Source organism: Anser brachyrhynchus (genome assembly GCF_964034855.1).
Source record: "Anser brachyrhynchus genome assembly, chromosome: 1".
Taxonomy (NCBI): domain Eukaryota; kingdom Metazoa; phylum Chordata; class Aves; order Anseriformes; family Anatidae; genus Anser; species Anser brachyrhynchus.
This window is the reverse complement of record NC_137694.1, coordinates 119,909,545-120,014,452: the sequence shown is the minus strand read 5'-3', so window position 1 is coordinate 120,014,452 and position 104,908 is coordinate 119,909,545. Positions and strand designations below refer to the sequence as shown.

General features: G+C 41.1%; 1 protein-coding gene across 11 annotated transcripts; it reads right to left on the bottom strand.

Annotated features, from left to right (window-relative positions):
- Positions 1 to 38,716: 38,716 nt before the first annotated feature.
- On the bottom strand, positions 38,717 to 96,915 carry EFHC2 (EF-hand domain containing 2). 11 transcript variants are annotated; one of them, XM_080589122.1, is made up of 16 exons: positions 96,764 to 96,843; positions 91,417 to 91,514; positions 89,670 to 89,854; positions 85,298 to 85,448; positions 77,335 to 77,558; positions 75,178 to 75,429; positions 73,498 to 73,608; positions 73,061 to 73,199; positions 64,796 to 64,961; positions 63,519 to 63,661; positions 58,455 to 58,651; positions 54,425 to 54,558; positions 49,424 to 49,621; positions 48,763 to 48,855; positions 41,580 to 41,685; positions 38,717 to 39,095 (listed from the first exon to the last, which is right to left on the bottom strand). In XM_080589122.1, exons 2-16 carry the CDS (start codon positions 91,424 to 91,426, stop codon positions 39,000 to 39,002), a joined length of 2,205 nt encoding a protein of 734 aa, XP_080445248.1. In that variant the 5' UTR covers positions 91,427 to 91,514; positions 96,764 to 96,843; the 3' UTR covers positions 38,717 to 38,999. The 11 variants fall into 11 exon arrangements, with proteins under 11 accessions (XP_080445248.1, XP_080445247.1, XP_080445252.1 ...); XM_080589121.1 differs by lacking the exon at positions 91,417 to 91,514 and having other exon boundaries at positions 89,670 to 89,858; positions 96,764 to 96,915; XM_080589126.1 differs by lacking the exon at positions 91,417 to 91,514 and having other exon boundaries at positions 96,764 to 96,872.
- Positions 96,916 to 104,908: the final 7,993 nt, after the last annotated feature.

Here is a 104,908-nt window from a genome sequence, read left to right as displayed (position 1 = left end):
AGCTTCCACCAAACCGCTGCTCTGAGCTCATGTCACCAGTGGAAGGAGCAAAAGGAACCACGCACTGTGCTTCCTTCCATGCGTGACACTTGCTGGCAGCACTAAGGGTGCTGTCGGAGTGGGCTTTGGTCATGCAGGGTGGGAAGGAGAGAGACCCAGCTGTCTGTCTGTCTGCTGTCCAGTACTCCGGGGGGCCAAGCAGGCGTGGAACATACTGTACCATAAAACAAAAACAAAACCCAAACGAGCAAAACAACAACAGCAACAAAGACAACAGAAAATCACTTCTGGCTGTGGGGAAGACTGCGGATGGGTTAGCACTACAAAAAGAGTGAATCCACTCAGTTGAGAAGGGTTGGGGCCAGGAGTGGGGGTGGTTGCTGCTGATGTTCAGAGCTTTCTACATACAGATGGAAACCAGTTGGCAGCAGGGGGAGAGGGGGGTTATTAACTTCCCCCACCCCAACACTGGCTGCTTTCCATAGTGGCTGGGGTTGCCTCTGCTGAGTCCCACTTGTTTCAGGGGTTAGGAGGAGGAGGTGCCATAGCAGTTGCCAAAATCATGCTTGCTTGTCTTTGGAAAACCAAAATCCCACTTACTTTCCCTGTGCTTCACATGGTGTGCCTCTCTGCCTGGGTCTTCTTTTTTTTTCTTTCTTTCTTTTTTTTTTTTTTTTTCCAAATAGCAAAGTGACTGTGAATTCTGTTTATTTTGTTGCTGCTAATAAAACGTGCATGGTATAGTAGCATAGCTGGGTGCTGTGCTGTACAGGCTGAAATGTCCAGTGATTTCTTACTTGCACACCGCACCTTGGCTGGTTTCATACTGTCCTTCATGCTTTCCTCACCCATACACTTCTTCGCCTTATTCTTATGGAAGAAGTATTTTGCTAAAGCACTTCAAGACTTCAGACACACTGAGAGGTGAGAGGCCATAGTCCCCAGAGATATCCAGCATACACATTACCGTGCCACAGGTCCTGCTGACAGGCACAGGGCTTCATTCTGCACAATGGTACCCACAAAATCAAAAAACAATCTTTGCACAACATGCTGTCAGCCATGGTCTCCCTCAGCCATGGTGAAGACAACATGCCAAAGCTGTGCCTTGAGCAATTTTATACCACGGTATTTTACTGCAAAACTGCAAAAGCTTACCCTAATAGAAACTGCCTCTCTGCATCTGTTTTCTGTATCCTCTGCTCGACTGCTGGCCTGGTCACAGCCACTAGTTCTACCACTAATGTGCCAACCACGTTGCCACACTGCCCTCTGACACCAGTCCAGTCCAAGGCAGGTGTGTACCTTCCCCACCTCCGTAAAGCCACTCATACCAGAATACTCAGGCCTTTCCACGAGCCCCCCTGGACCAAGCAGTAAATCTGAAAAACCTAAGAGATTATTTTACCCAGGACAGAAATGTGCTGTCCGTCAATGGTCATGATTTAATGCATGTGCCTGCTGCGTGTCTTCAGTTGTGCAAGGCAGCATATTTTACCAATAACACATCCCTCTGGGACTATGCATCCCTTCAGATCTCCTTAGAGTGTTCCCATTCCTACATGGAGAAGAAAGACGAGAGAAATAATTTCCTGAGTGTGTTCAAAGACCTTCCCCTGCCCTCTCCGCCATGACCGCTTCCTTGCAGAGAACAGGCAGTGCACGCTACCAGGGTTTCTGAGAATGGAAAAGGAGCATGTGATAGTACTTTCAATGTCTGCTGCTTTTCCATGCCCTCCTCTGTGTTTGTTTCCTGGGGCTGTACACAAGCCAAGCCAAGAAAAGACTTTGAGCAACCCTCTGAAAATCCTCCTCCGCTGTGTCCAGGGAGCTGGTCCTGCGGGACAATATGGAGAAACAAAAAGCACTATGGGCCTCCTAGTCAAAGGAATACTCTAAGCTTGAACGCACGTATCCATGGATGATAGAGATGAAAAGAAAAGGCAGACAAGCATCTCAGTTATTCTAATTAGCACAAATGCTGACATTCACAAAGACCTTATCTCCATTGATTGAGGTGCAACCTCAAACTCTGGGGGGGGGGAGAGGGAGGGGATCCTGCACAGCTCTTTTGACAGCCCTGGCACTACCATCGTGTTCGTATTCTGAGTTATGAAACATTGTCGTTGCTCCAGGCTTAGTGGGTTTGCTTTATTGTTGCATTACAACTATTGGACTTCACAGTATGCCATGCAGAGGAAACACACAGGGCCCAATCTTCAGCGAGGTGGCAATTGAGGATCTCACCCTGTGAACTGTATTAATATGCCAGAAAGAAATGTGAAGCTGACAGATACATTCATTCCCCATTATATGAGTCTTCAGTTCCTGTACTGGCTCCCAAATGCCAGACTGTCATAGATAGGAAAGCACTGTCTCTTCAACAATCATATACACTGCAAATTAAAATAATAAAAAAAAGGGAATGTTACTAAGGTCGACTTACATTTTCGCATATGTCTTTGCAAAGCAAATACCTTAGAATATATGCTGCACTTAAAACATTATTATGTAAAATAATATTTTATGCATTTTCAATATCTTTCTGCATAACTTCAGGATTGGATAGTGAAAGTCTGTTGAATGACATATTTCAGATAAGAGCTCATTCAGAGATGGAAGTTTTCCAACCATTAAAAACACTAGCTGATTACAGCATTCAATAACTTGTTACTTGAGCTTTACAGGCTTTTTGGTGTTGTGAAGCTGTAGTAGATCCCACAATTCACATAGGTGCATGGGAGATGAAGATGACACTTCAGAGAAAAACCTTTCTGTGCCTGCAATGCCCCAAGGAGTTAGCAGAGCCCAACATCTTTCTTAATTTAGTGCAAGATTACCCTGAAAGAATGAAAAACAAAGTTTGCTGCAAGACTGAGAGTTCTTGGTAATTTCATAACAGTTGCATGTCATTGGTGAATCTCATTTATCACACAAATTAGAAGCGGGTAGCACATTATGCCTTCTGGCCCGGCAGAAAAATGTCATTTATGGCTATAGTCCTTTTCCCAGAAAATGAGTATTGACAAAAATAAGTGCTAAATTAGTTTCTACATTGCCTGGTTGGACTGGTCAGAAAAAAACAAAAGACTTTAAAATCCCTGACAAAGTGAGAAGAGAGAAGAAAAAAAAAAATCAAACAATCAATCAATCAAACAAACAAACAAAAAACACAAAAAAACCAACAGCATTTAAATGTTCATATTTTTAAGATAAAATGCCATGATTTTTTGAATGAAAGCAAGGTTCCAGCATTCATTTAAATATTCAAAACACTTGTTTTCAGACACAATAAGCCATTTTATTCAGCTACAAACGATTTTTTTTTCACTCTTCTGTTCATCCAAAACACTTCGAATATTCTCATTTGGGGACAACCTGAAACAAAGTGTGTTGTGGTTCTTTCAGTACTGCCAATGAACTGAAAAAAAACCCTTACTAGCCAAGCTCTATTTGCAGGTCCCGTGCCCTGTTTTAATCCTTCAAAGCCTCTCTGTGTTTTCTAGCAATTGTGGGTGCTTCAGGCAGAGCATACGTGTATGTCCATCTATAAAATTAATTAATTCTGGCATGAAGTTTTAGTATGATGGGAAAAGCTTTATGATTTATGACACTGAAAAACTTAGTTTTGCTTCTTCATTACCTGAAGACTAACTTAAGAGGAATTAAGAAGGATATTTTATTTTAATCTAGGATTATTGTCTCTTTAGCTAATGGCATATAAGATCAATGTTTAAAGATGCCTTTTCTGCTTCCATTTAAAATACAAAAACCAACCAAATAATAAAAAAAAAAAACTCTTCTTGTTGTCCTAGAAGTGTTACTGATGTCGTGGACTTTTTTTTATTTGTCATTTCTTACACCTTCCTTTGTAGGGTCAGATGGTTTGAGTCCTTGGTAGTTACTTTTTTGTAACTTTAAGTAGTCATTGAGATATAGGGGAGACGATGGAAACCAAAACCAAAATTCTGTCACCTTAGTGGAATACACTTTTAGTTAATACTGGGATACCTCTTCATCTGGTGAGAAATTGTGGCCCAGAGAAGCACAAACCATCTGGCTAAGCATATCCTTCCTTCCCACATGTCCCTTAGTCACTCCCTGCCTTTTGTAATACCACCACTTTCCCAGCTGTCCCCACACTGTAACATCTTCCAGGAAAGTAGGACATAAGCAAATTTTTTTCTTCTTCAACCCTGGTGCTGTCAAACCACAGCTCTGTGCTGCAGCTCTTCTTGGTCTCCTACATTTGAGCTGATGCTCCAAAGAGCAGAGAAGAAACAGAAAAATGTTGGTTCAGGGCACTGTAAAACTTGGCCGCAGAGAAAAACACAATGTGTAAACCAAATCAGGGATGATGTTAAAAGAAGAGCCTTGGAGGATGGCTTCTGTAAATAGGGAATGTTAAAAGAGAAATTAGGTATGGCTATGCCTCACCTAACTCTTGACCCATCCAGGCCATGGACTTTCTGCAGGATATTTTGTATGCAGTGAAAGAAGGACCCAAAAATAGAAGGTAGAAAATAAATTTTTAAGTTTTAAGTAAAGTTTAAAGTTTTTTAAAGTTTTAAGTTTTAAATAAAGTTTTAAGGCACCGGTGCCCTGCAGCATCTGCGAGGACGTTGTCTGTATGGGACATGCATCCCACCCAGGCAGCTCTGCTGGGAGCATAGATTAATTCACTCATCTCTTTCACTAACACATAAAAAAAGAGTGCTGAAAAACGTAGTGATATTTCCTAAATGGTTATCCTGACATGGAAAATATCTGGTGTGTCTATCAGTTGTTCTCAAACACACCTCACATTCTCTGAAATCGCCAGCTGAAGAAAAGGAGTAGATTAAAATGTGATTAAAAACCACATATATGTATGTTTTGTTCAGCCATCACATTTTAATGTGATGTGTATATACACATATAGGTGTATATATATGTTTTATGCATGTATGCATATATATATATATAAACATCTTTTTTCCTTATCTTTTTACAAAGATACTTTCATAGAATTTATTTGCACTAATTCCCTGCAGACTAATGCTCTGCGTATTCGTGCTGTGGATTAACATTTTCCTTTCTCTCCATCACGACTTCAACGATTGTAAGGGAAGCAAAAATGTATTTTCTTTTAATCCAGTTCTTCCTCCAGTTTGACTCTGAGGTTTACAGAACTAAATCTCCTGTATCTGTCTTCCAAGTACTTCTGCCTTGGCAACATCAGCTGCTGCATACGAGCACAGGCTCTCCAGTGAAACATGGTTGTGGCTCTGAATTTACTGTCTTTCAGATCCAAGAACCCATTTCAACTACTACTGAAGTCAATGGAAAATGTATGGGACCTATTGGGTGAAAAAAATTGCTTAATTTGTGTTTAAGTTTTGTGAGTTTAATCCTGGTTTCACAAAAGTCAGCAGGAAAGCTCTTGCTGTCTTCTGAGGGGCCAAGCTTTCCTTCGCTGTGGTTTTTCTGATGAGCAGATTGGCAGCATCGCTCAAACCTTTCTGCCCTCGCTAACTCCCCCCCTAGGAAAAGTCGTCTGAGTGCCCTCAGAGTGCTACGCAGCCGGCCAAAGACAGGGAGCTTATTTGCCATTTCTTTTGATGAGGCACAAACTCAGCTATAACTCATTTCACTGCCTCCCAGTTGTGCTGGCTGCTGGGAGGTTGCTGAAGAAAGAGCCGCGTGGTCACCCAGCTCAGCAGGCATGGCTCTGAACTGACATAACCAGCACGGGGTGACTGCTGGGAGCAGAGCTGCACATTACCCTCCAGCCGGACGAGCACACAAGGCAGAAAAGTTGTTCTTGATTAAAAACAAATATCAAGCATGGCAAGAAAATGAGTAAGGATAAACAGATTAAGTGTGATATGTCTGAAGGCTTCCCACAGTATAAAAGCCATATGTGGGAGGCATGAGCCTAAAATTAAACTCCTAGCAGTGTGAGTTAAGGTTTTTAAAAGAGGCACCTGACATCAGAGGGGGAAAGTCTGAGTAATTGGCTCCTCTAGGGAGGCTCTCGCTAGCTTTTCCCATGATCTGCACCTTCTTTCTGCTGCTGTGCTCATCCAAACAGAAAAACACCAGTGGAAGTGGGACCAGACAAGCTGACCTACGGGGCCATCCCGCCCCGTTCAGCCCAGGGCGTCCCCACATGAGGTAGCAAGGCCAACACAGGCGGCCCAGGCCGAGTCATGGCCCCTCCAGCACCCTCCCAGGCCCACACAGGCTGGAGCCCGCATGAAGGCAAACCCACTAGCAGCCTCCATCTCCCATGCTCCAGGGCCCTGCGCCACAAGCTCAAGTATGAGAAAAAGGGCCTTTTTTTAGAAACGTGCAACAGATTTTTTTTTTACCAATCAATGAACCACAGACTAACTGCAGCAAACAGTAACATGGGACCTCCCTCACATACAATGAGTGACTGGTGGCAGTAATCACGGGCCATAACCTCAACATCCGCACAAGCAGAAGCGCCAAGTGGCACATTTCTGAGGAACATAAATCTTGTACAATTTCATTCTGCTCACCAAATGGTTTTCATTTGAGGTTGCCACTTCGTGTTCACTTGGCCATGTTGCAGGCTTGGCTTCCATGGGGTGGCTGGCACCCTTGGTGTCCTCGTCACCCACCACCCTTCACCACGTAGCTGCCTGCTCTCCCGGCAAGATTTGCATGCCACTCCCACGCAGATGAGGTTGGCCAAACTTTCCATCCCTAGGTCCCCTGCTCTCCCACAGGCCTCTCCACAGGCTCTCCACTCATCTGTGGGCATGAGTGAGCCTGCAGCTAGCAGAAAGCCAGCATCTCCCAAGGCTTTACGACAAAGTGCTTGCACTGCCAGTGAAGCCACTCAAACCACAGGTTTTCCAGTAACTGTGCAATCAGGCAATCATTCCACCAGACCAGGCTCAATAGCTCTCTGTTGCTTTAGATTGCAAGCTGCTCAGCTCTGATGGTTTCCTCCTGGTTTGTCTTCTTAATAGACCATATCAACTATGTCTTCTCTTATCTTCACAGAGGAAAACATAAACCAGATCCAGTCAAGATGTGTTTGTGACTAGAAAAAACTGAAGCAGTAGTTTGCACACACTCCACTGAGAGAAAAACAGTGGTGAGACCTCTCCCAAGGGGCAACTACAGCTCCCAGAATATGAACAGCACTTGCCAGCCTTCTGTCACCAAACCCTTTTCCAGTTGTATAACATTTTCATATTTTTGAGAGACTCTATTTACACAGGTTGCACTGTACTCAGCCCATATGCCTCTCTGCCGTTTCGGTAGTCCCAAGGACCAAGCTCTGCCCCTCTCCGGGTGCTCAGAGGCCACGGGAAATGCACACAGCACCTCAGCCCCTGCTCTGTGGCGAGTTCTTCAATCAGCTCCCACCAGCAAATGAAGCAAATTCATTTGCTATTTAAAGCTATCAGCCACTCCATGTCAGGCACAAGATTAATAAATGATCGGGAAGGGAAGCTTTTCCTCTTCTCCCTCTGTGGAGGAGCTGTTTTCATCCAGCTCTGCACTGCTCCAAGAAAAAGTAATTTTGGCTCTCTGTTTTAGCTATTTGATAAAACAAACTCAAATTTCTTAGTCACCCAAACGCAAAACTATCTTTAGCTCTTTGCTGGTGTTATGGCTTCATTTTCACTGCAATCTCTGCTCTGGGTGCAAGCATGTGAATCAACAAGACACAGAAGCTGCTTTTTATTAGTCAAGTTTTTTCTAAATGAGAATCCATCTAGTATGAAATGACCTGGAGCAGTGAGAAATAACCAGCTCTGAGACATTTTAGAAGTGCAAGAGGTGAAATTTGACCATTATCAGCATCATTTCTGTGCAGTGCTCACACAACTGTTCACAGAAGGATGTAATTTTTATAAAGGATAACCAAAAAAGCCTGATGAAAAGAGTGCCAGGTTTTTCATTGTTGCTCACAGGCTTCAGTATAAACACCATGGGCCTGAAATAACCATGTGTACCCATGTTTCCTCCCAGGAATTACACAAGATTCAAACCTGAGGGTGCACCTGAAGGTTAGTAACACAGCCAGGAGACAGTCTTCCCAAGAGTGCCCCAAGAGTCACTCTGCACTTGTAAATACTAAAAATTGAACTCTTGGTGGCATGTTGTTCACCTCTTCAGATTTATTTATTTATTTTAAATTTCCATTGCAGGGCAAAACTTGCCTCCAGAATAAATTGTTAATCATAAGATAGAGTAGGTGGGTACTTCTGACTGGACTAAATGTTAGGGGGAAAAATCACTAGCTGAAAGCTACACCTGTGTAAAATGGCTATGCTCTGCACTGCTTGGAGCTGGAAACCAGTGGCTCATTACAAGGGATTCCTTTTAGTTTATTTATTTATTTTGAGCACAATCAAATGTTAGGGATATGCAGACAAGTCATCGTGGAGGCAAGAGTTATTACACACACCTCCCTTAACTGTATCTGCTTATAGACAATAGCCACAGCAAGGAGACCAAGGGAAAATGTTTTCCAAGATTTATCTTTTACTAGAAACAGAGAACACCATCATGCTCCCAGAGCCAAAGGGGGCATGTTTTTCACCATCTATGTTGCACATAAAATGTTCTTCTACAGGTGAATGTAACTTCCTCTATGCCACATCACAGATATAGCTGGGAAATAGATATAGTTACTAGAAACCTCATTCTTTAGGTTGCACTTCCCTAGGCACAGATAGCTGAAGCATGCTAACCAAAGCATCATAAATATCTGTTACTCACTATGACCTGCTCCAGGCCAAGAGATTAAGGAATATTTTTCAAAAGTTATCCAGAAAGTATTGTTGATTAATGAACACGTTCAAAACAATGAGCTCTCTTGGAAACACATTAAAAAAGAAAAATAGAGATGAAATTAATCAGATTGATTTTTGCTGATGGGTTATTAGCCCAGCTTTGTCAAGTAGCAGTCTAACCAAAAAGGATTGTATCATCTGCTTTCCTTTAATTTCCAGTTATTGTCTCTTTGTTTCCCAACTATATAGAGAACCTTTTCTCTTCATGCAAACTTCCAAGACACCTTTTCCATCAAAAAAAAAAAGAAAAGGTGTGAGTTGGCTAGTGTGAGGATGACTAATTTCCATCTAACTCACTTTTCTTGATCACAGTGGTCAGCCAAAATTTGAGCTCCAAAAGACTGTGTTAAATTAAGAAGATAATAATCCCAGTCAACTCATTGATGGTATCCTGTTTATTTATCAAATTAAGGGGAAAAAAGGAAAAAAAAAACAAACAAACCAAAAACAAACAAAAAAACCATGTAAAGACCTGTTCTTTTGGAGTCAGGAATAGTCAACATCAGGAAAGGAACTCCTTGTAGGTACCCCCTCACAATCTTTCTGGCCAGCAGCTGTTCCTAAAGCTCTTGGTAAGAGCTGCACTACCTTTCCATTCTCATGACCTCCTTCCAAGATGGTCTCCTGGTAGCCTCTCTCATAAACTTCAGTTCTCCCAGAAAAGCCAAAAAAATCACATTCTAGCTAGCTGTGGTTCCACTGTGTGTTGTAACTGATACATCCATTGGATCCTAAAGAATTTATACCATACAAAACATGTCTTGCTATTTCACCAAAAAGTTGGCAGGATTGGCTTTATGGAGATCTACAAAGTCACTTATCTAAGATAACAAGAAAGACAGTGGTGTAGTTAGATGTCAGGTCAGGCAAACTGAATTTGCTTAGATTTATTTTACCCATATGAATGTGCACTAAACTGTGTGTGTATACACACATGCACACCCACACCCACAAATGCACAGAACCAATATATACACATACTTAAATGAAAACATATATCGTGTTTTCCTACAGATACACCCATATACACCAAACAGATGAGTTCATCACTTTCTTCTTTACTATATTACCACCAGTTAGAAGTTTGTTGAAATCTGTTAAACCCAGACAAGAAAAAAAAATGATGGATGCTGAGCAGATGCCTATAGTCGGCAAAGAAGATGAAGGTTTGTGAGGATGCTGCTGCCACTCAGTCTGTTTGGCAGAACAGAGAGGGTGGGAGATCATACATAGATGTGACCCATCACAGGAACATCATCTGAAAGAGAAAATTATTCTTCCAACTGAACAAGATAACCACCCACCAATAATCTTTTAACCAAAACTGTCTTCTGGGGAAAGTTCTTCAATTTCCCAGTCTGAGATCTCCTGTTATGAGACAGCTACAGGGTTTTATGACCAGCAAATATAGTCCAGGATGGTAAATGCCCATGTTCATCACTTTCCCACCATTTCATTTCTCTGTCCTAAGGAATCAGAGCATGGACAAATCCCATTGACGTAAATGCTGTGGGGTAGAAAGAATGTTTGCCACCAGGCCATGCTCTGGAATTGCAAGTATGCAAGAATTAGCATCTATAACTCTCCATAAACATTGGGGTTAATCTCTAGGGTTTACAAGACTCTTTAAATGTGTTTTAATAGGACAATATGCTTTACACAGGACCCATCCAACACTTCACATATCAGCAAAGTTTACAAGAAGGTAAACTGAGCTGGGGTAATAGTTCAGATTTGCAGCCAGGGCTCTAATGAGAATGCCAAAGTCAAAGTAATAAATGGATTTGCAAGTATAATATCTTCCCAAATGGCCGAAGAGCATTCCAGTCTGGCAGAACAGTCAGAAGGGAAGAGCTGCGAGAATTGCATTGTTCTCTCTCAAACTCTGAAGTCTAAATAAATGGATCAAATTACTGCACATTCAGTGCAAAACGACGGGCCTGCATTCTGCCAGCCTCACTCAGCGTGGGTAGGACATCGCTCCTGGGGCAGTCTGGCTGAGGCAACCAGTGCTGCCCACAGAGCTGGATGCTGATGAGAATGAGTAAATGCTGTTAATCAAAACTGAAGATTGCAAAGAACCAAAGGAGCTCAGTGGGGTTTATGCAGTGTTTCCTTCAATTGGCTACCAGGCAGCATCTTCCAGAATTTGTTGTCAGTCTTCTTCTGGTGGCAGTATTAAGACTGTGAGAAAAATACCTCCCGACCCCATTTGCCATTCCAGGCTCTGATCTCACAGGTGCAGGTCAGGACAAATTCTATGGAGTTGCTGGAGCTCCAGTGCAGAACTGTCCACCCGGTGCCTCCTCCAGAGAGCCTTTTCTCCAACGGGGACTGGGGTTTCCACACCAGCCACCGCCCAAAACCCTTTCTGGAGCCTGTTTTATTCTCCTGGCCTTCTGTTGATCTGCTTACCAATATCCTCTTGTTTACATGAGCCCTTCATTAAGCTGATAGTGGCTAAAGATTTCTTCATGGATATGGGGATTATGTGCAAATTGTTATCCCAAATGAGAATTCAGGTACTATTTAAAATTAATAATAATAATGATAATGGTGGATACACTTTTAAGGAGATAGAGTAGCATCCTGGCCATCAGCAAGACAATCATGGATTGTCACATCGTGGGTAAACTGAATGGACACAGCCTGTTCTACTACCCTGGTACTGGAGAGGAAAACACAGACTGGCATTCATTTCATTCAGCCTCTGTGAGACGTCTCTGTCTGAGCTGGTCATCTCAACTTCCCTTATAGTCAAGAAAAGAAAGACGATGCTGGCAAGGCACAGCCCATCTGAATTATTTGGACACCTAATTATGGAAGAGAAGACTGAGGTCTGACAAACCTGCTTTTCTCCACTGATGACAAAAGCAGCCTGCATACATCACCAGCTTGCACGCGGGTGCCTTCTAGCTACCTAAAGCCAGGTGAGATGAATACTGTCCTGTGTTTATGAGAGCCTTGAGTGACCACTTGATACAGACTCTACCTCTGGGGTCAGAGAAAGCCATCAGCCCCAAGGACAACTTGTTTTTGTTTTGGAGAATGATGTTTAAGATGGCTGGCCTCAGCCTCACAATTATCCAACACACTCATACAAAAGGCCACATCAGACTCTGTTAGCAGTTGACCAGTTTCTTTCTAGCTAACTTATTCTTTCTGTGATTTTTCACCCAAAACCAAATATCAAAGAAAATGAAGATGGAAAGCTTAAGAAGTGACACATTTCCATTAAATCAATATGAAAACCAGCCAGACTGTCCTAATAAATGTAATGAATGAATTAGGCATTCAAAGAAGAATGACCTCATGTTTCACTTCTTTATCCTCATCCTAATAATCAGGGAATATTTGTCCAACTCTATTTCCATGCCTCCATAAAGAACTGAAGGGACTTTCTAGAGGGAGTCAGCCAATATCTTAGCTTCATTTGCTATTGTCTGTGTTTATCACTTGGTGCAAGCTCATCAGAGTATGGGTAGATTGGCAGTAAAAGGATGATTGCCTCATTATAATAATTCAATCTGCGCTGAGACAGGCTGTCTCCTTTGCTACATGAGAAACAGCTAGAAACTTTATTTCATAAGCAAAATTACCACTGGCCATTTGAAATGCCAAGAGCAGCTATCATTAGATTGTGGTTCGGCTGGCTCTGCTCTCTGGTGCAGGCTGGAGAGCTTCCATCTCAGGAAGGAATCAACCTTCCTGACATGCTGGAGCAAAGGGGTGACACGCAAGAGAATATCTGGCCATTTCTTTAGCACAAAATCAGGAAGTTCAGGAAAACATGTCTATACACCAGGAGAAGAAATTCTGTAATTGCCTGTATAATGAATTGGAAACATTTTTTCACCTTTAGAAATATAAGCTTGACCTTGATCACTGAAATCTGGTGGAAAGATTCCCATATCTGGAATGTTTAAATTAATCATCATCAATAAATTGTGTATTTCAGGAGAATCAGCTGTGCAAAAACTAAGGAGGACTTGCACTGTTTGTGAAAAAGGCTTTGTCCTTCTTCCAAGTTATTAGTAACTCCAGAACGAATGTTCTTGTATTGTTAGAAATAGGTTCTGAGATGGGTACAAGCAACATCAACTCTAAAGCCAACTGGAAGACTGAATTTCATTCACTGAATTATGATATGTAGGGACAAAAAAATGCATTTCATGGATGCTGCAGCCTCTGCAGGACAAGTGAGAGACCTCCCATTGCACCTACCAATCCATCTATGGAATATCCAGACACACAAAAGACACAACATAGCTTCAATAAATGTGATGTATAACATGCAGTGTGTAAAATCTGGTGTGTAATACAATATCTACTAGTTTTTTTCTTTACAGGTTACCAGCTGGTCAGACATTTTAAAGTAGTGACTGTGTAGATAATAGCCATCATGGCTGGATAACATTTATTGGGACCATCACCATATACCCCAGCCAGGACTGGGTGTTTTGAAGAGCCTAGTTTCAGAGAGCTGAATATGTCAGAATGAAGAATTTAAAAACAGAAATGTGAAGAATTGAACACAGCTTAATGGCAGAAGATCAGTAATCAGTAGGATTAATGAACCCTTCTTTGCGAGAACTCTTTTCCACCACCAACTGACTCTTTGTGTCAAATAAGGCTTGAGTTTAGCCAGAACTTTGCTCATTGCCAGCTACTCATGTGGGCTTTTTCTGGGATGGATCCTCTGATGTCTAGTAAGTAGCAAATCCGTACTAAAGACTTTCATCCAGAGAAGTCACTAATTGAAAAAGGGTAAATTGATAGTAATGAATAAGAATTACAGGCTGTAAATTGTAGTCATATGGTAAGGGAAGGACACAAGTAGAAATCTATCATCAGCAGGAGTGTTAAAGATATGTTAGCTACAAATAAGATCATCACAAAGGTACCGCATTGCTACTAAATGGACATGATAATAATAAACCCAATAATAAACCAATAATAAACCCAAAGGAAGTAAAAATGTCAAGTAAATGTTTCCCACCTATGTTTAGGAAAAAAAGCCAGATAATGTATTGCAACTTATGGAAGAAAAACAACCATTTCTTTTGTAACAATAATTTCTAAAGTTAGAAATTTTTAATTGGCGGTTCCTGGATAACTTGTATCCAAGAGGCAAAGATGTTCACTGGACCCCTGCTGCTGATTTTAAATAAGTCTTGGAACACTAGAGGAGTTAGAGATGTGAAGGAAAGATAACATTGTGCCAGTACTTAAAGAGAGTAACTAGGATGACATGAATAAATATAGGCCTGTCAGTCTGACATCAATCTGAACAAAATAATAGAATTGTTATTTGGGGACTCTATTAAGAACTAGTGAAAAAAAATGAAATTATAGTGAACTTTTTAAAAATAGATCCTATCAAAAAAAATTTATAATGTTGGAGCATGTACAAGTTCAGTTGGTAAAGGTAATAGCACTGGTCTAAACACTACTGTTGATCTAAAGTCCATGACTTTGAGTCATCCCAAATCCATTAAAAAAAAAAAAATTATTCAGACTTAAAATGGTCTATTTTACCAACAAAAATGTCCTTAAATAAGACTGTCTTTGGGGTGTCAGCCAGTCTCATGAGTTGTGTTCTTGGCCCTTCACTCTGTATCAACCATTCCCTGCAGATGGAATAACACAAATAACACAAATACTCAGGGAGGTCTGGTGAATGGTGAAGACATAACAGCTAATCTGGGAGACCATTCTCATTTGCTCCATAACTGTGACACAACATAAGTAAGGGAGAGCAAAGGACGCAAGATGTACCCACTGAGGAGATCAGTGATTTTGAAGAGACTTCCAAGTCCTGGTAGAAAGTCAGCCAAACATGAGCTCCTCATGCATCTCAATGGCTAAAGAGACCAAGGGTCTTTGGCTGTGCAAAGTAGGGTCCAATAAAGGGTGAGGTACCCTCTGTGTTTCACAATGGTGTGGTGCCTCCTACAGTTGTTTTGGTGTTCAGAAGAAGGATCTTAAAAAAAATTGGACAGGATTCAGGAAAAAATACATGAACTTGATTAAAGGACAGGAAAGCATGCCATGTTCTGAGAGACTCAGAAGTTCAATTTATGTGGCATGTCCAAAGGAGGATTTGAGGATGATTTGATACTAATGCATTACAGCCAGAGAGCAGGGGAGAATGATTAGCTGCCAGAGTTACTAACCAAAAGGCTCCTTGTTATTGATCAGTTTCTCATAAAGATTGGAGGTTTCCAGAAAGAGAGAAAGAAAGAAAGATAGAAAGATAGAAAGAGAGAGAGAGAAAGAAAGAAAGAGAAGAAAGAGAGAAGAAAGAGAAAGCAAGAGAGAAAGAAAGAGAGAGAAAGAGAGAGAAAGAGAGAGAAAAAGAAAGAGAGAGAAAGAGAGAGAGAGAGAAAAAGAAAGAGAAAGAAAGAGAAAGAAAGAAAGAAAGAAAGAAAGAAAGAAAGAAAGAAAGAAAGAAAGAAAGAAAGAAAGAAAGAAAGAAAGAAAGAAAGAAAGAAAGAAAGAAAGGAAGGAAGGAAGGAAGAAAGAAAGAAAGAAAAAAATTAGTTCTATAAAACATTGAAAGATGGAAATTTCAAGCAGGAGAAACCCAGGTAGTCCCATGGGCTGTGTAACCATGAAGAACTGTTTAGAAGACCCTCAGGGCTATTCTAAGCTTAAAAATATGAGAAAAGAAATTGTCAGTGATATCATATACGTTTGGTGAGCATTATAGCACTGAGCCACCCAGGAAGACCTCCCTTTACACAATAGAGCATTCAAACATTCCCAGAGTTACTGTTTATTTTTACCAACTAGATGTTCTTACAGATATACAAAAAAAGACATTCACCGATTTTAGTCACTGTCAAGCTTTCCCGCAGTAGTTCTTTTAACAAAATCTTGAGAGTGTAGCAATTTCTCCATCCTAAAAGGACTTTCAGATCTGCAAATTACTGAACATTTAATAGCAAGAAAACTAGAGATTCAAAACCATTTATCTCTTTTCTTCATACTCCTCCATTCCTTTTGTGGCACTGTAGAACTTCTTGCAGACTGATTTTACAAAGAAGCTGAATACATCTCTTGCTGTTTCTCAGCTGAAGAGCTGATACAATGGGAAGTACCTCTCTCTGCAGTCTTGGTATATTCAGTGGGAAAGTTTTCATTTGCAGGACTTGTTCCTTTAGTCCAGCAGCCCATCAGTTTGACCACTTCCAAAGTTTTAAATTAAAACTTGAGCAAAATCACCATGGTTTTCCCCCTTTTCCCATTAAAAATTTGTGAAACTACCAAGTTTTCCATGTCTTTTGCCAAAAACCACAACCTGCTGCAAATTCATTCAAAAGCAATTCCAAACTTAACCCAGATTAATAACACTTCCAATTAATATGGCCAAGTTTTTAAGTTCAACAGATTAAAAATTGTCTAGTTTCGTGTCTTTTTGTGAACATTTTGTTCCACTCAAATCATGATCCCACAACAAATTATTACTGCCAAGTTAAAGCCATTAAAAAAATCTACCTTTGCATTTTGAAAACTCTAAATTTTGTTGGAGTTCAGATCTGCAGTTTAATTTTGTCCTGTTGTATAAAAATGGGAGGAACCTGCTTCTAGATCCAGAACAGTTTCCAAGTCATAGCCCTACCCAGATCGGGATAGTTGGACCCATATTCTTTTGTTTGGTTTGATCACTATTTTTTGCTTAAAATGGAGGGTGTGCTCAGATCATCTGCAACTGTTTCAAGCTAGCATGTTTTCAAACATCACCTCCCTTTAACTGAAAATCATCGCCCCTTGACTGAAGTGCAACAAGTAACCATAGCTCCCCATCAATGTACAGTGCAACAGGTTTGCTGGCCCACCTTCATGAGGAAGGAGATGAGAAGGGTGAACACCTACAAAGATGCTAACTCAATTGTTTGTAATCACGTTAACTACCCTCTACGTCTTCCAGAGGTTGGTTTCTTCCCCTGGTTTCTGCGTTCTTTTCCATAGGTACGATATCTGGAGACAGAAACATGGGCTGATGATGACTGAAACCACACTCCCTTGAACAGGATGGCCCTTGCACTTTCTAGACCAAAGCACTCTCCGGGACTATGCTGAAAAAAAGATTTATAGTTTTTAATCTCCTCATGAAGTATGACTGTTAAGTATGCTATAATATATAGGACAGGAATTAATCCTGAATTTATTTAGATTTTTTTCTTATTTCATCTGTCAGAGGATTGCCATTTCAATTATTTATTAAGAAAATTATGTTTTTCAAGGTAAATGCATTACTTTTGTTATCTGCTTTCAATTAGCTGGGAATTCACTATGTTCAGCCAAATGTCCATTCATCAACAAATTCCAGATTCCTGGCAGTCTGAACAAATTCCCAATTTTCTTCTTTTATGGTTAAAATAAGTGAAGATATTCATGCCTCATGCTAAATTATAGCCGGGCTTAGATTTGCCTGGAGGGAGGAGAAAACAAGTATGGAAGGTCTCAGAATATATTACTAGATGTTTTGATAGGAGTAGAGCTAAAATATTTCATGATCTTTTTTTCTCCAGGTGCTTTGATACACTATCTAGGTGCTCTCCTCCATGGGCCACTTACTGAACTGAGCCAGTCATCCTCCAAAATGCATGCAACAGGTTGATGAGGCCATGTCCAGATGCAGGGCTCTGTCTTCCACATAGAAATGTGGGAATAAAAGGAAAGTAAAATGCAACTTGTGCCACTGAAACCCCTCATGTCATGTCCAACCCTTCCGCTTAGTGAATTCACTTGTTCAGTGTAGTACTGTGCAAAGGAGATCTAGTGGTGTCATGGGCAGCACCGGGGCCATAGCATGCCCTGGAGCATCGAGGGAGCAGTGACTACAGAGAAGTACAGTGGCCAGCCATGTGCCACGGCAGAATAGGGTCCAGGCTTCTTCCTTGGAAATACTTCAGTGCTGGTCCTCCTTTCTCCTCCTGCAAAGCAAGGCTGCCTAGCCTGCGGCCAGCCCATTGCTGACATGGCTACATGGCTTGCGAGACCCCAGCTGGTTTCTCAGCCCAGCACCATGCCATGCTGTGTAGCTGTATCCATTGCAGCTGGTTCCCTCTCCAGCCAGCCACCTGCTGGAAGGTGAAAGAGCTGGGCTTCTTGCAGAGAGGCTCTTTATCCCCAAAAGGGAGTATAGGTACTTGTTAAAATGCACGATGTCAAAGGCACTTCTGCTTGCAATTGACACTTTAGATGGTGCTGGACCAAAGGCCTTTACTAGGAATCTCCTGGGCAAAGCAGAGAGAAAGGCTTGACCTCTGCTAGATGTGGGGATTGAGGGCAACCAGAAACGCTGCCCCAGCCTGTCTGGGCGCTCACTACAGCTCTGAGCTCGGTTACTCTAGGTATGGCTTTGCGTACTTCTGTGCATGGTGTGACTGGCCCCAAGCCCTGCAGACAGCAGAGGAGCCAGGATGAAGCGATCCCACTGTCCCGTATGGCTTTATCAGCCTCCTTCATCTCTGCAGGGCATCAGGCTGCACGCCCAAGGTCTGCTTCACGTCCCGGGCTCACCACGGCTCCCTGCTGGCCCCCATGGCCACGTTTCCTTCCCAGTGGGCAAGGAGACAGGGAGGAGGGTAAGTTCCCAACAGGGAGTTAGGGCCTAGCAGAGATGTTCAGTTGGTCCCAGGAAATTTAGTTTGAGACAGGCATAGGCTTTAAATACAAGCAGTATCTAAAGCTCAACTTTTTCCTTCCAAAGTAGTAGAGATTTTCAGTAATTTTAGTCATTCGTGTTATCTCCTCCTCCCTTTGTTATGAAACTGCTGTCTCCCTTGGCTGTCTCAGTTGATGTTCTCAAAATTCCTCTGTCCTGATCATCTCCTCTGGGTCATACTAAGTTATCTGGGTCTTGTGCTGCCCTTCCATTTCCCAGATTAGTCATCACTGGCTCTGATTATGTTTGCTTGGTCACCTCTTCCTTCCTCCTTTGCACTCACACTGGGTACTTGTTTGTTTTCTCTTTCCCATGATTTTTGGCCAGTAATGCTTTCATTGCACTGTGAAGCAGGACTCTTCATCCTTTTTTCATCACATTCAGGTGTTCATAGGTCTCTCCCTCTCCGTGCATGCTCTGGGATGGAGTTTTCTTGTGCACCATGGTTTTTATCATGTCAGTAAAGACACAGAGTCATCACTGTCTCTCATTCCCCAGGTTGTGCAGAAAGCTAACAACCCTTACACGTGCTGGTGCTTTCCCAACCAGGCAGCAGAGGCAGGAGGATGAGATTTTTTCCTTACATCATTTGTGTGCATCTCAGCCATATACCACTCAGCATGGCAAGGTGATTAGGCTGAGGTTTTGGGGTATATCCAGTGTCACCTTCACTTCTTGGTGACACGGAGCCCTGAGAGCCACCCTGCCATCCAGCCGGTCAGCGGTGTGTGCTCGTAGTGAGGGCTCTCCCAGCAGATGAAATCATCGCGATCTCTTCAGCATCTGTCTAACGTCCTATAGTGCAGGCAACTGTGAACTCATGTGTTTATTTTTCTAGTAGAATACACCTGCAACTTAAATATTGTATGATAAGCAGATGTTCGCTCCTATAAATTGAGCAGCGCACAAAGATTTATAGACCCCAGAGATTCGGATTTAGCGAGTGAGAGCCAAGGTCACAACTGGACCTTCAGATCCAATAAATCTTGACATTACTGGGGCACTGGGGGAGGGGAGGAAGGCGTCATCATAGATGTATCACAATTTTTGAAGGAAGCCAGTGATGATCTGCGAAGCAGATGTAAGTCAAGCTGATTTTGATACGTTACACTGACCCCGCCAGGCAAGAGATGAAATAACTCAGGGTTTGATTTGGAGTCACATACGGAACATAGGAGTGGAAATGATGATAATAAGTCCTTGTTCACATGAGAAGCGGGGTGGAAAAAGCTCCATTAAAAGAGTAAATGCTCTTTTTTTTTTTTTTCTCAAGATATAATTAAGCTGTCATTTATACCATCAGTGGCAGATTTATTCTAAGGTATTTTAAATGACATATATGTGCTATATACTTTTCTTTCAGTAATGAAAACCAGTGGTTTAGCAACAGGGGAACCAAAGTCCTGTGTGAGCAGAGTAGGTACCAGTGACACCCCAGTGGTACCTGCAGCTCTGCCGGTTGGATTTGGACCGCTGGAGAAGAGAACAGGTTATTGAAAGTAATTTGGTCTCTAATGCCCCTTTAGACCTTGATCTCTTTGCTCGAAGTTTAAACACAGGCTGGCAGCAAGGATGGAGGGGAAAGGAGGTGAGGACAACTTGTATGGACAGTCAGTGCCAACGTCACCACAGAAGAAATAGAGGCTGGAAATTGAGAGGGTTGGGTAAGAGGAAAGGAGGAATGTTTTCAATGGGCACCAAAATATCCCCAAGGGCTGTGTTTAAAGGCCTTCATATGCGCAACTGAGTTGCCGTTTCCTCGTGATAGCTGCTACGAAATAGCAGAAGTGGATAAAGCCCGAAACACCAGAGGCAGCCTGGACGTGCCTCTGTCCACCCACAGCTCAGCCTGGGCTGTGAAGCCCTCCAGAGAGGTATCAGAAACCTGTGCACTCCCAACCCCACGCCATGCGCACTGGCTCCAATGTTTCCAAGCTCAATGCTGCCTTCCTCCCATCCTCGCATGGCCACAACCAGGGCTCGGTGGTTTCAAGCCTGCACCAGGTGGGTGAACGTGGCCGCCCCATCCCTGCAGGCACCAGGCCCCTTCCACACCTGCAGTTTTGCAACCCTCCGCGCCGTTTTTAAACAAACAGCTCAAATGGCCCATTGAGCAATTCACGGTTGCAACAACTAAAAAAAAAAAAAAACAAACAAAAAAAAAAAAAAAAAAACGAAGGTTGCGAAGGTTTCCAGCGAGCAATTATAAATTACACTGGTGTTTCTGCCTTTCTGTTTAGACTAGCTCATAGCGGTTTAAGAGAATCATCTAACCAGCAATTTTTAGGGACTTCCAAAACATGTAGTTCAGCCAAGAGCAAAACAGAAGAAAAAAAACACCACCAGTAAGGAATTCCCCGGTTACTGAATTATAACAAATATATACAAATACCTGTTAGAGCAGAAAATGGAGGCAGATGAAAACACAAGAAAGCAAGCGTGAAAATTTGTGCTGATTTTTTTCTCATTGAGGTAAATACCCATGTGAATACCTCCCTCAAACTCATGTATCTGAAAGCAGAGCTGACTGCAACAGAAACAGCCAGGAAGACGGCTTCTGTGGCAACTGAAATGAAAATTTGGAGCCAAAGTGAAGTTATTACTAGCTGTCAGATGCAATCTATGCAAATGACTGTGCTCCCAAATAAGTCTGTGGGTTATATTCTGGCTGCCAGCGGTGATACAGATAAATAGTCAAAAAAATCATTCAGAAAGCACAGCAGACTGAAGCACTAGTTCAAGATTTCAAAAGCGCTTGTACAAGGATGTTCTAGATGTCAATGCATAGGTACCTGCACCAGTGGCTCAGCCCTCCTGCAAGGAAATACAACGGGAAGAGCTGGAGGCAGGCAGGGGCAAGCAAGACCCAGGGCACTGTCCTCACTTGCTCTCATTCTGGCTCCAGTTTTTCACCTCTGGGGACATTTTAACTCTCACACTCATGTATGGAGGATACGGGTATGTTTTGCTTCAGAGGATGTAGTGAAGATCACCCTGCTTGGAAAAAGGTGTTGTAAATATCCAATCTGCAGCAGAATTTTTTCCTGCCAACTGGTCTTTCATGATGTTCTGCTCCAGCTGAGTTGCCCCAGCCAGGAGTCCGCTGCCGTGACCCCGCTCACCACATCCCCACGCTTGGAGAATTTCCACTCTTGCCACAGGCTCCGGGATCATTACAAAAGGGTATTTCTCAGTGCTTTCTCCACTGCTTTATGTACAGCAAAAATCCTACACCATCAGGGCAATCAAGAGGTGTTTGCATTACCCGGCCTTTATTCCAGTATCTGTAAACACTGTCTCAAAATCATTCCTATTTCCATACCAGACAGGCACACTGTAGCTTCTTTACTGGTAAGGCACAGATCGTGAATTTTCCTGCCTTGGAAGTTGGGAAATACAGCTCTGGTATTAGCAATATCTTTTAAGGGAGCTGCTGGCATCATTAGTGAAAAAAAAAATCATTTAAGGGAAATCAATTTTCTGCCTCCCTGTCATCCTGTGTCAGATCGGGCTACAGGTGAAAGTCAGTTTAGTGCTTACTATTTATTCCCAGCCGACTACTAATCCCATTTCCCACTGCTGAAATAAGGCGTTAAAATCAGTGTACTCTTTCGTTGAAAGGAAGACATTCCAAACAGCTGTATCCTTCAAAAGCTTCGGCCTTTTCTTTCCCCTTACCGTCTCCCTAGGTAGCCCTCCGAGACACACTGTTATGTGGGATGCCAACTGCTCACTATTCATCACAGCCCTATTCTCCAAGGACCCATTGATTCTGAATGATTTATCATCCGATGTTTTGTGCGTTGCTGCAGAAATAAATCAGAACTGGGACTGCCAGGTGCTCCTGGGTCCCATCGTACTGCGTTAATTTATTAAAGAGGGGTTTTCTCGGCACAGCCGTGGGGTGCAGGAATCTCCTCCGCAAGGAGCACCAAGGATCGGGGTTTTGCCCTGAGCCAACCGTGAAGAGCACCGAGAGAGAGAGAGAGAGAAAGACTTCAGCGTGGAAGCACACGAACCTGGAAACCCTTGCAGGGTGAGCAGGCGGTCGGCTTTCCAAGTAGAGCTAGTGGTGACAGCGCTCCAAGAAAAATAGATTTAGTCCTTAAGCGTGTAGCTTTTGTTCTGGGCTCACAGTCTCTTTTTGTTTCTTGGACTAGGTCTCGCACCCGGATATGGCAAGTAAATATCAAGCCATAAATCACAGATGTGATGCTTGCTTTTCTTTCTTCAAGGTTGTATAATATAATGAAAAAGATCAAGCAAACGCAAAGCTGTTTTACACTGCACATGCACAGAGTGCAAAAGGCCTTGGGCCACTTCCAATGACCGCGCAAGAATGATAGGCCTCCTGCTAACACGAAGATCTATTTTTCTGAGGCATGGTACAAATCCTCTCATGGATTGAAGGGTTTCTCCTGTTCTTGTTTTCTTTAATGGTCTTGCAATGCAGTTAATTGAACATATAATGACCCTTCATTCAAACCTTCTGCACATGTATATTGTGGTAGTTTCATCAAATGTGCCTCTGGCAGAACAGAAAACTCAAATTTCCTATGTTCCTTCCCAGAGTCCTGAATGCATGTCAGCAGCTTTTTGGTACTTACCACCCTTAGCTGTTTCTCATCCCCATGTCAGAGCCTCTGAACCACGGCTGCTCAGACACAATTTTACCTCTGATGTTACTGCTGGAGCACCAGGCTGACCCCACCTGGAGGACAGGAAGCTTCTGGAACTTCTCCTTGAACTTCTGGGGCCTTTTCCTTGAAGTCCAGCCATGCCACGGTCGTGCACTCAGTTCCAACACTTCCTAATTCACCCGTGCCTGAAGTCGTACTGCTGGTGCTCTTCTAAAATCAGTTTCTCATCACCTGCAAGGGGAAGAAAACACCTAGATGGCATCGTTCTTCCCACCTCCCCAAACACTCTTCAGGGTAATTCCTCCTCTATGTCTGTGCCCCCTGTGCAGGAAATACATCACAGGACAGCAGGATTTCCAGCACTGCTGACACATTAGCAGCCCCTCTGCTAATCTCCCAGCATGTAAAAATGGGACTTCAGAGCATCGTGTGTCTTAGCTAACTGACAGCCCGTGGTGACAGCAATAAAATGCACTTTCCTGACACCCGTTCCTCTGCCAGGCTGCAGAGCTTTGCCACACCTCCAAGGGGATTTAGCAACCTTCAACAGAGCGAGTTGGCAGGTGGGTTCAAGTCCCCATTTCTGTCTCCACTCTCTTCTCCTGTTCATAAGTTTCCATTTGTTTTGACATTTTCCCAAATTTGTAAGCTAGGGAAAGATATCCTATGTGCATAATTCTAGCCCAAACAGCTAATGTTTGCCAATGTTATGAGAAAGCATAAGCAACAGCTTATAATGGGAAGTGTTGGGCAATCCCATCTTTGCTGAAGGCAAAATTCCCCACTGTGCTGCCACCAAGATTAGTTCCAGATTTTCCCAGGTCCTGTGACATGCAGAGAGCCCATGTGAGGGGCTGCTAAGTGCGGTCAGGTCTAATGCCCTCTTACAAATATCTCAAGAGCAGATTTTATCCTAAAATCTTCAGAAGACCACTATGGGAAACCCTGATTAGTCAGTAAGACTGTTGTTTATCCTTCTGGTGGAACACAGCTTCCACTAAACCAGAGCCATTCTCTCCTTAAAGATAAGCAAATGCTAGCAAAATTACTGTAAATCATGGGATTACTGGGTAAGGTTGCAGCAAAACATAATTTGCATCTTAACCCTGTTTTCTCTCATTTACAGCCATCTTCAAATGTCTTCTTTGGCACTGATAACATTTGTCTCAACCTAAAAGTGAACTTTGGAGGAGTGGGAGTCTGAATAAAACCTCTACAGCTGTTTTTGAATTAGCCAGGAGGAAAAAAATGCACGTTTCCCAGCATAAACATTATCTTGGTTTTATTTTTGTTTCTTTTCTGTTGTTTTCTTTTTTTTTTCTCTTTTTTTTCTTTAGTTCAAGGAGAACATTTGGTTTATTTAGAGTTAGATTATTTTATGTTATTTAGATGTCAGCACAGCACATCTGTAGTTCTCAGTGAGACAGAGGAACATCAGAGCAGCTCTACCAGGTCAGACCAAAGGTTCATCCAACCCCGTATCCTGCCTCCAGCAGCGGCCAGTAGCAGATGCTCAGAGCAAGGAGCAGAGAGAACAGGACCAGTGCCAGGAGCCCTCCCTGCTGTGCCTCCTGTGGTCCCCAAGATCCATGGTTCGAGGACTTCCTGAGCTGGGAGCTGCAGCTGGAACAAGGCGTTTGACGGTCACCAATGGCCCTATCCTCTCTGAATTTGTCTAATCCCCTTTTCAGCCCCTCTATCCCTTTGGCCTTCACAGCTCCCTGTGGTAAGGACTTCCACGAGGCAGCTATGCTGTGCGTGAAATCAATACTTCCTTGCCCTCATTTTAAACCTGGTAATGTCCTTGGAAGGCTCATAGTTCTTGTGTTATGAGAAACACTGAATAGACTTGTCCCAGATCACTTTTGGTGTTCCTGCCTTTTCACATAGGCTATTTCATCACTCCTTTTGTACAAGCTTGCTCATAGCCCTCATCGTTCTTATTTTTCTTGTCTGTACCTCTGCCTCTCCTGGATCCATTTTAGGAGGGTTAGAGCATGGCATATCTTGGTCTTGGTATTTATGATGACTTACTTTCCAGTTATGGATCTAGTACTTCATCTACCTTTTTTATTTATTTTTTCCTCCATTGCTGAGTACCAGGACAATGTTTTAAGAGAATTTTCCATCATTATTCCAAACCTCTTTCTAAAAGGCAATAGTTTACCAAGAGCCAACTGTTGGGTAAACACTGGTAGCTCTGTTACTTTCTCTTTGTTTGATTACCTTGCTTCATTACCAGCTCTGAATTTCTCCTGTTTTTTTTTTTTGTTTTTTTTTTTTCTCCCCCAGTCACTCAGTTGTGTGAGATGTTCCTGTGACTGTTTCATATTGGCTCTTCTGAATAATTCTGTATCATCTGCAAACTCGATTAACCCACTGTTTATCGCCCCTTGCCAGATTTTTGATGAATGCGTTGGATTATACCACTTACATCTACACTGTTTTCTAGACTAGAGGAGCTCTGAGAAAGGTCTTCGGCCTTTTTCTCTCTGCAGCTTGGCTTTCCAATGAGCTGGGTGTGAAAACCACTTTTGGGAATCTGGATCCACTTTATTGGTGACGCCTTGGTTAGTCACATACCTAATGACTTCTGCAAAGGCTGCCAACAAATTTGCAAAGCATGGCTTTCCCTTACAGAAGCAACATTTCTCCTCTTTTACTACCCCAAGCTTATGGGATCCATCCATATCTATCAGTTCTACCCTGTGAGACAATTTTCAATACTTTGCTTGGTATGGAAGGCCAGCATATTAGTTCGTAGTTCTAGGGTTCATTCTTGAATTATTTCTACCTACAGTTAATATATCTGGAATAAAAGGTTCAAACATGAGGTTTAATTAATAATTAGAAGGACAATAAATATCCCCTATAGGTACATTCAATTATCCCTATTGTTTTTCCTTCTAAAACCATTATTTTTTATATCTCCCACAAATTGGTCCAAAGTATGCCCACAACAGGGGATTTTCCAAGTTGCTCCTTTCCTTGAATTAAGTGTTGATACAGTTTTTGCACTACAAAATGCAATGGCAGGTTCTTCCCTCAGAAACTCCATTTTTTTGCGTCCACAATTTTGCTCCTATAGTCTCATGTGAGTCAGACATAGTACAATAGCGAAGGTACGTGCATCAGCAAAGGCACGTGTATGGGAATTGTGCCTTATTTCAAAAACAAACAAACAAACAAACAAACAAAATAAACAAGAACCAAAGAGGTAGAAGTTACCTATAGCAGTGAAAGCAACCCATCAAGTATTTAATCATGAACATAATTACAAGCATGAAAGCACCATCTGTGAAATCAATGCAACCTGTCAGGTGCTTTAGAAATAGGCTCACCTAAATCTTTTGCCCACCTAGAGTTTCAATGGGTATCATTGTGGTACCACCTAGGCACACAAATGCAGATTCGTGGAGGGAGTAGGGGTGCTCTCACCTCTCTCCCTCAAAATCAGCAGCACCACTGCCCCATGCAGTCCCACATGGTAATACAGCGGGGCTGTGCAGCCCTGCCTCCACCCCCGAGTCAGATCAGGGCTGTGTTTGTCTCTGGGTAATGTTAATTTTGGGCCTGCATTTCAGGACTACTCTTCTTCACTTCGCAGCCCTCTCAGCTGCAGTATATCACTCGCAGGCCAATATCCTTAACACACAGGGGGGTATCCCTCGTGGTACACACTAATTTATAAATGAGAATGATATCTGAGTGCGTCACATTTCAGTGAAGAAAAACAAACCTTATGGACTCTTTTAAGGCTGTGATAAATTATAATGTGCACGGTACAAATATTTACCTTGCACCCTTATTACAAGTATTTCCTTTCCACTGGTTAATTTAATTAAGAGGTGTCCCTTTGGACCTAAAACTTTGTAAGATGGATATATTTCTCTCCAAAACATAATTCATTTTGAATGAAGAGGGGAAAACTCATAGCTCCTGAACTTATTAATAATGATCTGAATTAAAATACATTCCTGGCTTCCTTGAACACTTACGTATGTTAAGGGATAGCTGGGAGGGGAGGCAACAGGGATTATTTTTGTTTTCATGAGAAGGCCCTGATCCCAGAAACACTGTCAAACACATATGACGAGGAGTTAGTCACAGTGATTTCTTTGGCAAGGGGGGAAAGAAGCAGAAACAAAAACAACACTAACCCAGCTTTCTGTCAGGGGTGGGGGGCTATCAAGGGAGCCAGTGTGGGATCATTCTTCTTCTCTCCCAATACCCAGCATCCCACCTCATTCAAAAAAAGGCCTCCCTATGCTTGGCAAGCTCTGCCATTGAAGGAGACCAAGGACACAAGCAGGAGAAGTGGTGAAGCATGGCTGGGGCATCCTACAGCCCAGAGCTGGTCACCCTCCTGTGCAGCCCTGGGATCCACGGGGGCCTTCCTCGCATGACCCAAACCATCACCCAGCGCAGCATGTTGGGCCCCCAGCAAAGGCAAAGCCCACAGAAGACACCATCCCCAACTGAGCTCACAAGTTCTGGGCAAGGGCAGCCACTCTGAAGAAGTTACATGGGCCGTAGACTTAAAAATTAAAAGGAAAAGAGAGAAAGATTGAGCCTGACTGAGAGAAGAACCCCAACCCATCTGGGGATTCGGGAGGGGAGGATTTTGACTCGAGTCTGCTGTGCTAATTTTGTATGTGTCACTTCGCTTCACTTCTTGGGACCCCTTCCCAATTTTTGTCTTATCCACATCAAGGGAGGTATCTCTGGGTCACAACCTGACTCCTGCTGTGTTTCTGCAATGAGACAATGGGGCTTCAGCCTTGCTGAAATGCAGGCATTACCGAGAGATAGCGACAGAACTGCAACTGTTTTTCCAAAATATCTGTTTTGCCTCTGCTCACAGAGTAATTCTTGGAATTGTCCATTAGAAAATCAGTCCTCAGCTCAGTCCCCAGATAGGGTGAGTGATTTTGTGCCCGATTGTTTCTTCAGGGGAGCATTTGGGCATACAGATGCCTGGGAGATACACCTATTCTGAGATGCCTCTTCTTCCACAAAGGTTGGAGTTTACCCCACTCCCATCCTTGCCTCTGTAGCACACTAATAAGAGATGATTTTAATGATGTTCAAGTTTGAAGGATACTGAAATACTTGTAATTTCATTTTCTTTTTAGAGGTTTTTTTTTTTTTTGTCAGTTTTTTAGTTTTGTGTCAATACTCTTATTTTCTTTCATTACAGAGCCTACCAATACACTGCTAGCAGACTCACTAACAAAGCAAGGGACATCACTGCCAGCAGAAAAGGATATTGAATCATTGCTGGAGGCATAACCAAAGAGGTTTCTCGGAACACTATTCAAATTCGTATCGATGCTGTTTTGATTTTGCAGCACCAGCACCTGCAGAAAACTCTCTGCTGGCCTTAAAAGCCTTGGTAAGATTCAAGCCAGAGCCCTTGGTCAATGCCAGCTCTTACATCAGTGACTGGCACCCCTTCATGGCTCACGCGTCCCACTTTTAGAAGAACAATTGCAGCCATGCCGCGAGTTGAATGACAAAACTCAAAGGAAAATGAACCTGAAGATGTTTCCCTAGCAACTGCATGCAACAGAACAGTGCTCCCGTCAGCCCAACAATACAACATCACGCTTTGAATCAAAAGAAATGTGCAACGAAATCCTTACCACTTGAATGGGGAGCGCTGCCTGGCAGAGACACAGCAACCTGTGCCTAGCTAACAATGAGACCACTCACCTTGAGGGGAAAACCACCGCGGCCACTCGAGGTGAGGAACAGCAATGGCCAGGAGCAGAGGCTCAGGGAGAATATCAGCCTCAAGAGATGGCCCTGAAATATGAAGAAGCTTAATTGCACTATTGTTAAAAGAAAATGGGTGTTGACCGCCCTTTTGTCCCCACCTTCCTGACCCTTCTGACTACATCTCTAGTACAATTTTAGCATATGCTGTTTAATGTGTCGCCTTCAGCCATCTGACACACGTTGGCTGTCTTGAAGCAAAAGCCAGGAGCTCCCAGTGGGCAAAGAGAGGTTTATGCACCTAACTGCAATGATCTTTGTCTGGCAAGTCTTTCCCAGTCCTTCCTGCTCATCCTTCCTAAAGTGGCTGGACTCTCAGAAGTGACGTGCCCTGGTGCAGCCTGCCCTTTTTCTCCCCACAGGACTTCGAGGCAGCCTTCCTCTCCATCCACAGGAATAAATAAACAAGCAAATAAGCTATTGTGGCCTGAATATTGTGGCACACAGATGAAAGGCTGCTACAGCATCACAGTGTAAAATCTGTTTGTAATGGTATATTATCTATGAGTTGCACCAATAAATGCAGCACTATACCACATCACTCCAAGAATGATTTCCACTCACCTGTGCTGGAAACTTCCTGCTCTATAAAAGCAGGTTCCACCTTTTGAGCCTGAAAATACTCTGAAGCCATTCCCCACTGATGGCCAACCAACTGCTTTCCTTAGCTGATGTGTGCTTAGCGTCACTAACATTGATTAAATTAGCTGTATTAAATCCCAGTAATTGTATCTCACACTGTGATTTACGGTTTACCTCCCGCACTATGAGAGGCCTTTGGCACACCGAGGCAGAGATACCTCAAATGCCACTGTTGTGGTTTAACCCGGCTGGCAGCTAAACACCACACAGCCGTTTGCTCACCCTCCCCCCTCCCTCTCTGGGATGGGGGAGAGAAACGGGAAAGTGAAGCCTGTGAGTTGAGATAAAGACAGTTTATTAAGACAGGAATATAATAATAATAATAATAATAATAATAATAGTGATAATGATAATAGTATTAATAATAATGTGTAAGAAAACAAGTGATGCACCATGCAATTGCTCACCACCCGCTGACCGATGCCCAGCCTATCCCCGAGCAGCCGGCCCCCCCCCACCCCGGCCAGCCACCCCTATATATTGTTTAGCATGACGTCAGATGGTATGGAATACCCCTTTGGCCAGTTTGGGTCAGCTGTCCTGGGTCTGTCCCCTCCCAGCTCCTGCTGCACCCCCAGCCTGCTCGCTGGCAGGACAGAGCGAGAAGCCGAAAAGTCCTTGGCGTGGTGTAAACACTGCTCTGCAACAATTAAAACATCAGCATGTTATCAGCGCTCTTCTCATCCTAATCCAAAACATAGCACCCTACCAGCTACTAGGAGGAAAATTAACTCTGTCCTAACTGGAACCAGGACAGCCACCAACAGGGCATTTTTTTACAAAGAACATGAGAGGAGGGAGGCATTCAGCAGCAGCCACGTGTTGGTGGTGCAGCTCTTCCTCCTGCTGGTTGGGTGCTAATACTCATGCCATTCATTCTTTCGATAACCCTGCACTTGCGACCCGTAAGGAAAGCTTGGAAAGGGGCTTTGCAGAGCAGGGCTGAGCAACCTTGGGATACCTGAGAGCCTCTGCTGGCCAAGTAGGAGGAAGGCTGTAGGCTCCTGCCCTGAGCCAGGAGAAAGGGAACACTGCTTCTTACCAAGGGAAAGCTGAAGGTTTGTGCGACTGAGCTGAGCAATCCAGCAAGGAAAACAACTCTCCAAAAGCTGAAACCTCTCCTCAGCGAGGAAGCAGTCCTGCAGTTGCTGGGCCTGCTTAGGGAAACCAGCCTCCCCATTGTCTCCCAAACTACACCTGGGGAGTTAGGCAGCCCACAAGGCTTGCAGTCACCCACAGACTTCAAATAACATTTCTATCCTGAGAGAAGGGCCTGAAACTGTTCCCTCTAAATCCCCAGCGATCTCTCAGGAGGCTTTGGAGCATTTCCTTACTGTATACAATTGGGGTCAAAGCCTGGGAAGTCCAGTTGGCTCCTCTATAATTCAAGTAACAGCCCACCAGCATACTTGGATTAAGGCATACTTTAGGATCATGAGCAGTCACAGATCCTGTTTTTGTGAGTATCTCATACAAAGGTTTCTCTGCTACTCCATCAGTCCCCTCGCGCATCCAGGATGATATAGATGTAATAGATCAGGCAGGCAATATTACGGATACTTCTCCTTGATGCAGGATCTCAGCCCCTGTCCTGTTCATTACCGTACAAGCCATTAGGAACATTACCTCGCACCTAGGAATTGTTCAGCTCCCTCAGCTGTCTTGCTAGCAGCATTTGCAAAACCTCCCTGGAGCCAGCACTAGAACTGGGATCCGTCCTTCCTGCCTGCACGTGGCCTTGATCCAGCCTCTTTCCTTGCTGGGAGCCAGGGCACGGCTGCTCCTGGCGCTCTGTCCCAGCAGGGGCTGGGGGCCAGAAGCCGCTAGCACTGCGGCCCCAGAGGCGGTGCGAGGCCTCCACACACGTACCCGCAGTGTGCGATGTGAGGAGCTGGTCCAGTCTCAGGGCCTGGCTGCTGAAACACACGGACTTACCCTGAGGAGAGCTGAGGATTTTGTGTGCAGGGGTAGGAAAGCAGTAGAGCAATTTCTCTTTCCCCTAAAATAAAACCAAACCCTGCTCCCACAGAAATCAGTGGTAAAACTGCCGTGACTGCAGCAGTGCCGGTTCAGGCACTTTGTGATTCTTGCCTCTTAAAAGTTTTGCTTCATTAAAGTGCCGAGTCTTTCTAACTTGAATATTTCATTTGCCCCTTGTATTGGGTTGTCTTCATAATGTAGTTGCCAACAGGGAAGCAAAAGGGAACCTGCTGGGAGACCACAAAACATTACATGTCGGGAGGCAGCGAATATACAGGCACGTTCCCAGAAGGATGCCTCCTGTGTGGTGCTGTTGTTATTGAAACTCCAAACTTCAGGATGAACCAGGAAGGCTAGTGAAATGCAAATGGCCTGAAGCCCAACAGAGACTGTATTTGCTCCCTACTCTTGCTTCCTGAAGGCCAAGCCCCCTTGTGGGCGTAAAGGTCACGGATCCAACAGCAGAGAGGTGAAAGACATGGATCTCAACAGGCACTTGAGGTGCTTCCTCTGGATACAAGCTCTCACACAGAAGTGGCAGAACGGAAGATGTGATGCAATGGTGAAACAAACGCACACAACGTGCTTCATCCTCAGGATGCGTTACTGAATGCGAGAGGGAGGGTGAGAGCAGCTGCCCTGCTGCACACCTCTGGCTCTTCGTGACCACGGGAACACAGCTGGCTAGCAAGGACAAAAGCTTCAAGCATTGTGGTGCACTCAAAAAATATGATTTTAGCAACACAGGAAGAAACATCCTTCAGCAGAAAAATCAGTGAGCAGAGAGAGGTGGTTTATTGTGCAACTATCTGCTGAACAGAATGGTGCCCCACCACACTGCAAAACAAAGCTTTCAGACAAAGGAAAGGGTCGATTTTTGTTGCAAACAGCTTAATTAATCATTTTCCTCAGCTCCAGAAGGAAAGAGACTTGAGCTACAAAAGCCCTGCTTGCATTTACCTCCAGGCACACAGATGTCCTTTCCCAGAATTCATTTAGCTGTCAAGATGAGGAAAAATAATGCCAGCAGCAGAGAGGTTCAAAAATTGTAAAGTCCAGGCATTTTGACGTTTTTGATGAATTTTGCTTTTCTTTTCCTTAAAATAAAAACAAAATAATAACACTAATAGAAAACTACACTGAAACCTAACTCTAGAGAAGATTGCTCCAGAAGGGAGAGGCGGGGTGAGGATCCCACCAGCACTATTATATGCAATCCTTTCATGTAAATTATTTCAAATGGGAGCTCTTTCTCTTGCCTGCAGACAAAAGCAGAATGCATCACTGTTGCCAGACCACCTGGGACATGGGGAGGATAGGAAATTTCCAGATGGGTTTTAAGACAATTCAGTTATATTTATACAGCCAGAATAAATGTTTTTTTGTTTTTTTTTTTTTTCCTGAGATAGCTTTTCCTTTGCTCTATCTAGACCACCAAGAAATGAGGGAGGCACAGAAATCGCATTGCATTAATAGTCTCGGTGTTTACGGTTTTGGCTTTTATTAACTTGTGGGAGCTGTTTATTGAGTCATAAACTCTACTAATGGGGATATTATCTCTAAATTATATAAGTGCTACAGTATTTTGGTTAGTTAAAAGAAAGGTTTAAAACAGTTACATACTTACAGTTTATCTCAATTACCAACATGATCCCATAATGGGAATTTAATTGCTAATTGCTAGCTTATATTGCAAAAGAACTACAGTAACAACACACAATATATAGCCTGCGTAAACACGTCCAGACAACTCCATATTACCTCCTTTCCCTGCTACCTTCTCATATGGTGGGGGGGCGGGAGGTTTATTACCGTGATTTAATTCCTAACTGCCTCAAATTCGGAATCCCTCTTTGTCAGGAAGCATTCCCACCCGTGCTTTGTTTGACTGACTTCGGCAAGCCTCCTGCACGTCCTTGACTGGCTTTACACAAAAGGGGCAGACTTATGCATACACTGAAATATCTCACTAAATTAGATTCTCAGAGAGCTCTAACAAGAGAAATCCCATTTTCATTGACATCAACCCAAGTTTTCCTGTTTACCTAACTGGAGTGAAATCTGACCGAGGCCCACTGGCCAGAGCCAAGCTCACTGAGGACAGCGGGGTCAGCCTGCGAAGCACGGCCACGAGTCTCTGCTTATCCAGAGCACCCCGAGAGGGGGATCACACGCATTTTCAGCATATGGTGTTGAAGACATCTCTTCAGCATGGTCTGCCAACTCAACCTCGACTATCCTCAGCTGCCTGAGCTCAGCCCTCCCTACACGTACCACTCTCGTTGCAGTATGGCCACAGCCCGCAGCGAGGGCAGGGAGCAGCCAAGCCGTCACCACGCCTGATGGCAGCGCTCCTCGAGCAATGCTGATGTACCCCAAGGATGGGGATCACCTCACCCAGCAGCAGCAGCACAGACAGCTGCATTTAGCACTGTCAGCACGCAGGGAGGAAGACTATATGGGGAAAAGGCTTCCTGTAGACATTCATGTATGCTAATCACTCCCACAAGTGCCTGTTGCCCTTCCACGTGCAAGTAGGGGATGCAGAGAACTAGAGGAGGTGCAGACATCTGCACTGAAGACATCGGAAGAGAAGGTAGGTAAGCCCCCTCAGCCCGCTTAAACCTCATACTAATACAGAAGAGTCTTCATCCCACCTGTTGTAGCAGCTCTGCAAAGGGTCTTCCTTGTGTCTTTCAAGGAAATGACATTCTTCCAGCAGATTTGTCTTTGAAAGTGGGAGTTTTCTGAAGCAGGGTTAAGCGATACAATTAATTTATGCTGTTACAGATCATCCTACCACGTTCCTTGTCTGAGATCTGCATCAGGTTTCAGAGAAGTTCATGAATCAGCTCCTTCACTTCTCTTAATATGAATCTAGTCTGATGGAAGAGGAGAGCAAAGAGGATAGATGGCTAGATTGAAGGGCAGATGAGGATAGCTAGTTTATTTGTGTGTGATACATACCAGAAAAAAAAAAATCCAGATGATTCAGAAATGCCCAACTGTGCAGAGAAAAAGTTTATATAATCAATCTATAACATATTATATCTGTATTAACTTAATCTTCTTGGTTATACTCCCTCATTGGTTTTAAACTTTACATTGGAAATGGGCAGGGACATGGACTTGCACCCACAGCCTTGGCTGGCTTGTTTGGCCATTGCCTAAAATCAAAGTACCGCTCCTGTCTGGGTTTTAGTCACCAATTAAACAACATCGAGAAGCTAATGAAGAGAAAAAAGTATTTTCGAAAAGTTTTTTTCAAGATATTCTTTCTCAAATGTTATCTATTCTGACCTCTGAAATCTAACAAAAATGATTTTAAAATCAGTTTGAGCTCAGATCATAGCATTTTCTTCCTTCTGATATTGTCACTTTTTTCTTCCCAAACATGCTACCATTTTGTCTTTCTCATTGTACTTGGGCTTGCTGTACTCTTGGCTGAGCCAGAAGAGGAGGGCAAAGCCACCTCAGGAGCTAGAAACATCCCGTAAGCATGCAGTGGATACATTGCTGAAGGAACAGGACATTACTACTTAAAGAACTAATATGTCTCTCCACACCACTGAATAACTTATACTGGACTATGAGATATTCAAGCACCAGTAATTTTTTCTTGTCTCAAACCATGGGAACATAGAGAAGGCTCCAGAAATCAGGAGGCTAGTGAATTATTATAAGTGGTACATGGACTGCTGTTCTCTGAATGCTGCCAAGTGATTGAAAATTCCCATTATTTTGGTTATTGTGGAATTAGGATCACTGCAGTTTGCACAAGGAAAATTAGCCCTTTGGGAGGCAGCAGAAGCATTTCCTGGGCTAAGACAGAGAGAGCAGACCTAGTATTCAACAGAGTCTAATTTTTTTTTTGAGGCGGTTGGGGGGAAGAGCTTTCCTGCTGTGAAGGCGGATCAAATCTCATCAACACATGAGATACAAATGCAGAAGTAAGCTTTCAGGATCTTTTCATTCATGTAAATGAAAAAGACCTGATCTGTCTGATGCCGGTACAAATGACTCTGTCTAGGAGAATATACTGGGGGCAGGACACAGAAAAATATTGCTTGCTGAGGAACTTTATTTCTGTCTGCAGTAGGTTAGATTGTCTGTTGGCTGCTTGGATCTATCATGTCTGAGGGGACTCACCTTCTGGTGAGCAGAGCAGGCTCTCTTAACTGGACACGAACAGAAGCTGATGCAAGGCTGCGAGCTAACTACATCACCTGCACACAAGGACAGGTCCTCTTCGCTGTTCACAGCCGGTCATTTGCTTGTTGCAGCAGCTATTCCAGAGAAGTTTAAGCCTTTTATTCTCAAATGCCAAGTTGAGGAAATAAAAATTAACATCAAACACAACCCAGTAGTTAGATAGGGAGCCAGTACCGTAACGTGAATCTCTTCGCTCCTGCCATGGACAGCAAAGATACTTGTGGAAAGAAGATATCTTTGGCTCCCCTACAGAGATCGAGAGCTGAGATTAATGGCAACTGCAAGGGCTGCCTTCCCCTTTATGCGATGCATGCTTTAAAGCTGTGGCCTCCTGCCATCTTGAAACATAATCTTGTGGTATTGTCTTCATTCAGGCCCCTCATCAGCAATGCGAAAAGAGAGAAGAAGCTGGTGGCAGGATTAGAAGAGAGGTTGAAATACTCTGGGCAGCATATGCTGCAAGTCACATTATACAAAGAGTATTATTGGACTGCTCATTGGCTGGGGCGTTTCCTTCTGGAAGCACTGCTGCTTGTAAAAAAGAAACCCTGGTGAAATGTGTTTATAGCACACCAAACCACAGCATATGACACATTGTAAGCACAGTGACAAGCACTGAAAAAATTTTTCAGGTCCTGCCTGCTCCGCTTGAGATCCTTTTGTGCTCATCAGGATTATGAGAGCTACATGGGAAAAGAGAAGTAGGAAGAAGAATTCAGAAGGGTATGAATAAAACACACTGAGTATCAATAGGAAATACTGAAACAACAGAATCAGATAATTCTCTATTCTTTAAAAAAAATAAAAATCATTTGCCTCATTACATGGGCTCAGACCAGGAGGAATTTTTCGATACCAGATACAGTCCTCACTCTTACAGGCAACACACCCTATAATTAGTCTTATCAGATTATCCATCTCAATGTTAAAACTAACTGGGTACTTTGCTCCTGGAAGATTGTTTGAGACTCTCATTATTTTAAAGGTAGAAACCTTCTTTTGTTGTCCAGTTTAAAATTATTTGTGGCAAACCATAACTAGTTTTTCTTAGGCAATCCAAGCTCGTAACTGAAAGATTATTTTCCTTGCCTGGCATACGTACCCATAACGAATACACAAAGAACAGCCATATTCTTTTTGAGCTTTCATTTCATTTCCCTAAATAATCCATACTCCTTTAGCCTTCTTTCTTATTTCCATTTTAGTGGTCATCTGTCTAGTTCTTCTCTGCACTGGTTCCAGTTTGCAGTTGCCTTTCTTGTCCATGACCAGATCAGACTAGACCATGATTGACAAAACCTGTACATAGGGTTCCAAACAAAATGATATGAAATTATATTTCTTATGCTATTTTTTTTAAATCCAAAAGGGGTCCTCTTCATCCTATGCACATTAAGGAAAACAAAGTAAAGTAAATTTACTGTTTCTAAAAGCTACTTGGGAAGTTCTAAATGTTCAGGGTCATTCTTCCTTGGAAACCATCAGCTGAACAAGTTTTCTACAACTGAAAGATATCCTTCTGAAGTCTGGTGAACATTAAAAATTTTCAAGGGCAACAGCATTCATTTAAAGTGTCAAGCTCAGCTGTGGTGGCATGTTTAAAAAATCTTCAGCTTTCATTGAACTGGCTTCGAACACAAGTTGTTTTTATTTTGGCTCCTGATACTATCTCCACAGTCAGACAATTTTCTTGTCATGTAAGCAACTATTTTCCTCTTTTGGATCAAAAGCAGTACACGGTTGTCTACGAAAGCTTGTCTACAGCTTGGAACATGTTAACAAATTTCACAGTTTTCTTTTTGACCCTCTGGACACAGACCATCACTTATTCATTTCATTACAAACACCTTCCTAAGTAGCAGCAACACACATAATTAGGCCTTGTCTCAAGTCCTTTTTTGCTAACAAAAAAGGTAAGAAGCTGCCAAAAGCTTCATATGTTGCCATATGGCGTGAAAAGAATTTCTTCTCAGGAACTGAAGGGCTAGAGAGAAGACATACAATTAGAAACTTCATTTACACTGCCATACAAAAGTGCAGCAAGATGTTTCTAAAATGGAATCATAAATCTAAAAAGGATTTCAAGTTTCAAAAAAACATACAGACTTACTGAATTAAATTATTACTTGAACTAGTGTCTTGCCCTTGGTTTGGGGATTTAAATACGCTCAATTCTCATCTTCTTAAATCACTTTCTCACCAAATCGCAATTTCAGATTACAGACAGCACAGGGTTTTCAGTCTAGTGAGGATGTGAGCTTCCCAGCAGCAGGTAGAGGTACGCTAGCTCATGTCTCTTCCCCTTCACCTATGGAATCACCATGGATGAATCAGCTGCCTCCTTCACCACAGCTCTTGCATTCTTTAAACTGAGGTAATTACTTCTCTTGCAAGCACATGCAGTAAATTGAGATCTAACCACAGCTTTGAGCTGGCACAAGCTTAAAAAAGATACAAAAATGCTAACAGGAGCTCCTTTTAGTCATCACATTTTTGAGCAAAGAGAAAGCTATTGATATTCAAAGGGCAAGTTCAGTGCTACCAGAGGAAAGATGCTCACTAAAATAATACCACAGTACCTTCTTTTCGCACATTTCACCTGAGTAAAATTGGATGGTTGCTAATCTGAGTCACATTTAAGACAAAAAGCAAGAGCTGATAGCTTCTTGCCTGCAAGATATTTACTTCTACATTGGTAGCTTATAATTATCTCTGATAACAGAGCAACTTTATACTGTGCTAAAACTACACAGCTATGTCCACCATAAAATAATAAACTTTGACACAAACAGCACTTAAACATCACCATAGAGATATAGGAAAATAGACTGGTGTAAGCTAAAAAGCAAGAGAGGAAATTTGATCAGAATTATATAATTGTGCTAATTTTAGGCTAATTGGCCTAATAATATATGAGGTCAGTCAACAACCTGTTTTCTTTGCAGAACAAAATAGGGTCAGTCATATTTTGCTGTGTTTGACTCATATATTCCTTGGTATTTGCATGTTCTCCATATGACCAGGCACAAAGTTTACAGGATAGTTTTAACCACGCTTCTGTAAGTACAAAAGAGTACTGTTGATTTAGGAGTTAAAAAATACACAAAGATACATATATGTTAGAATAAGAAACAAAATGTAATAAAACCTACAGCCAATCTATTTTTGTTTTACAAGAAATATCTTCAGCATCTAATAAGTTTTGGACCTGAAACACTAATCCAAAAGCTGTAACTTGTGCAGATCAGGTCATTCTTCCTTGCCAAACAGATCATCCAGAAGAGGCAAGTATTTGATTTTTTTAAAAGGAAGGGATGGTGGCTGTCCGTTCCAATCATCTTCATTCTGAAATTAGTGACACAGAGAGTATCTTAAAATATAATATTGAAAACAACAACATATAAAAGCTGGTCAAAATAAGATTGAATGTGCTGCTTACCTTGCAATTACAATCATTCTGTGAACATGTGAACCTTTATATAGTGCATCCTCCTAAAACATTACTACATGCACATTTTTATCAATCTTCCAGAATATTTTATTGAACATATTGAGCACTTTTGCAGATATTTTCAAATTAAAGAACACTGTATCTTCTTCATTAAGACATTTATACTTGAAAACCTTACAAGTCAGCTATGCCTCAACACCAAAACCATACAAAATAATGATAAAGAGAAAGAGGAAAAGTCAGCTAAGCTAGCACAACTCTGCTACTGAAATCTATTGACGAAATACAGATACTATAGCCTCAAAATATCACCATTAATTCAAAGTAAGTTAGAAACAGAATGACAATTGGGTTCTAAAGCTGAAAGATTCAACAAGATTTAAATCCTTTCCTTTCACTGATCTTTTCCATGTCTTAGTATTTCTTCATTAGCATACTCGTGTATTGTACAAAAGATAGTCTAGGTATTGCAGGTAACTAACAGAATAATAAAGTCGATAAAAATGAATAAAAAATACCGAAACCAATTTGGATGCAGTTCATTAAAAACAGCACTATATGTCACTGTGACAGTCAGAGCAAGGCTCTGGAGCCAACGAGGAACTGATTATCCCAGCATGCTGATGAATGATTATAATTCCTCTTGATGCACCTTTTTCCTTTCTGGCCTTATCTGTAACCTTCCTCCCCTAACTCCCATGTACTGCTCTCAACTGGGGCTCTTAAGCATCAGCCACTCCCTGGAAGCCCATCCACTAACTATCTTCCAAGGAAAGATAACACCTGCTTCATACCCAAAGAAAACCATGTCTCTTACACTGATCAGAACATACATTTTACCACAGATGTCCAATCAACCTCCAGCTTGTTTCACAAGCACCTTTTCCTTTGTGCCTTCAACTCGTGAAGACCACTTTTTGTGCCAACATCACTTGCACCCCACCTTCACTGCGTAGAAGCCATCTCCTTCCCTCACCAGCCAGAAAGCAGGTCATGCTCAATGGCTAGATAAGCCATGCAGCTGTGAGGAGAAAAATGGCCAAACAGATTAAACAGCAAGCATATCTGTGCAGATATCTGTTTCTTTCAGCCTTGATTTTTTGGTATGGAGCTTAGCACCATCTTCAAGGCAAAAATCCTCAGGGCACAGGCTCTGACCTTTTGCTTGCACGGTACTGAGGCCCATGAGGGTCCTTATCCTGGCAGACTCTCCTGAGAGAAGGCACTGGTGAAATACCAAGTTATAGCTTAAAGATGGAATTACTCTGTAAAAACAAAGAATACCCACTGAACACAACCTACTCCACAAGAACCACAGGACTGCTGTATAAAACACGTGAAAGGGCTTTGATTTGATTTGATTTGTGCAAGGAAGAAAAATTCTTCTCAATCACAAAGTGAAAAAGAAACCACCAGAGAAAGCAGAGCAAAGCAGCAGCATAGGGCCCTGGTTAGACATCCCAGACAGTTTGAGATGCTACAGAAGAAAGAGCTCGTAAGCCAATAAGAGAGAGCAGTCAGGTTAATAGCACAGCACTTGAGGAATATTGATTTAAAATATGTCACTGTTGAACTCGAATTCAAGGGAATGCTATGTTTCTAAGTGGTCTGAACACAATCAAACACATTCTGTACAAGCATAGCAACACACGGACTAGGCCAGAATAGCAAAACTACACGTTGGCAGAAGGGCTTTGTATTTATCTGTTACAAGATTTTTAAAAATCAGCGTAATTGCCTTATGTACCATCTATTTTAAAATGTTCCATTCAGCACAAGATGGCAAGATCAGATTAATCTCTGCAGTTTGTTGACACCACATTTTTATTTACCCTAAGTAGCAGGCTGGTGGAGATATACAAAGTTGATCCTTCAGTACTGCTCCTGATTTACCCCTACCAGTGATGTGCTGTATTATATACAAGTTTCCACAGAGTTATAAAATATATGTAGCTATTTTCTGTGGTGCCAGTGGAGTTTTAAGAATTTCCTGGCTATCCCAGCAACCAAAAAGATCATTTGACATGTGGCAGAAATATTTGTGGGTGGCGCGGTATTAACACCTATTGTTCAAGGACAAATACACCTGTTTTCCCCTCTTTTTTTTTTTTTTTTTCTTTCAGAAAAATGTCACAGAGATGTGACACCTACTAGGCACAGGTGGGTAGCAGGCCTCCTATTCCCTGTGTGGCTTCTCTGGTTCATTCTTAACCTCCCAGAAAAAGATAATTACAGGAAGAAAATAGTCACAAATACGCAAAGATGAAAACCGTTATTGGCTTTGTTGGAAGAAGCAGTCATGTTACACTTGGCCAAAACACATGAGTATCTCATGTGCTTGGCTGTGCTGTTCCTTTGCTCAAATATAGTGGTTTTACCTTGAGAGGAAGCTTTATTGTCTGGAATGCAGGTATTTGATTCTCTCTCCAGTTCAGCCCATCCAGAAATTTTTTATACTCTACTTGCTTATTGTCATCTTCAAACCTAAGCAGAACATCCACAAGATGACTAGTGGTTAAATGAAAATTTTAACACAGTTATATCATGTTATCTCCAACATACTAATACATTACTTTTTGGATAATCATTTTTCATTCCTTTAGAACCAAAGCCTGGTAAGAGTACGGAGAAACACTGCCAAACTGCCAAGCCTTGATATTGTACATTACATTCCATAAACTTACTGCTCAGTAGCGTCTCTCATACTCGTATTCAATTTCTTTAAGGTTTAATTTTTAACCATTGCCCAGCCTTTTCCAGAACTAGGATCCCACAGTTGGTGACAACCATAGAGCTGGGATGGTTGGTGTATAATTCCTTTGTGTAGAAAAGAAACTGGTAGTACAATACAAGAGAGATGTGCTTTAACACAATTGACCTGCTTTATACAGTTTCTACAATCATTTCCTGAAAATAAGCAATCTCTCAAATATGCTGTTTGTACACACCTTGGGATCAACTTACAATTGACAAACATGCAGCTCTCTAACCTATAATTTAATAGCCAGATTTAACAATCTCAATCCTTGTTATTTGGTAGTTGTTTTATGGTATTATTCTTCATTTCCATGGAATAAATATATATATTTGTGTCTGTTACAAAGGTTCCCTAACTGAATGAAGAGATATATCCTGCCAGCTAGGTTCTACAGCTACTATTACACGTGGAACATACTACCTTCCTCCCTCAGATTTCTAAAATCATTACCCTGCGCTAATAAACCCACTGGGAGCAGCTCTGTAAGCCACGCCATCCTTCTGCTATTTTTTTGAATGAAGGAGCTTCAGAAAAAAGTCCTCGGTTCAGCAAAACACTTACTTGATTAAAGCATACAGAAATCTGCTGTTATTTGAGCGGGTCTTGTCAAATGCTTCAAAGATACTTCAATTCTGCAAGCTGAAACACCTTGCAGAATTGACACTACCACGCAGATTGTTCTTGAAATGAACATCTTAACTGCTCTGCTATACATACATACTGCATTAGCAGCTTCTGTGAATGACATCTGTCTCACTTAGCACTACCCACATGGAAAAAGGATCTGGTTTAGGCATCTAAGCACACACTGGAAGCATCTGTGCTTCACTGCTGTCCATGGAGAGACATATATGACTAGCTAGATTTAGTAAGTATTTTTTGGTGGCAAACATCATGTTAAATAATTCTACCATGTAACCCGGTGAGACAAATACTATTGTACATGTAGGAGCCAGATCAATTACACACTGTCATCTCTGGAAAAACATGTTTTTTAGAAAATCATTTTATTCTGTTCTTGGAGAAATAGAACTGCACAAAACACAGGCCTCAAATAACTTCAGTTCTCCAAATTACTGGAGAGGGTTCTGGTGAAAATTAAGCATGAAGGTACTTGAAGGAAGACTTTATAACACAAACTGGGAAAACAACACTGGGGAAGAGGAGAAATAAATCTAGTGACAAAAATAAACTGCAATAAACTGCAGCTCATCCTCTCCCGCTCCTCCCCCCACACCTTTCATTTAACAGTCAGCAGGAGAGATAATAATAAAATACACTGAAAGCCATAAACAGAGATGCTAGCGATAAACTGAAATGTTAAGTACAGTGAGTTATGCTGAAGATGAAAGCACAGTCAGAGAAGAATGCTACTGTTACTAGAACTAAAGAGGAGCCTGAAACATTGCCATGAGAAAACCTATTATGGCTTTCTTCTTTTTAATACCTCACGTGCAAGTTAACATTTTCATAAAGCCTCACTTTTGTGGAATATATCCAACATACAAGAAAATTTTCATTCCCACTTCTAGGGCGTTCTTGTTCTTTTTTTCTTTTTTCTTTTTTTTTTTTTTCAGGTGACATTTGGGGAAACAGGAGTTTTGCATTGGAAGTAAGAAGACAAAAAAAAGCTCTTAAAAAAACAACTGGTGCACAGATTTTGAATTTCAGTACAATCATGATAATTTATCATTATTATTATATGCACTAGTGTATATGTATTTAGTTTTTGCTGGTTGTGAAAAGTCAAAAGATAAGGTCTACTATCAAGATGCAGAGCTGCATAAGTAGGAGTTTTAAATAAAGAACAAGTGAAGGCGTGTAATTACTTTAGCATCAATTTTATGTTGAGGCAATGAAGTTGGGGAAAAACATTGCTTCTGCATTTGACAAGCATTAACAGGGAGAAAAGTCCTTTGAACTGACAGCACTAGCAAACCAAGGCAACAACATGGACATGAAGTTAACTATAACCAAAGATTTTAAGGTGGGCATGGGAAATGGGACTCCTAAATCCCATATTTAAATAGCTACAGAAAGCAGCTTAATGTATTACACCAAAATAATCCAGAGGAGAAAAATCCACTCTTTAGATCTTTTCCCTACTGTGTCTTATTGTGCTAATCTTCCAAATGCACATACTTATAATTCGGTACAGAGTATCCAGATGGAATGAAGAGATGTTATCAAGTTCTGCATTATTAGGACAGAGATGTCATACATTTCAGAGGCTGGAATTAATATGACTGGAACTGACAGTGCTCTTCAGCAAAGGAAATTAGATTTGCCTTATCAAGAAGATGCAACAAAGATCTCTTGAAACTATGTTTCTCTTCAGTTTTGCCCTATGACTTCACCATTGCATGTGATTTTAGACTGTGGAAATCACTCCCTCATTCTTACCATTGTTTGCAGAGCTTCTTTTCCTTTTTGATATTACAGAAATAATCACACGGTTTTGCTTGTAAAAATGTATTCATAATGGAGTATTTACTCCAGACACATGAAAAATCTATTTAATTCACATTAAGATTGTTCCTGAGGATGCTTCGCTGAGTAAAGGTTACGTATAAATATATTTTCTTTCCCATCAAGAACTCTGCAACCCAAACATTCATGTAAAAATATAATGTACATATGCAGATTTTGAATTCCTTAGTTTTTAATAGCATTTGCTAAGTAGTTAATCTGATAACAGTAAAGGAGAGGCACTATGCTGCTTTAAGCATAGAGAAAATGCCGGGGTTCTTCAGCTGTTTGACAGTCCCTGTGTAACACTGGTATACACCTAAATTTTCATAAACTGTTCTTATGAAAAGATTTAAAATAGCAAACACAGACCAGTTTATGCGGCTGATCACTATCAGTTAAGTAATGGCTACCATCTTGTGCATACATTTATTCTTGTCTTGAACAACTATAAATTGAACCATCAGTTCCTCAAGATACTGAACAACAGAAATAATTTCTTTTAAGAGATCCGTATATTCATGCTGGAGTCTTTTAATCATAAACGGCAAAGTGAGTCTCAGGCATCAAAGGCAACAAGCAGAATAGAGAGTGTAGAAGAACGATCTCATGACCATTTCCAATTGCTGCTGCTACAAGGGCACTTGCCGGAGCAGGAAAAGAGGGTTACCTTCCTGAAAGAAACAGGTCAACCCTAAAAAATATGTTACAGGTTGGCAAGTAGGTAAAAAAATATATATATTACAGTGCCACAAATCAGGGAAAAGCTGGGCAGGCAGAAGAGGCTACCTGAGGCACTAGGAATTACCTTTTTTTAATAAATAAATAAATAAATAAAAAATACTTCTTCCCCACTGGCTGTGCTTCTACAGCTTAAAAACCATAAGTGCCAGACTCCAAGACTCCACGGTCTAATAGACTGACCCTCCTCCTGTCAAGAGGAGAACTACAGAGCCAGTTTCAATAGAAATTACTTTTTTCAATAGAAAAGACTTTTTTAAAAATAGGGACGTGCTTAACAACTAAACTAATGCAGGATCATCAACATGTAATACTTGTAAACTTGTCATCCATCCCTTCTTCACACCATTTTTTCTTTTGTTATCTGCCAGCTGTTTATATACCCTCTGGGGAAAAACTGTATCTTTTTAAGTTCTTGTTAGCATACATTTAGCATTGTAGTAAATAAAAATATCAGGAGGGGAAATCTAAATTCATTACTTCAGCATTTTTACAACATCTATTTATTAAACAAACCATAATTGTTCATTATGCTTGCACAAATTTAAAGAAATGCTTATAATAAGCTACCCCGGTTTACTGGCAGAAGAAAGTGTATACCATATGTATTGCTTAATACATTGTGATTAAAAATCTGTATTGTCCTGTAATTGAAAAACTAAGTGAAATAATGCTGATGGAGAGAGGAAATATCTTTTAATAAGACAGCTCGATGAATTGCAATAGTGGACACCTTGTTAGGTACCCAAATCCTACTATTTCACCATCCCACAACTGAAAATATAAATTTACTCTAGACAGACAATTGAAAAGGGTTTTGCAAAATCTCACAGTCTTTGTGCTAATTCTCCCTGCTCTTTGTGGAATCTGAATGCTCTTCCGGTACAGTAAACAAAGTCCTGGATCATCTGGAGGTGACCACAAAATTAGACAGTAACTTCTAGTTCCATCCTGTGCTTTTAATAAGTGACAGATCATTGCGGTGTAATTTGCAAATGTAAATAGTAAATATTTTAAGGGCATTACCTTTTAAAATGGAAAAATAGAACCATTAACTCCTACAAAAAGTCTTTGCTACGTAATCTCAGATAGCAAAGCTGAATAAACATATAGGTCCAGTCTTCAACCATTATCTGATCCACATCGTCTACGATCATTTTATAGCTGAATAGGGTCCAGCTAGTGCATTAACTATATATACTGATTCTGTGGGAATCAGTCCAACAACTTTTATTGTACTGCTTTCTTCCATCATAAATTTGGATACATACATTAGGAATGCTACCACTGCTTCCTTCGGAAAGCATCAATGGACACAAAGGGCACAGAATTACAAACTCTGTCATCAAAAAAAAAAAACCACACAAAAAAAAAAGCAGAAAAAGAATACTGTTGTCAAACTTTGCCCACACTGACTTGCATAATCCCCAGGAGCCAGACTATTCTGCATTAACAATAAACCTGCCTGCTTCTTGATTCTTCAGTCTCAATGAGAACCAGAAAAGCAGGATGAAAGGAAAAGTCTAAATCTCATTCAGCCAAATCTATTTTTCCATTTCCAGATTACTGTAAATTAACACTTATAAAATACACTTCACAAAATCCTTGACTCTGCACCCTCGTGCAACAATACTCTTCCAAGGCAGTGCCAACTGCACACATCATTAAGAAAGTAACGTTCTTTCTTATCTGCAGCACAGTGAATCACCACAAAAAACACCATCTTTCAAAGCAGCTGCTATTGTAACTTTGAACCAGCATTATGCATAATGTTCTGTCATACACAGTACTTCTCCCACTGATTTCTGAGGCACAGCTTCACGCCATTTAACTTTCTCATACAGAAATCTGGAATACAAGTTGGCCACGAGCCCTTTTACAGGAAAATGGATGGTAATTCTGAAATCCAGTTCTTTCATGGGTTGAGATGACTGCCTCTCCTTCTCCATCGCCTACAGAAAGAACCTACAGTGGCTGAATCCTGATCTGGCTGTCATGGGTAGCTGCTGGGTGAAATCCAGGCCTTAGCTTCTTCTTTGTCTTCTAAGCTCATATCTAATTCTTTATTGTAGTGTACTGGGCTTTTTCTTTTTAACTGCTCACACTAAGCCCCTTTAAGAGAAGACTTTGATCTCGCAAAAGCTTTCCCTAGGATAAATTCACAAACAATAAACATGTTTCTGGAGCCTATGATTTGTCAGGCCTGTCTGTTTTTCATCAGCATTGAGTTAGTACATACAGGAAAACGTTCAGTCCGTTGTCTGTGCATCTATTCAATTTCAGCCTTCGTGAAATGGAAACTATGAGCACTCCTTGTTTAGTCCAGGATGCCAACTGTCCTCCGACACTTTTTGAGTTGGGCAGCTTAGTGGGAGTTCTAAAAATGAGTTTTCGATTAATGCTAAAATTCAGACATGTTTCTGATGACTAACACTTGTAACCCAATTGTCAGAAGTGGTTAATGGCCAACCAATTACCAAAGACATCTATCTGGCTACTACAGGGACCTAATCTGAAAGATTTTGGTTTAGGGGGGCAACAGGGCTTTGTAGAAAATAGCCCTTTAGGCTTCTAAAAGCAGTCTTGTTGATACTGGTTGAAGTAGGAAGCCTTGCTTGTTGTATATAAATGTTTTCATAAAATGGATTCCACCTTTCTGCTTGACAAGAGTCTTTTCATTATTTGATAAATCCAAATGTTTAGTTTGAATTTCCTCCTGAAATCAAGAAGCACATCTACATGAAAACACCTAAGCATGACAAGACCTGCTTCTGCATTTTACACAGTGTGAAGGCACAGACGAAATATTTAATGATTTCCCTCAAGAGAAAGAAAAGACCAATGAGCATGTACTTTACCTGTTACCAGGGAAGCTGGCCATGAAAACCAAACTCATGATGACACGAGCATTCAAAACACCTTGGGTTACTCTGAACTTAAGCCTTTTTTACAAGTGCATTGAATACTAGTTCTTTTTCACTCCTGTTCCCTTGAATACGACTAGCCAAACAATTTGTCTCAAAAAAGTTAAATGTGCTATGGGAAAATACCAAAATCATGCAATACTCCTTCTTCTTTTTAATAATTACAATAGAATAGATGTTGCAGATGAGGTTAATAAGAGTAGGAAACCACTTTTTGTAGAAGAGTACTAATGCTGTTGACTTGATTCAAAGATACTTCATTGTATTCATCTTGGTATTGTATTCATCATGTGCTTTTATGAGATTAGTGTTTTTACCTTATATAACTTATATAAACTGGAACAACTAATGCAAATAAAGTGAATCTCATTGATAATGGTAGGTATCATCAGCTGATTACCATGAGTCTAAATCCACTGAATTCCTGCAAACCCCAGATGATCTATCGTGCCAAACAAAAAAGAAGATACGTTGCTAAGATGGATGCACCACGGTTGATTATAAATATTCTATAAATAGGAAAATCTGCACCTGTACATGGACAAAATCAACACAATGTAATGACTGAAATTACAAAGATGACAAATTCTTAAGAAATGTGTCTGCAGTAAATATTTAACACTGATTTTCAGCCATTCATGCAGGTCATACTATCTGCCTTTAACTTACATGGTCAGTACAGCTTCCAGAAGGTCATCAGCCAGTGGCAACTTAAAAGACTTGCAAATAGTCCTGCACATCTGATAGGGCAGCACCCCACATCTACACAAACAGAAAGAGAGAGGGAGAAGTGTACATTAGGTATTAGCCAGGTTTATTTCAAGTTAATGTTAATGTGTACAGGAAAATGTGTCAGAGGCAATGAAAATATATTTTATGAAATTTCACTGTTATACAGCTTAGAAACCTGAAGTGCACGTAGTAGCCTGTCTCCACCATTCTGAGATCCTTAGTGATTCTGTTATTCTGTGACATCACAGAACAAAAAGGGCAAATGATCAACATAAAGGATCAACAATAAATCCTTTTTTTGTTAAATAACTATTTTTAGTCTTTCATTTAATATACTGTTTTGTCTGTGAAGAGACATCTGATTATGTCAGTGAATACTCAGTATGGCAGCTATTAACAAAAAGTACATGAACAAAATGAAAAGGACACAAAAAGACTATCCTTTTCTTGTCCACTGTCAAGTGCTGAGAGAGGCTTAAGATTCGAAAAAGCATTCTTTGACTGCAATATATCATTTGCTCAGCAACAAACAGAAACTAGGTAGGTTTGCAAGTAGAGTTTACCAGAAAGCAGCCTAGGATAAACAGAAGAAACTTACTTTTCACGATCATTGTATGCAAGTACTGCAGACAGTTGTCCAAAATTCTCAAAGCTATTTTTCTTCAGTTGTTCTTGAGCCACTGCAAGGAGGAGGTGGAGGTCTGTTTCATATTCTTCTTTCACACCATAATAGCGCCCAAGAGTCATAATTTCATGTTCTGAAAATGCTCCATCCGTGAAACTGACTATCAAATTTCTGTTTACAAAAACAACAAACTACATTAGTTTAAGTAAAATAGTTAAAAAGTTAATAATTGCTAAATTTCTGTGAAAACAACTATTAAAATGCTGTATTTATTTAAAATCTTTAAAGAAAGTATTCAGTTACATTTGAAATCCAGGTCTGTTCAAGGAGGTTTAACGGGAAGTACCTGAACTCTTAACTTTTGGAAGATGTCCATGTTTCCTCTGTAGCTGACTACACATAACAAAGCACATAATCATTACAGAAACCTTTTACCTGGAAATGCTGTACTAGCATGGAACATTAGTAGAGATTAGCTTTGTTCAACAATACAGTGAATTATACAGGGTATTATCCTGTTTTGTTCCTAACTGTATTTTGCATTCTGCAATGTATGATTAATTATCTATAAACACAAAGCACATGCAACAGTTGCATAAAACATCATCGGAAGAGAAGTGGGGCAGAAGATACCAACAGAGAATGGTGGTATTAATCAAGTGTCAAGCCACACTCCACAAATCACTGTGAAAACTGGCCCTGTTGGGTAGCTTTCATGGGAAAGCTGGGGGAAGGGAAACACAAATCAGCCACACAGAAAGGGCAGAAAATTACACCCAACTTGTAATCACAAGCCCTCCTGACAAGAAAGAAACAAAGGACAGCAGCAAGACCAGATGATGCTTGGGTACTGTCAGTAGGGAATCAGATCCCACAGGGAAAAGCCTGAGATGTGCTCTCCCATGATTGCTTGTGCTGCTCAGAAGAACCAGCCCAACCCAAGGAAGAAGAAATGTTCCTAAGATCCATCTGATGGGCCAATACTGGCCTTGAATGACTAATCATTCCTGTTAATATCAAGGATTTGTTGCTGATAATAGTACTGGAGTAATTTTAGGGTAAGCTCCTGAAGACACTTATTGTATATCAGCAAATGGAAACAAGCACTGAGACTAAATTATAGTTTTGTTATACATAAAACTTTGGTTTGTATTGTTGGGAGAGGGAGGAGAAAGACTGCATTAGAAGATGGTACAAGCTTTGCAGTAGGGATTGTGCCACCTTCAGTGATTATGGAGTTCCTCCTATGTCCTGCGTGTTGACACCACAGGAAGGAAGAAAAACGCCAGTAGCAAGGAAATGTAGGAGGCTTCCAGTTTTCCTGAGAAAACTGAACTGTAGTTTACCTCAATAGCTGCAAGACCTTTTGTCAAACAAACCTGGGTTAGTGTAACTATACCTTGGCATTATGATTCCAAATCTGTCTCAGGTGAATACATAATCACTAGGATTTTTTAACAGCAAGCATCAATATCGGCCTGTGCGTCTCAGTCAAAATTAGATTACCTATTTATGATGCAACTGGATAAACTGCACTAGGAATAAACATCACCATAATGGCTTCTGCAGCTAGAGCTGTACCTTATGGCACACTTGAGGGTACTGCATCACTGTGATGCAATTTCAAGGATCACCAATCCTTGAAAACAAATGGAAGAAATTGTTAGTGATAGACAAAGATCGGACACGAGACTCAAACGGCTGGCTGAAGAGCAGTTAAATTCCTGAACAATTCTGATAGTGGATCTTTTAACATCCACATCTGAACTGAAAGCACAGAAATTTAGTACCCCTTCAAATCAGAAAATTTTACTAACAAATGTAATTTTTCACTCACTTTGTCTCAGATGCTTGTGTGGTCCTGTTCAAATGACGATACCGCTACAGAGAACAGGATTGCACTCACACAGCTATTCAAAAAGGGATATTAAACACCACATAATGTCTACAATGACTCAACTGCTGTTTTTTTATTTTAATAAAAAAATCAGTAAAATCTCTTATTTGCAAAGACAGGAGATAAATATAAGGAAAAGACAAGCTGATGACAGTACCAAACCTTATTCTGAGTTTATGCAAGCTCAATGACCAAAACACGGTCCATTTAGTAATATTATTATCTTAACACACACACTGAATATTATTATTCATGTTGTAGCAGCATTCAGAGACGCAGTCAAAACCAGAGCCTCTTTTTTTGGTATTACTTCATACATGAAGTAGAGGACAACATTGCCTCGTAAGACTGGCACTAAACGCTTGGGTTGGCAAAGCTGAAAGCATGTAGGTAGCTTTACCCATGAGAACATGAAATCCACAGGCTGGATTTCCACACACAGCACAGACTTTTCCATTGTCAGGATTTTTTAAGTCTTATCTTTTCTCAAGCCAGTTGGTGACAATTAAGTCACCAAAACCCCAGAGAAAATTATTGTCTCATTTGGGAATTAAGGATTTTTTTTGTGATTCCTAGGGAATAACAAGTGAGAACCAAGATTCACACAGTGAATACATCTAAACTCTTCCTGACAAAAAGAAACAAGCTGCAACAATTGTTCCCACAAGTTAGTTATCTTTGTTGTTGTTGCTGTTCTAGAAGAATAATACAGATTGCAATCTGAATTTGGTAGAGAAAGAACAAATAATAATTAACTGCTTAAGAGAGCTATTTCTCAAGCTAAATTAAAGATAGGCATCTTTGCTAAACTCACATGGTTCTTTGTTTCTAACAGCAAATGGTCTTGCCAGTAGCTTCTGAGAAAAAGCAGTCTGGATAGGACCATGTGATATACAGACTTCTAAGTTATAGTTATTTTCTCTTCCTCTCTCTTTAACAAAGCTTTCAATAGTTCTAACAATAGCATTGGGGATTGCTTCTGTACGCACCATATATTTACTTCCTGAATGATGTCCCGTTGATGTGGGGTTTGAGAATACTTCAAGTAAATTGTATAATTATAATTCTGCTTCACTACGTCATACTTATAGGTGTATTTTTAAATTTAACTTGTATAAAATTATACAGGTGGAAAGGAAGAAGCCTGAACTGCAAAATTTAGAGCACAGCAAAGCTTTAGCTGTATTTAAGATAAGAGGATTATTACGCTGGTTGAAGCTGTCACACAGATAATTGCCTGTATTAAAAATAATCATTTGTAGTTAGTTTTAGTCATGAAATGCCATGACAGATTTAAAATAAGCAGTGATGTAAACAAGAAAACATAAAATTGAAGGAGAAATACATATTCTTTTCGTAGAAAAATATCTGTGATTTCTCATAGATGCAAAGAAGGGCTCTCTTGCCTTTGTCATTGAAAATATTTCTTTTCTATAATATGTGGATTTTAAAACAAGAAAAGAAAAAAAGAAAAAAAAGAAACCTGTTAAATATGAACAGAAACAAAATCTACTATTCACTATAAAGCATGGAAGTCAAATGTGCCTTAGAGGCAAATCCTTCCTGTGGCAGTGTGTGAATGATTCCTGTTAAAACCCCTTAGGTCCCACCAGAGGAGGGATGTGAACCATTAGTAGTTGCTCAGACTGGCCTATGTGAGCACTGAGGCTAAAAAACATCATTATGTGAATTCCCGTTTTCTCTCTTGCTCACGGAGAGGGCTACTGTATTTTTATTGCTTAAACCAAGTGCCTCCATACATGCCAGAGGAACAGCACCAACCTAAATTAAACAGCTGGGCTGTAATTAAATTTACGTGCAACTGAACCTCTGCTTGATAAAATAAATTAAAAAAAATCCCTGCTGTAAACAGGGAAAGCACAATCAACCCTTCTAAAAGTGTGCTCCACCAATTTTGTCATGCAAATGTTCTGAAGCCTTGATCTGCTCTTAGTACATGTAAGAAGACAGTTTTGCGAATAATTATTTCATAATTTTAATTAAAACCATAATTGTTTGATTTTAAACAGTTACTGGACATGTAAATTAAAACCCTTTTACAAGTGCCATAAAGTTTCTTCACATACACATGAACTTTCAATTTTCTACTCTTCTTACTCTAGAAATAACATTTTCCCTCTTAATGCAGTTAACAATTCAAAATCTTGCTTTTGTTGAGTAAAACATCAAGGTGTCTAGGAATATTTTGACCAAAATCTTCCACAAGCTCTGACTTCTCTTAGTTTGAATTCTACTTTTTAAACACTCTTTTTTGATTTCTGAATACCAGCTTGTTTTCATCTGTCAGTACTTTCACTTTGAATCACTGGAAAAACCTTCTTCAGATCTATATTTTCTCTGAGATATTTCACAAGGATTTTTCTGCATTGGTTAACATTTCTATAGGGATGACATTCCATGCAATATACATCTACTTATATGCTTCAGTTATTATGACAGTTCCTAAATATATAGTTTACTACCACTGTGAAGAACAAAATGTTTCTAGGTAAAATCTCCTCCTCTGTTCCACATCATTAATAAGCATTGCTCTCACTACTGCTTTCCAGTATGTTTTAAAGATGCTTATCACTGTATCCTGTAATTTCAGTACACCTTGGTTCATTTATCAATGATTCATTCATTTACCAATCATTCATTTATCAATGATTCAAAATCCAAATAACACCATTTTCAGAAGGCAACTCAAACCTTCTTTCTCGAATTTCAAAACTACAATTAATTTGTTTCACTCTCTGAGGATGGGCTTTTCTTTATCCTTCAGTGAATATATTACTACTTACTTGCCCTTCTTCATAATACCCTGTGCCAGCTCCATGAAAAGTAGACAGATTTTAGTTGTGCTTTCCAGATTACTTGAAAAGCTCTCTCTCATTTCTGTTTTTCCAGGGCATGGGTTCACCTTCTTTTCCCACAAAGTCTCCAAGTAAATGTAAAGAAACATACACCATTTGTCAGCTAACTTGTGCAAAAGGTGTCAATAGTAATTCATGCCCTATACTTTCTGGGGGAATGTGCCTCCATTAAATATTAAAAACCAAAACCCACTGTCTTACCTGAAAGGCTCATACTCAATCACCTTGGTATGCTCCGGGTCTGTGGCTGCAAACACCTGTCTGATTTCTCGTGAACGAGGTTCAGCTATGTCTTTCAGTTTCTTGAGGATGAAACCAGTATCAGCCACAGAGAACTTAACAGAGGAAAACAAGACACAGAGATAAGAGAGAAAAGCACTATGCAACTTATGTAACAGCAAGAGTTACCAGGATGCAGGGCAAAGCTGAACGGTTAGTTTCTTCATTGTTTCATTTCAAATGCATAAATCTGCAAAGTGTTAAGTCTGGAGGGAAGCTTGCTACTGAAAAAAACTTGCTTTCTACTGAGAATTAAATAACAAAACAAAAATTATCAGATCATGCATTCTCAGAGAGCTTATTGCAGACACATGAAAGGACATTCACTTTTGCTTCAAGCATTGTATTGTTAAAACTGAAGCAGTAACATTTGAAGTATAGATCTAATAACTTTGTCCTCATTTTGTGTTGGTGCATGTCACTGAATTCTCAATTAATAAATTCTACCAGGTTAAAACTAATCTTTTCACCATTGGCTCGGATCAACTGTTCCAACAGACACACTCATTCATATTATGTAAAACATACTCAGAATTAGAAGATTGGAAATCAGTTAGCAAACAATTTTCCCTGTCATGTAACAAGAATGCTTATTTCTTCCTAAATAGACCATTAAAATAAAATTGAATTCAGATAAATAGAACTGGAGCACTTAGGCTTTCACCCTATATTCAGATTCTTGTGTAAGAGCTCTACCAAAGATTTATTTGCTATGTTCATCTTTACCATAAACATCTATGTATTTAGTCATTAAACTGGAGCTGAGTCCAGATATTAATATCAGATATGCCCTTACATCTATCATGCCCTACCTCCTTTATAAAGCACAATGAATGGTCTGAAAATAGTTTTCTCTCATTTCTTGCAGTAAGAAATGTTCTTTTAACAAACAAGCACTTAAAATTTGGTATGACTGGTATTGAGGACTTCATCACAGAAGGGATGAGGCCTCACTCCCCACCGTGCTGAAGTCTGTCCACAGAATTGTATCTGTTCAAGGAGATCTAGAAAAGTCCTGGAAGTATTGGAAGTCCTTATGACACTGCCAGAGCATTATAAATTGATCTACATTTAATTAATAAATCAGTGGTTGTAGGTAACATGCTCAAATTTAGAGAAGACTGCTGCTGCATATGCAAAAACTGCTCCAAGTACAACACTGGCATGCAATGCCACGCAAGCCAGTGGTGTGGAGCAGCTTGACCAGCAATCAAAAAGACTTAGAGACAGCAACTTTTTCAGTCCTCTTGCCAAGACTTTATTGTCTGGGCCACAAGCACACAGCATTTTACTGAAAAAGAAAGGAACAGAGATTGAGAAAAGGCTGGGCAGAAGGAATCAATCTGCAGTGTATTTAAAGATGGGCAAAGTGTTGTCTACTTAAAAAACTGCCCTTTACATTGTCAAAGCAGTTGCTTTTACACCTTCTTTCTAAACTATATATTGCAAACACCTATGTAAACATCTAGTACCCGAGCAGCCTGGTGACAACTCCTCACTCACTTTCCCAACTTCTCTTGTAGCTGTTGACATTCCAGTAGTCACAATCTAGTTTTGTTTGGTTGTCTTGCTTATGCCTGAGTCAGACTTTATTATGTTGGATTCAATGCAAGTAAAATCAACCTTCGTGCCTGTGCTGCAGAAGACTACAAAGTTTAAGCAATTGAAACTGCTTCAGAGTTGATGAATCCATTTCCAAGGAGGCAGAGCAATGCCTTGTTTGAAAGAATCCTCTTCAAACCTTGATAATACCATTAGAGCTGTGCACAATGCAAATGTTCTGTTCAGAAGCAAATTCGCGGTTTCCAAATACATCTTTTTTCATCAAATTGGAAAAGATACTAAGTGTTGAAATGTTTTGAAAATTAGATTCTTCAAGTTACTTTCATTACAGGCTGTGATCAAAACAAAAAGATTCATTGATTTCTTTTCGCCCCTTAATTTAAGTGCAATACAATAAATACATCTTTGAAACAGAAAATTTATCTCATTTTCCAAAAGCAAAATATTCCATCTAGATTTCTTTCACCAGTGTTCAGAAAAGGTACTGATGTGTTGTGCCAAATGGAAACCTCTGTCGATTCAGAAGGAAAAAGATTTCTAATTTTAGAAATAACTGAAAAATAATATTTTTTTCCCTTCTTCTAACCATCTTCTGTCTCTGCTCTTCTCTGATAATTGCTGAAGTTCTTGTGGTTTGAGTATGCAGCCCCGATGAACTGAGGTAAACAAGGTGTATCCTTACTTCTGGAACTGTTGCCAAAGGATCTGAATAAAGCATCTGTCCTTGGGAGAATAAAATGTTTTTTTCTACCAGCTGTTTTGAACTCTTCACTGTGCAAAGAACATTTCAAAATTCACTTCAGATAAATGTTTCCAGTGTTGTTTCTTCCCATTTTGCAGATTTTATTTTGGTAATATACAGTCATTCAGTCTGGAAAACTACAATTGCATTTATTTTCTTCAAGACAATCAATGCAAACAGCAGTTCCAAAGACCATTTACAACCTAATGATGCAGACTGCATTTTGGAGAATAGCTTTGATTTTTATTCTACTAGGAGTAAAAACAGTCCAGCAGTAAGAAAACATAATGTATATAGCTTTGTATTTTACTGCTTAAAGCATTTAGCAGTCGTAACATTTTACATCAGCAAGCATTTGCAGACCTTCCTCATTACTTCAGGGAAGGCGGGGTGGTGCTAACTCCACGTTGCAAAGAAACCGCGCTGTGTTCTGCTATTTTCAGCAGAGTAAGCACAGCATGCGTGGCCAAAAGGCAATAATACAGAGTCAGACTGCATTTACCTCTACCCCGGCAGCACAGTGATGGCAAGATGACGCTCTCAGTCCCCAAGACTATGCCAGGCCTACTGGCATGTGGGGAATCCTGCAGGTTCACTCACTGTGGTGAGCCAGCGGGCAGGGAACAACTAAAACCTGCACTAAACCTTCTCCCTTCCCCACTCACAAAGGGTCTGGATTAAAAGGCAGAGAGTATTATCTCATAGCTCAATAAACCTTCCTGGATATTCTAACAAGCCTGAGTAATGGGCAGCTCTGCAGAAGGTCTGCTGAAGGCACAATTCAGGCTGTGACCCCACCACGAGCTATGAAGCATATGCAGTGCTCCAAAGGCTTCAAAACACTGTCTAGTCCGAAGGGCGATGTTCAAGATCACACGGTGCTGAAACAACTATCAGAAGAGGGACTGGGATGCTGAAATGCCTTGGCTCCTGGGCTGCTGCATTGTTAAGATGTTTGAGATCAAACCGACTGGTTTGGGACTGCACACAATAGGAATTCCCAAGTACACTGGGGTAATTTTTTTCAAACATTTCAGCACGAAGTTCATCATTTAAAAAAAAAAAATTTACATTTTTACCAAATGAACATAAAATCCCACAAAACGCTCCGGCACTCTTCTTTCTTTTGATTTTCCATCCCTGTACCATCCATTCTTTTTTTGACCTTTGTGGCAATTGCTGGAGGACAATCCATTTCTTCCTATTGGATATATTTCAGGTTTTTGTGAATGAGGGCTTTTTAGCAGACATCTGTGTAATGACTGGTAGCAAAATGTACACATAAACAGAAGCAGTCCAGCTCTTTCTTTATTACTGCTGTCCCCTCTGCAGGCAACTCTAGAAGACAGTGAAACTCGGTACAAACTGTAAGCCCGAATTCCTGACTGTGATTTGAATTTCTAATATTAAAATGGAAATGTTCAGTAAAATAAATATGTATGAACACAAATAAATCAAATCAGGGAATTCTCATCGGTAAGATTCTAAAGCTCTCCCTAGCTAGCATCTCCTGCATCCACTGCTAGAGACAGAGCACTGGGCCATGAACTTTGGGTGAAGAAATTAGGTATAACCAATTCTGAAAAATATAATATAGACAAGACATAGTTCTTAAAGCCAACAGAAAATAACAAGAGCCTGCTTCACCTCATTTGCATGCTTCTCCATATAGTTGATAGTGTACTCATCAGCATCCACCAAAAGAAAGTTGTGGCCATGGAAACAAACTCTGGCTCCAACAAACAGATCCTGAGCCTTGAAGTATTCAGATGGCTCACTCTTAAAGAGCTCCTGCCCAGGCTTCTTAATGCGACCTCTTTCCAAAAACTTCCCACCGAGTATCCCTATGGGAATAGAATTGTAAATAATTAATAGTGGCTTTGCTCAGGAAAAAAATAATAATAAAATAAAGGAAACCAAAAAAACTACTCCAAACCAGTCTGCTTATATTTATATATTAGTTTTCATCCTTGAGCTTCTTGTCTCAAAATGTGTCCCCCCCTCCTTCTCACTGCTAAAAGAACAGCCTCTACCAGTGTCCACAGCAACAGTTACACTGTGTATATTCTGTGACATCTCATCTGAATGCCTGCCAAACACCTTCCCTTTTTTCTTTTCTCTAAAATGTGAGAGAAATTTGCCTCTTCAAATGGTTCCCATAACCCTGCTGCCAGCCTTGGGACTGACCCGTGAGAAATGTAAGATGCGAAATGCAAGATCCAGGCAATTATCCTTGAACTGTTAAAGTAAAAAAGAAAAAAGAAGAAAGAAAAAAAAAAAAAAGAAAATCCAGAACTTAGTATAATACAGTCCTACTAAGATCACGAATTCTGGTGCACTGTAATTCTAACTTGCTTTTAAGGGCTTTTGAATATGAAAAAGGCAAGAGTGACATGACACTATCTTCTACATACTCTTCTGCCAATGCGACTTACCTGTGATCTGTTATTTCCTTTCTGAGCACAGTATGTCACATTATTTCTTCTCACGTTATAATGATTTTATTCATGCCACTGGAAACTGTACATTGTGCTCAAGGGTATGTAAGATACTAAAAGGAACATTTTTCTTTCCATTAATATCTTCTGGTGCACCACAAGATTACATCACATTTACCAAGCTTTCTAGAAAACAGTCTGTCACATGTTTAGTTTCATCAGGGTATGTGTACTACAACAACTCTGGAGTGCCTGGGGTTTGTTTCCTGTTTATATTTGAGCTTCCAAGCCGAAAGCCAAAAAGCATGCTTCAGTAACGTTTAATGATGTTTTACATATTAGGTAGTGATGCGAGTCCAATAAAAGGCTGATGAACAGTGTAATAAAATGCCATTTATAGTCAAAATTATAAATGAATGTGAAACCCAAACTACTTATTAAACCAGAGTTTGGATCAGATGTCTTACTTAATTGCTTTACTTGTACCATAAAAGCAAAAGACAAAAAAATACACTAGGGTAATGGTCAGGTCTAGCTTAAATCAAAAAACGATTCCAATCACTAATGTAACTCTAATCTTAACACATTCCTTTTTACCTAGCTATTAAAACAAATATGAAATTTTACATTATAGAATCCTGGCAAGTGTTTGCAATATTTAAACAAGATCGATCACTGTAAGACTGAAATTTCACTCCTGTCTCTGTTTTTCCCTTCAACTGCGCATTTGGATTGTAAACTTACCTTAATACCCCTGTCTGATAATTGGTTTTTAAATATTATGGGTGAGTACAGTTTGAGTGGTATAAAGAAAAACAACAACAAAAAACTCATTAGGTTAGAGATTTTACACTGAAACCTGATGAGAAATTTTGATGGAAATCTACAAGAGTCGGGCTCAAAGCACAAAATAAACACCACAACCAAAGACCCTCTTCCATTAAGATCAGATCAGACTTTGCAGGTGTTTGTACAGCTGCTAGTTTGGTCTAGGGTAAAAAAAAAAAGGGGTTGTGATCTCCTGCATGGGGAGCCAAAGTTCTCTTGCTTTCACCCCCATCTCAACAAGTGCTTCAAGATGTCCAACCCTGTGTATTTCAATTACAGATTCACACTATTACTAATAGCATGAAGTACTTCTCAGCAACTTTCAGGTCCCTGGACTTAGAAAAGTAAGAGCAACTGAGGTCTGAAACATTTTATTTGTCAATGTGTATCAATTCATGCAAATAAACCAGGAAAAGACAGCCCTTTGAACCTGTGCACGAGAGAGGGGGTCAAATTGTTATTCTGGGAGCCATTTACTACTTTAACTCATTCACTAAGAAGTGTCCAGCCTTATTCTTCTCACACCCTGTTCACTTCAACAACACTTCTGCTCCTCGCAAGAATGTTCCTCTCATTCCCATTTTGCATGCCTTACCCTTTTTCCTAGCCTCTCATACCTGACCTCTGCAAAGCATTCTCTTAACCTCAAAGAAACTTGGTCTCTCCTCCTTCAGATGTGACTAAAATGAGGGAAGAGGAAAGCAGAAGGAATAAAGGAAGGAAATGGGAACAAAGAAACTTCTGCAGTCCCAGACCTCTTTCTGACTTCTGCTCTATCCCTTCATCTCTACTTCTTATCCTGCCCCTTCAAGGCTGCTATCACTAAATGCTCCAGAGGGCAGTTCTTAGTCATATCCTTCCACGTAGTTCATCTTTTTGCCCTCTCTGAAACAGTCAGCTTCTCCATCCCCTTTAACAACCCAGGAAAGTTGAAAACCAATTTGCTGATACTTGCCTTTTGTACGTGTCTGAAAGCATTTCTTACTGTTGGTATGCAAACTTGCTCATTTACAGTTTCATGTTTTGTTCAACTAGCAATAATTAATGGGGCCCCAGCTGCAAACCTAGCATATATTCTTACTCCAAAATAAAAGGAAGCCAGGGAATAATCTGTGACCTTGCAACCATGCTGCTGCCAACCCGAGTGACTCACCACATCTGCACTGCACAGTGCGTGGGTCTGCTCCGGGTGCTATGCGATAAACTTGGGGTCTTAAGACACAGATAGCACTTTTGTGTGTTCAAACTGCTTGGAGGTATGCGAGGGCTGTGCTGTGGTCTAAATGAGCAGTGTTTTACAGCAGAAAATCAAGGGCATGTATTGCAGCACCTGGGTGTGGCAGAAGAGCCTGGGAAGGGTTTTTGAGTGTGCAAAACCTCCTGGGATAGTGTTAGATAACTGATAAGGGTGGAGCGAGCCAAACCTGATGCAGCCTTGTCCTCACTGCCTTGCAGGCGGGTTTTCTGGAGCTAAGCATCCTCCAGGAGGGGCCCTGGGCTCTGTGGGGCCCTGTTGTCTAGTTGGAATGGTGCAAAGGAGTGAACCAGGAGTCACTGACAGGCAATACAGATGATAGGGATCCAAGATTCAAACTCTTCCCTGGACTTCAATTTAACAGTGCAGCTGTACCCGTAGCATCCTTTGTGTCTCCAGACATAAAGCAAGCCAGTCAAACATGTCATGCTCTAGTGCAGAACTGAGCTGCTCTTGAGCCTCTCGGCAGCATCACTTAACAAACACACATACATGTGTGTATATCTTTAGCTGTATAAAAGAAGTTGTATAAATTAAAAGCTACTGGCTGGAAGAAAACTATTAAAATAATAATGACAGGACACTGCTGCCATAAAGCAGTGTTACATCTTTAAGCTACACTTGAGCAGGGCTACCCAGGAATGGTCAGTGAAGCCTACTCAAGGGCTCTGCACATTTTCAAAACATTCCTCAGAGAACTGCTTGTATTCAGATGGTGGGTGGGGTCTCTGTTTATGCATTCATAATATAGTTTGATACAAGCACAGATGCCATTAGAAGTTCCTTGCATTGAAAAGGCTCAGGTCTTCCCTGAGAGAGGGCACTCTAAATGACTCAGTAGCATCACTGGCATAGAAAAAGTTGTCTAGGAATACAGAAGGATCTACGTATTCACCACACCTTCACTTTTCACTAATGCGATGTTTATCACAGGTCTGACATGGACTAATACAAAAAAACCATTTTCAGTAAAGGCTTAGAAGTAAGGACACAAGGACATTCAGCCCTTAACTATAAGCTGAATAACTGAACCTCAGCAAGTCAACTGCTGCCACCAGAGCCTAAAAGCTAAGGAGAATGAACAATCCTCCCTGAGACAGTCTTTGCTGTAGACAGTGAGCTGTACCTGCTCTCAGGGTACCGAGCAGGTCAGTACTAAGCACAGTGAGCTGGTCACCATTGCAGAGTGTACCTGAAATAACAAACTAAGGCTCTCTGTGCCAAGAAGGTGGTAGAGAACAATTCAAACAGTATCAAAAGAGCTAGTCAAGGAGGTTCCACAGAAGCCTTATAATGTAACTAAGGAAACCTTCCATTCATGTTTTTCTCTCGTCTTTTAGAGAATATGATTTCCTGAATTTTTTCTCGCAAGGATTTTATCAGAGGCTGACAGCAATCAGCCCTTCAGCTGCACATCTTTAGAGGGGTCAGAGCACTTCTGGATGTTAACTAATGTGAAACTGTTGCTACAGATGTTTTGTGGTCTTCACAGAAATAGGCTAATCTCTCCAACAGAAATCCACTTAGCCAAGGCTCCCCCACCTCTCTGAGTTACAGCATGACTTCCTGCCATCCTTCCCAGTGTTGTGCCAAATACATACACGCAAACACACATGCAGTCTTGTACCACAGGGCAACATTCACTCTTTAGATGCTCAACACTGCATGATTAATGATAACGTATATTAAAAGTTGTCACAGCTATTTTGCCTTCGTGAGCTGATTCTATACAAAGGACGTTATATAGGTGTCATAACACCATAACACTGTCTTGCAAAACAAATGATTTACTCTTTCATTCTTAATGTCTTAAATTTCCTGTTCCTTTTTCACACCAATTACAATACAATTCCTGTATGTTACCTACAACAAAAGCAAATGCTTAAAGGTCAAATTTGCAAATTAAAATGTAATAAAAGTTCTAATACATTAAAGTTCCAGTTCCCAAAGGACATTGTGAAATGCTGTCATACAATGAACAGCATTATTCTGAGCGATGAAGATTATAAATTATTATGACATACAGCTATGTAAGATAATGCAGAAGAGCTGCTTATGTAATTCCCACTGCATTTAAAAAGCCACATCCCTGCTTCTGCTAGTGCTGACTCCAGCCACAACATTTACTGTAAACTGTAATCAAATGAGCAGGGCAACTGAGACTGCTTGCAAGACATTACTACGTCTTACCTGAGTTTCGCTGTGTATGTTCATAAACTGAAATGGTGTCATCACTCAGGAAGTAGCAAATAATGAATTTCCGATCCTTGTCGATGGGACTATCAGTAACAAATTTTGCAAGAAAGCGCAGTATGTTACTTTCCAGACCGCTTCTAAAAAAGATGTAAGAAATTAAAAACAGAGTGTGAGAAAAGTTTTCTTCACTTACAGATGCATTCCCCCGAGATTTTAAAAATATATTAATTGTGTTATTCCTGGACCAAGGAGGGGAATGGCATAAGGTTCCCTATTTTTCTAAAAAATCATTTTCAGCTTAAATTAACTGAACCAACAAGACTCAGCCAGATAGAAAGGAATTATTTTCAGGGAAAATTGCTTCTCTGCCAAAGCTCTGAAATGAATTTGTATTCAAATTCAGTTGCAAATGAAGCTTCAAGTTTCTTTCCAGAGCATTTATAGAGGAAAAATGTATTTAATGTGTATATTTTCAAATCAAATTCTGAATGGCAATACATACAAGGATCTATCTCCATGAAATCAGGCCTATCAGATGATCTTACTAGTTGGGTATTTGTTATGTTTTACATGATGTACAGTACCACTATATGCACTACCAAGTCTTTTCCTAATAGCTTTCTTCTTTTATGGAGGATTTACATGTGGTTACTGTTTCTCTAGCACGTCAATTTGCTGCTTTGTGGTCTTCACAGAAATATGCTAATCTCCCCCACAGGAATCCACTTAGCCAAGGCTCCCCTACCTCTCTGAGTTACAGAATGACTTCCTGCCATCCTTCCCAGTGCTGTGCCACATACATAGCCACATTTCCACTTTGGCCTTAACAACCATTGCCTGACGAGGCATTATGGAAAGTAAAGGGTTAATGCTTTAAAACATTGTTGTGGCAGAGTGCATGAAAATTGGCAGAGAAAAGAGTAAATGCCAGAAAGTCAAACATAAAGAACAAATCAGTGTTGGACTGCTGTAGCATTCAAAATTCCTGACTAATTCCTGGACTACTACTTCCATGAAACTGCCACTGAAGACAGCAGGAGAGAATGAGGGATGGGAGGGACAGAAGATTTGCCTTCTCAAAAAGAAATTTTGCTGAGGTCTGAGAAAATTGGGGTTCCATGTTAGTAAACTAGTCCTCATGCACCTGTCCCTTAAACCTCTGACGAACTCCATATTTTGCCAAAAAATGACATCTGTACTTAATATCCATTGCCTTCGCAAAAAGAAATAATAACCAAAAAAAAAGTTAGAATTATTTTTCATCAAAATACCTGTCTTTCTCCATGAATTTCTTGAAATCTTTTTGGGGAGGCTTGGGAAGAAGACCCATACAGGAGCATAACGAATCCTCTTCAGAACCAAATCCAGTATATGGTGGAAATGTTTTTTCTGGTTTTGGTGGTGGTGAAGTTTTATATGGAACAGGGGTGAAATCCTCTGCAACAAAGACATCAAGAGCTATTTATTATTGTTCTTATGAAGTCATTCTACTAAGGATTTAAACTTCCAGTATGAATACTTACTTATCTGTATTTATTTCTGCCTATTTCTGTAACAGAGAACTAATCAAAGTCAAACCAGGATCCCTCCTACTGCTACAGAGCAGAAAAAGACCACAGAAGCCAACAGCGAAATTATTGTTTCTTCATGGGTTGCAGAATTTTACCTATAATCTTAAAATGTTTTACAAAAATCATTAACATACACAGGCAAAAGAAATGACAAATGTAGTTTCAAAATGGGATAGAACAATAAATTAGCAATTCTAAATTTATTTTTTAGTTTTATCCTTTGAGACTCTTTGCCCTCTGCTTATCCCAGGAGGAAAATAAATACATAAATAAATAAAATTTTATTCATTGTTCATATCATGCATATATGAGAAGAAATTTTAAAGTTTATGTACATCTTGGTACACTGATGCCAATAGCTTCAGTCCACATCTCAACTTCATCCAGAGTTGTGGAAGGTTCATTTTCACTCATTTTCCCCACTCTCAAAACTTTTTTCACAGTGATGAATGGTCCTGACCTACCCTGGATACATAGCCTGCGTTCACTTCCAATATGCGTTGCCCCCAAAAGCCCTGCTGCACTAAGGTCTCTCCTTAATCCTGTATTGGTGAGAACCTTGCTGCTCCATCTGGCCCCTTATTCCTTCCCTGAGCTGCTTCACAACACAACTTCCAGCTTCCAATGAGGTCTGCATAAAAATTCAACAGAGTAAATACAGAGTCTTCCGGTCAAATACAGTGAATGGAAAATGGAAAAGGTGAAAAGAGAAAAGCAACTTATAGATGGGGGGAATAGATGGGCAGACTTGAAGCAAATTAAGCCATAAATCAAAGGACCTTAGTACAAAGCAGGCTGGATGAGACCTCAGGAGTGTGGTCTCCTATTCAGGACAGGGTCAGCCCCAGGCTGGACCAGGCTGCTCAGGGCTGTGTCCAGGTGGGGCAGGAAACATCCCCGGATGGAGCCTGTGCAGCCTGCCCTGGGCCCAGCTGACCTTAGGAAGGATTTTTTTTAATACCCATTCTGACTGTCTCTGGTTTCCATTTATGCCCATTGTCTCATGCCCTCCTGCCACCAATGTCTCCATGGTTGGGTACAGGTGGCTGTTTGTGCCCTCTGTCTGTTCCCCAGGCTGAGAAACCATGATCCCTTGGCTGCTCCTCCACCCTGACCATCCTAGGGCTTCCCCCAAACTCACCTTGGCTGGTCCATGCCTTTCCTGTACTGGCCAACACAAAAGAGAACACATTATCTTGATGAGGTGCAATGAGCACGGAGCAGAGGGGGACAGCCACCTCCCTTGCTTTTCACACAGCTGCTGTCCGCGCTACCCAGGCTGCAGTTGGCCACCACAGCTCCGGTGCCCACCACAGCCTGCAGGGCCTTTCCTGCCCCAGCACGGGTGCAATGAGAAGGCTGGAGAGCTTGCTGTGGTCCAGCCAGCACAGCACTGCCCAGGTGGAGCAGTGCCACCTCCACACCTGGGCTGGCCAGAGGCGCTGCCCCAAGGAACCGAGAGCTACCCGGGCTGCCAGGTGTAGGATAAACACGTGGGGTAAACTGGAGGGAGAGGAAGCTGGATCACAGTCTGCAGCCCAGGAGGCAAAGAGTGATGTTAACTGACCAGTGTATTAAACTTCACCCCACAAAATAAAGTTGTTGTTTTTTCTCTAAAACTTGAATTTGCTACAGAGAACTCAAGAGAGATGAATAACTTACACTTGTAGCTTGGGTTTCAGTACAATCGAGGGGAATGATAAAACTGGTGTTGCTTTAAATGTTTTCTGAAGTGGTTTGTTATTAAAATGTTTTAAACAGAAATATATCAGAAGATCAAAGCAACCTACTCTTTTAAACTCTGACTTGCCTAGCAGCAGTATGAAGCTGAAAAATACAAAAAGAATTCAGATGCCAGAGTTTTTCTTTAACTTGAAACACAATGTGATTTTCTTTGGCCTTTACTTGTTACAATATGGTCTAATGGAAATGCTAATACCTTTCCCTGAATCAGGAGCCGGGGGGGTTGCAAAAACATGCCAACATTTTTTTTTTTTCCATAAAAACTATGTGTGCCCTTTCTGTAACTCAGAAGTACAAAGGCCAAGCCCATAAGCAAAATTCCACTCAGAAATTTTCTAAGCTTCAGAGGCAAACAATAAATGTACGTGTAAACATGCAGCAATATATGATTTTCTCAATACTGGTTGTGACAAAACTGCTTCTCAAGGCATTTTCATTGTGCCATGTTATGTAACCTATACACGCAGTTCTTGGTACAATAAATGCTATGTATGTAAATCAACATATTGAGACAGAAAATAAAAACAATACCCGCTGGTATTGATTCTGCATGCCGAGTTGGTGCATGTTGAGTTACTCCAAAATTACCCCTGTAGTTGCCAACAGAAATATATATGTATATTGGTTTCATAATATAGGTTTTTCTTCTGCGACGTGGAACACAACACAAACCCGAAACCTCGGTTAAGATCACTCCTGCACTCCAACAGTGCCACCTAGTGCGTGTGCGGCAGATGGGACAGGGAGAGCCACGCAGTCACTCGCTTCTCTTGCTCGGGTGGCACGAAGGCAGCAGTGAAAGCTGTAATCCGTAGGCAATACAGCCGTACTAATAAGGCATGATGCAAAGAAATGCAATGGCTTTCAGCTGTGTCAGACTGCAGCTGGCTCCTTTATCACCTCCCAAGTCTCTTCAGGCAGTTGCAGGACGTTGGTAAGCCAGCTCTCCTGAACGGCTTCATAACCTAGGCTCTTTGTGTTATTTAGAAATATGAACAGCATTTTTTATTACGCACTATGTTAAGCTGCATTAATATTTCCCCCTCGACGGCTGGATGCTTGGAACACCGTATTTTTAGCAGAACCAGAAACTCCACTTTGTACAGCTTTAAATAACACGCTTCCTGCCAACACCGTTTGGAAAGGCAGGACGTCCAGTTGAAACTGTAAACTCAAAAGACAAGCGAATGCATTTACATGCAGGTCACAGTATATGCACATTAACACTCATGCATAAGGCATTCATTAAGAAATGCTAAAGCATTTCCCTTTACATGTATTTTAGCATATACTGATGAAAATTAGACGGATAAACTGAAAGGAAACTACAAATTAAGAAGAATATTGCATTAGTCCCAGAGAGTATGTTAAACAATCACAACCCAAGCATGGGGTAAACTAAATCCAGAGAGAAATTCAGGGCATTATTTCTCATCCTTTCCCCAGCATAAAACGATCTTGCTTCATTCAGATTCACTAGAGAATAATGCAAACATCTAGTCTTGTGCCACCTACAGCTTCCATGATTTTAAAGGATTATGTATGCAGATTCTATCCTGTGAACGAGGAAATTCATAAAGAATTTTACATAGAGAAACAGGGTTTAGCAGACTAGTTAAAAACTTGTTTCTGAAACTTTTGAACAGCCAGGTAGGTGCATTAGACTAAGAGCTATGAACACGTTCCAAACTGTTTTCATCTTTGCTCTGCCATGCACCATGAGGGTACTATCAGACAGACAACTTGCACTTACACATAAAATGCACCCCTCTCAAGGTTATCACTGTTTCTTAAGAAAATTACTTACGTCCATTCTGGAAAAGAAATCAATGCTCTTTTCTTCTAGGCTGTAACGTTTTCAATGTGAATTTACAGCAGGTAGCAGATAAATTGAAAGTCTTGGGTTACAAATTTCTAGTTCCAGAAAGAATAGTAGAGATATTTTCCCCATGGACTGTTTCACCCCTTATTACTGCATCAATTGATACCCAGCAGGAGATGTGCTGCCACTGTGGTGTTTATTTCACCTAGTATATCAAACATTTATCACACACTAGTAAAATCATGAGAAAATCATGGCATCAAAACCTGAGTGAGAGTTGAACAAGCACTGGAAACACCAAGAACCAAAAACAAATCCAGTCTCTTCTTTAGCATACAATTTGAAGATGACACAGCCTTCTCGGTAAGAAAAACTGAATTCCTCAAAAATGATTTGTTGCCACAGAGGCAGCATTAAGCTAGCTTGAATGAGATTTTGTCTGCTTTCAGTTTCAATAGACATTGTGAGATCATAATATACACTGTAAGATTACCTTCTGCCCTCAGCTGATGAACCGTAGGAAAACCCTCACATGTTAGATAAAAACACATTTCAAGGAAGAGTAAAGTTGTATATATTCTGGATCAGAGTGATAACCATATTGAATATCAGCATATAACAGAGCATATAACAGGCAGGCAAGAAATTCTACCTTCAGAGGAAAAGAACAGTCATATCTAAGCGTTACAGCCAGGAACAGGAGAGAGAAATCCCACTAGCCTTGGACAACAGAGGAAGTGGAGTTAACCTGGGGGGCTGACATTGCTAACATGATGTTCCTTATATATAAGAGGTATAAGAAACAGCCAATACTTGGTTCTCATGAGTGTTTCACGACTTAGGTAAGAGGTAAAATAAGAAAGCAGAACCAACATCTTCACGACTTTTACATGCAGCAATTAAAGCAAATCCAGTCTTCACAAAATCATGTGTGCAGCTAAAACATGAGAGTGTTCGTTTTGATTCAAAGAAAATCTCCTCTTAGAGAGTCCTACTTCAAGATTATTCCGGTTACCTGAGGGAAAAAAAGGCATCTGCAAATGCCTGTAGCACTCCCTGTGTATATTTAGATCCCGCAGCTCAGCCTCAACCACACTTAATGGAGAGGTTAGACGCCAGAGAGATTCTGATCTCCAACGAGTTCAGTGAAAATTGGCAGCAGGCTTTAATGCACCCACTGAGGGAAAAGCAAGAAGTCAGCTGTTATCCAGCAGCAGCTGCCTGGCCAAAAGCACACATGTACTGGCCAGCCGCTCACGCTGCACGCTGCTCTGCCCAGGCAGCAGGTCAGAGAGGGAGCCTGAGAAATGAGGGGGTGGGAGGGCGAGGAGAACCGCGACATGAGAGGGATCACAGGGTGCTGCGAAAAGGCGTAACAGACAGGCCTGGGAGGTGCCGGGACGTTGAATAAAAATCAGCAGGAAACCAGATTTTACTGGTTTTGTTCCTGAAGGAACAATTTGTTGTTTAAGAAAGGACGATTTATACTCAACTCAGTGCTGAGATACTGTATTTAGTTAGAAGAACAAGTATCAGCTTCCCACCATTGCACATCAGTGTATTTCACGTTTCAGCTGAGTGACCACAACATCTATGTGTTGGCCACAACACATGGCTACAGAATATTTTTCTCCTTCTCTGCAGCTTCAGTAACAGATCTAGACAGATAACACCATGCATTAAGCTATTTTTTCCTTGAATTCACAGCACTGTTACATGACAGTAATGGCATTAGCTTCCTACTGAAGGGCATTAGCCATGTTTACCCATGGAAAAGCTCTCCTTCGCTTTTCACAAACACTATGAAGAGCAAAACAGGCAGAAACAACATTGGAAATACATCAGATACCATAATCATGCACTTCAAGGGAAATCCAAACTGCCCTTAATTCTCCTAAAGGGCAAATTCCATTGGCAAGCAACCGATGCTGAAACTGCAGAGTCAAAAATAAGTGTCGGCTTCTTTAATGGCTTTGGCAGAAGAGTATAAATTGAAGGGGAGTAACGTGAAAACACAATAACAAACAGCTGGACTGATGCTGTGAGGTGCTGAGAACTGTGCCTTGATGTAAGAACTCATTTATCCACTTGCTTACTCTTACCCAAGTAAATGGTCTCTCCGGATTCAAACTGCAATTAAGTACGTCTCAGTGTTTAATTGGATTGGGGCAGAATGCTGGGCACTTTGTGGGATCAAGCCCACTGAGAGTACCTTGTATGTCCACCAGAAGCAAACAAAATCGGTAACACACTAAGAATAAAAGGCCATCCCCTTTTCCCTTGAAACCTAACTGCTTCTAAGACAAAAAAACTACCCCGATTCCACTCCCAGATCCTACTAACTAAAAAATCATGCCAACATTTTCTTTAACCTTGATGGGGAAAACAGGAAATAATTTCACAGCAAATCATGAGAATCTTAGCTCTTAGAAAGAGTGTATTTTCTGTGAACATGACAGGCATCATCAAGACTGATTTTTTTGTGTGTGTTAGCCACACTCTCTGCCACCATATATCTTTAAAGTTATGTGCAAAACACTACCCAGTTTTGTGAAAGTCTCAGCTAGTGCATGTCTTTTAATGTCACATGTTGAGGAGACAGAAAATCTGGAGGGAGCACTGAGAAAAAAATGATCACAGAAAAAAATGAAAGGACTATGGAGACACTGAAAGAATTGGGTTTCCCCAAGCAGCCTGGGATGGTGTATTGGAATAGATAAAATATGTACAAGGTTTTTATAAAAGAGGATATTGATCAGTTGTTCTCCATGTCCAGCAAAGGTAAGGCAAAAAAAGTTACTCTCTCGGTTTACACAAACTTCAGAGTAGCTATTAAGCAACTTTTCTAACTATGAATTTAAGACAAGATACCTCAGGAGGCAGATAAATCTCCCCCACTGGAGGATGTTGATAAAAGGATATACAAGTATCAGTCAGTGACTGTCTAATATACACTGTCCTGCCTCAAAACAAAGGGAAAGGCCTAGATCACCTACAGTCCCTATTTTCTATAACTCTTCACATCAGCAACTTCTGGCTTCTCCTGACTTGCAAAGCACCTAACTTTAATATCCAGAGCCATAACCAGTAACTCATGAGCCAGCATTATAGCAGAAGAAGGGCCTTTGGGTTTGTGTAACACTTGGTAGCACTGCTTGGTTGATACAGAATGGTCAGCTGCATTTCATTTATCACTCTGCTGTGAATAAGAAATCCCCATTCACTGTTCCAGGATATTTCACTCAGACAGAGGATACTGCTGCCAAACAGAGGCAGCGGTCTTGGCTGAAAAAATTACGAGGCAAGAAGCCCCTGTTTTGCATCTCCAGAGTTAGACTCATTGTTATTATAGATAATACTATGGTTATTGAACGTAGCTTCTTCACACACTGGCTAGTGTATGAAGAGATTTATTTTGGCACAGACATTCCAAGCTATTATTTAAAAAGTTATGAAACATGTTTTGCCAATTATGAAATTTAGCATTGCAATGGCAGCACTACATTATTTAATTCCCTCAATGCAGCAAAGAGGCTCTGATCTAAACACTGCATTCTATCAGATCATATGTCAAGCTAAAAGAAATAGTCTACCCAAGTATTTTGTTTCTCCATGTCAGAGAAAGACCACAGTAGGATTCTTTCAATCATCTCTGAACAGTCAGACACTTAGCTGTATTTATTGAATGAATAAACTGCCAGAAATTAACTAAGTTATTTTTGCAGGAAGATGTCTATAATAGAACCATTAGCAAGTCCGACTGAGGGAATTCAGATATAGATAAGCGAAAGACCCTATTGTTATACATTTCCAAAATGATTTTCCATTATGGACATAGTTGCTAAATGCTTCCAGAATTCAGCACTGAAACCTCACAGAATAAATACTCTAATGGTTCAGAATACATAAAACGACACTGTAAAAAACAATAATGTGATAGACTACTACTGTTGTGTCAGGAAATCTTATTATGTGACGATTCTGACATCCATATAAAATGAAACATAGTGTAATGGGGAATAATTGAGCCTACTCACCCACTCACCGCATGCTCTTTATTACTTTCTGACTGCAAACATGGCTATTGGAATGGGAGGGGGAAGTAGAGGAGAAGAAATGGCAGTCTATTCATATGACTACTTTTTCATTCTAGTTTTAAAATAGAGGCAGTTAGGAACAGAACATGTACATTATGCGTTGTTTTTCAGCAGAGTAACATACAAGAAAGCCCTTCTGGATCACCTGTAAAATTACCGCTTTGCTGTTCACAGCCTACAACAGATTGTTATTGCTAAAGGTTTTAATGAACAAGTTTTGTCAGTAATAAAATTCAAAGACAGTTCTGTCAAACTCAGAGGTATAAAAATGTTCGTAAGGAAAGGATAAGTGTCACTACTTACCGATTCCATACTTTGTTCTGTAATAATCTTTAGTGAATTCATCACAATCACAGAGTAATATCTTCCTTCCCCAAACATTAATTACTTCCCCTATTTTCAGGTCACTGTCTCTGTAAAATTCCTGATGCACTGCTCCTGTCTAATAAAATTGGGAACATTTATACAGCAACTCTATAAACCCAGAATTGTACAACTTTTCTTAAAATCCAGGTCATTTAGTGATTTAAAATATAATCTTCATACTTCATTTGCACTCCATGCTAAGTCACCTTCACAAGCAAGGCACATTAAACCTTAGTAGTTTTGACTCGAGCTACTCTCCAGTGTCGACACTATTTTATAAACAACTCTCCTTGTTGTAGAGGATAACAACAACAGAAGTTACAAAAACTACTACAAGGACATTCAGCTGCTTGAGGCATTCAATAATATCTGACCTTACGATTGTCCAGAATGTAACGGCCTCTGTTTCCCACTAAATTTCCAAACACGTTGAGAACAGTGCGAGCGGTGATTGTGCCTGGCTGATACAACCCCGTTGGAGCATACTGCAAGAAAGGAGACCAGCTGTTAAGAAATGCAGCTAACAGTGAAGAAAGAGAACACAGTAACTTTGGAACTAACAGTGTTTTTACAGACTGACTGTTATTACAGTGTTTTCTTGGAAGAATTTTTAGTAAATTCTGAGGTAACTTTATGCCACTGAACCTAAAACCCAGTGTGTAGGTCAAAAGAAGCATTCAGGATCTCACTGCACATCCAAGAGTAAAGTCTCCTTTTTCTTGGAAGCAAACAGAAAGCAAAGATTATCACACCCAAAGTAGCACATCCTTGTCAACATCTGCTCTAAAGGCTACTATTTTGACTGGTAATAATAACAAAAGCTTGCCAAGAAAACACTCAGGGCCAGTCCTCCTGGGCTGAACACTGTGAAAATACAGGGGATTCAAGTCAGCATGATTCTATTGGGAGAAAAGTTATTTTTTGTTTGTTTCTATTGTAAGCTTCAAAATTACAATAGCAATTTCTACCAATAATATCAAACTTATTAAAGAAATAAACTACACGCTTTTTAAATGATGAGCAAGCTGCTAAGGCAAGGTAACCAAAGTGGATTATTTAGTCATAGCACCTTCCATGACACCCCAACTTTTGGCTGCTGTTCTTCTCAAAATTGTCACTGAATTCAGAGGAAGAAGCCAGCACTTAAAATTGAAACGTGCACTTCCCTAGTAGAAGGGGTCTGTCAGCACAGAGTCATTGCTAAATCAGCATCTCAGAATGCAGGAGGCACTAAGTAAGAATGGTGCGTGTTTTGTTGTTAGTTTTTTACTGTAAAGTCTCTCATACACCCAAGGCTTCATAGATAAATTACAAATATTAGGACAGGAAGGAAAAGATTCCTCAGTGTTTTACTCCATCTGTAGGTTGACTTTACTCTGTCATCAGAATCTGTCTCGAGTGACACAGAAGTGTATCCAGCTTGTTAATTTTATAATCATAATAAGTTACACAGGACTCAAACCCCTTGAAGATTTCCCTGAGATGAGCCTTCGCTGATAAGCACTTGATTAATGCCTGACAAAGCCTCTTGAATTCTTATTGACTTTAACTAGCCTTCCATAAGGTCCCAAATTTAGGAATTCAAATTTAAGAAATCACTCTAGATTTGCTACAAAGAAGTAATATTACTGAATACTTAAACTGGACTTTTCCAAAAGTTCCAAATATAAGTCCTATGAATCATATCTGAATTCATCTCAGTTTTATTTTAGTTTATCTACCAATATTAATTAATTTTCTGAACTTTACCGCATAGCTTTATTTGTGCATTTACATTAAGACATTAATGTGGGAGAAAGGAAATTGTAGGATATCTTTCTACCTAAATTCTATCTCCTTTTAATTTAAGCATGACAAGCCTAAACTTAATTTTTTTCATTACTTAAAGTTATATGAATATTGCATAAAAACTAAATCATGCAATTATGATTTATGTTCTGATAATACTTTCTAAATATAATTACAATCCTAGTGCAGGATTTTCAAGAAAAAGACATTTAATATCTCTTTATTAGGAAAAAAAATTGAAATAAGATGAATTTTTCATTTCTTACCTTTGGAAGTTTATCTCTTCTGAGAAAAAGTGGAACTGCATCCCGACCTGAATTTACTGGTGTAATTTCTTTTATATCAATTGTATCATCAGACAAGTAATAGTGCAGAACCAGTTCCCGCGGGTCATGAAACATGGATTCTGGGTCATCCCACACACAGAAAAAACGTAAAACATGTCCATCATGCTCCAGGAATTGTTTCAAAGTGTCAATGCGCTCATAAGGGCGCAAAGGATTCATACTATCAAGAATCTGCAGATGAAGGAGAAATCAAGAAAAACACCTTTCTAATGACTTGCTCTTAAAGAGAAGATACCAAACTGCATGGTACTATCTGATCTTAGAACATCCTTTTTGGATTTTCAAATAAAACCACACATTTACAATATATGAAATTATTTATGCCATTAGCAAAGAACTATTCACAGGGTTGTCGTGCCCTCAGAAAATAAATGAGAACAATTTTGGATTGGTTTTGACCCTTATTTTTCTTGCAGTAAGGTCCCTTAGATCAGGGAATTGTTAAATTATTTTTGGTATAGAGTATTTGTTGCTTTCAGTGTACTAGGCTAGATCTACCCCAACTGGATACATTCACCAACAGTCCCAAAAAGTCAGGAGAAAAATTCAGTGCCATCTGCCCTCAGATTAATCAAGAAAAACAGAAGCAAAAGGCACCGTCATTATCGCGTAAATAAAATAATACTCCCCCTAACATTCCCAGAGAAAAGACCCCGAACCCTGCAAAGATGAATCCACATAGCATCTAGCAGGTGAATGATGTGGATTTTTGGAGGAGGTATACAATTTGTATTATGTATACTCATAAAAGAGAGAAGTACATTCAAATAAAAGCTTGCATGTATAGAATAAAATAAAAGCTGCAGAGTACTGGGTTCTGTGTGGCAGAAGAATTTGCTTTACATATGCAAAAAGCTGTTGATGACATGGGGTAGAGATGCAAGATGACATACGAAGACCAAGTAAACGAGTCTGCAGGAAGCCAGAGATGTGCTTGAACCACAATTCCAATCGTATCTCCCTTAAACACTTGTTTGTTGTCATTCATTCAGCTCAAGCAAAATTGTAAACAGAACATGTAAGAGTTTAATTTTTTCTTTTGAGTTTAATACTGTTTGTATCCCCAGCAGCTGGCACTGACAAATTCAGCCAAAAAGGAGAGCAGCTCAAGTGCTCATTTAAGTTAGTTTAGCATCCTAATCAAACTAGTTCAGGAATATCCTTAAACCTCCCTGTTTTCAAGTGACTAGAGAGTGCCACTTCCACCCTATTTCATTTTTTTTAATTATGTTATGAGTGTTGACTCTTGGGAAGTTTTGTCCAAAAGAGATCACAGAGTCTGACATGCTTAAGGAAATAATATAATTGTATGCACAGAACCTGCAGCAATACAATTTTTATTTTCAGCAGATATCCTCTGAGAATAAAGATTGCCATTCCAGCTCAAAGATCATTTATTTGATGCATTTTCTTTATTATGTAGCATTTATTTTCACTGATCCGCCAACCAATGTTTACAGATGAAAGTCATTTATCTACAGTAGACATCAAGTAATACATAAAAATCCATGACAGTGCTATGCCTAGTCAATACTGCTGGTTAAAGTCTGAGGCTACATGAGAAAACACAGATCAACATTGATTATAACTAACCCAATTCATATATTTAACGCTGAAAATAACTCATCTTATGTAGATGGTAAATTTAACATTGTTCAGCTATACTATACACACAACTTAAGGACAATTTTAATTCTATTTTGTTTTTTGGTTTTTTTTGTGTGCGTTTTCTTTTGCTATGAGAGGTAAGAAGCTACATCAGTTTTATCAAATTGAGGTACAGACACACACAAGGCAAAGATAATTTTATTTTTACCTTTTTTTTTTTCCTATTTCAAAAGGTGTGTGAACACATCAGGTGAAAATCAGTTATATTTGAGTCTTCACTATGTTTGTACAATGAACCATATAATGGAATTTAAAAAGCAAGTATTTCCTTGTGATTCATTACGTTGAAATAGCTACCTCTACATTCTTTCTACTTGCCATTAGAGAAATATTTTATATTACTAATAGCAACGGCACTCTTATTAAAATCACGTATTCACCATTACTACCATTATAGCCTCATCTGACCTTTTGCCGCTCTTTGGTATATGGGTCATCTGGACGACTTGCTGGAGGATTCAATCTAACTCCCATCTTCCTCAGGAAATTTTTTGTGAACTGGTCACAATCGGTAATCTTATATCTTTGGGCATAAAAGATTACTTCTGTGTTGATATTGAAATGATCTATAGTATAGTACTCATCTTCGTTAGGAGGTGGAAGTGGAATCCGGTGACGTCGAACAATAGTTCCTGTACAACAATTACAATACATTCACAGAGTGAATACCCTTTGCTCTGATGATTGTTTCACACACTTGATAATTTCCTGTGCTGGTATGACCAAAGCAGATGAAGCCATATGGGACAAGCAAAATTATCCTTCATTCAGCAAAGGAAATACGAGGTAGGACGATCCTATCTTAATAACTACACTACATCGCATTGATCGCTTTCTAGAACCTCAAGTTCTATCACTCAAGTTAATACAGGAAGCTACCACCTTCTGAAACAAACATAAAGGCTACAGGAAAAAAAAACTATTTGTTGGAACAAATGTAACCGGTCAGTACTTTTTCCAACAAGAACAGCAAAACCTTTGCTTTCATTAAAAAAGAGATGTTTTTCACTTTTACTGAAAAGCAGTCTCCAGTACTCATTAGTATAATTATTTTTCTTAAAAAAAAAAAAAAAAAAAAAAAAGAACACAAAAGGTTGTGCAAAACAAATGTGGCAGGAGCATATCGGACAGACAAGATTTGTCTGTACACCCTGCAGGGTGAGAAGAGTCATACATAATTAAGGGTAGAGAAAAAACTTGCCCTACTAAGAGAAAAGGTCTGAACTATCAAGCTTGGAGACAGGGGCATTCAACCAAGCTTCCTTAAAAAGTGGAGAAAAAAAAAAGTAGAATAAAAAAGAGAGAGAGAGAGATTTTAACTTCATTAAAGTTAGCATACATTTAAGTTTTCTTCTTTAGAATATTTAAATGAAAGGAAGCACTGTTATTCTGTGCACATTGCATTTGTTTATATTCACCATATTAAAAGAGAAGGAAACTGCTATGTGTCTATGAGCTGAAAACTCACATCGATGAATTGGTTAATGCTTCAAAAGTACTCATTGCTGATAATGAAGGGACTGGAGCATCTTTCCTCTGAGGAAAGGCTGAGAGAGCTGGGACTGTTTACCCTGGAGCAGTGAAAGCTCAGGGGGAATCTCAGCAACACCTGTAAATACATGATGGGGGGGAATGAAGAAGACGGTGCCAAGCTCTCCTCAGTGGTGCTTGGAGACAGGACAAGAAGCAGTATGCACAAATTAAAAGATCTGACATTTCATCCAAGCACAAAGAAACACTTTTTTATTGTGAGGGTGGACAAATACTGCAATAGGCTTCCCGAAGAGGTTGTGGAGTCTCCATCCTTGGACATATTGAAAACCAACTGGACATGGCTCTGGACAACCTGCTCTAGCTGACCCTGCTTTGAGCAGGGAGGTTGGACCAGATAATCTTAAGAGGTCCCTTCCAACCTCAACCATTCTGTGATTCTGAGACACCACAAGTATTTCAATAATAACCTGTAAGCTACAGCCTCAGTAGCTCAAACAAATATGTAACATGCACATTAAAGGAAAGCTATGCAGCTGCACATATGACAAGCTATGATTTATTCTGCGCAAAGTTAAAATTCACGAAGAACTGCAGACTGTCAAAGCTGGGGCTACTGTTATTTTCACTATGAGAGAATGAAGAGGACAACAGTGAAAGCTTTGCCACATCAACACATTAGTACAGTTGTGTGAAAATAACCCACAGAGAATAAAGAGATGGTCCGGTCTTCAAACTCAGCATCTTTGCTGTGCTTACTAACTTAGATGTCCCTGTAACAACAGCTTTATAATGCAGATACCCACTAGCCAAAACCCGGCAGAAACCACCAGCCCATACTATTATAATAATCCCTTGTCACCATAGGTTCCTAACAACTTTAAAATTACAGTAATTATAAAAGGTGCAACTTTAAAACAACTGCAGTAAACACATAAAAATTCCAAAACTAAAAATAGTTCCCGTACTAACCTACTACAACAATAATAGTTTATTAGACACAATTATCTGAAAGGTCTATCTCATTAGCTCTCATTACAGGACTGGATCTCTTTCCAGTGCCCTTCAGCTGTGCATCTGGTAGTGTTTCCCACTGAGTCCCTTTTGATGATTCTCCAGCGTTGCTTTTTTTGTTTTGGGGGTAAGTGGGAGTGGAGGGGGGATGAAGAGAGGCAGAGGAGGAGGGAGAAATATATTGCTGTGTATTTTTGTTTGGTGTTTGAGTGGCCTCATTTCTGAGTTAGCCCATGGAAATTCTTTATTGTTCACTTTATTTCCTTAGGGACTAATCTGTATGAAGTATTATCAGAGGTGTTTGTTACATTCTAACTCCTATAATGAGTAGACTCCTACAATATAACTCTTATCATTAGTCTAACTCCCTTTTTTTTTCTTTGTGAGTGTTGGGAAAAGGAGGGGGCAACAAAGAAAATTTACTTTATATCCCTGTTAAAATACTTATTTAAGAGCTGTTCAATATCCTGATGTTTCACATGTACCAAATCCGACATTCTTGTTACTGACCTTTGACTATAAAATAAATGTGAGCTTCTATCTGCTTATACATACATTTAAGATGCATCTTCACGGAAATATTAGTTAGAAAACATGGCAGTTAGCACATTTTAACATGATGCAACACTGCATAACACTACCATTAACAAAACCATGTATTTTGAAAATATGTTACCTAATTTTGTCTAATCCTTGGGTTGCTCCCACAAAACTCAACAGATAATGTGGTGAATTGGAACAGCCCTCCACATTAATACAAATGCTGTTGAATCATCCTTTTAATGACAATATAATGGTTAACAACTTCCTGATAGGAGGTGCTTTCTGAGGGTATATCCACCTCAGAAGTGGTAAATAAGCCTTCAGCTAGCTTTTCATGTCACTTTTGAAAGTACAATACACGTGTCCATTTTGTTCTGAGGGGATAAGAATTTCTTTCCTAATGTAAAATGTCTTGTGCAGATAATATCAAGCCTAGCACTCCTTCATTTTTACTAGGTATCACTGTGCCTGATCTATACACGTGGATAAGGTATTTTATATTGTTGAACTTGAAATTTAATAAAATCTGATCGGCTCAGGTTAGGCCTCAGCATTTTTTAAGCTGTCCCTTCTTCTGGAAAATAATTACTTTTCTACTTATAGAACTGTGCTAGAAATCATCAGAGGAGGATCTGTGCACCTGCAACAATCCTGTTGCTGAGAAGGGATGGATATTCTTGATGTTTCATTTGTCTTCTGTCAGTTTCTTGAGCAGGCTATCCTACTGCACTACCAACCAGGATTTTAAATATTTGCATCTGGTAAGGGCAAAGCTTTTCTATGCTGTGTTCTTGTAAAGGGAGTTAGTATATTGCTTCTCTCTGACAATGGTGGTGCCATCAAGTTTCCACGTCACAATTTTTATCTTCTCTTTTCTCAGGGTTTCTGATTATTTGGCAACTACTGTAGCAGCTTAAGGAGACCTTAATAGTAATGAAGGACTTCTGACTGTGGGGTAGCTCGTGCAGCTGGGCACCAAATGGTTTGGCTTCTGCTGCCACACTGCTCTGCGGAAGAAATAAAGCGGTATCAAGAATTTCCTCAGCACAGTTTACTGACTCCCTCTGCACTACTTAGGAGTGCATCAGAGAGGAGAGGAATGGGTAACACCTGGATTTTGCGCACTCTCTGCTTGCACAGAAAGGAGAAGCAGCCACCACCATTCCTGCAACACAAAGAGTGCACCCCAAGAAACAAGGGGACTTCTTAATTCACTTATTCACCCGCCTCAGAACGTAGCAAGGTCAAGCTTTGGCCACCCTCAAATATGGCAAAATCACAATTATTTCAAGGTCTCAGGGGAGGTCTCAAACTCTTAGATAATCAGTTATATTGGAGACGCTGACTGCAACTTCGCTTTCCTGATTGTGCTTTCCTCTTCGGCCAGCCAGCCTTGGGAGCCTCGCCAGCAGGCAGCCCCACTCTCTTTTTCAGCTGGCTGACCTTGGGGAAACCAGCCAGCTGCTCCGCTGGGCTCCAGCTCTCAAGGCCTGCGTTGCACTGGAAGCTTCAGTTCACCCCATGGGACAAAAATGACCTTTTGATAAGACAGTATCAGCCAGCTACAGTTCTTTTAACTGGGAATTAGAGCTACAAACCTCTTGCACCGCCCTATCTAGCCTGGCTTTCTATGGGGAGAATTTCTTTTTATACTGGGAGAATAATTATCATTCTGGCTCTGGAAAAACATTGTGCAGTTTGTTATGTGGTCGAGTTTACTGTCCTTCCCTCACTCTGTACTCCCTTATCTTTACTTAGTTCTCATGCACTGTGACTGTCCTGGTATTTTTTGCTTTGATTCTGGTTTCTCAAGTTCACGTTGGCCTCTGCATTCCTTTGTGTTTTGCATTTTGAAATTTCTATAGTTTTCTTCTAATGCTTCTAATAATTTCCACAATATTTGTCAAACTATAGCAAGGCAGTTTTCAAAACTAAGTGTACTTTAAATTTTGGTTATTTAGTAGCAACCTTAACTGTCCAAAACTGTGTCCAAGTGCAGCAGCCAATTCATAAAGCATTTTTCTTTTTTAAAGTCACTGAAATATGTTTCCCACACATCATTTACTTTGTCACTCTGAGATTTTGATCCCTGGTAAAAGTACATTTTCTGGCCTTTTTTTTAAAAGCCATTTTTTTTCAGCTTTGTAAAATCCTAATTGAATTTAGAAATTCTAACTTCTTTGCCAGGCGTTTCTTCACCAAATGTTCCTGCAGTCTGTAAGCCTCCCCAAGTTTTCCCTGCAAAGCAACAAGTACTACCCACAGGGGAGATTACAGTAGGAAACTGCTATATTTCCCTAATCCAACCATGCCCACGGAGACCCATACAGACCATCAAGCTCTCACGTGTGGAATAAAGCACAAGAGCTGGTAAACCAATGGCCTCAAGGCATTAAGCAGCCAAGTGAAGACCTACCTTTGATCTATCCCACCATCTGCCTTTGATCTACCCCACCACTGCTGTATCTGCTCTTCAAGATGACTCCTGAGAACAGCTGTCTCTTTTACAGCTTTTCCACCTGGGTATACGTCCAAGTCAGGGTCCCCACCACCTTCTGCAGATTAATTCCAAAACTTCAGCACTTTTTCCATCACTGTTTTTTGCTTTTCCTCCTTTATGCAACCCCTTTCCTGCCATTGCAACTCTCCAACTGTCCACACAGACCGAGCCTGTCCTGCTCTTGAAATTCCCACACGTTTTTCATCATCCCCATCCCCACATCTGTGCTCTTTTGTTCAGCACAGTTTGCACTTTCTTCAGCAAGCCAAGTTCTGCTACAGTTGAACTCTCCTCTACAAAACTCGGGCATTTTAATTAACTGAAATGTTTGATTTCAGCAGAGGTGCAGAGAACAGCACTATGGTTAAGACCCTGAACTTCAGCTCAGTTCAGTTCCTCTTCCTGTTACAACCTTTTTTTTTTTTTTAATATGATCATGGGCAAGACTCATTCCTTTGTGATTCAGCCTAACAGCCTCACAATGCAGACAGCTGGGCTTCTGTTCCTTTCAGGCTTAAAATATTCCTAGTCAGGACAGGGAATTTGAATAATACAAGAGATAGAAGAGGCAATGGGACAATTTTTAATCAAAAACTGAGTTAAACTAGCAGTTAAGGGTTTAAGCATTTTCTATATGTATATATATACACATATAAAGCACTTTATACATTAAGCATTATGTATATATATGCACTTTAAGTCTGCTTTTATATATATATTCAAGAACAATTATTTATTACCCTTAAGATAACAATTTTGTGGCCGTTCTTCAGTTATGGAGCATAAAGTCACTACCCAAGTGCATAGGAGTAAAGAATTTGCTGACAGGCATCACATCTTTTTTTCTCCCCTACATCACATTTATCTCCAGCGTAAGAAGAATATTTATGTGGATGCTTATGACAAAGCATAGACCCAAGATCTTCTCATTGGCTGTGAAGCTTAAACACATGCCGAACAGTTTTGGGGCCTTTCAATCATCCGTATCTCTTCCTTCCTAAATACATTCATTATACTGAGCTTCCTTAACAGCCCAGCTACAAGCAACAAATAAATTAAGTGCTCTTTTAAGATCCCAGAATATTTCTTTTTAATCCATCCAATTCATGTTGTCCCCACACTCATTTATCCCACAAAAAGTGCTCATACAAAGCTGTAGAGGCCTTCAAAACATCCATGCATGGAACACAGAAAATTCCTATTTCTCTCTAATACAATCCAGTTCATTTTAGATCCAGTACCAAAGATGACTTCAACAGCCATTAACACAAGACACAACCAGGGAAATAGGGGGAAATTGTAGCCTTCCTGTCACCACAGGAACATGACTAGACTGCCAGGAACATCAAGCCGAAGAAGCAGCCTGCACAACCCATACTGCAATGACAATGAGTCATTCCCGTAGCCAGTTTCAGAGCAATCAGCTTTGAATTTGCTTTCCTGCTTTAATGAACCTGGCTTCCACCTTCCCTCTCAAAGACGTCACCTCTGCCTCTTAGGTTAACTGTGCTTCCTTTGCTGATGATCATTTGTTCTAAGCCACATAATCCAGAAACAGACACTCCCACGACACAAATCAAGGAAAACCTACATCTGAGGATGCCTCCAGCCTCACACAGATGGCTGCAGGGGGGGGTAAGTAAATTCCCAGGTGAAGAGATCCAATGTGCTTTTCTTTGGGTCATGAAAAAGCACTCGCCCAGGTAGGGGTAAGAGTAGGAGACAAGGTTCCTCTGAACTCACAGTCAGTTTCTACTGAACAGCCAGCAAGATTTCTGGCAAGAAGAACTAATCAACAGAGGAAAAGCCAGGTTTGAAGTACTAGTTTAAGATGATAAGATTCCCAGGCAATTTTATCCCAGATGTACCTGTGATGATGAGCATAACACTTGCAAATATTGTCCTACACTGTAGATACGTGTATTTATTGATCATACCTGATCACCTTGGAAAAGAATATGGCAGTTAAAAGGTTAATTTTTTTTTAATTGCTTTGCAACGATCCACCAGAATGTACAAAATATCTTTTGGGATTGGGAGGCGCAGTCATCCCAAGATACTCATCCCAAAGACATCCTGCTTATCTGGACTACATCCCTTGCAAAACTTTTTAGTTCTGGCAGTGACCCATAAACACCAAGAAGCAGCAGCTGTGCTCCTCTTCTGCAACAGGATGTTGACCGCCAGCTCACATTTTCTTAATGTAAACCAACTTCATTAATACTCCAGTAAATCAGCTTATTAAACCTTTCTCCAAAAGTCCTCAGGCTGGCTCAAGTGCAGTGATACGACTCTGAAGCAAGGCAGAGTCTTAACTTAGAGGTGTCAAGGAAAAATTACTGAGCCAAGGGCGTTTTAATCATAACCAACAGCCACAGGCACAAAAGGTGCTCTCTTTCAGTAAATGCAGAGAAACCTGCAGCATCTAATGACCAATTACAAAGATACAGCTAGAGAACTTATTATCAGTGCCAGGATGGGAGGATCCAGGCTCAGGAATGGAAATCTAGAACAAAAATCACTTTTGCAGAAGTGACACTACATCAACAAAAGACCAACTATCATTTGACTTCTAACTGCTGCATTAGAGAAAAAAATGTATGCGTGTGTAGGAGGGGATTCTGCCTTATAAAACCAACTTCTTCAAAATCTAAGGCAATAAAAAAGTTCACATTGTGATCCGTAACAAGAAAAGATAATTATAGCCATTCATGTTACTGCCCATTTTAAGTATAAGAACTCATGTTATACATCCTTAAAAGGGACCGAGACTGTGCTTAAGATATAAAGGGGAAAAAAAAGGGTGATATTAAAAATAAATACCTTGCATTATGCCACTATTTTTCACTTGGGGTTCAATCACTTGAATTGTATCATCTTCAAGGTAGAAGTATATTTTACAGTGTCTTATTCTATATAGTTCTTGATTTTTGTCAGGCACTTCTTCTTCTACATAGGCATCAAAAGACAATACCTATTAAAAACAATAAATACATATAAAGCAGCAAAATCTTCAATGCTTTTGCAAAATGCATCAATAAAATAAACTTGTGTAGATTATAAGCTAACTAAATGTATGGATTTCGGGAGGTAGATTTATTTTTCAGAAATGTAAGAATGGAAATCGACATAAAATCACATAAATTTAAAATTCTTTGCTTGGCATTTTTATTATCACAACATCTAAGCAGAGATAAAACTCTACAGTAAAGAAATAAATCAAATATAAAACTATCAGCAGGCTGCTTGGAAAATCTTCTGAACAAAGCACTTTCGATAGTACAATGAGCTACCTAGGTCATGAAGAAAATTTTAGACTTCTATTCAATGAATTGCTGGAAAATAAAGCACATCTGACAGTAATGGCTTTACCATTGAGGTAAGTGGAAAGAAGAGTTCTTTTTAAGCAGATCCTGCAAGCTGTCTAATAAATGGTATGGAAGACTACGAGAAAGAAATGATATTTTTTCAGGAGTCACTTAGAGCTGTGCAATACTGGCATTTCAAAATTTACCTGGTTCTGCAATTCAGCCTTCATGGTCTCTAGCAATGACAATAATGCAAGAAAAAAACCTCCATAGATGAGGTGCTCAGTGGTTTATTCGAGTGGCCTTAATATCTGCAGAGCCTAGATCAAACTGCACAAACCATTACACAAGTTTTGTACTTCTTGGTATCATTTATGGTCTTCAATCACCAAGACCAAGCTTAAGGGAAGGTGTAAGAAGTATATATTTGTGCATTATCTACCAAGATGCTTGCTGTGGTAAGGATACACGACACAGTATTAATAAAAACTAGGTTTCCACCAGCAGCACCCCCATCAGAACATTTGGGTCAAGTCAGTGCTAATTCATACTTCACTTTTGTAATGATTAATAAATTCAACAACCTTTATTCTTGATTCATTAGACAAAATGAAGCATTTGAAAAAAAGACAACTTAGCTGCTCCCTGTTTCAATGAGCATCTGGCAGACCTGGGCTTGAAAACACTAGAAACCTAGTGAGCCATCCAAGATCCCTACATGACACAGAAAAGATCAGTCTGTATTTCTTTAGCACATGTTTTTGAGAATCTCAAAGTACTTCCATAAATACTAATGGTAGACATTTCAGAATGCCCGAATAGAGAAACACAACCTCTTTTTCTAGGGAGACAGAGCTCGTGACTTGCTCAAGAGCACACAAGAACAGCAGCCACCCTGTGTTCCAGCCAGACCTCTCAATGGGGCACTCTCCCTGTCCACCATTAGGGAAATAAAATATAAATTAAAATCAAATTACATAATCCTTAATTTTTACATCTGATTGATTGTGATCATACAAAAGAACCTAGACGCTACCGATTATTGTTTGTATAAGTAGTAAAACATGCATGTTTCTGAACAACCTACAGACAAAATGGTTTAAAATAAAATTCATTCTGGCCACAAGTAATTTTTAACTGTGGATTTCACCATTTCATGTATCAAAGATGAAAATTTTGGATAAAACAATGTATGTCAAATCAAAAAACTGACATACAACGAAGGCAACGCAAACAACTCCATCATCCTTTAACGTCTCTTCTTCCTTCTGCTTGTCTAAACATAAGTGTATAATGCCATCGGTGGTGACCAAGCTGTCTTACCTGGCGCCCAGCTGATACCCCAGAAGGACCAGGAGGCCTGTGTAAATCTCTTGAATACTCCAGGGGACTTAGAAGTTATGAAATATGTCTGGTGGAACCACTGTATCCTAGTCTGAGCAACCTGGGGCTCAACTAACAGTGAAGCTGAATTTCACCCCTTGCCCAGCTGCTGCTAAGCCATGCAACCACAGGACACACGTACCCTCTTCTCCCCATTCTGACAGTCCCACTACAAATGTTTGACAAACATTGTTCAACTATTTGATTATTAATTCTTTTTAGTTCTGCTACTGGTCTTTCCTGTCTCATGACACTAGCCAAGTGAAAGGGTCTGTTTGCACACCTCTCCCAACACAGTCAGGTCCTAAATACACAATATTTATTCCTTTCACTGACCATATACTTGTATCGTGGTTTACTTCATTGGATGAGTCTGTACAAACTATTTTGCATTTAAACTTTATTCTCTTTATACCCTTCATTATGAACATGCTAGTGTACAACTGAAATACATTCAGCAGCCAACTGCGATTTTGTAGATCGAAACAGATAATTCAGGAAGGGTAAAGGGGTGAAGGAAGGAGCATAAAAGATGACAACTTATTTTTCTTTTTAAAGCAAAGTTAATTTTAGAAAGAGTCAAAGTTCAACACTTCCTAACTCGTGTGTCATCTGTAGTATATTGCTGTGTACAAAGTGCCCACTTTTTAAAAAACCTGAAGTTGGGCATGAAAATAAAAAGTAACAAATATTGAATAAACTCTGTGGCATATTGTAAAGTTGGCAAAAGGTTTCCCTAGCACCTGTGGTAGTCAAATTATAAACATCTTTTCAAACCCAGGAGGCCTTGTGTGTGTACTTAATCACAGAAGAAATTAAATTTACACCTGCTTCCTATTAGGCATATGAAGTTGCAAAAACTATTTCATAACCCACTTAATAAGAAGCATTACGCCTGTCCTTCCTCCAACAAACTGGCATTGCTGAAAGCTCGAAACCAAAGAAAAGTGGGTAAGAAAGCAGACTATATTTAAAAAGATAAACATCTGTTCAAACTATGTTTCATGGGGCCCACTTTGCTGAGTCACAAACTGCAGCACTGGCAGGCATAGCTGCATTCAAGGCTCTTACCAGGGGAGGCTAAATTAGTTGGGTAGTACCCTTTAACTGTCTGCAATTAATACAAAGGCATGAGCCCTCCAGGAGCCAATTCCAAACCTGTGAACTCCTGCCCTGTATCGATTGCCCTGTGGATGAAGGAATACAGTGACTAGACGAGGAGAGCAGGAAGGCCAGCTAGCTCATCTCACCGGCCAAGTTCAGTGCCTGATGTTCAGAGGCAGGTCCCCTCCTTCATGTCATAAACTTGGGTCTAAATCCTGCAAACCCTTACTGCGTATGTCCCCAGGAAGCCAGTGCGCACCTCCCCATTGAAAGAAGGGTGCAAATAAAGCATGTGCAGGACTGGCTGAGGCCTTAACACTTTGGCACATTATACAAATTTATATTTCAGCACATTGGTGAAAAATTGGTGAGCACTACTAGGCCCTTCAGAGACAATGCTAACCAAAATCATGTGCATCTGTATCAAGTCTTACATTCTCTTGTAGTAGTTCTGGTCTGCCAAGGAGGCAAATGCATAACTGTACTGAAATTACCTGCGTAACTTTCATTTTAAAACAAAAATTATGATTAGTCATTCTTCACAATATTTAAATACCTTAATCATTTTGTCATACAACATTTCTGCAACCTGCTGAATGATTTCTTTTTCTGTATCTTTTTCCTTCTCTGATTGTAGGCTTTTTGCTTTAGAAATAAACCATCACCAAGTAGCATTTAATGTAAATTTAAAAATGGAAAGTAATGACAGCATGCTATGAAATTCATATCATCCTAGATCACAGTTATTTGATAACTCTCTAACTTCAAAGGTGTCACTACACACTTACAAAATAAAAACACATATATATTAATTTTAAATTTCTGTGCCTATAACAGACACAATCTACCTACATCCCTACATGTGAACAGTTCACACAAAAGTCAACAGGACTTTGAGCAAGCAAACATGACTGGATAAGTGAGTTCTGAGCCTACAGCACTGCACTGTGGTTAGTGGTTCCCGTGTGCCCATGCAAATTTCCTCCTGGATTGGGGCCCACCTTACACTCTTGTAGCTACACATTTCCTTGTTTGGCCATTTGAAAAGCAAAGAAAAGAACTGGCAAAGGAGCATATTCGTTCTTAACAAGGTTGCCAGTTAATTACTTGCTGTCACCATTTACACACGCACAAAAAAAATAAAAAATAACCACCCCCTTACTTTTACTATCTCCTGTAGGAGATGTGCACCAATACAGAAATGTTTTGTGTTTGTTGCTATTAGGCATGATGCATGTCTACATTAATTGCTCAATATACCATTATTACAGAAAAATAGTAATTACCACTCTTTATCTAGGAGCTTTTTTGGACACACAAAGTAATCTTCTCAAGTAACCTTCTCAAGATTGACTGAATTTCACTTTTCTAAATGCAGATACAGATTTGTACGTACATACCTGCTTGTCAAATGCTACCCAAGCAGGAGCATCACTTCCCATCCCTGCAGGAAACACGCTGTGTTTAGGTTTCAGCTTCTGTCCCGGTAACGGTTCTCCTCCTATTCCAGGTTTATCTTCTCCGACCAGCATAGCAACATTATTGCAGAAACCCCAGTGCTGTGACTTGTGGAACCTTTCCTTCCCTAACTGTCAAAAGTTTGGAAGAAAAGAGAGAAAACAACATATGGGGGTTTGTTTTTAAATCCGTAAGAGTTAAAGAGTTATCTAGCTACACAAAGGGGGATTAATCACGTAAAAGTTTCTCTACAATTACTTTCAATAGAGTCTAAAAACCTGTACCAACTGGAATGCTGCAAGCGAAGTGATACATTTCAGTGGTCAATTTGCTGGCTCATCTTATAGATCAAACCAGAAAGATTCCAGTAATGCATCCAAGCTGAGAAACAGGATGATATTGGCTGTTTTACCCTACCTGTTCCCAGTAATAAGGACTGAGGCACGTCGTGGAAGGAAGCAAGTCACCCACAAGATCTTCTGCAAAAGGCAGAGGGGAAAAGCCTCTTCTACAGACCTCCGGAAGAAAAACTGAAAGGTTCAGGAGTACCCCGAGAGCAGCCTGCTCTCATTACCTACATCAAATATCTTACTTACATTCGCAAAGCAGAGGGCAAAATAAATGCTAGTGAATACTAGAACTGATGCCACGGGCGAGCATGGAGCAGGCCCTGGGGAGGTGCAAAGGCTGGACAGCAGGATTTTCAGAGCAGCACCACAGCAGGTGTGTTGGTAACGCTGCAGAGGGACACAACTGCCTCTCCTGCTGTATTTGGAAGACTGAGCAATGATAATTAAAGCACACACATTTAAACTGGTACTCCCAAAAAAGGCATAGACAACACCAAGTTGAATCAAAACTTCAACGATGCTATTCACTTAGAAAATACTAAGTGAATCAAAAATTGGCCAAGAGAAACAACAAAGGGTTAAATCACCATTTTTCATTCTGGCAACATTGAAGTCCTCCAAGATAACATGTCACACACTCAGTACAGCAATGCTGTGGGAAAGGTGCAAGCAGTGAAGCAGCAAAATCTGAAAGGGACCAAAGTATTTATTTTATTCTGCCGATATGAAAAAGAGTGAGGAAATCGAAAGGCAGCTACCCAACCTCATGGCTCATAACGCTCGCTGCTCGTATATACAAACTGCTGCACACTGCAGGTTAAAACCTCAGCTGTTTGCCCACCCTGCAGAGCTCTAAATCCAGTGGCACGGGCAGGAGAGCTGCCCTTTGCACTAACAGCTCAACCCCTACCTTAGTTTAATTTCTGCTTAAAATGCAAGGAGAATGGCATGCAAAAGACCACATAACATTATTTTTAAAACTGCTTATTTTTAATGGCATAATAATCAATGGTCATACCTTGCTTAGGTTGACGAAGGCTGGGCTAGCCAGCACCCTTCAAAACAAGAACTCCTGAACCACATCATTTTTATAACTCACGAATAAGGGTAACCAAATAAAAGAGAAAATCGATGCAAGGAAATACTTGTTTGTGTAACAAACAGTCAGCTCGTGGGCTCCCCCGCCACGCAGCATCCCTCAAGCCAAGAATTTAACAAGATTAAAAGAGGAGCTGCGTATTTGCAGGAATAACGCCCAAAAACAAAATATGTAACGTCAGCACATTTTTTGAGCTGTGATATAAAATTTCATGCTTCCATGCACAGCGTAAGCACTGACCTTTAGGCATTAGGAGGTGATCGTCCCACCCATCCCTGAAGACCCCAACACAGGTGCCCACTTGCCCAGACAGGCACCGGCTGGGTCTGGCACCGGCTCTGCAAAACATTTGCAATTGGGATGGGTTTCTCCTTCTCTTCTGGACACTCCTACACTGCTCTCATTGTGTTCCTATTTTTTTTTTATTTTATTAATTTTGATCCTCAGTAATTTGATAAAGAGCTGGGGAAAAGTCAGAATGGGAGGGAGCTTTCTGCATGTATTAGGCCAAATGTGGAATAGCTAGAGTCAGGCTGGGTTTTAAAAGGGAAATCTGTAGGCAGAAACATCTGGTTTACACTGAAGGCTCTGTACAGCAGATCCACGTTTTGGCACAGCAAGTATTTAATTATATTCCCCCTACTACCTAAGCATGAGTTAGGGAGAAAGGCACAGTTATCAAAGTACAGTGAGCGAGGGTGACAGAGCTTTCCGCAGGATAACTTCATGTCCTCAAAGCATCTTCTAGAGGCATTTTCTGTTCATCCATTACTGAGTTTTGGTGAGTTACAGTGTGGTAAAGCGTTTGTCAAAGAAATCCAGATTTGCTCCTGCTGGAAATTTTCCAGAACTTAGCGATGAAATCACAACACAGTTCACAATTTCATGTGAAAAATAAGTGGCCCAACAGCTGCAATCCTATTAAGAACCTTTTGTGGAGTTCTTCTAACTTTTTAGGGTTTGACAGAAAGATCATTTTCGACCATTAATCCCAGAACTACTTATAAAAATCCCTTCTCTGGGAACATCACCTAAATCTATATGCAAAACAATCTCTTCCAAAAATCTGAACGAGTTATTTCTTTTATGCAAAAACATAATTATAATTGAAGATCACAAAAGAGAAAAATGACATTTTGGAAATTTCAGCTAATGAGCTCAGACCTCACCCGGCCTTAATCAGTGACAGACCATCACATTACATCCACAGCAATACTAAACGACTTCTAAAAGAAATCTGTGACAGTGCAGGGAAAGAGCTTTACTGCATCTGCTGTGCGAACGCAGGCTGTAGACCTGTTGAACAAAGCTGGCCATCTTCTGCGCGGTGAGCCTGAAATAAATATTGGGGATACACCAAACAGTGACGAATGCAAAGGTCAGGATTCTCTGACTGCAGCTTTTGGCTTTGCGAGCTCAGCCACTGCAGTCCCCGGGGAGCACTGCCTCGTGCTCTCTGCATCTTGCTCCAGTACAGAGTCACAGCGATCTCATCAGGGAGCTGCACGTCTCAGCTGAACCAAACACAACTGGAAACTTCTCACCACAGCCACTGTCTCGGGGGCCACGGCTTGTTAACCAAGTCCCACAGGGAGTTAGGGCTGAAACCACTGCCGGCGCTCTGCTGTTCTTCCCCATACCCATTTTTCACGACCACCCTGAGAACAACAGCTGCACCGTGGAGGTCCAGCTCAAATCCTGTGTCGGGATGAACCGTGACACTTCTGAACTACCCAGGACTGCTGTCAATGTCCTGGTTGCTTCAGCTGCACTATGGAAATGTGTGCAAACGCTGCAAACTGTGCTGGTGAAATTCATGCGGCCTCCTTCCCTGTGGAAAGCACAGGTCGCCAGCAGACAGAGCCGAGACAGGTAGCAGAAGTTCCCACAATATTTACGAGTAGCATCTCTCACAAAGCTAGCACTCAGTTCCTAGAGGAAAGCCATATTCAGTCACTGATTTTCCAGTCGTGTTTCACCCCCAGCTGGCTGCAGAGGTTTCAGTATGCTTAGAGGTAAGCAGTATCATTAGAGGGGGACTGCCTTAAGACACTGTCCCCAGCAGCTGTGGTGCCCCTCTAACACACCTCAGGACAAGATGCACCAACATCAGCAGCCTGGAGCAGAACAAGGAGCTTGCTCTTACTGCCGGAGCTGGTACAGCCCGGAGACGACAGGTAGATATAAAGGACAGAGGCGAAAACACAACCCTGATGGGAAGCTGCAGGAAGGTTTGGGACGGGGGCTGTGAAGAGACAGAGATTGGAAAGCTATCTGTCAAGAAAAACTAATGCCCCGTTTTGGCACCGATGATTACAGAGCAGCAGCAGAAAGTAGTTAAGGCAGGAAACCCAGAGACAGCAACAGTAGCACAGCTGAGGGTGATTCCAAGCTGCTGCAATAAACGAGAGGAGGAATTTGTGCTGCGCCACTAGAGTTTGCAGCAGAAACTGATACTCTCAAGTACAGACTTTCCCCCCCAAGATCTATAAACTCATTGTCTGAGTCTCCAAGAAATACCACGCAGAACTGTCGGAAAGAATCCTCTCTCCGAGGGGGATCTCCAACCTCAGGCACAAAAACACGCCGGGCAGTGAGAACCCGGCTAACCCGACCCCTAGGAATATATAGCCCTCTCCGTTAGCTGCTGATGCAAGGCACGAAGAGCAGCCTGACACCAGAAGGGACAGCTGCCTTTCACAACCGGAGGCACATCGTTAACACTAACAAAAGCAGCAGCAGCACTATTGCATCGTGGTGCCGTTCCTACCACAGCCCAGGCTCTGAACGCACTGGCTCCTTTTCTTATCACATATCAAGATGTGTGATTTTCCCTCCTGACAAACGGGCGACATATATGTGACTTCTACGGACAAAGCTGGAAATCTCGCCATCGCATCACTTCAGTATCAGTTTGGCTCTGCAGGTGGAAGGGAAGGTACAGTCCCTAGATCTGCCTTCGGCTCTTAAATGCTCATCGCAGCTTATCCGGGGGCTTCTGTTCAACGAACAGGAATTTAAAGAGGTGAAGGTGGTTAACTGATGGGTGGCCATGCCTGTATCCAACTATGGTGGTTTTGATTCCAAAGAGATCTGAAAAAATGGGCACAGTTCCTTTTCCTCTTTTTGTGGACTGTAAGTATTTTATGCTTCTGATGCCTTCTGCTAGCAATCGCTCTTCTCCCCCCCCATCAAACCAACCATCAAACATGGCATTGCTGTGCTAGGCCTGTCACTTTCATCCCTGCTCTTCGTTTAGCACAGAGGAAACATCATGTTACGTTACCGTAGGAACCACTCCAGCTATTTTGAAAGTGTCTGTCACCTTGCTGTACTACCCTCGACTCCAATTAGCTGATGCCCGAGCAGTTAGACTTTGTCACACTTAAACAGAACCGCAGCAGCAGCGGTCTTGGGGAAGCGGCTGAATTGGAAAGAGGCACCACTCACATTTACAGGGAAAAACAAAAAGTGGAAACCAGAAGGGGGTTGCTGCCCTTCACAGCACCAGCACCAGGGGCAGCTGCGAGCTGCCTGGCCTCATAGCTCGTTGCCTTCAGCAGCAAGGGCAAGATGCGCTCAGCTTGAGGTGAAGCTTTTCCATTTGTAGGCTGGAGAGGAAGCAAACACTCTTGGTAGAGCTGTCAATATGTAATAATAAACATAACGGAGCGTAATGCAAGGGCCACTGACTCTTAGATAGGAGGCTCTAAGCGCTGTGAAAGGATGTCTTATTCCCACTTGCCAAGGGCAATCAATCCAGGGAGTTTGGCTCCGTGTTCCTAACCACCTCAAAGCCCTGATTTGCTGCAGTCAGCTCAGCCTCCTTGTTAGACACATACAAGCCAGATGAAATGGATAAGCACACCTTTGCCATTGCCTTCCATGGCCTCTGTATGCAGCAGGTAGCATTAGGGGTCGAGAAGAGAGGATTGCAGCAGTAGCTTGAGCAGTGCTTAGAGCAGGAGCAGGATTAATACCCGTAACTATAACTGAAGGACTGACAGGAACAGCAGTCCCCCATCCCCTGCTCGTCCTTCTTTAGGAAACGCTTTGCTACTGTTGTTTCTGTGAGATAAGATACACTGATGGCAATGCTCAGAGCCCTAGCATGAAAATACTTGCTTTCTTTTCCATGTACAATAGTCAAACCTTTTTTTTTCCCCTTTAAAATATTCCTCTTAGCCTCTCATTTGTACGAAAATTAAATTACACCTAATTACACACTGTATGTACTTCAGCAGGGGGTGTTCAATGCTGTCTATATGTAGCTCTTCTCCAGCTTGTGTAAACTTGTGCACCCAAGCACTGTGCCTTATCTCTGAGACAGGAGACATCATGTCTCTATCACAAAGCCTCTTCACTGCTGCTGTGGGGCTCTGCAGACAGCTCCATCATACTCCAAAAAACAATAATCTCCCTCAATTAAGTTAAATGAAATCTGGAGAACAATAAAGTCCTGCATAACCCTGAGCTGAGTTACTCTATTTCCACCTCGCAGACAGGAATGGTGCACACCTATTTCAATGCTGCTGATGTGCTCGTTCGGCAGCTACGTGGAGTGTTATATACACAACCAACTCCTTACAGGACAAATTTGAATTTAGCAAGACAGACTGAGCATTCAGCACCACACTTTTCTTTTTGCCCTTCTAAAACATCAGCACCCAGCCTGCTGTTCACAGGGAAGAAGTTGCCTGAAACATCTTCAGTGCCGTATGCCGGGCTCCTCCTGCAAGAGGTCCTGCGTTGGCATGAGCCCACACAATGCCGACACACCAAACAAGGCTGGGGAGTCCAGGTATTTCTGCACAATTTCACCCTCCCTGTACGACCACCTGGGCAGCTACACTTGCCTGCACCAGTCCTTGTTCTTTGGAGAGAGCTCCCAGAGGCTTTCCACCGGACTGCACTTCACGCAGGCTGACTTACTGCTCGGAGCGGGCTCCCAGGAGACAGCAGGGAGAAGCCTCACCTTGCAGGGGTATGCTTGTGGTATCACTGGCATCGGTGCAGGCAGCCTGATAAATGATGTGGAAGCCCTGCCCGAACTACGTTATCACCTGAGGTTATCACCTCACGGGCTGGACCAGACTCGGGAGCAGTCAGGCTGCAGAAACCAGGGCTCTGGACAACCACGGCTTGTCCCCAGCGTGAATACAATATTCCCCTCCAGACGCTTTAGGGTTATTAACGAAGTCCCCACAGTTTTACCTGCCTCCTCAGGGTTTCCCAAACCCTTCCTTACCTCCCGCACCATGTCACGACACGGTATCTTGTTCGTATGCAGAAAATTATCACTGCTGAACGAGCTTGAAGAGGCTTGGCTTTTGTTAGCTACGGTAGCTGACGATAAAAATGCTTTTTTTGTATATTCTCCCTCTTCCCCGAGTACTTTACAGCCCTCGCCCTGCCTCTCCCCCCTGTAAAACCGTCGCGGTTCAACCGGAGCGCACTCGCCCCTCCCCATTTCGCCCTGCGAGAGACCCAACCCGCCCTGGGGCGGCTGCCAGGTCCCTCCTCCCGGCCTGCTGGCGAGGCATCCCCGCTTTTAATTTAATAGTTACAGCGGGGCCCCCTCACTCACGGTGCGGCCGAGAGACAGCCCCGGCGGCAGCGGCTGCGGCGGCGGCGCCATGGCCCGGCCCGCCCGGCCCCTCCGCGGCGGGCGCCGTTGCCTGGAGACCGGCCGGGGGCGTCACGTGGGGCCGAGCGGCGCCGGGAAGGGCCGAGCGGCTCCGGAAAGAGCCGAGCGGCGCTGACAGGGGTTCCGGAAAGAGCCGAGCGGCGCTGCCAAGGGCCGAGCGGTGCCGGAAAGAGCCGAGCGATGACGGAAAGAGCCGAGTGCAGCAGGGCCTCAGGGGAGTGTGGGGGGGGGCAAGTTCTTCCACATCATGTCTGAATTGGGGGCCCTGGTGGGCTTGGGGGAAGCGTGTTTGGGGAGGTTTTACATCTTTTTGTGTTTTTTTTTTTCATGCTAACCCAGCGGGAGCGTGAAACTAGTGACCTAGTGTTGGGTTACACACCTCGCTGCCGCGAGGTAAACGTTTAAAAGGTATTTTAATTGGAAAATAAAAGGAGCCCTCGTTTCACTCGCACTCATTTCATGTAGTGGGTGGCGGTAACGCCACGATTTAAATTTCAAACAGCAAATGCAGTGAGAGTTTCTCATGGAGAGCTTACTAGGAAGGGTTGTTCCTTTCATTAATGCAGCTAACATTTTCCTGGTTAACAAGGCAGGATGCCTCCCAGGTCGTCTCCGGAGCCCAGCATCCTACGTGGTGCTCCTCCATTTTGTACAGAGCTCTTCACGAGCGTATTTTTTTTTAATTGGAGCTGTTTCTAATAAAATAAATAAATGGATAAAGTAGTTAGCCGAAACCCAAATATTTAAATTCTGTCAAATTCTGTCGCGGCTCTTGTACTGTCTCAGAGGAGCTGTACTTCAGCTGCTTAACGTCCTTATTCTCGTGGATGGAGTGGATCTCCCCTGCCATATTTCATACTCCGTGATGCATCAGACCATGAAATTCCCACAGCACATTGTTTCTCCTCCCTGAAACAGGCTCGTGGAGCAGCATGGGCGATGTTTTCGGTCTAAATGAAACCAGGAGGCATTCCCCGCACAGCTCCCGTAGAACGCTCTTGTGGCATTTGCTGTCAGTTTTATTTTGTCAAAACGTTCTGGTTTCAAAAACTCTTAATTTCAACAAAAATCCTTCATTTTTAATTGTTTCCAGAAGTTTGAAATGGGGAAGGGAAGGAGGGAAAGAAAGCTGTGCAAATTCTGGAAGTTTATTGCCAGGCATGCAAGACTTTGCTGTACTTCAGCTCTTCAGCATCGCCTGTTGTTCCCTCTATATTGGTGTATCTGACAAACATTGCACAGGAGACAGCAGTGTACTCGTAAAACGTACCTTTAGGTTTTCACAGCTTTCATTAGCGAGGATCTTCAGAAAGTGGATCCAAAGCATTTCTACATGCCAATATGCCTTTCCACAATTACTGAGCCAGCGTAGCTGCTGGTGCTTTGTACCGACTGCCCGTGAGCCCCATGCAACTGGTGGCACAACTTCTTATTTGGAATAGCAGCCGTTGTGAAAGCACAATAGAGAAGAATTAGGGTCTCTTTTCACTGCGTTTTTCCTCTGGTATCTCCTCTTCGTTTTTTGTGGCTCATTGCAGAACGGGGCAGTGGGTATGTTTTAGTACTCTCTCAGTGGCAATAATAAACTGGTGCTTCAAGGTTTCAGGCAGCACAGGCAGAGGCTACATGTGAAAAACGTGCGAGGGAAACAGCAACAGCACTTACTTAGGAAGGTTAGTGAAGTGGATGGAGACTACAATCCATTTCCAACAGAAAATCCGATGAATCCTCCCTGACCTTTGGGTCAAATCTTCCTGCTTAGGATTATTACCTTCTGCCTCATCCCATAAAGAAGCCACAGGGAGCTGTGGAGAAGGAAAGGAAGCATCTGCCCAGTACACCAGAAGCATGGTTACAATATGATGTGTTCTGCCAGTCTTAAATCACTTTTTTTTTCTTTCAAATGTGGAAATATAAAAAGAGTATGTTCTACTTAGAATGGAGTTCCTTCTTTCTACATTACCTTCTCTTTGGGGTTTCTCTCACGTGTTTATCTTTTTTTGTTCCTTGCTGTATTCACTCAAGAATACAGATCAAGAGAAAACAAATTAATTTTAATGCCTTTTCTGGGAAAAATAAAAGTACTACAGGAAAACCATTTTTGATAAAAGCTTTTTATTAAATGAAGATTGCTAATGACAACAAAGGCAAGCAGTAGGCAGTAGTAAATTAACTATATTCTGACAGTACTCTAAGGATGATCGTGGTGAATGTACATAAGACTGCATTAGTTGTACAGTTCAAAGGAGGAAGAAAACGAGGGAAGCTAAAGCTGGGGAAAGCACAGAAAATATTTTGGAGTTAAAAAGACATAGATACTAATCTCTTTTTATTGGGATTGAGTTTTACTAGCAAACTTGAAATCAGTAAGGGTATTCAAACTGTAATCTCAGCAAACTTTCCAGAAACGGCCTTGTTTTTTTTATATTGCTTTGAATCTGACCAAATGGCGTTGGCTCCAGGGTCCATTTGTCTGAGTGGAGGACCACGTCCAGCCTATGCACTTCATCCCTCTCTCTGTCTCTCTTTTGCAAAATCTTTGGAGAACTGAAATTTCTCTTCCAGTCATGTATTGAGCACTTTGTTTTCCAGCTGGGATCACATCATAGTTCAGAACCTGACTCCTGGTTTGTTCTGTCTTCAGATCAGAACAAAAAGCCATCTGTGCTCACAAGAGGAAGCAGATAGACATCATTCGGCGGTGTGAGGGGGAAGCCTTGCCTTAGTTGAAGTTGTGTCAGTTCAAAATTCACCAGGAAAGTGTGACTGAAATTGGCATAACTTAATGCCACTTCACTGTAAAGACAAGTCTGTGCTTCAGTCATACATATTTCTTCATCCTGTTTCTGGGAGTGGTTTTACAGGCCATGTTAGGATTGGGTTGTCCAAAATTAGATTGTTCCCAGATTGCCTAGTTTAAAGTGAATTATGGCACTATGTGGATCATCATGCAAGCACGCTAAGACCTGTACATAACTAAAACTCTAACACGCACAGAAATTCACCATGGAGAATTATTGCCTGTTAGTACCTACTTCTTTAGGTCTGTCTAAGAAAAATATAAAACGCTGTTACAGTCACCACAGAAATCACATAGAGGATACAAACAGAGGAATTAAGCACACATGCTCACAGAGAACTGCAGCCTTACCTGTAGCTGGTTAACTTTGGGGAAAAAAAGGGCAAATTCTGAAGTGGCTGTGCATTGTAGTGCAATATGGGTCAACTGATACCATCCTTCCTTCAACAGCACTATCACAATCAGTGACAGATCCTTAGAAATATTGATTCCTTATGTTTTCTCATGTCTTTTATGCCCTCGTTCATTCTGTTTTCACCAGTCAATGAACATGTAGCGCTTGAAAATACCTCTTCAGTGGCTAGGAAACAATGTTCTGATTATAATCTTTGGCTGCAGCTGTGGAGTGCTCCAGACAACCCAGAAAGGAAAAAATCTGTCATTTCTGTGGCCACTGGTCTGTGCTGACCATGTACCACCTTGTCAGTTAGCACAGTATTGCTGCAGCTACCTACAGCCCCAACAAGACAAGGTATTAAGCATGAATTTCCACAGCTCATGGCCCATAACCTCTTTCTCCTGGCCATGCTGTGGGGAATAGGAGAACAGAAAAGGTTACATCCAGTGGTCTCACTGGAAGGTCTCATTATCTGGCATGACCTTTCCGTGGCTAATTGCTCCAATTCAGCATTCCCTAATAAGGCACATTTGCACGAGTGACTTTGTTCAGATCTGCAATGCCCTTTGGGGGAGCAAAGCATAGGGCAGAGAAGAAGAGTGGGAACTGCAGGACTCCCTTGGTACTCCCTGCACAGTCTAGCCCCCTGCTAGAGGCTGTGCATCCGGCTGGCTTTCCTCCCCATCACATCATCTTGCAAATTCTTCCACCCCTGAAAACTTGATGGAAATAGTTTACCGCCTCACAGAGTAAGCTTGATTGGCGTGTTTCTCTTTGTCATGCCGCTGAAAGCATTTTGAAGTTCCTAGTCATCTGATACCCAGCTCTTTTACATAAGGTGTGAACTTTTCTGGGATGTTTGCTATCGGCCTGACTTCCCTCTCATTGAAGTCAGGGAGACCTTCCTCAGTACCCCACACTTCTGAAAGCAGCAGTAGAAGAAACACTCCGAGCCTTTGCATTAAAAGTCTGAGTTGCCCCTGCTGCATATATTCAGTGAGACCTGCCATGGAGAGCGGCTCTTCTGCACCCTCATTATGTGGGCTGATTTGAGATGCAGCCACGCTAGTAAAACGAACCTGACAGAAAAGCCTCTAATTAAATTCAGGAGTGGAATGCAGATTTTGGCAATTAAACCGCGGGCACACGTTTAGTGCGGCACGCCGCCGTCGCTGGGACGCGTAGGAAAGCGCGATGTTATGTGAGAGACCGACCAAACCAGCGGGAGAAAAGTATGAATGCAGCACTCAGCAGCAACACAGCCCCTCATCATAATGCAGCCAAGGCCTCCAAGTTACGTTGTCACCTGCACAAAGAGCAAAGCACACGTTCCTCCGTCTAGATAACAGCTATCTCAGAGCGAGGACAAATCCCCTGGAAATGCAAAGTCCCTGTGGCAGCATGGCTCTAACACGAGCAGCCTGAAGTGGCAGACATCCCTAGACAGTCCCGCAAGAGTCAGGGAAATGTTCGCATGTGGCATCCAGAAACCTAATGACGGTATCAGGCACTGCAGAATGGAGGGCCACACTCGTGGCCACAATAAGGAAGAGATGCATCTATTTCCCTTCTGACTTTCTGTGGGTTTCCTTCCTTTAATTCCTGACCAGCTTGTGATGTGAGTGGGACTGGAGCTGTTTGCAGCACAAACGTTTCCTGGCTTTCCTCTTTTTGCATTCACACTGTCTTGCTGACAAAAAACGAGGGGTTTGGCTCAGTAGGAGCGTCAATACATGTTTCGTACTTGTACCCGTGGCCTAACTTGCCTGTGGCCTGAATATCGGTATCTACTGTAAAAGCTCTCACATCTAGCCAAGGAGGCACTGCAAGACACTCACAAGCGGCAGCACTGGCTCTGTTCAGCAAGACTTGCCAGTCTGCTTCCTTCTGCCTAGGAAAATTGTGTCGGCATTTCTCCAAGTCTTGCAAGTTGCCTTGAGGATACGCCATCAGTTGAGGCTGCATGACTGATCAATTCCTCCCTCTCCTCCCGTTCTCCATTTTCCAGCTTAACCTTTTCAGATGATGGATAAAACAAAAAATAAACAACAACAAAAAAAACTTTATTTTTTTAATTCTCATCGCAATAAATAGATATTTTACAGTCAACTACAAGAAACTGCTATTGATCCAGGTTGTTTCAGAAGTATATTTGCTTTCTGCAATCAAGCTTACGATACAATTTGCCCTACATACAGCATGTATTTCAATTAAAAAGAGAGGGAGGAAATGCCACTTATTTTAAATAAAAAGTTTTCAAGCCATCCTTGCAGGCTGCTTTGAGGATCTAGTACAGATCAAAGCTGCTTTGAGGACTGATCCATTCTGTTTCTAATATAATAGCACATTGTCCGTAGAAATATTAAGGCAGCGCAAGATACCAAAGGAAGAAGTACATTTTGGGTTTCCAAGCAGTGGTCTCAAAGCTGGTGAAGTCTGCCAGAATAACAGCGGAACAGGGGTGATAGTAATCCCCTCCGTCCCAGAGCCCAATACATTGGCAATTACTGGAATCATACCAGAAATTGTTTCTTAAACTAATCAAGCTCTGTCTTAATGATACTGAGGTCATCCGTATGGATCAGAAGTCTTGGTCAATACCAGCTTCTCAAAACTGACTGAAATTTGTCAATTATGAATAAGTTAGTAATTGAGCTTTGCCCCAAATTTAATTCCTTCACTGATCAAGACTCTATTCTAACTTCCAGCTTAAATGTATTCCTGGGAAACATCCTTTTCATCCTTGTTTTGACATTGTCCTTTAAATACCGTGTCTCTTTTTTTTGCCATTTGATGTCTGATCCTTATGTAATTATAGATAGCAATCACATTTCCTTTCAGCTTTTTGCTAAGTTTAGCAAACCAGACTTTTTGGCACGCTGTTTGCATGATAGTTCAGCTTTCTTCTGCACAACCTGGTATGCTTTTCTCTCTGCCTGTTCCAGTCTGAGTGCATCTGTCTTGAATAAAGGTGACTATTCACAGCGATATAAAAGAAGTCTCACTGAGGTGCAGTACAGCTCTATTCACTCTTACCTCTTCTGTATCTTCTCTATATTTCCTTCTTCTCTCTTTCTGTTTTCTTGGTTTTGCACTTCCTCCTACAACTTCTCATTTCCACTTTTACTGCTTTTGGTTCTGCTTCTTTTCTTCACTGCTGCTTTTCTCATCGAAGGCCAAAATAAGCGAGAAAAGTGTCAGGGCCCCCTTTCCGCACTTGTTGATCAAACGTGCTGAAGAACAAGCGGTCTGCAGGGAATAGGATTTATTGTGTTGTTAGCTTGAATGGAGCTGTCTGGTTCAGCCTATCGAGTCCCTGAGCACAATTTCTTACTGCCCAGCTCCATTGCTGCTGTTCGGACTTCTGTATCAGTGTGTGTGGAGTATGGGGAAGGCCTAATTTAGGGCATGGGAGAAGCAGACTTCACTGTCTGTCAGAAGTGGTTTCATGGCCTTCAAATGTATTTTCAAGGCAACTGGTGCTGATGCTGCATGGCTAACTTGTCTTCCATGTGTTGAAATTAAAGCTGCTGTCCTGGAGGGGCTTCATTTTTTTGTTTGATTGGAGGTAACCTGTATTTGCAGAGAAATAAATTTAAGTTCGGTTGAATTTCTGATTCAACTCAGTTCTTTTTGCGAAGAAGGAACCTATCATTTTTTGCTATAGTTCTACCTTGAAGCTGGGTCAAACTCCAGATCTTGTTGATAGAAAGGATGAAGAATGTCCAAATAAAGATGAAACCTTTCTGTCATCCTCAGGCAGGAAATTATCTGGTCACTAGCATGTTCCACACCACAGTAAGACTGTAGTTATTTTTGTAGTGTTAAATATTTTAACAACGATACTTGCAAGTAAACAAATGGGTTGAGGTTGGATCCTTGAAGGAATTGCAAGTGGAACAAAAATTAATGTGAAAGTTGAGGCTAACAGCCTTGACAGTGTCCCCTTAAATTACACTTATTAAATATGATGGAGCTGAAGTGTTCTGTGGTTATGCATATATTTGTAACAAATGGTTGCACAAATATTTGGCTCGTAACGATGAACTAAATGGTATGACATTTGCCTGGGAAAATTAATTACTTTAACATGTGTTGTATAAAATATGAGATAATCATGTAATATATGTGTATACTGTAGAGCCTTGCCGACTGACTAAGTTGTTACCAAAGGAAATTTATGAGAAATAAACAAGAAATACTCATAGATGCTGTAAATGTCATGTTATGCTCAAGGGCCTTTTGCGGCTGAATAATTTTTATTTCGATGAGGAGGACGGGATCATGCGGTGAAAAGTCAAGTTGGAATGAGTTAATCTTTGTATTGCATGTAATTTTATTGATATTTGATGTAGCTATAATGTTTCTGCTTCAGATTATTGAGTCAGTTCGTGACAAAGATGACAAGATCAAACCATCAGACTAATCATAGTGATCCAGTACGGTCTCAGTACCAAATTTTAAGTTGTCTAGATCAAGAAGAAGAGCTGCCTATTAAAGACATCGGGAATAAAGCAGTCTTGGTAGTTTAATGATGGCTGATGGCCTGTGCAAAATCTTACTGCCTAATTTATATATCTTGACTTTTTGGAAGGCTGAAGGAGTCTCCCTTAGAGGTCTTGCCTGCGAAGAGGTGCTTCTCTCTCCCTCCCCTCCCATTAGGACGCTCTGCATTGCCTACACGAGACTACGCACAGGAGGAAGAAGTGGGAAGAAATGAGCTGGAGAAATATGAACTACCAAGGGAAAAACAGATACGTGCATTTCTTTCAGACACAGAACGTAGAACAAGATAGACCTGATCGCTAAATAGCACCAGGAAATAATACAGTAAAAAATTACATCCATTACACTCATCTCCTTTCCCCTAACTAAGAAACTCAGACAA

What these genes read in the sequence shown, in the direction of transcription:
- EFHC2 (XM_080589116.1), bottom strand. Translation starts at nt 96,646, where the DNA reads ATGGGGAGGGGCGAGTGCGCTCCGGTTGAACCGCGACGGTTTTACAGG. An exon ending in ACATACACAGCGAAACTCAG is followed by an intron (nt 58,652 to 63,518) that starts GTAAGACGTAGT and finishes CTATTCCCATAG; the next exon opens with GGATACTCGGTGGGAAGTTT. An exon ending in ATTGAGTATGAGCCTTTCAG is followed by an intron (nt 49,622 to 54,424) that starts GTAAGACAGTGG and finishes TTTTGTAAACAG; the next exon opens with AAATTTGATAGTCAGTTTCA.